The 133,729-nt window shown below is 35.3% G+C and overlaps 24 protein-coding genes and 3 long non-coding RNA genes across 36 annotated transcripts in view; 17 read left to right on the plus strand and 10 right to left on the minus strand.

Annotated features, from left to right (window-relative positions):
* The first annotated feature begins 275 nt into the window (after positions 1 to 275).
* LOC105971940 (wax ester synthase/diacylglycerol acyltransferase 11) lies at positions 276 to 9,107 on the plus strand. Of its 2 annotated transcripts, XM_088819237.1 has the most exons (10): positions 276 to 493; positions 764 to 878; positions 2,136 to 2,228; positions 6,843 to 6,965; positions 7,117 to 7,710; positions 7,818 to 7,884; positions 7,980 to 8,104; positions 8,187 to 8,405; positions 8,483 to 8,620; positions 8,723 to 9,107. In XM_088819237.1, exons 4-10 carry the CDS (start codon positions 6,876 to 6,878, stop codon positions 8,885 to 8,887), a joined length of 1,398 nt encoding a protein of 465 aa, XP_088675363.1. In that variant the 5' UTR covers positions 276 to 493; positions 764 to 878; positions 2,136 to 2,228; positions 6,843 to 6,875; the 3' UTR covers positions 8,888 to 9,107. The 2 variants fall into 2 exon arrangements, with proteins under 2 accessions (XP_088675363.1, XP_012852330.2); XM_012996876.2 differs by lacking the exons at positions 276 to 493; positions 764 to 878; positions 2,136 to 2,228 and having other exon boundaries at positions 6,296 to 6,965.
* A 1,402-nt stretch (positions 9,108 to 10,509) lies between these two features.
* Positions 10,510 to 12,058, plus strand: LOC105971638 (uncharacterized). Its single transcript, XR_016031647.1, has 4 exons — positions 10,510 to 10,910; positions 11,006 to 11,612; positions 11,679 to 11,745; positions 11,876 to 12,058. It is a non-coding gene; the product is annotated as an uncharacterized LOC105971638 (long non-coding RNA).
* A 3,394-nt stretch (positions 12,059 to 15,452) lies between these two features.
* On the plus strand, positions 15,453 to 18,259 carry LOC105971894 (medium-chain-alcohol O-fatty-acyltransferase). The gene is made up of 8 exons (XM_088819238.1): positions 15,453 to 15,624; positions 15,732 to 16,166; positions 16,259 to 16,858; positions 16,956 to 17,022; positions 17,171 to 17,295; positions 17,397 to 17,612; positions 17,726 to 17,863; positions 17,947 to 18,259. Exons 2-8 carry the CDS (start codon positions 15,981 to 15,983, stop codon positions 18,109 to 18,111), a joined length of 1,497 nt encoding a protein of 498 aa, XP_088675364.1. The 5' UTR covers positions 15,453 to 15,624; positions 15,732 to 15,980; the 3' UTR covers positions 18,112 to 18,259.
* LOC105971896 (GDSL esterase/lipase At4g10955) lies at positions 18,122 to 19,543 on the minus strand. The gene is made up of 2 exons (XM_088819240.1): positions 19,303 to 19,543; positions 18,122 to 19,228 (listed from the first exon to the last, which is right to left on the minus strand). Exons 1-2 carry the CDS (start codon positions 19,362 to 19,364, stop codon positions 18,256 to 18,258), a joined length of 1,035 nt encoding a protein of 344 aa, XP_088675366.1. The 5' UTR covers positions 19,365 to 19,543; the 3' UTR covers positions 18,122 to 18,255.
* A 733-nt stretch (positions 19,544 to 20,276) lies between these two features.
* LOC105971712 (protein BOBBER 2) lies at positions 20,277 to 22,094 on the plus strand. Its single transcript, XM_012996581.2, has 6 exons — positions 20,277 to 20,780; positions 21,016 to 21,188; positions 21,314 to 21,362; positions 21,443 to 21,609; positions 21,699 to 21,782; positions 21,870 to 22,094. The coding sequence occupies exons 1-6, from the start codon at positions 20,432 to 20,434 to the stop codon at positions 21,906 to 21,908; spliced, it is 861 nt and encodes a 286-aa protein (XP_012852035.2). The 5' UTR covers positions 20,277 to 20,431; the 3' UTR covers positions 21,909 to 22,094.
* A 5,510-nt stretch (positions 22,095 to 27,604) lies between these two features.
* LOC105971878 (CCT motif family protein) lies at positions 27,605 to 30,805 on the plus strand. Its single transcript, XM_012996801.2, has 4 exons — positions 27,605 to 27,972; positions 29,351 to 29,854; positions 30,149 to 30,298; positions 30,407 to 30,805. Exons 1-4 carry the CDS (start codon positions 27,868 to 27,870, stop codon positions 30,497 to 30,499), a joined length of 852 nt encoding a protein of 283 aa, XP_012852255.2. The 5' UTR covers positions 27,605 to 27,867; the 3' UTR covers positions 30,500 to 30,805.
* Positions 30,806 to 32,016: 1,211 nt separating this feature from the next.
* Positions 32,017 to 39,419, plus strand: LOC105971645 (histone-lysine N-methyltransferase ATX4). Of its 2 annotated transcripts, none has more exons than XM_012996501.2 (23): positions 32,017 to 33,616; positions 33,705 to 33,760; positions 33,865 to 34,081; positions 34,297 to 34,422; positions 34,531 to 34,599; positions 34,705 to 34,773; positions 34,893 to 34,984; positions 35,086 to 35,178; positions 35,270 to 35,405; positions 35,621 to 35,726; positions 35,836 to 35,935; positions 36,050 to 36,174; positions 36,706 to 36,851; positions 37,019 to 37,123; positions 37,415 to 37,479; positions 37,581 to 37,785; positions 37,953 to 38,036; positions 38,117 to 38,173; positions 38,252 to 38,341; positions 38,453 to 38,539; positions 38,640 to 38,714; positions 38,818 to 38,918; positions 39,025 to 39,419. In XM_012996501.2, the coding sequence occupies exons 1-23, from the start codon at positions 32,756 to 32,758 to the stop codon at positions 39,113 to 39,115; spliced, it is 3,156 nt and encodes a 1,051-aa protein (XP_012851955.2). In that variant the 5' UTR covers positions 32,017 to 32,755; the 3' UTR covers positions 39,116 to 39,419. The 2 variants fall into 2 exon arrangements, with proteins under 2 accessions (XP_012851955.2, XP_012851954.2); XM_012996500.2 differs by having other exon boundaries at positions 32,049 to 33,616; positions 34,294 to 34,422.
* Positions 39,420 to 40,612: 1,193 nt separating this feature from the next.
* On the minus strand, positions 40,613 to 41,589 carry LOC148769868 (uncharacterized). The gene is made up of 2 exons (XR_016031501.1): positions 41,337 to 41,589; positions 40,613 to 40,811 (listed from the first exon to the last, which is right to left on the minus strand). It is a non-coding gene; the product is annotated as an uncharacterized LOC148769868 (long non-coding RNA).
* Positions 41,590 to 43,083: 1,494 nt separating this feature from the next.
* On the plus strand, positions 43,084 to 47,699 carry ORG1 (OBP3-responsive protein 1). Of its 3 annotated transcripts, none has more exons than XM_012996506.2 (14): positions 43,084 to 43,312; positions 43,667 to 44,020; positions 44,137 to 44,180; positions 44,279 to 44,357; positions 44,446 to 44,562; positions 44,721 to 44,903; positions 45,000 to 45,086; positions 45,270 to 45,376; positions 45,470 to 45,557; positions 45,654 to 45,734; positions 45,825 to 45,901; positions 46,075 to 46,210; positions 46,496 to 46,558; positions 46,995 to 47,699. In XM_012996506.2, the coding sequence occupies exons 2-14, from the start codon at positions 43,703 to 43,705 to the stop codon at positions 47,637 to 47,639; spliced, it is 2,025 nt and encodes a 674-aa protein (XP_012851960.2). In that variant the 5' UTR covers positions 43,084 to 43,312; positions 43,667 to 43,702; the 3' UTR covers positions 47,640 to 47,699. The 3 variants fall into 3 exon arrangements, with proteins under 3 accessions (XP_012851960.2, XP_012851962.2, XP_012851961.2); XM_012996508.2 differs by having other exon boundaries at positions 43,295 to 43,558; XM_012996507.2 differs by having other exon boundaries at positions 43,295 to 43,462.
* Positions 47,700 to 48,454: 755 nt separating this feature from the next.
* Positions 48,455 to 54,412, minus strand: ATO (splicing factor-like protein). The gene is made up of 13 exons (XM_088819241.1): positions 54,018 to 54,412; positions 53,773 to 53,892; positions 53,569 to 53,673; positions 52,796 to 52,938; positions 51,972 to 52,068; positions 51,499 to 51,663; positions 51,012 to 51,083; positions 50,442 to 50,600; positions 50,114 to 50,191; positions 49,286 to 49,414; positions 48,994 to 49,140; positions 48,718 to 48,869; positions 48,455 to 48,589 (listed from the first exon to the last, which is right to left on the minus strand). Exons 1-12 carry the CDS (start codon positions 54,189 to 54,191, stop codon positions 48,723 to 48,725), a joined length of 1,536 nt encoding a protein of 511 aa, XP_088675367.1. The 5' UTR covers positions 54,192 to 54,412; the 3' UTR covers positions 48,455 to 48,589; positions 48,718 to 48,722.
* Positions 54,413 to 54,509: 97 nt separating this feature from the next.
* LOC105971654 (Got1/Sft2-like vescicle transport protein family) lies at positions 54,510 to 56,871 on the plus strand. The gene is made up of 6 exons (XM_012996517.2): positions 54,510 to 54,656; positions 54,772 to 54,825; positions 54,973 to 55,046; positions 55,170 to 55,287; positions 55,472 to 55,530; positions 56,419 to 56,871. Exons 1-6 carry the CDS (start codon positions 54,561 to 54,563, stop codon positions 56,495 to 56,497), a joined length of 480 nt encoding a protein of 159 aa, XP_012851971.2. The 5' UTR covers positions 54,510 to 54,560; the 3' UTR covers positions 56,498 to 56,871.
* Positions 56,872 to 63,212: 6,341 nt separating this feature from the next.
* Positions 63,213 to 74,034, plus strand: GLT1 (NADH-dependent glutamate synthase 1). 3 transcript variants are annotated; one of them, XM_012996497.2, is made up of 22 exons: positions 63,213 to 64,101; positions 64,191 to 64,310; positions 64,561 to 64,674; positions 64,775 to 64,927; positions 65,042 to 65,142; positions 65,221 to 65,317; positions 65,795 to 65,904; positions 66,190 to 66,293; positions 66,463 to 66,642; positions 66,714 to 67,057; positions 67,150 to 67,220; positions 67,308 to 67,777; positions 67,890 to 68,759; positions 69,003 to 69,157; positions 69,437 to 69,598; positions 69,759 to 71,360; positions 71,588 to 71,803; positions 71,904 to 72,172; positions 72,255 to 72,560; positions 72,664 to 72,931; positions 73,042 to 73,299; positions 73,394 to 74,034. In XM_012996497.2, exons 1-22 carry the CDS (start codon positions 63,718 to 63,720, stop codon positions 73,664 to 73,666), a joined length of 6,627 nt encoding a protein of 2,208 aa, XP_012851951.2. In that variant the 5' UTR covers positions 63,213 to 63,717; the 3' UTR covers positions 73,667 to 74,034. The 3 variants fall into 3 exon arrangements, with proteins under 3 accessions (XP_012851951.2, XP_012851952.2, XP_012851953.2); XM_012996498.2 differs by lacking the exons at positions 63,213 to 64,101; positions 64,191 to 64,310; positions 64,561 to 64,674; ... (1 more) ...; positions 65,042 to 65,142; positions 65,221 to 65,317 and adding an exon at positions 65,381 to 65,515; XM_012996499.2 differs by lacking the exons at positions 63,213 to 64,101; positions 64,191 to 64,310; positions 64,561 to 64,674; ... (1 more) ...; positions 65,042 to 65,142; positions 65,221 to 65,317 and adding an exon at positions 65,398 to 65,523.
* A 438-nt stretch (positions 74,035 to 74,472) lies between these two features.
* On the plus strand, positions 74,473 to 77,171 carry EMB2261 (Tetratricopeptide repeat (TPR)-like superfamily protein). The gene has a single exon (XM_012996503.2). It carries the CDS (start codon positions 74,513 to 74,515, stop codon positions 77,081 to 77,083), a length of 2,571 nt encoding a protein of 856 aa, XP_012851957.2. The 5' UTR covers positions 74,473 to 74,512; the 3' UTR covers positions 77,084 to 77,171.
* Positions 77,172 to 78,237: 1,066 nt separating this feature from the next.
* LOC105971652 (protein phosphatase 2C 51) lies at positions 78,238 to 80,082 on the plus strand. The gene is made up of 3 exons (XM_012996513.2): positions 78,238 to 79,184; positions 79,445 to 79,550; positions 79,684 to 80,082. Exons 1-3 carry the CDS (start codon positions 78,456 to 78,458, stop codon positions 80,001 to 80,003), a joined length of 1,155 nt encoding a protein of 384 aa, XP_012851967.2. The 5' UTR covers positions 78,238 to 78,455; the 3' UTR covers positions 80,004 to 80,082.
* A 1,082-nt stretch (positions 80,083 to 81,164) lies between these two features.
* On the plus strand, positions 81,165 to 85,409 carry SPDS3 (spermidine synthase 3). Of its 4 annotated transcripts, none has more exons than XM_012996514.2 (11): positions 81,165 to 81,489; positions 82,387 to 82,585; positions 82,773 to 82,817; positions 83,209 to 83,285; positions 83,372 to 83,494; positions 83,920 to 84,024; positions 84,118 to 84,190; positions 84,403 to 84,474; positions 84,562 to 84,757; positions 84,874 to 85,006; positions 85,151 to 85,409. In XM_012996514.2, the coding sequence occupies exons 2-11, from the start codon at positions 82,408 to 82,410 to the stop codon at positions 85,217 to 85,219; spliced, it is 1,071 nt and encodes a 356-aa protein (XP_012851968.2). In that variant the 5' UTR covers positions 81,165 to 81,489; positions 82,387 to 82,407; the 3' UTR covers positions 85,220 to 85,409. The 4 variants fall into 4 exon arrangements, 3 of the variants coding, with proteins under 3 accessions (XP_012851968.2, XP_012851970.2, XP_088675368.1); XR_016031648.1 differs by having other exon boundaries at positions 81,290 to 81,489; positions 84,906 to 85,006; XM_012996516.2 differs by lacking the exon at positions 81,165 to 81,489 and adding an exon at positions 81,948 to 82,289.
* A 365-nt stretch (positions 85,410 to 85,774) lies between these two features.
* LOC105971647 (pyruvate kinase family protein) lies at positions 85,775 to 89,331 on the plus strand. Its single transcript, XM_012996504.2, has 5 exons — positions 85,775 to 86,083; positions 86,386 to 86,462; positions 86,684 to 87,084; positions 87,293 to 88,939; positions 89,070 to 89,331. The coding sequence occupies exons 2-5, from the start codon at positions 86,403 to 86,405 to the stop codon at positions 89,206 to 89,208; spliced, it is 2,247 nt and encodes a 748-aa protein (XP_012851958.2). The 5' UTR covers positions 85,775 to 86,083; positions 86,386 to 86,402; the 3' UTR covers positions 89,209 to 89,331.
* Positions 89,332 to 89,389: 58 nt separating this feature from the next.
* On the minus strand, positions 89,390 to 93,090 carry CNGC1 (cyclic nucleotide gated channel 1). Its single transcript, XM_088819243.1, has 8 exons — positions 92,884 to 93,090; positions 92,486 to 92,557; positions 91,825 to 92,392; positions 91,523 to 91,735; positions 91,164 to 91,447; positions 90,954 to 91,065; positions 90,629 to 90,865; positions 89,390 to 90,130 (listed from the first exon to the last, which is right to left on the minus strand). Exons 2-8 carry the CDS (start codon positions 92,512 to 92,514, stop codon positions 89,426 to 89,428), a joined length of 2,148 nt encoding a protein of 715 aa, XP_088675369.1. The 5' UTR covers positions 92,515 to 92,557; positions 92,884 to 93,090; the 3' UTR covers positions 89,390 to 89,425.
* An 813-nt stretch (positions 93,091 to 93,903) lies between these two features.
* On the plus strand, positions 93,904 to 97,812 carry LOC105971648 (DnaJ heat shock amino-terminal domain protein). Its single transcript, XM_012996505.2, has 2 exons — positions 93,904 to 94,171; positions 95,149 to 97,812. The coding sequence occupies exon 2, from the start codon at positions 95,292 to 95,294 to the stop codon at positions 97,401 to 97,403; it is 2,112 nt and encodes a 703-aa protein (XP_012851959.2). The 5' UTR covers positions 93,904 to 94,171; positions 95,149 to 95,291; the 3' UTR covers positions 97,404 to 97,812.
* Positions 97,813 to 98,424: 612 nt separating this feature from the next.
* Positions 98,425 to 101,703, plus strand: LOC105971635 (putative trehalose-phosphate phosphatase 7). Its single transcript, XM_088819244.1, has 9 exons — positions 98,425 to 98,581; positions 99,742 to 99,860; positions 99,965 to 100,105; positions 100,215 to 100,286; positions 100,398 to 100,526; positions 100,610 to 100,666; positions 100,770 to 100,871; positions 100,967 to 101,188; positions 101,309 to 101,703. The coding sequence occupies exons 2-9, from the start codon at positions 99,750 to 99,752 to the stop codon at positions 101,453 to 101,455; spliced, it is 981 nt and encodes a 326-aa protein (XP_088675370.1). The 5' UTR covers positions 98,425 to 98,581; positions 99,742 to 99,749; the 3' UTR covers positions 101,456 to 101,703.
* A 236-nt stretch (positions 101,704 to 101,939) lies between these two features.
* On the plus strand, positions 101,940 to 104,054 carry RCAR3 (regulatory components of ABA receptor 3). The gene is made up of 3 exons (XM_012996637.2): positions 101,940 to 102,308; positions 102,943 to 103,158; positions 103,534 to 104,054. The coding sequence occupies exons 1-3, from the start codon at positions 102,183 to 102,185 to the stop codon at positions 103,744 to 103,746; spliced, it is 555 nt and encodes a 184-aa protein (XP_012852091.1). The 5' UTR covers positions 101,940 to 102,182; the 3' UTR covers positions 103,747 to 104,054.
* Positions 104,055 to 104,303: 249 nt separating this feature from the next.
* On the minus strand, positions 104,304 to 109,832 carry FTSH11 (FTSH protease 11). The gene is made up of 17 exons (XM_012996636.2): positions 108,893 to 109,832; positions 108,310 to 108,463; positions 108,065 to 108,157; positions 107,898 to 107,986; positions 107,518 to 107,641; positions 107,240 to 107,359; positions 107,083 to 107,133; positions 106,893 to 106,954; positions 106,588 to 106,645; positions 106,266 to 106,391; positions 106,103 to 106,183; positions 105,855 to 105,984; positions 105,620 to 105,768; positions 105,241 to 105,522; positions 105,050 to 105,139; positions 104,895 to 104,948; positions 104,304 to 104,698 (listed from the first exon to the last, which is right to left on the minus strand). The coding sequence occupies exons 1-17, from the start codon at positions 109,429 to 109,431 to the stop codon at positions 104,543 to 104,545; spliced, it is 2,358 nt and encodes a 785-aa protein (XP_012852090.2). The 5' UTR covers positions 109,432 to 109,832; the 3' UTR covers positions 104,304 to 104,542.
* An 85-nt stretch (positions 109,833 to 109,917) lies between these two features.
* Positions 109,918 to 114,280, minus strand: LOC105971862 (polypyrimidine tract-binding protein homolog 2). Its single transcript, XM_012996776.2, has 11 exons — positions 114,035 to 114,280; positions 113,131 to 113,334; positions 112,807 to 113,016; positions 112,289 to 112,351; positions 112,119 to 112,192; positions 111,490 to 111,582; positions 111,248 to 111,305; positions 110,903 to 111,007; positions 110,738 to 110,819; positions 110,461 to 110,573; positions 109,918 to 110,363 (listed from the first exon to the last, which is right to left on the minus strand). The coding sequence occupies exons 2-11, from the start codon at positions 113,314 to 113,316 to the stop codon at positions 110,085 to 110,087; spliced, it is 1,263 nt and encodes a 420-aa protein (XP_012852230.2). The 5' UTR covers positions 113,317 to 113,334; positions 114,035 to 114,280; the 3' UTR covers positions 109,918 to 110,084.
* Positions 114,281 to 122,109: 7,829 nt separating this feature from the next.
* On the minus strand, positions 122,110 to 123,466 carry LOC105971724 (polypyrimidine tract-binding-like protein). The gene is made up of 3 exons (XM_012996593.2): positions 123,001 to 123,466; positions 122,683 to 122,934; positions 122,110 to 122,587 (listed from the first exon to the last, which is right to left on the minus strand). Exons 1-3 carry the CDS (start codon positions 123,355 to 123,357, stop codon positions 122,264 to 122,266), a joined length of 933 nt encoding a protein of 310 aa, XP_012852047.2. The 5' UTR covers positions 123,358 to 123,466; the 3' UTR covers positions 122,110 to 122,263.
* A 305-nt stretch (positions 123,467 to 123,771) lies between these two features.
* Positions 123,772 to 125,739, minus strand: SWEET3 (Nodulin MtN3 family protein). The gene is made up of 6 exons (XM_012996711.2): positions 125,348 to 125,739; positions 125,185 to 125,221; positions 124,854 to 125,076; positions 124,598 to 124,759; positions 124,387 to 124,506; positions 123,772 to 124,273 (listed from the first exon to the last, which is right to left on the minus strand). Exons 1-6 carry the CDS (start codon positions 125,382 to 125,384, stop codon positions 123,992 to 123,994), a joined length of 861 nt encoding a protein of 286 aa, XP_012852165.2. The 5' UTR covers positions 125,385 to 125,739; the 3' UTR covers positions 123,772 to 123,991.
* A 765-nt stretch (positions 125,740 to 126,504) lies between these two features.
* Positions 126,505 to 129,271, minus strand: LOC105971812 (RNA polymerase sigma factor sigE, chloroplastic/mitochondrial). Its single transcript, XM_012996709.2, has 6 exons — positions 128,827 to 129,271; positions 127,831 to 128,553; positions 127,597 to 127,743; positions 127,278 to 127,514; positions 126,925 to 127,188; positions 126,505 to 126,808 (listed from the first exon to the last, which is right to left on the minus strand). Exons 2-6 carry the CDS (start codon positions 128,530 to 128,532, stop codon positions 126,608 to 126,610), a joined length of 1,551 nt encoding a protein of 516 aa, XP_012852163.2. The 5' UTR covers positions 128,533 to 128,553; positions 128,827 to 129,271; the 3' UTR covers positions 126,505 to 126,607.
* A 1,693-nt stretch (positions 129,272 to 130,964) lies between these two features.
* The window catches only part of LOC105971727 (putative WRKY transcription factor 53), a 3,839-nt gene continuing 1,074 nt past the window's right edge, over positions 130,965 to 133,729 (plus strand). Inside the window, exons 1-2 of the mRNA XM_012996596.2 lie at positions 130,965 to 131,561; positions 131,658 to 131,792. Coding sequence (XP_012852050.2) covers positions 131,251 to 131,561; positions 131,658 to 131,792 — 446 coding nt within the window. The 5' untranslated portion in view covers positions 130,965 to 131,250. The remainder of the gene's footprint in view (positions 131,562 to 131,657; positions 131,793 to 133,729) is intronic.
* Positions 132,188 to 133,152, minus strand: LOC148769869 (uncharacterized). The gene is made up of 2 exons (XR_016031649.1): positions 132,606 to 133,152; positions 132,188 to 132,483 (listed from the first exon to the last, which is right to left on the minus strand). It is a non-coding gene; the product is annotated as an uncharacterized LOC148769869 (long non-coding RNA).

Consider the following 133,729-nt stretch of genomic DNA (forward strand, 5'->3'; position numbering starts at 1 on the left):
GAGAAGGATCTTGCCGACGAGCAGAATATCTCCGACGAGAAGAATAACTTAGACGAGTAGGAGATATCTGACAAGCAGGATCTCTCCGACGAGCATGGGCCACCTCATAACTTAATCAACTAAGACACTCAAAAATATCTTGGTAACATAAGTGCTAAGATTTAGAAAAATATCATGGATTTGAAATCACCCAATTAACGGAATTAAATGAAACTAATGACATCCGAAGGGTTTCCTCTATAAATAAATGGTACTTAACCTTCAAGGTAGGCAATTCTCACATAAACATTTTAACTTTTTTTTACTGAATATATTTTAGAATGAGAGCCTTTGAGGTGTTCTGACTTGGGCGTCGGAGTGCTAACGCCGGGAGCACCTCTCCCGGTACTTTTGCAGGTCCACGATGAACAGACCCAATACGAAATGGTTTTGAAGGTTCGGAATTCCTTGAAGCGGAGAACCCAGCCGCATCATAAGGAATATACGTCATCAAGTTACAATCAAACTAGAACTCATAATCTAAATATAATCTATAATAATAATAATAATAATTTAGTAACACCTGAAAATATAATGACAACAATCTCTTCCTCATAAAAATCTCCAAAACTTCCATTTAATGTTAGTATTTATTTTTTCCTAATTTCATCAATAATGGTACACATGAAAATTCAACACAAGTTTTTGAATCAAGAAACGAAATAGAAAAATAAAGGGGGCCAACCAATAATTATTTCTGCATATTTACATTTTCTATTGTCAGGTGGGGGGCACAGCAAGCTTGTTACAGCACCAGCCTAATAATTGTTACTATTTTACAAATGGGTCCCCAGATTTTCATTGATTTACCAATTATTCGGTGTGAATCGATTGATAAGGTTTGGTCATTTCTTTCATTTATGTGATCAATTATTAACCAAATGTTCTGCTTTATCATGATTTCATAATTTATATATATATATTTTTCAATAATTTCTATTATATATAGTGATAAAACATTTTGAATTTAAAAGATGATGTGTAAAAATCATAAGTACGTTTGAGTATTTTATTTTATTTTTTCTATTGGGCAAAATTAAATATTGAATTAATTCGGGACCATTTAGGGGGGAATTAAGGCCTATATGGCTAAGGCAATCAAGCCCAACATTATTAGTTGTTGGCCTGTCATTTTATTGATTTAATTTTAAACTTAATTACTGATTTTTTAATTATTTATACAAGAAAAAACTATTTAGACGTGTAAAAGAGCCCAACATCATTTGTTTAAGATAAAAAAGGGGGAACAAAATAAAAAAAATAATAACTGCATTGACCCATTAATTATCGACCAACCTGTAATTAATTAATTAATTAATATAATATTATTGAGTCACACAATTTAATTTCCATCATGAAAAAAGAAAAAAATAGAAAGGAATTAAATGTCACCTAATATTTTCATGTGGCAGTGTTTTTGTTGAACTGTCCACCTCTGTCTAACGGATGATCCTAAATTAAGTCAATGTTTTGGTCACATTTTGTTCCTTAACTCCTCAACATCTTATGCTCCATTTTCTTACTCTAAACACACGTATACATATACTTACATATATATATATTCATGTGTTTAGAGAGAGAGAGAGAGAGAGAGAGAGAGAGAGAGAGAGAGAGAGAGAGATGGGCTTTTTCTTATTAGTGGGTTAATAGTTTTGAATGTGAGATGGGCTTTATAGCCCTAATACAAGTTCATGGGTTTAATAGTTGGCCTTATTTATAAAAATGGACTTTATATATTTCTTAAAGGCCCCCAACTAAATAGTTTTGCAGTGGGATTTTTTGTGGAAGAAAATGAAATAATGGAAAGTCTTGAGTTTAACATTATCGTTTAACTTATTACCTGCATCAAACGAAATCGTTTTTTTTTTTTTTTTTTTTTCCGTATACTTTTCTACTGCTTTGTATTGCATAGCAAATTTTGGTATCATTATTTTCATGATATATTTTTTTCCAATCAAATATTTGTTTTCATAATGAATATCACGGATAAAGTACTAATTAACTTCAAAATGTATCTTAATATATGGAGTATTAATTGTTTCAATATAAATTTAATTAAATACTCTCTAATTGTAACTTACGACGTCTAGTTTTAGGTTGATGCAGAAACTCACATTCATTCGAAATGCAACCGGCAAATCGCCCCCGTGAAATAGCTCGCAAATTATTACAAAACCTATTATTCCCTAGTGTGAGCATGTTTGACAAACTTAACCTTGAATTAAATGGCATATATTTTTCTATGTTAAATTAATACAATTTTTTTAAAATAGGGAAGTCCTTCCAGAAGTTAAGAATGCAATAAATGTTGGGTGAGGTACAATTATAATTAGGGATTATTTGAGAAAACCCCCTCATATGACATTTACAATTAGAGGGGGTCCATTTATTTTTCCACATTTTGAGATAAATCCATTTATTTAAATATTATATTATTAAATCATTATAATCCTATTATACCCTTCTTAACCTAGTCGTGTACTCATCTAAATTGAACCGCCGTTAATCTATCGTTCTTCGTCTATCTTCATTTCTGCTCTCTCTCATTCTATAACACACAATACTCCCCTCCCCCTAATAATCCGGCCACACTTTCTCCGCCAACTAAATCGTGACCTTCTCCTCGCTTAAAGCCGCCGACGACCATCGATGGAAGATCCGATTCCAATGTTGTCGGCGGATGGTTCGCTCAAAGGTGTATTAAGGTTTCCTCTGCCCCTCTATTTTCTCTCCATCGCCGATTTTTTGGATTTTTTTCATGTATACCGTCTGGTTTTTCTCCGTATACGACCTTAAGGTGAAGCAAAATGCGGAATGAGTGCCGCGAACAAAGAGAGGAAGGCTGTCAAGGAAGAGAAGAAGAAGGCGGGGGACGATTGAAAAAAGGGTTCCTGAGAAATAATTCCGCCAAATATTGGTATGTCAAATTATATTTTTTGCCCTAGATGATGCTTATTATATTTGATGTATTTTGATTTCAAATTTATTTTTTTGGTTTTGTTCATATTAGTTGATTTCGTGACAATATATGTATATATAGTAGTCTGATAACTAATTATGATAAATAGATGATTCATATGATTTGAAAAATTAATACTAATATAAAAGATTAAGTTCAGTAGGATAGAGAATAGTTAAGTGATGGTTACAAATTTAATTTTCAATATTTTACTATCTATCATTATTGTCAAGCTCTATAATTAATATTTAGTACTTCTCTTGATTTTAAATATGGAACCATGTTTTTGTGAGTAGGGGATAAATTTGATGTCGTCCGTCATTGTCCACACTTTGGCGGAGGTGTTGTTTGATGCCAACACGCCACCGTCGTTTCTGGATCTTCTTCGTCGTCCTCATGATAGAGAAGAGCAATAACCTGCTTGTGGTCAGAGCCACCAACCACCGCCTTCATACCTGGCGATCCACGTAACGGCGCCAAGGCAATATAGGCACTGCCACCGATCAGGTACGTATTCATATTTGTGGATTTCATTCCCCCTTTGAGTGTGTGTGTATATATATATATATATATATACTAATCTTTATTTATGAAAAAAAGAGAACTCCATGAAAAAAAACTTGATCACATGAATAAGAATTTACAGTCTTAAAAAACTTGATTCGCAACCTAACGCTTATGTATAAAATGGATGTGTTTGACGAATGTATTCTTCAGGACGTCAATGCGCTTACTGTAAATAGTGGTTTTCGAAATCTCACGGGACAATAAATAGTGGTTTACGCTGGTGTTACTCAATATATCTTACGTTTTAGTAATTCATGTGTTCTGGTGTTAAAAACACTGTATGAGTTGATAATATACATGTTACTGTTATATTTAATGGTGTAAGTTTACTCAATCCTTACGTATTAGTGGTTTTTGTTTTTGTTTCTATGTGACAGAATATGGACATAAAAGAAGGAGATTGAACAAAACGGCACGTACAACTTTAATTTGGAGTGGTTATGTATGAGCTATTGATGGGTCGAAAAATTGAGGAAAACGAATCGGATGGGGCTCGATTTGATGTTGTACTCATCTCCATGTATATTTTAGATCGCCGAAGAGTGGATTTATAATTCTCATGAGTAAGTAAATAGTGGATTATACTTACAGTAAATAGTGGATTTCAAATGTAAATAGTGGATTATACTTACAGTAAATAGTGGATTTCAAATTCAGGGAGTGAATAGTGGATTTTAAACTCAGACAGTGAATAATGAATTACGTTAATATTACAGTGGTTTACGACAATTTAACAGTGAATTTTACTTTATTTTTTTATATTTTTTTTATAATGGATGTTGATAAATTTTTACAAATATGTAGTGGATTTCATTTTTTGGTAAACCTGCTGGAAATAAAATGATTTTTTAAAAAACTGAAATTTTCAATAAGTTTATAGTGAATTTTCGTAATAGATAATGTTAATTAGTTAGTGGTTTTCGAGAAGCTTATAATGGATTTTCGTAATGACTACGTTAATACATAGTGGTTTTCGATAAGTTTATAATGAATTTTTGTAATGAAATACATTAATTACATAGCGGTTTTCGTTAATTACATAGTGGTTTTCGATAAGTTTATAATGACTTTTTTGTAATGGAATAAATACATTAATTACATAGTGGTTTTCGTTAATTACATAGTGGTTTTCGATAAGTTTATAGTGGATTTCAATTTGTTAAAAACTTTGTTTTTTAAATCAAAATGTCAAAAGAGAATTTAAAAAAAAAAATCAAAATTGAAATCAATTTTTAAAAACGAAATTTTTTTTTTTATAAAGAAAATCAAAATTTATAATTTCTTATAAAAAACGCTTCAGAATAAAAAAAATTAAAAAAAAAAACACACACACACAATTTAATCAAAACTTTAAAAAATAATTTCTGCAAAAAAAAAAAGTGAATTAAAAACAGAATTAAAAAAAAAACGTAATTTTTTTTAATTGAAATGGTAAGATTTTTGGAGAGATTTTGGGGATTAGGCGGATTTTTAGGGGAGTTAATTTGGGAAAATAAATTAAACATTAAAATTCAAAAATACACTACAAGGGTAATATAAGTATTTTGCTATGGGAGGGGTTATCCCAAAAATGGAATTATTAATTGGACTTATCCCTCTTAGAAAATTGAGTGAGGGGGTTATCTCATATAACCCCTTATAATAATTGCTGACAAGTAAGGAAATTCAGAGAACATGTCACACAGAGGGTCCCATTAATCAGAGGTCTTATTATAGTTACCTCAACAGCTCAAATAAATGTTTACGTGGACCAATTGATTTAAGATGGCTTTTTAGTATCTTTTATTTCCCACCAAAATAATTATATATTTATCTTTTCGGTGAAAGTTGGAACTTAAATCATTTTTTTTTCGAAGTTTTTTAATACCAAAATTCATGATTATATTAAACCATATGTAATATTTTTTCTTGAATTTCTAATGTATATATATATATATAATATATATATATATATAGATATATATATATATATATATATATTTATTTATTTATTTGTTCTAATAATAAAATATGTATTGTTTTAATAATAAAAGAAATAAATCTGAAAAAATCAATTGGAAAACTGTCCACGTGTCAATGCATTAGTGGAGTTCTAAAGTCAAAGGTTACGGTACGTTGCTTGGTTGTATGTATGTATCTCCATATTTCAACATCTTTGTGATACAAATTTGACTTTTCATCATCTTATTATCCATGATTCAATTCACAATGAATACTTGTTGTAATTAATTAATGGAAAGCCCACAATACCCATTGATATATATCGTTGACTTTCATTAAAAATTGCATTGACTATATATATATATATATATATATATATATATATATATATATATATATATATATATATATATATATATATAACTCATGTCCCTAATTAGGATTAATAAATATTTATGTGGTATTTATTTTAAGGTGATAAATGGAAGAAGAAAAAAAAATATTTTAATTGATTTTTATAACATTTAAAGCTCGACTCATCAAAAATTTCGAAATCTAGCATACTGTCGCGCCTAAATTAAAGTGGTATTGATTTGAAATATCAGTTCCATGCCTAGTCCAATCAATGGATGTATTTTTGGATTAATTATTACTAACATGTTCATCGATCTATTTTCATACCTAACTTGCAACCCAATCCTAATTGCATGCATGTTATGTTTACTGTGCTAATTAATGCATCACATTGATTCTTCTCTACAATTAATATTTATTCTACTATATTTGATATATCACTTTCTACACCATATTTATTTATTTATTATGTCTTTAAGTTATTTTTTCAATCAATTACTTTATCGGCGTTTCTTTTTAATCGTCTCTTTAATTAGTCATTAAACATTTTTTCGTATCAACTATGTATTGTTTTACAGTTTCAAAACACAAAATTAGTTTTTTTTTACAACCAATTTTGCCCTGTATCGATCATCTATGAGTATATACGTGTAGAGAAATTAAAAAAAAAAAGTACCATTTAATAAGTTTCTTAATACATGTACAAAACAAAAATAGGCTTTTCAATTAAAATAAATACTATGCTTCAATATGATTATTAATCTGTGTGCATCTATTTAAAACGACGCTTAAAAAAGAAACAAAAACAACGTACCAAGCTACAACTAGCTCGCTACACTATATAATAAACATGGCCATGTCTTAACATGATATATTCAGTATAGCAACGAAAAAAATCCTGAAGAAATAATAAAAGATGTCACGAAACGAAGAAAAAGATCACGAATTAGAACCGGTTAGCCCGGGTGCTCGATTAATGCAGGCACCGGGCCTTAATCTCTGTATAATAGCAGTCATGGGTTTTACTACAAAGATCGATCCAAACGTTTTCAAGAAAGGTTTACAAGACACTCTCATCAAACATCCTCGTTTCTCCAGTTTGCTAGTAAGTCCATATATATATATATATATATATATATATATATATATATATATATATATATATATATATACATGCATGCACAAGTATTGTTGTCTGATTTTTTTTTTTTTTTTGTGATTTTTCTTGTACTGAAATATTATATATATATGAAAAGATTGTGAAGAACAGTAAATTTACGTGGAAAAGGACAAGGGTAGAAATGGAAGAACATGTATTCGTGCCGGATTTGGATCCTGAGATGGAATATTCCGGCGACGAGTTCGTGGAGGATTACATGTCGGCTCTTTCGACAACTCCGATGGACATGAAAAAGCCGCTGTGGGAAATACACATACTGAACGTGAAAACCTCCGACGCGGACTCCGTGCTGGTTTTCAAGATCCACCACTCGATCGGCGACGGCGTTTCCCTCACCGCACTGGTTCTCGCGTGCGCCAGGAAAACCTCCGACCCAGAATCCCTGCCGGTCATTTCGTCGGCGGCGTCGGCCAGAAAACGGAAACCCGACGCCGCCGTGGATAAGGGTTTTCTGAAGAGGGTGTTTGTCCTTGTTTGGACGGTGGTGTTGGTTGTTTTCAACACGTGTTCTGACTGCCTGCTGTTCTTGGCCACGGTGCTGTTTCTAAAAGACAAATGGACTCCGATAAAGGCGGCGCGTGGGGATGACGCGCTGTCGTCCAGGAAGAGATTTGTCCACCGGATTATTAGTCTTGACGACGTTAAGCTTGTCAAGACAGCCATGAATGTTGTAAGTATATATATATATATATATATGGTTTTAAGGTATGAAAGTAAATGTTTCTGATCACACACTGTTACTGTGTGTTTGTGTGTTAAAATTGAAAAATATTGGAGAGCATTAATGACGTCATATTGGGAATCACAGAAGCTGGCCTTAGTCGTTATCTCAACATGAGATATGGTGAGTTTTGTGCACCCTAATTTTATTTTATTAAAATATATAATTATTAACTCGATTTATTACAATCCATCTATTTCTGCCATGCATGCATGCAGGGAAAATTAGAGAAAATGTAACTGATCAAGAAAACATGGAAAAGAGTAGTAAGAATCATTTGCCAAAAAATCTTTGCATTAGATCAGCTGTTGTATTTAACCTCAGACCATCTGCAACTATCGAGGTACGTACGTACGTCATCCAGTACGTACCAGACACGTCATTTTCCATTAATTAATTAATAAATTAATATACGATACATGCAGGATATGGCGAAGGTGATGGAGAATGCGAAAGAATTAAAGGGAACGTGGGGAAATTTAATAGGAATTTGTCTACTTCCACTCACTATTTCTCTGCACGAAGAGGACCCCCTAATTCACGTTCGTAGAGCTAAGTCTACGATGGACGCCAAGAAACTTTCGTTAGGCCATAAATGCGCTTTCGCCGTAATGAAGCTAATGATGTTTTTATTTGGAAACAAGGTAATTAATATAATAGTTAATAACCATCTTCAATTATAAACATTGTTACATATATGTATATGTACATATACATACAGATAGCAGGAGGTGTGTCGAGGAAGGTTTTTCAGAACACGACGCTAACATTCTCGAATGTGGTGGGACCGGAAGAAGAGATCACTCTATTTGGTCATCCCTTGTCTTACATTGCACCTTCTGTTCATGGTTTTCCTCAAGTAATTAATTAATTAATTAAATTTATATAATCTAACTAAATAATTTATTCAATATTAATTGTAATTTGGAAGTATTACATATGTATATGTATATGTATGCAGGCATTGATAATCCATTACCAAAGCTATGGTGACAAGCTAATAATAGCGATGGGTGCCGACGAAAAGTTGATTCCGAATCCTCATCAACTTTGCGATGATTTCGCGATTTCTCTTCTAAATATGAAACAAGCTGTCATTAAAAAAGGGCTTGTTCAATTTTGCTGAAAGCTGAAGACTAGTGTGGATTTCTCAGCATTACTATATAATATATAATCTATATTATATGTTTTTATTTATTTAATTATGTTAATGAAGAATTTTCTCAGCCTTAATTAATCATATTTATGTTTCCTAAGAGTGTGCAATTAATGTGGCCCAATCGCATGGGGTCAACTTGGGCCGGTTGATATTGTGATTTATTTGGAATATAGAATCTTTATAAGCATTGGGCCCACAAGGAATATTTGATCATTTTCTTGATATTTATAATTGACATGCTATTAGGTTTATTTTGGACCCACACATAGTTCCATCAAGTGTAGATATACAAAGTCTGAATGTCCTTACCCGCAAGGGTGGCCTAGCGGTTGGAGCAAGAGAGTTTGGGTCAATTGACCCAAGTTCGAATCCCCTTGCCAACGGTCGAGCTTGTCACACATGGTTAGCCTAGTGTGGTTTACATCTCTCGTATGGTTTGCAAGCTATTATACGAGAGTGTAGGTTTACCCAGTGCACCTATATGGTTGGCTGCGGGTTCCTGCATTACAAAAAAAAAAAAAAAAAAAAAAAGTCTGAATGTCCACGTCATAATGTAAGACATGCACCTATATGGTTGGCTGCGGGTTCCTGCATTACAAAAAAAAAAAAAAAAAAAAAAGTCTGAATGTCCACGTCATAATGTAAGACAAAGCGTTAGAATTTGGTCGATTTATTAGGGGTGTTCATACGGTCGTTAAACCGGCCGAAACGAAAAATTCGGTTCAATATTCAGTAACGATTTTTCGGTCAAATTTGATCGGTGTGATTGTTATTCATTTCGGATCACAATAAAAGAATAAAATTAATTTGAACTCATTTAAAAATATAAATCATCAAAATTCATTATAATACGTTTACACCGAGTCATCTGAATTCTTTTATCCAAATATTTCCTTTAAATTCACATCCCTTTGTTTCTTTTTGCAAATTTGAAGAATTTCAAAATATATACAACATCTTTTATTGTATCCATTTTTGAGGATACCATACGATATTTCTGGATCCACCACTGAATCAAACCATTCAAATAAAACAATATCATTTTTTTGTTATTATTGCACGACGTCTTTCATGATCATAGTACAATATAATGCATCATGATCCAGTAAGAACATATTCATTGACGAAGAATAATGCTAATTAATGTAATAAATTAAAAAAAAAATATCAAACTATATAATAAAATTAAATATTGTTCTAGTAGTAGGTAGAAGTAGTTATTCATTGTCACCTCAACTATAATGACTTTACGCACCAAACTCGCCCAACTTATACCAAATCTTTCCCTATACTAATATGTAATAAATATTAAATAGTTACATACAATACATCCAAAGTGTATATGGCACATTAATTAACTGCTCAAAAGTCATATCCAATAAAATTCCAATTTTACATAATTTATTTTTATTTAAAATATATAAAGATCTTGATTTTATTATCTAAAGTTGAATGAAAATTTTATAACTACATTCTGATATATTAATTTAAATGGAAACATACCAAATAGTAACTACTAAAAAAATCATTTATCCAAAAAATTAAAAAAATAAAATAAAAAGGGCTAACATAGGTAAATTGAAACATAAATATAAACGTTACAGCTAGCTTTTCGACGACCGTGTTCTTCATTAACTAATATGTACAATCTCGCCTAACTTTCACATACTAGGTTATATAATTCATAAACATTAATTTCCATCCAAATTAAATTAATACTTCATTAATATATATATATATATATATATATACACACACACACACACACGCACAAAGACTTGTATGAATTTCACATACAACAATAATAATGTCAACAATAATGGATGAAAATGAAGAGCCTGCTAGCCCGACTGCTCGAATGATGCAAGTACCGGGTTTCGATATTTGTATATACGCAATCATGGGTTACTCGACACTCATCGAACTCGATTTGTTCAAGAGTGACTTGGTGCAAACCCTCGTCAAACATCCTCGTTTCTCCAGTTTGCTCGTAAGTATCTTTCCATATATATATGTATGTACATTTTAGTGTATGTATAAGAATTATATTTTGCAAGTTGTTTTTTTTTTTAATGAATCGATTAGGTTGCGAAGGATAAGAAGGGTGGCAAATATTCGTGGAAACGAACAATAGTAGACATTGAAAGACATGTATTTGCTCCGGATTTGGACCCGGACATGGAATCGCCCGACGAATTTGTGGATAATTTCGTTTCACGTCTATCGAGAGAAAAACTTGACCCCGCAAGCCACTACGGGAAATGCACGTGCTTAATGTGAAAACATCGTCCGCAAATTCGACGGTGATTTTCAAGATTGACCATTCGATTGGAGACGGTGTTTCTCTCATTTCATTTATACTCTCGTGCGCAAAGAAAACGTCCAACCCTGAATCTGCACCCGTTATGCCATCCAAGAAACCTAAAATTAAAATTGATCGTGATAAGAATAATAATATTGGATTGTTGATGACGACGAAGAAGTTATTCTAGTCTGTTTGGATAATGTTCTTCGTTTTTTATTACACTTTGATTGATTTAGTAGTGTTTTTGGCAACAATATTGTTTTTCAAAGACACGAAAACCCCTATTAAAGGAGCAAAAGGGGTCGAAAACTCTCCCAAGCGATTTAATTTGTTCATCGGATTGTTGATCTCGACGATGTTAAGCTCGTCAAGAATGCTATGAATGCGGTATGTGTACTTGCCCGTTTAATTATGTATTTCATTTCTTATTTCTTATTATTTCTTTTAATGTAGACGATCAATGACGTATTACTCGGAGCAGCAGAAGCCGGTCTTAGTCGTTACCTCAACATGCGATACGGTGATCAATTTCCCTAATAAACTTTTTTTTTTGGAGAAAATTTCCTAAATGAACTTATAATTAATGTTTGTTATTCGTCAATTAAATAACCGATCCATCACGAATGACATCACAAATCGGAAAAATGTAGAAAACGTTGCCGACGTCATAAAGAAGAAGAAGCGAACCACTTATTTACCGAAAAACCTTCGTTTTCGATCCGCCATGACTTATAAACCTTAGGCCATCACCAACGGTTGAGGTAAACATAAATATTTTAAAAAAACTTTAATATAAAATAATTAATATATGGCACATGGTATAATTATGCAGGAGTTGATTGAAGTTATGGTTAACGGGAATGTGGGGAAATTTGGTAGCATTTGTCCTTGTTCCGTTAACTACTTATTTGCAAAAAGACCCCTTAGATCACATACGTAAATCAAAAGCTACCATGGATCGAAAGAAACTATCACTTCAACCCAATTGTGTCTTCATGATACTCAAACTAATCATCAAATTATTCGGAACCAAGGTAAATTTCCATCACTATTTTCACAAAAAACGTAAACTTTTAATTTACCTTAATTTCGTTAATATTTCAATAAATACGATACATACAGGTAGCTGCCAAAATAACGAGTATAATTTTCTACAGTACTACGGTAGCCGTGTCTAATGTGATGGGCCCACAAAAAGACATCGTTTTATACGGCCATCCTTCGTCTTACATTGCTCCCACTGTTTCTGGATTTCCTCAAGTGAGTGAAACTACCTTTTTAATTATTTTTTTGAGTACTATAGGTAATTAATTTTATTCAATGTGATATATATATATATATATTAATTAATTTAATTGTTGCAGGCATTGATCATCCATTACAAAAGTTATGCTAAAAAGCTAATTATTAGCATAGCTGCTGATGAAGAATTGGTTCCAAATCCACATCAGCTTTGTGATGAACTGCAGAATTCTCTTTTAAATTTTAAGGAAACTGTAATAAAGAAAGGGCTTGTCAAAGATGCCTCTCAGTTATGCTGAAAATTTTCATTTTTATTACAATTAAATCGCTATAAGTTAATACAGTTGGAACTAGGGAAATTGTATTAATTTAGCGAATTATTAAATTATCGAGTTAATAATTTAACATATTTTCACCAAGTTGGGACTGAGACAAACTATTATTTAATCAAAGTTATTAATTTATCGATGTTAGTATTGTAATTTGTAGTTTGTACCTTAAACTCTATATTAATCCCATGTAATTGTAATTAATTAATTAATTGATTACAATTTCAAATAAATTAATCCGATGTGATTTAGTGCATCTGCAAACCGGGTTGATGAGAGTGACCGGACACAGCTAGCGAGTATACGTCACATTCTTTCATTTAATTACATTAGACCCCACAACTTATATTTCGCCTAACGCACCGCTACTTTTACCGTTCGTACTTCTGTGTGTAGTATCAATTAATACCCGCTCATTAATTAACATTGTTAGGTGTGGGATGGGCATTTGGGGGCATTTGGGTCAGGGTTAATGTCCGGGTGTCTTTTTATCGGGTCTGGTACCGTATGTAATATATTGGGTCGGTTCGGGTCGGTTCGGGCATTAAAGTGGCTACTAGATCCCGAGTACTTTGGCTGGATATTACGTTACCCCATTGTACTCTCAATTGCATCGATTTGCCCTATTGTACTTTGGTTCGATTTCACCTTACTCCCTTCTACTCAATTCATTAATTTGTCCCCTTGTACTTTGGCTCGATATCACTTTACTCCATTCTACTTTCAATTGCATAGATTTGCCCCATGTATTTGAAAAATTATTCTAGTTTTTAGACTTTTGACCTTAACACTGTTTGATTTAAATGAAAATTACTAAAATGTCACCCCTCCAGTTTAAAGAAAATAATTTAAAAATAAAAAATAAATAAGAAAACAAAAAATAAAATAATAAAGAATTCAAGATAGCGAGAAAACATAGTCCACGACGGCAGCCACAATTTTTTTTATGGGTTATTTTACATACCCCCCTACCCACCAAATAAACTAGAGAATAACCCAAGCCCAAATCATCCTTTGACATACCCCCATGGAGAAGCGAAAGTACTATACTACCCTTATATGCAATTTTCGGCCAAACTGCATTCAGCATTTCTGGGTCTGCATTTATCATTTTCGCTGATTTATTTATTATTATTGTTATTATTATTTAATAATAATAAACCTGTTTGTTAAATTTATATATATATATATATATATATATATATATATATATATATATATATATTTTTTTTTTTTTTAATTTTTTAATTTTTTTTAAAATAAAAAAAATTAATTTTTTTTAAAATTTTTTTAATTTTCAAAATAATATGTTTACTGTACTGAAAATAACTACATGTAACTATAGTACCCATAGTAATTCGTAGTTATGTTCGTTTTTTTCCCCATATTTTTAGTCGATCAATTGTATACACACACGAATACTGGCTTATACAAAAGAAATTCATAAACCCCAACAAAAATTTACAAATGTCAATATTTTTATTATAAATCACCTCATAACTAAATAAAAATAAAAAATCGAAAATACACAAATATATGCATATATAACTACATGTTACTATATGTATAGTAATGTATAGTAACTTCAACCAAATTTTTGACACCTTCAAGGAGAGGATCAATGGCTTTCATTAAGCTGCAACTGCAAAATCAAAACAAAAAAAAATTACTTAGTTGCAAATCAACAAAATTTGAAGAAACATCAAAACACTGAAAAATCAACAAACACTAAGAGATCGAGAGATAGAGAGAGAGGTTATTGCTGGGAAATGCTACAAATTTTAAATCAAACAGACAGTGACTCCTCACCCCCTCGTCTCCTACCAAAACCCTAGCCGCCGCTTATAACCACCCACGGTTCCGTGTGCCCACAAATGCAAAAAAATATAGAAATAAATCTGAAAACATAAAAATAAACAAAATTACCATTAAAATATAGATCTCGACGAGAGGAATCCAACGGTGGGTAGCTCGTCAAATTTCGACTGGTGGAACACAAAGAACACCTCCGGCACAACAATCGTCGTCGAATGAAAAAAATTGCAGAAACAGATCTGCTCTCCAAACTGAATGAAATCACCACCAAAAGAAAGAGTCCGACGAGAGGAATCCAACGGTAGTTAAACCATCGAATTCCGACCACCGGAGAGAGAGTTATGGCTCCGGGAAGCAATTTCACCGGTGGGAGGTTTGTGGAGGCGGGATTTTGAATCTGGGAGAAGAAGAGAGACCGAAATGTGAGTGTCTAGGGTTTAAAATTGATTTTAAAAGGGTATTATAGGTACTTCAGAGGGGCCCAGGGGGTATGTCAAAATATTTTCGAAATTAGGGGCGTTTCCCTTAGAGTGTAATCCACTTGGTAGTTAGTTCTATATAATTTGGGAATGAGGGGTCTACAAAATAATCTTTTTTTTTTTTATAAATAACTATTTAAACTGGGAGGAATGATTTTTTTGTAATTTTCAAACTTAGATCAAAGGTCAAAGGTTGAGATAATTTTTCAAATACAGGGTAGCAAATCGATGCAATTGAGAGTAAAATGAGTAAAATAATATCGAACCAAAATATAAGAGGACAAATCGATACAATTTAGAGTACAAGAGGTAAAGTAGTATCCACTTAAAGTACACTTGGAAAAATGAAATTTACCCTAAGAAAAATTAACAGAACCAAAATTGAAACAAAGAACAGAGATTACCTTCGTTCACTCTCGCAGTCGACTTCCCGCCGTTGTGTCATCTCCATCTTCAATCTCCACCCTCAATCCCGCCGTATGTCGCCGCCTTTGTCTCCGCCGCCGCGCTACGTCGCCGTTCAGCTTCGTACAAGTGAGAATTTAGTTTTTATTTCGATTAGGGTTTCGATTTTGGAGGTAACAATCACATTTATGTACAGTAGTCAGCCAAACCAATCCTATTGTCTGCTGGATTTCTAGGTTTAAAAAGGAAATGAAAAATGAATTACCCGACCATTTTCGGGTACGCAACTTGCGGATACCAGATTGTATGGCGGGTCGGGTTCGGGTTGCTTTTTTGCAAACCCGACATGGCGGGTACCCGACCCAAAAACCCGAAACAGGAGCTGCCGACCACAACTTATTGCAATGATTTTCAACTTGGCTATAAATGGAATAGATTTTTCAGTTTAGTACAGCATCAAAAAGGAAAACTTGTGAATTTCATAGATGACAACAATGTCAGTAGTAGAAGAAGAAGAGCCTGCCAGCCCAAGTGCCAGATTAATGCAGACACCAGGCTTCGACATTTGTGTATACGCAGTAATGGGTTACATGACGGTGATCGATGTCGATTTATTCAAGAACGAGATGGAGCTAACCCTCCTTAAACATCCTCGTTTCTCCAGCCTCCTTGTAAGTTGTTCGATTTCGTATAGTATACGTAGATAAGTTTCTATTTAAGTTATGAAAATTTATTTATTTCATTTCCTCTATGAATTTATAAGATTGAAAAGGATAAGAAGCGCGGTAACTATTTGTGGAAACGAACAGTAGTAGACATTGATAAACACGTCTTTGTTCCGGATTTGGATCCGGACATGGAAAATTCCGATGAATTCGTGGAGAATTTTACGTCGGGTCTATCGAGACGAACACTGGACCCCACAAAGCCGCTTTGGGAAATCCACATTCTCAATGTGAAAACATCGGATGCAAATTCAACGGTGATTTTCAAGATCGACCATTCGATTGGCGATGGTGTTTCTCTCATTTCCCTAGTCCTGGCTTGTGCCGCCATGCGTAACTCTGGTGGTGAACTGTTACCTGTCGTTCCATCTAAGAAACGAAAAACTAATAGCATTGGTGATCGTAACAGTAATATTGGATCGAAGATGAAGAGGTTGTTCTTGTCTGCCTGGACAATATTATTGGTTGTTTTCTACACCTTGATTGATTTAATAATGCTTTTGGCAACAATGTTGTTTCTCAAAGACTCGAAAACTCCCATCAAAGGAGACAGAGGGGTCGAAAACACTCCCAAGCGATTCGTTCATCGGATTCTTAATCTTGACGATGTTAAGCTTGTCAAGACGGCAATGCACGTGGTATGTATAATTATAATTAACTGTTAATACAGTTTTAATTAATTTATTAATAGGTAAATTAAAACATACTTTCTTATCATGTGTTCATATTATGTAGAGCATTAATGATGTTTTGATGGGAGTAACAGAAGCTGGTCTCAGTCGTTATCTCGATACAAGATATGGTAAACTTATATATACCCGAATTGCTAAATAATTAAAACCATATATATATATTTGATACAACTTTTTAGCTGTTGATTTTGCTTTTGCATTTCTTTAAAAAAAAAAATTAATTGAATTTAAATTACGTTCTCTATATACTTTCCATAGCCACCACAGAAAAACAACATACAGAAAATGGTGCAGAAATCAAGAAAAGTAAGAACACCTTACCGAGAAATATTCGTCTGAGAGCAGGGATTGCATTTAACCTCAGGCCATCACCTTCAATTAAGGTAATTAACTATCTACATCTTTTTTACCAGACAATTTTTTTATTATATTTTTTTTCTTGAATTAATTATCGCATGGTAAAATGAAAATATTATTCATCAAGGATTTGATCGAGGTTATGGATGAGAAGAAGGAATTAAAAGGAATGTGGGGAAATTTGGTAGGCCTTGTCCTAATTCCACTAACTATTGCTTTGGAAGACGACCCCTTAGCTTCTATACGTAGAGCCAAGTCGATTATGGATCGAAAGAAGCTATCACTTGGACCCAATTTTATTTTCATGCTACTCAAACTACTCATCAACTTATTCGGAACTAAGGTATTTAATTTTTATTTTTTTTCATTCTTAATGTCTAATCGACAACGTGCATTCTTAGTAGATTTATTAATTACAACTACTATGCGAATTAATAATTAATTAATGATACACAGGCAGCTCTACTTGTGACGAGGGCTGTTTTCACCAAAACTACAGTTGGTTTCTCGAATGTGGTCGGCCCACAGGAAGAGATCAAATTATTTGGCCATCCTTTGTCTTACATTTCTCCTACTGTTTCTGGATTTCCTCTAGTAAGTCCGTAATCGTATATGATTTCGAATGAGGAATATATAATTTTATTTTTATTTATTAATTTTTTTAATTGTTGTTGCAGGCGTTGGTTATCCATTACCAAAGCTATGGTAATAAGTTAATAATTGCGTTAGCTGCCGATGAAAAATTGATTCCGAATCCTCATCAGCTCTGCGATGATTTGCAGAACTCTCTTCAAGACATTAAACAAACTGTTATAAAGAGAGGGCTTGTTGTCATGGTCTAGATCTCAGCTATGCCGAAATGATTAATTTGAGTAATATATTGAATATTTGAATCTATATAAGTCAAAGTTGTAATAATAAAGTCAACTATTTCTTCAACGCCACACAATTTATTTTTTCAGAGAATTAATAGCAACAAATTTGATTCAACACTTGTATTGGTAAAGTTTGTACCTCAACTCCAAATCCTGCTTCCACCATTGATGAATCCCATGAGCTTCCTTGAAATTCTGAGTGGTGCTGCAATTAATACTCAGATAAGCGGACGGAATCAAATGCGCCGCCTCGGAATCTTTTCCCCTAACGGACGACACAATGCTCCCGATCGAATGCTTCGTTGCAAGTTTCCCGATTTTCCCAGCTCCGATCGACTCCATTTTCTCCCTGTGCTCGAAATACCCAATGTATTCCGACGAGACCGCGTCCGATTGACTCACAAACAGGTAGGGTATCCACGCCGCGAGCACGGTGAACGGGTCGATTTCCTGACCTTTGGGCCGTGTATGGGCCGCCATCGCCAGACCGGCGGTGACCACACTACCCGCCAATCTCAGCCCTAATTTCACCTTCTCGTTCTTAATTTTCTCGATCGGGGGAGCGGTGAAGGGTGGGTTGAACAGGTAGGTCTCCAGGTGGAATCCGGTGGTCTTCGCCACGCGCCGCCCGACCAGCAGCGCGATCGATGCTCCGACCGAGTGTCCGGCGAGCCAGACGTTTCCGGGGGCGGTGGAGTTGATGACGGCGGTTGCGGACTCCGTCGCGATCTGGAAGCGGCGGCTCTCCTGGAGGTTGTTGATCATGAGGTTGAGATTCAGCTTCAGATCTTCGGCCCGGTTGTTTGACTTGTTGACCGTCCCTCTGAAGGCGATGACGTACTGCGGCGGCCGTTGGCCGGCGTAGTTCTGATAGGGGTACGGGAAAACGAATTCGAAAACGGCGCCGAAATAGGATTGGTCGTGATCGTCGACGAGCACTCGGTTGATTTTGAAGTTGAAAAACTCCCACCACGGCGGAGCTAGGGCTTGAGGCGGCTGACGTTTCTGCTGACGATCGCATTCAATTACGTAAACGCCCTGGACTAAGCTCGCTGCAATTGATCTTCTATGGTTTGAATTGTTCCTGTTCATATTTATATTTACACATTTAAAAACATAATAAATAAATAAAAAATTAAAAAAAAAATGTGATCTTACCAATCAATAGCGGTGAGAAACGACGGTCCGCTGAGGCCGAAATTTTCCTTGTCGGAGGCCATAATTAACCACTTCGAATTTCTGTGTTTTGTTACAAAAAAACAAAAAAAACTATATTATTACATCAAATCGGAAAAAAATGGCAGAGATATTATTTAGAAGAAAAATGAAATTTGCAAATATGTTTAGCTGATGCTACCTACTGACCAATTCTTCTTTAAATGTCTGAAAATATGTTCATATATATATATATATATATATATATACAATAACGTCTTTTTTCCGGCAAGTTGCTCAAGGGTTAAGAAAGAAGAGTTTGACTTTTTCCAAGGTTTAAAGTCAATGGAAATGGTGGAATCACACAACCACAATCTTTTAGAAAATAAAAAAAATAATTAAACTGATTTGATTTAGTTTTTGGTTTGTAAATAAAGAAAACTGCATCATATTATTATATTACAATATTAGTACACATTCTCCAACCTTTCATTTCAATACTAATTTATTTTGAGTATACAAAACACCAAGTCAATGCTTATCTGGATACTGAAAATCTGGCAGAGGATCATGTTTTTTTTCTAAAAATGGATTAAAAAGAAAGGAAAAACTAATGGTCGGGGTAGAATGGGAAGCAAACTTTACGGCCCACTTTCTGTTTGGCCCAATTGCTTTTTGCTTGGAAGTATATTTAAATATTTATTATTTATTCTTTAAACTAGTTCACAATAGGAAAGTTAACCCAAAATTATAATCTAAATAAAACAATTATATGATGGGAAAGTGAAGCTAAATTTATATTTCAGAGAGTAATTTTCCAAACTTGGATCTTACTAAATTTAATTTCTACAACAAATATGAGGGGTTAATTGTTACTTTTTGTAATTGAGGGGTGTGTTTGCAACACACCCCATAATACAGGGACGCGCCGTTTAGTTTATGCGACAAGTTGCGATTCGGATCGACACGTTGGAAGCGAAAAACAGATCCGAATTCAACAATAATTGTAACTCTTACCAAAAGTCCTCCCTATAAATAAAGCCCCAATTTGAACCTTTCAAACAATTCACTGAAGTTTGATCAAAAACCTTAACACCAGAATTTCCCGCTTCAATCTCGAACGAAAGCACTAATGGCGATTCTCTCCGATTACGAAGAACAACAATACCAGAAGAAGCCGCCGAGCAAGCCGTTTAATGCCTCCTTCGATCCGTCGAATCCGTTAGGGTTTCTGGAAAAGGTGTTCGAATTCGTCGCCAAGGAAAGCGATCTCTTCAAGAGCGATTCGCTGGTGAGTGGCGTCACTGCGGTTCTGAGGATGGTGAAGGATAAGGTGGCGGCGGAGGAGAAGAAGAAGGTCATGGATCAGGTAGTGCCGCCGCCGCCGCCGCCCACAAAAGAGGTGGTCAAGGAGGATGTTATTATGGAGGACAATGCCGAAATTCAGAGTAAAGATGAAGATGAGAAGAATGGCCGCCGAGGTATTATTTTTAGTTTGTATAACTTGTTGTTTTTACTTGAATTATTTTAATTATACATTAATGTGCTACTGCATTTATTATGACTTGTGTAATACTAATTATAGTATGCATTGAATATATATAGAATTCATACTTGTCGAAATTGCTGATTTTTCGACTAATCTGAGTAAGCTCTTTTTTGACAGCCAGCCTCTATTCTGTTGGATTCTAACTGGTTTTATTTGTATCTAAATAGCTCCAAACACGGGCAACGGCCTCGACATGGAAAATTACTCGTGGGGCCAATCGTTACAAGAGGTTAACATCTCTGTTCCTGTCCCGCCTGGAACTAAATCACGATTCATCGTCTGTGAAATTAAGAAGAACCATATCAAAGTTGGCCTCAAAGGTCAGCCTCCAGTTCTTGATGTAAGTGTTTCCTCCAAACTGCATTGACTGTTAATTATCAGGTCTGCAGTCTCTTTTAGTTATCTTAAATCGATGTTGTGTTTGACATAGTTGAAGTACTCAGTTCGTGTTGTTTGCATATGTAGGGGGAGCTTTTCAATGCTGTGAAAGTCGATGGATGCTTCTGGAGTTTAGGTAAGGGATATTGAACTATAAATACAGATCTCCTCTATTTTGTACGTAATTATCTGGTGTTTGTTTTTATTTTTTTACAGAGGATCAGAAATCTATCTCCATTATGCTAACGAAACAAAACCAGATGGATTGGTGGAAGTTCTTGGTGAAGGGTGAGCCGGAGCTCGACACTCAGAAAGTTGAACCGGAAAGCAGCAGACTCTCCGATCTCGACCCCGCAACGCGTTCCTCCATCGAAAAAGTGATGGTAAAATATTTTTTTGTTTTTGAATTCTCTATATATATACTCTTGTTGGTTTACTATTCGAATATGTATAAACATATTCTTTTCTTCAGTTTGACCAAAGACAGAAACAGATGGGGCTCCCAACGAGCGATGAGATGCAGAAACAGGACTTGCTGAAGAAGTTCATGGCAGAGGTAAACCTCGAACAATCAATCTCCACCTTTTACGCACACTGTCTTGATTTTTTTTTTACTGATATGAGCTTTTGTAATGCTTTGCAGCACCCACAAATGGACTTTTCGAGGGCGAAGATGAACTAGGAACTCGGGAACTGGGCTTGAAAAAATAGTTTCTTATAAGATTGATGGAAACAAATATTCATTTGATCAACTTTGTTTTTTTTTTCTTCATTTTTTGCTGGTTTTAATTGGACCCTGTCGAATTGGGCTTTTGGGCCCATTATTAGACAACAAAGCCCATTATCAGATTATATATTCTGCCAGTCAGTGTTGATTGACTCTTACTTTTTTAATTGGAAAATTCAATATAAAAATTAATTAATTTAGCCAATTAAAAAAAATAAAAAAATTTAAAAGGTCTTTTTCCATTAAAAGTATTGTGGAGCCATATACAGCCATGCTGTGTATTTATATTATATTGTCCAATTGCAATAAAAGATATTTGTCACTTAATCAGAAAGTGATACATTTGTTTCATTCCTTCTCATTTTTCTTCGCATTGTTTCTGGTACTTTCCGAATACAATTTTAATTTCATCTTTAATTATTTATATATATATATATATATATATATATATATATATATATATATATATATATATTATACAGGCATGTGAATTTGTTGGGTTTAATTGGCCACTGCCACTTGCAAACTGGGATTATATTTATAAGTTTGTGCTTTTTTTTCTTATGCCTGTGATAAATGAAAAATATACTAAAAAAAATGGATCACAAAAAGAAATTATTCCAATTAATTTCGTGGCTTCATCATCGTTCATGGAATTTAACATCACTAACAAAATTAATGCTCACCTACTTCAAATGATTGAAAATAGTCAAAAAAATACGCAATATTAAGTGTTTTTGACAACCAGAAGAAAATATACTAAAGCTAGAATGGTGTTTGCGTAAATAGTTGGATGGACTTCAAATTAAATATATAAAATATGGATCTATTATTTTGTCTGGTTCCAATAATTAAAAGAACAAATTGATGAAATTGGCATTTGGTGACTGGAAGTAAGCAGTGACATCTTATCTTGGCCAAAAAAAAAAAAGACAAGAATTATTGCGAGTTGCAGTATAGAGATTCAATTAATGGTGATATCCCACAATACATACATACATACATACATACATACATACAAAAGTCTCTCTTGAGAGAGATCCCACCACGCGCCTGCACGCGCAATGAATGTGGAAAACTCGTGAGATACCAACTCATTTTTTTTTTTTAATATATAGTAGTACTAGTAGATGATTATTTGAGCCGTAAATATTGAAAATATAGATATTAAATAATATATATATTAAAGTTGGGTAAAATGAAATGAAATAGCTGTGGACAAAAATCAAACTTTATACTCAGTTTTTGGTGCTGCGAGTATTCTCCACTTGTATTGATATTTTGAATTTGGTAACTTGGATAACAAGTATACCTTAGTAGATTCTCTAATTTTGATTCCACAAAACCAAATAATTAGAACCCTAATTAAAACCCTAATTTCCTTTACTCATGAGCATCATTTTATTTAATTTTTTTTTTAATTTATATGTATTTTTATTGGGTCCAACACATTTGACAAATAAGTTCGTCCCCCTCTCTAAAAGGACAAAAAGTGCATGCACACCAGTATCAGACAATACTCCATTCTTCCAGCTGTTGTTGTTTCCTTTTCATCTTTTCTTGCTTGAGCAGCTGTATATATATAATAAATAAATATGGCATCTCTTTATATATTTTATTTAATTAAAAAATATTAATTGAGGAATATATTTGTGATTAATCTTGATCAACTCAGAAATTAAAGTTCAAGAATTGTAATTGAACGCCATTATATTTTTTTAGGTTAGAGAAAGAGTAGTCAAACTTTGGTTCTTCTCATTCAGTCATTCTATACGTATATTTTTAATTCTATTTAGTTTATTTTATTTTTAAATTAAAATCATATGGGTATCCCACCACGTGTCGGCTGCCTATACCATGAAGTCTGCCACGTGTAGGCTGCCTATTCATGCCTCAAAATACATATACACATATATATAAAAGTTGCACCAACTTACCACCTCCAACTTTTATACACATATATATAAAAGTTCACAACCAAAAAAATAAAAAAAAGTGGGGTCACGTGCTTTTTTATATTAATTTCAAAAAAGATAACGCAAATTCCTAATGTGGAAATATTAAGGTTGTAAGTTGTAAGTTGGTAAAAAAAAAAAAAAAACATTGTCGTATGACCCATCCCAAATGGCACACACTAGAAAGTGGGTATATTCCATATACTCCACTTCTTCATACATATATATAATATATAATATATTTATAAATATATTATATGTAAATATAACTTTATTTGAAAATTCTGTTCTTTTTTCCCACACACTTTACAGCCCAATTGCAAAAACTCATATTCCCCCACTTTAATTTTATTATATATATATAATAGTACGTAATTAGCATATTTGAAAGTGATAAACTGTTTGTGTTTGATCCTTAAGTACTGTTAATTAGTGGGATTCCATTGTTCAACGTTAAAGTGTTCACATTCTTCCTCTTACAAATTAAATGAAGTCAACTTACATATAAATAAATAAAAACATATATTAATTAAATACTCTCACCCTTTGGATCGAGCGAAGAGGCTTATTATATATGTATATGTGTGCGCGCGCGTAAAAATGATCATGATAAACAGCCAAGTCAGCCTATTTTGATAAAGCAAGTTCAAATCGATTAACACGTAAGTTGACCTAAATTAATAGGTTTGTGCCGATGTTCATATATATTTTATTTGATTACCCATAAAGTATTTCAAATGTTAATTTAACAAACAAAATAAGGAATTAATGGAGAAATAAATAGCGGAAACAACACTTTAAGCACACTAAAAAGAATTAACTGTTTAGCTTAAAACCCATGCTGCATCACAATTTACTATTGGGCCTTCAAATTAAGGGGAATATGGGCAGATCTATTTGCCAAATGGCTAAAACATTAATCTTGTTTTATTTCATTATATATATTTTTACTGTATTTATTATTACATTAGTAATTTAGTATTATATATTATTCATATTATTATATTTTAGAGAGTTCGAGCTCGTGCTCGAGTTTGCACTCCTCAAAATGAAAAAAAATAAATCATAAAAAGAAATACTGCACTCTTTATTCAAATTAAGTCCACCAGAGCTTCGAACTCGGGCTAAATGACACAGTACTCTCTTGCTCCATCAATTATATCATTGTGCCGGGGAAATTTATTTGTATTATTTGAATTAGGTAATGCTAAAGATTAGATAAGATAAGAAAATGGCCCATGGGAATATCAAGTCCTTCATATGTATGGTTTAATTTTTCTATATGTAAATCTGATTTGCTAAAAATCGCCACCCGGTTTATCTTAATGTTTGTGCGATCAACGTCAACTTTACAATTTTCCCCGACTTGAAGGCTTACCTAATTGCATGCTTATTATTTTCGTTAGGAAAAAATAAATAAATAAATAAATGCATCGGGTTGGGTTGTCGATTATTATGCCATATTTACAATAAAATAAATCAATTTGTGGTTTTAATTATTGAAAAAAAAAATATAAAAAAAAATTGAGACAATGTAACAAATTTAGGCAGGGGTTTGTAGTAATTATTGCTGATAATAATTATTTCAATTTTGTCCCATGTGTAAATAAATGTAAGAAGGACATAAAAGAAGCCAAATCAAACACATTGTACTAGTTTGAATCTGGCTCACCACTTTCAGGCCACGATCAATTATTGAAATCTTGTCATTTTTTTTATTATTATTTTTTTTTGTGTGTGGGGTAACGCTAATGCTTGATTGAAGGTCAATATTAATTCAATAAACGAATTAAAAAAAAAAAAACAAACTATTTATAGTAATTTTATCATCATCTAACATTGTGATAAGTTCACTAATTTTGGTCAATAATTTCCCAATAAAAGGGTTAAGATAACTTCAGTACATGATTAATATTTTAGCTAGTTTTGGTGAGTATGGAATCCAAGCTGACACGTGTCATAACTAGTTTCAATTAATTTTTTGGTCCCAATAGGTTACAAATTTAAAGTTTTTTTTTTAAATATTAATTAGTGGCTAATTACTATTGGAACCAGTTTTGTTTTTACTAATTACTATATACTTTTAAATACCACCAACCATGTGTATATAATAAAATAAGAGTGGTCTTATTTCCACCTCCAAAGTATCTCAATTCACCACCAAAAATATATAAAATATCATAAATACCCCTTAAATTTATAATCCACCACTTTTCATTATATTTGATTAATCCTCATGTGTTCTAAGTTATTTCTATTTCTATTTCTATTTTTTTTTTAACTTTTCTTATTTTTTTTATTTTTTTTCAAGATATTTAAACTTCCATATCAGATGACGTACATATTATATAATTTTTTTCTAGGAAACGATTATATTAAGCCAAACAGGTCACTTCTGGAGGAAATTTAGAACCTTTCATACAAGCATTCTTAATTTATTTCTCCAAGAACGTGAATTCTTGCTCTTTTTGACCTTCGAAAATATTTTTCTCTGACTAATGTATTATTCATATAATGTGGAGAGGGTGAGATTTTGCCGTAAAGATTCCAGTAAAAATGGTGGGATTTCTTTTGTAAATATTTTAATTAATTTAGTGGTGGACGGTTTATAAATTTGTAAAAATATATAGGTGAAAGAAGAAGAAAGAGGCAAAATGAGAAATATATTTAGTTTTGTGGTGAAATAAGATATTTTGAGGGTGGAAATAGCACGCCTCTAAAATAATTAAAAATTAAGAATATTCTTTACTTGTTTTTTTATATATATAAATATTAAAATTTAAGGACAAACCTAATCGTACTACAAGCTGGAAACATGTACTACATTTTGGGCTTGGGTTTGGGCCACAGCTGCCGTCTAGATTCATTGCTTCGTTTTCCAACCCGAAAGCGAGTGAATAATCAGCCCTAGCGCGTGACAATCACTTTTCTCAATAAATACAGTTAAATTTTTATAAATTAATACAATAGAGATTATTAAAATACTATTAATGTAAAATATCAAATTATCGAGTTAATAATTTAATACATTTTTACCAACTTGGAACTGGAAAAAATCATTATTTAAGCAATGTTTTAATTTACCGAATATTAATTTATTAAGGTTCTATTGTGAATAAAACTATACATTTTAAATCTTAGTTCATACAACTAGACCCAAAAAAACAAAAAATAATAATTATTAATTGAATAAATATATTCGCGTGACAAGGAAAATAAAATCTTAGTTTATACAACTAGACCCCCCAAAAAATTAATTAATTGAATAAAACTTAGGTATATATAATATGAATTGATGTCCATAATAATGTCATTGTTACCTTTCCCACTCTACTTATTTGTCACTTTCATTTCTTCAATCAAACCACTCAAACTTTTAATTTTATTTAATCTTATAATTAAAAGTTCATTTTCAGCTAGAAAAATTAGGTCATATATATCATATACAATTAGTATGGTCAAATCACAAATAAATCAAAAAAAAAATACTTTGAGATTAAGTTATACACAAAACTCACTCAAATGATGTGATTTTTATATTTTAAAAATAATCTTGACCTATGCTAGATATTGACATATATTTTATTTAAGCACAAAATATATCCTTAAATACATATTAATTAATTAATTAATTTTTAACCTTTTATTTATTTTTACTATTTATTTAATAAAATTCTCTCTCTTCAAGAACACATCAAAATCAGATTCCTCTCTCTCTCTCTTACCTCTCTTTCTCTCTCTACAATTACAGTAGCTGTGCATTTAGCTGCTTGTGCTGCTACTCTGTTTTTTGCTGTGTCTTCCGCCTATAAAAAGACGACTCCTTCCATTAAACAATTTCTCTCTTTCTATCTGTCTAATACACTTGATACACAAAAGCATCTCTCTTTCTCTCTCTAGCTATATTTCTGATATTTGTTGAGAGAGAAACAAAACCAAGCAGGAAAAGAGAAGCAAAAATGTATGCAGAAACAGGGCTAATGTTCCCCTACTTCCAGAACTTCTCTCATGAAATTCAGCAATTTGATGACTTCTACTGCTCTCAGAAGCCAAATGCTTCTTCGGTAACTAATTTTTTCGTTAATTTACTTTCTCTTTTATCAGCAATTTTTCCTTTGGATGTTGATTTTCTCTTCATTGTCTCCGCGCGCGTGTGTAGTAATGAATAATTAGGGCTTTCTAAGATCTTCGTTCCCGTTTGCTTTTCAGCGATTATTTATTTATTTTTTTCTTTTTAATTTCAAGTGAGTGTTTGAAGATGAGTTGTTATATATGTCTAGGGTTCATGTTCATTTTCATTTTCTCATTTACTGTTTGATGATTGCCTAATAATTTATGGGGGAAATTCAATGAACATTTTCAATATTTTTTATTTATTTATTTTTATATTTTTGCTTAATATTCAAGATTTATAGATGTGTGAACATTTGATCAGAAATCAAATTTAGTGCAAGAAAAAACACAAGATTTACCACTTGACTGCTGCAAAAATATTACTTGAAGCATAGAACGGGAAAATTAATTTATTTGTTTCGAAAATAGATTTCTTTCCGAGATTCCGTTTATCGAAAAGGTAGCATAAATGGAAAGCACTTGAATTTCTTTATGGAAAAAAAAATATAGATAAGAGAATATTTCACAATCATTAGTTCCGTGTTCTTCACTCACTTGCCAGTTCTTCTTCGAGTACAAAGGACATAAGTAGATCATCAAATTCATTCCACACATAGACTTGTTTCCCTTTATCTCTCTCTCTTTTATGTGTGTGTGTGTGTTTTTAATGTCAACTTGTAATTGAGGATTCGCTTTTCACCGCACTTATGCTGATTAAAGATTAAAAATAAATGATGGTGGAAAAAAGCTAAAGCTAATATTTTCTTGAATTGATATTGCTAAAGAGTAAAGGGTTTCTCTTTTTCCAGTGGGATTTCCATTTGCAGGAAAAAGCGTTCGTCTAACTATGTATTGCTTTTTATCTGCTTGATGGTTCGAGTTTGTATGTGTAATAAGTGCAGCTTATATCATTAGCATTAGGTAATAGTACTTTGAGGAGGCTTTTGTCTTGAAATCTTAAAGCAGGGGACAATGTCTAGTGGCCAATAACTATATGTCAATATCCCCTGCCTACTTCTCTTCTGGCCTTTGATTGGTTTCAAACTCGACTTTTGAAAAGCCGCGTATAGTTTTTTTCGTCGGCCTAGTTTTGTATTATGTGATATATTCATATGCTTCTTTGTCCTGATAGGCAAGCTTACGTAATTCACATTCTGTCCTATTAAACTTCTGCTTAAACGACTCAGAAATTTCGGGAACTTATAAGTTATACCCCTTTTCATAGTTTTTTTTGGATATGTAAAGATACTGGAAATATTATACATATTCGACACTATCGTGAAGAATTAAATAATAATCATTAATTAATATATATGATCCTGCATATAGGTCATACCGAGCACGGTTGTTGAGCCATCAACAATATCGGACTACAATATATGGGAAGAAGGAGATCTATTCAAAGCACCCCAACCAGTTATCGAGGAGCCTTCTTCTTTGATGGGTATCGATCCAATGACAGCTGCCATATCAATGATTTCGTGCGGCGAAGACGTGATTTCGACCCAATCATTGACCGTTTCAGACATTGAGTCATCCATCGAGAGCGGTCAGCTCCTCAGCGAGGTCTTCTACGAGTGCAGGAAGGATCTTTTGGCTAAGGAAGGAAACGAGACGCCACTATCTGAAGTACTCAATATCAACATCCCTGGTGTTGTTGTAAAGGCAGACGAGAATTTTCCTGGAGAGGGTCCGTTTCAGAAGAGTGTTAGCTTGAGGTCTCTTACATCAATGGAGGCTCCACTAATTAGGCCGAATTTTCTCGATTTTCCGGTTATGGACTTTGGGTCTGTTTACGGTATGCGAAGAGCTTTCAGCGAAGGAGATATAAAGGTGCAATTTTATTTTATTTTTGTAATTACTACCCATTCTACTTATTACACAATCACACAGACACACATATCTTTCATAGTTAAAGATAACATCCTTTGAGTGTGGTAATAAGAACTGGAGAGTGTGGCATTAAATTAACGAACTCCAGTGGGGAAATGACGATTATGCCCTTTAGGTGTGCCCATGAGGGGCGCACACGAAGTTATTGGTTCGGTGAAACTGAGAAATGTATAGATGTTTGTGGCATCTCGACAGGATAGGGCAACGGTCATTGATTCTGAGTTTTTATGACAGACACTTGATAATAATTGTACAAGCCACTCCCATTCGCCGGTGGGCCCACTTAAAGCAATTAGCAGCTGCACTACTTCCGATGTAAGGAGGGAGAAGCTGTCGAGATACTGGAGTAAGAAATCGAAGAGGAACTTTGGAAGAAAAATCAAGGTCCATATTCTGAAGGGTGTTTTCGTCTTTTTCTTCGTTGACTTTTTCGTTTTGTCGGAATATAACCGGAATGTGTATGTACTAATATGTATATATTTTTTTTGGCAGTATGCGTGCAGGAAGGCGTTGGCGGATAGCCAGCCGAGAATTCGTGGGAGATTTGCAAAAACGGAAGAGATGGAAGTTTCGAAGAAGGAGTGATTTGGTCTCTGTTGTGAGATAAAGAATAAGTGTAGGAGTTTAGTTTTTAGACTATATAAATATTATTATTAATAATAATATTATTATTATTATTATTATTATGTTTGTGTTAATTAATGGGAAAGCTTAGGCAGGATGTACTGATGAATAAAGCATGACCTTAAAGCTTCCGAAGTTAGTTTCTTTTGTAATAACTGCACCAGTTATCTCCTTCTTTGTACTACTTTTGTAGATCTAGTGCTACTCTACTAGATTTGTACATAAATGTTTATTCTGGTAATTAAATAAATCGTTTTGTATTAATAATTCTTTCCTCATTCAAAACCCCCCTTTTTGTTTTCATACCTCAATAAAAAAAATTAAAAAAAAAAAAAATCCTTTACTAGTTTATTTTGTAACACCACCACCTATAAAGGAAATTTGTTGGACCAGGAAGGGAATCCAGAAATATTTAATTATTTATAGGCCCTTTTTATTTATTTATTTATTTGTTACTATTATTTAAAACTTTTGAAATTCCGATTTTTGGTTTTTTTGGGGATTTAATTTTGATTCGAGAACCCGTCGAAAAAGGAAAATAACTAAATAATATTAATCTTGTGTCGGATTTGCCAAAGCTCTTAAATTTAGGTCGAAAACCGACCACTTTATTACCATCCTCGTCCGCGTAGGCTCGCCACCAATCCATGTGGTTAAACATCTCAATAATATGGCAAAGTGTTGAACCTGAAACTCAATTTTTGTACCCATCACCATGTTAAAAGAGCCCCAAGCTTTAACCAGAAAAGAGGTCAAATGGAATTTCTCTTTATTATTCAAATCTTACTTACTACTAGTAGTAGTAGATATGCCTCAAGACCGTACCACCACCACCTCCCACCGGTGGCTGCCGCCAATTCTGCCCCCTCGCACCACCACCACCCCTTGTGGCCGCTGCCAGAAATTTTGTTCCACCGACCTAACTGGTTTTGACTAGGCATTCTACATCTATACCAAAACAAATCATCTTGTTTATTTTTTTCCAAATTGTTGCCATAAAATAAATCATTCACCCCCAAATTTGAGTAGAGACCCCACTTACCTCAACATTCATTGGCTTGGTAAAATTTCAACCAGCAACCACAATCCGTACAACCTTCTCAAGAACGACCACCACTTTCTCCGGCGGCGTCAGTCTTTGTGCACCCTTTCCGCCGCCTTTGGTTACTCCGCTCCCGACCCGCTTAATATATTCGGGCCCCAATTCTTCAATTATGCTCCAAATTTATATATATATCGTTGAAATTGTTGCCATACTGAAATTGTGCCAACACTAAGGTAAACACACACACACACATATATACATACAATATTTTTTTTCAATCTCGAATCCGTCAACCTTTATTCGATAACCCATAAAATCAGATGGGCCCAATCAAGAAAAAAAATAAAAATATATAATAAAATCAAAAAATAAACTGTTTCGTATAGAAAAAAAATATATTTATATATATTCTTACATCCATTACACTTTTATTGCATCAACTTTTAGGAAACTCAATCTTCTCCCGCCATCCTCTGCAGAAAAACCAAAAACAATTAAAATAAATTCACACAAAAAAAAAACCGAGGCCCAAAAGCCATGTCTGTACCAGGTTGGCACACCACGACTCCACAACTCTCTCAACATTGGAATTGGGCTCTCTCTCACCACTTACGGCGCAATTTAGCGTCACATTGTTGCATTCACAGTTATAACGCCGACCCTCCCTTTCTCTCTCTCTAGAAAACTTTTCTTCATCTATCTATCTATACATACACTTTTCTGTATCTATATATTACCAACCATAACCAAATTGATTTGTGAAAATTTGCCACGCCAAAAAAATATTAAAATTTTAGCTCCAATTTATTTATAGTTTAAGTAGTACTAAATCGTATATACACTCCAGTGCATCTATATACGCATATAAAAATTTATCCTATTTATCTTTCTCTCACATCGAGAGTCACGGTTAGAGAGAGAGAGAGAATTGAAACAGAGATCCCTATTCTAAGACTACTCTCTGAATACCGAGAATCGTTTAATTTCGTCAAGGCAAGGAAGGAAATTTCTTCTCTTAGCGTCTTCGCGCAGGCAAATTGGGGATGATTGCGGTGAGAATTCATTGGGTTTGACTGATTACAGAGTTTTCCGAAGCTGTTGGAAGACTCTTCAATTGTGATTAGGGTTTTCAATTGAGTTAATTTGGGTGCTTTTGGAGTATCTGCGGGAAGATGATAGTGAAGAAGAGCTTGAAATCGGTAATGCCGATTTTGAAACGGTGCCGGCTCGGCCGCTCCGCCGGTGACGACGAGGAGTCATCGGTTCATCGGAAGAAACGAAAAATTTCCAATGGTTATTACCCTATGCATCTCCTTGGAGAGGCTGCCGCTGGTATTATTCCTTTCAACGGCTATGGAATCCAGAAGATCCTCTCTAACTCCGCCGCCTCTACGGAGGTTAGAGGTGGCCGGGAGCGCATCGCAGCTTCAGAACCGAGGACTGCAAATTCGAAAGTGAAGGAAGTCTCTCGGCCGCCGCTAGTGAAAACTTCCCGGGGGAGGGTTCAGGTACTGCCTTCACGATTCAATGACTCAATTCTCGATAATTGGAAGAAAGAAAAAGATATTAGTACAAACGAAGAGAGAGACTCTGCTCCGGATACAGAATATATACCGGCTAAAGGGAAGGACAACAAACTCGGCTCCAAAACCCTGAGAATTCACGGCGATGGAAACATTAACAGAAAGCGGAGTGAGGGGAAGACTAATAGCAGCCAATGCCGTAAGTTTTCACCATTGTCAGAGGATGAGATAGCAGAACTGAGAAATAATGAGTTGAGAATCTCTGATAGTAGGAAGTATGATGAAGAGTTGGAAGAGTTTATAAAAATAAGTGGCATTGATAAATTGTATAGTACAAAGGATTTTGTTGAAGGTGAAATAGTGTGGGCGAAGTCGGGGAAGCATTGTCCTGCTTGGCCAGCAATTGTGCTTAATCAAGAGTCTCAAGTTCCCCAGCAAGTTTTCAACTTTCGGGTTGCTGGAACAGTTTGCGTAATGTTCTTTGGTTATTCTGGAAATGGAACACAAAGGGTAAAGTGTGGTTTATTTTCTATCTTTTGTTTGCTTGCCAACCGTAATAACTAACAATGGACTTATTTTATCTTGTCTTTTATTGCAGGATTATGCATGGATTAAAAGCGGGATGATATTTCCATTTGTAGATTATGTAGACAGGTGCTTAGTTGTTGGTTTCTTTTGTTCTTTCTTTGTGTTTTCTTTTGCCCTCTTAATTACGATATCAATGGAAAGTTGTAATCAATGTTAGTTTGTTGGTATAGTTTCCAGGGTCAGACCGAACTGAATGATAGTAAGCCGGTTGACTTACGTTCTGCCATAGAAGAGGCATTCCTAGCAGAAAATGGATTTAACGAAATGTTGATGGTTGAAATTAATGCGGCAGCTGGCAACATGGATTATTTCCATTCTCTTAAAAGAGGAGCGGTCTTCGAGGTATCTGATTCAAACCAGGATAAGAATTGCGATTCTATAGAACAGGTGAGTTCGTTAAGACCAAATATTTATGGATTTTCTTGTAGGCATTAATAATTTATCGTGCGTTGGAGTGGCCTTAACAATTATTTTGTGGTTGGTTGGGGTCTGAACGGCAATTATGTACACACTTTCTTTATTTTTAAATATAGTGAAAGTAAATCAAATAAAATACTTGCCAATATCGGCATGAATTAAGAACAGTTAATCTTTGATAGCAGGATGTACATATGAAACAAGAGTCGAGATCCTGTGAAGCCTGTGGCGTAAGCATTGCACCTAGATTAGCAAGGAAATCACATAATTCAGCTGCTGGTATCAATCGTCTGTGTACATCTTGTGCCAGGGTTTGTTGCTTGCTTTCTCTAGCAATGTTCTTAAGTCATTCTTCAACATCATCCTCTTTGATAGTTTATTTATCTTTGTTTACGATTGCTTCTTTCCTTTTTTTTCAGTTGAAAAAAATGAAACACTATTGCGGCATATGCAAAAAGATTCGGAATCAATCAGACAATGGAACTTGGGTAAGCTCATGTTTCACCTTTCAGGATTCTTCTCCTTGTTTTGGTTATGTCCTCTGGATGTGATTTTTCTATTATGCTAATGAGTCTTTTTACTTGGAAAATCAGGTGAGGTGTAATGGTTGTAAAGTTTGGGTCCATGCAGAGTGTGACAAATTTTCAAAAAGCAAGTTCAAGGTACTCTTTCATGCCCAGCGTTCTAATTTTCTTTCTTTCTTTCCTTATGGATATCTACATAGAAATATCTGGTAGAAAACCTGAAAGTTTTTTGATTACCCCGATTTCTCTGGCTCTAGGATCTGAGAGCAAGTGATTACTACTGCCCTGAATGCAAAGCTAGGTTTAATTTTGAACTCTCTGATTCAGAGAATTTGCAAGCTAAAACTAAGTAAGTTATGCTTCCTATCTGCTTAAGAGTGTTGATTTTCTGCTGTCAGCGTAATCACTTTTTTACTTCCAAATTTAAGATAATTATGATTCCTGATGCAGAAATAACAAAAAAAACGGTAAACATACATTGCCGGACAAAGTTGCTGTAGTCTGCTCCGGGGTCGAGGGAATTTATTTTCCTAGTCTTCATTTGTAAGCATTAGTTAATTTTCCATTTCCATCACTCTGAATATCTCCTAGTGGGTGTTCTGTTTACTGAGAGAACAACACTATCCTTTGGCAGAGTTATTTGCAAGTGCGGGTATTGTGGAATGGAAAAGCAGGCACTTAGTGAATGGGAACGGCACACAGGATCCAAAACTAGAAACTGGAAGTCAAGCGTCAGGGTCAAAGGTTCCTTGATACCTCTTGAACAATGGGTCTGTTCTTAAAGCTGATCTCTCATTTCATAGTCTGTTTATTTTCCAGGAGTGTGTGTTAAAGGCTTACACCTATATACATAAGAATCCAATGGTATTCTACTCATGTGATGGTTTGCTAATAGGAGATGTCTTTCTTTGTTGGTAACTGGTATTTCCATGATTTATTACATTGGATGCATAAATTGTAACATATATTTTTTTTCTCATGACAGATGCTACAGATGGCTGAGTATCATGAACGTAGTCTTGTACCTGCCAAATCTGTCAAACGTCCTTCTATAAAAGTCCGCAAGCAGAAGTTACTTACATTCTTACAAGGTTCTCTCCAGCCTCTACATTCAAATTCCATGAGATACTTTAGTCTGCTCTATATACATTAGCCTTAATTAATAAATTAACTTTGCGTTTTTATTTTTTTATGTAATAGAACCTTATGAACCTGTTAGTGCCAAGTGGACAACAGAGAGATGCGCAGTATGCCGATGGGTCGAAGATTGGGACTTCAACAAAATTATTATTTGCATTAGGTATTGTCAAACTAATCTTCATATCAAACCAATGAGCTCCATTACACGTCAAATTCTTCAAAAACATTCCGCCACTTAAAGAATATAATATTGTTTTCCCTCTGTTACTTTCAGATGTCAAATAGCTGTTCATCAAGAATGCTATGGGGCAAGAAATGTTCGTGATTTTACTTCATGGGTCTGCAGAGCCTGCGAGACACCTGACATTGAGCGAGAATGTTGCCTCTGTCCTGTGAAAGGCATGGCTCTTACATCAATCAAACGTTTTACTCATATTGATAGTACTGCTTTATTTTCCTGGTTTAAAAATAAACTTGATCATATTATAAATTCATTGAGTATTGGTCGCATGTTTAGAATTGAGGGAAAGTTTTGTGAATATACTCTTCTGCTGTTTAGTGCCTCATTTGCCAAAAAATATGAAGAAATTTTAATTCGCAAAACTCGTGAATTCATGACCTTTTATGTGCTTAAATTTACAAAAGGCTGTAAATAGAAGGGGGAAAACAAACTAAGACTCTTTAAGTTACTATAATCCCATTATACTCATTGAATTTTGAGCACAGTGGTTGACATTCTGTTCTTCAAAACGAGTGCAGTCTTGTGAAACTTAGTTTAAGAGAAGAACTGAGTATATTTGATGTCTTCTTCCTCTTCCAGTAATATGTTATATGATGTTATAATTGGACGTGTAATATTTAGTGAATCATTATCTTCATTTTATCAAATCATAGTTTTTCCTAACTTATATGAGTTGTGGGAAATTTTAGGGGGCGCTCTGAAGCCTACAGATGTGGCGCCGTTATGGGTGCATGTTACTTGCGCTTGGTTCCAACCTCAAGTTTCTTTTGCAAGCGATGAAAAGATGGAACCTGCGCTTGGAATATTAAGAATTCCTTCAAGTTCTTTTGTGAAGGTAATGGTGTTCTCTCACTCACGACTCATTTCAACCGCTTCCCTCATTTAGTGGTATCTTTCCTTTCTATTTATTTGGTTAGATTTTAATGTACTGTCCTTATGCTTCACCAAATTATTTATCCATTATAGTTCTTTATGTTGCTCTATCTGTTTTTTACATCTCAGATTTGTGTAGTTTGCAAACAAATTCATGGTTCCTGTACCCAATGTAGCAAGTGTTCCACTTATTACCATGCAGTGTGTGCATCAAGAGCAGGGTACCGCATGGAGGTGAGATGACTTCGATTACTTTCTTTTTCTTATCATGTTCATTTGTACCAGTTCTTGCAGGTATGGTTGCTGGCAGCCATTATGGATTGGTTGTGGGCTTTTACTTTTATGTTCTGGATTGAAAGACGCATTAATTGCCAAAATATCATCCCCACTAGCTACCAAATTCGCAATTTAATACAACCCAATGGGACGCTTGATAGTTTATCTAGATTCTGTTGATTGCATATCACATCTTTGCCAATTATATCTGTACAGAATGCTTCATAAAAATGTGTTATCAAAATGCAGTTGCACTGCCTGGAAAAGAACGGGAAACAAATGACAAAAATGGTTTCATATTGCGCCTATCACAGGTACTACTGCCGTGCTTATTTTTGCTATTTTATTTCCTTATTTGATCAAGAGAGGGTTTTTACAAGAGGCACCATTGCTAATCCATCTTCATTTTGTGCAGGGCCCCGGATCCAGATAATGTTCTGATAATAGAGACCCCCAAGGGGACTTTCTCTGCCAAAAGCTTACTTCAAAGCAAAAGGCACACGGGTGCGAGGCTAATTTCAACAAGCAGGTTGAAAATTGAGGAACCTCCTTTGGAAGATAATGAAGAGGCTGACCCGTTCTCTGCTGCAAGATGCCGTGTCTTCAAAAGAACAAAGAAGGTTTGTTCAGTGAACAATAAGATATGGCAAACTAAGATTATATGCATATATGTATAGATGGAGAAGGGAAAAGGACAAACAATTATGTGAATAAATATTGCAGATACAATGTGTATTAGCATCTTAACCTGTTTTAATGTTCCACGTTTCTTCTTGCTTGCAATCAGGCGAAAAAGGAGGCTGTTGCCCACCAAATTATGGGACCTCAGCGTCATTCTATGAGCGCAATACTAAAACTGAATGCAAATAGAGTAAATTTTCTCACCTAGCTTCTTTCTCGGTATGTGCTATTATTAAGACCAACCACTTACGATTGTCCTGTCTGAAACAGAAAATGGAGAAGCCATGTACCTTCTCCACCTTTAGGGAACGACTTCAACATTTACAGGTAACATTTGATTGTTGGTATTCTGCAATCATTGGGTGTCGCTTAATATTCGAACCTAATACTCATATGTGACTACAGAAGACAGAAAAGGATAAAGTCTGCTTTGGTAGATCTGAAATTCATGGGTGGGGTCTCTTTGCACGTAGGAACATCCCGGAAGGCGAAATGGTATTTCCTTTAGCTAGTTGTTGAATTTAGAGTAATTTAAGACCGTAGAGAAAGGGGCAGGAAAAATAAATCATTTACACCACCTCTAACATTTTATTTGATTATTGGCAGGTTGTCGAATATCGTGGCGAGCAAGTCAGACGCAGTGTTGCGGATCTTAGAGAGGCGCGGTATCGAGCAGCTGGCAAAGACTGCTATGTGAGAATATTTGTTTTATTTAATTATTTCTAGATTTGATTATGCAATATAATTTCTTCTGTCAAACAGTCAAATCTGAATTCATATAATTTCTGCTCAGCTGTTCAAAATCAGTGAAGAGGTTGTGGTGGATGCTACAGATGCAGGGAATATTGCCCGGCTAATCAACCATTCGGTAAGTTAATACCATATTCTTTTCTAAAACTAATTCTGGAAGTTGGTCCAAGTTTGATTCCTCATTCTGAATCTTAATAATTATTGTCACCTCAAATTTCCAGTGTATGCCCAACTGTTATGCAAGGATCATGAGTGTAGGTGATGACGAGAGCCGAATTGTACTTATTGCAAAGACAAACGTTCTTGCTGGGGATGAATTGACGTATTTCTCCCTCTCTCTTTCTATCTCTCTCTCCATCTCTCGTTTAATTAGTGAAAAACAAAATAGAAGTAGATTTTTACTGTTTCTTTTTGGTGCATATTGGCAGGTACGATTACTTATTCGATCCGAACGAGCCTGATGAATTCAAAGTGCCTTGCATGTGTAACGCTCCAAACTGCAGAAAATTCATGAACTAGGTCGTCACGACACAGTATAATCTTGGTCCTTCAACAAGAATTCCAGCTATTTCTCGTTGCTCTAGAGCTCACCGTCTTAGGTTACTAACTGTGTAAAGAAAATCGCGTAAAAGGAAAATATAAATATTAATTTATTTTTTTCCCGCTTCATTTAGGATAAATTCAAAGAGATATGGAATAATGGCTATTAGTCTCTAGAGGTAGAGAGAGAGAGAGAGAGCTTCAGGCATTTTGTATAAATTACAAGCACAAATGCCCAGAGTTAAAAGCAAAATGGCATCATTTCTTGTTATTCTTTGGCAAATAGAGAAACAAGTGTCTTCATTTCTTTGTTTAATAATATAGTTTTTTTCTTTTTGTTTTGTAACTAAAAAAATGTACAAGCAATTATGGTATGACGGTGTCCAATTTTACAATTTTGACACTGTAATCGGCATCCAGACGTACGTTGTGGAATTACTTATATGAGATAAACCCCTCACTCAATTTCCTAAGAGGGATAAGTCCAATTAATAATTCCATTTTTGAGATAACCCCCTCCCATAGCAAAATACTTATATTACCCTTGTAGTGTATTTTTTAATTTTAATGTTTAATTTATTTTCTCAAAATAACTTCCCTAAAAATCCGCCTAATCCCCAAAATCTCTCAAACAATCTTATGCCATTTCAATTAAAAAAAATTACGCTTTTTTAATTCTGTTTTTAGTTGACTTTTTTTTTTTGCAGAAATTATTTTTTAAAATTTTGATTAAACTGTTTTTTTTTTTTTTTTTTTTATTCTGAAGCGTTTTTTATAAGAAAATTATAAAATTTTGATTTTCTTTAAAAAAAAATATTTCGTTTTTAAAAATTGATTTTTAATTTTGATTTTTTTTTTAAATTCTCTTTTGACATTTTGATTTAAAAAACAAAGATTTTAACAATTGAAATCCACTATAAACTTATCGAAAACCACTATGTAATTAACGAAAATCACTACGTAATTAATGTATTTATTCCATTAAAAAAAATCATTATAAATTTATCGAAAACCACTATGTCATTAACGAAAATCGCTATGTAATTAATGTATTTCATTACAAAAATTCATTATAAACTTATCGAAAACCACTATGTATTAACGTAGTTCGTTACGAAAATCCATTATAAGCTTAATATTCACTATTCGTAATCCACTATTCACTGTTTAACTCCGTGAATTTAAAATTCACTATTCGAAATCCACTATTCACTGTTTAACTGCCTGAATTTAAAATCCACTATTTGAAATCCACTATTCACTGTTTCACTGCCTGAATTTAAAATCCATTATTCGAAATCCACTATTCATTGTTTGAAATCCACTATTCACTGCAACCCCTATCTCTCTAACGTAATCCACTATATAATGTCGCTTGAGAATTCAAAAACCACTATTTACTATAAGCGCATCGACATCCCCTTCTCTATTGTTCGCGCCTGCATCAAGTATACTTTGTCTGAAATCCACTACAAGTTCATCAAAAACCACTACAAAAATATAGAAATCAACTACAAAAGATCCCCTTTACAAAGAGAAAATCCACTAAAAACTTGCCTAAATCCACTACGAAAATCTCATTTAATAAAAAATGTCATTACAGACAATAGTAGAGTCACCCGAGCATCACCCAACCTCGTCCCACTTGTTGCCATCACTCCACTTGTGCAAGAACCTGAACCGAAAAAAAAGAAGACAACAACGTGTAAATTTAATTCATTCAAAACAAAAAATCAGTTTTGCAAAGCAAGAATTTTAAATCTACTACAATCTCATCCAAACCCATTACAAAAAAATATTAAAATCCACCAAATTATTAACATATTCCACTACAAAACAATTATAAAAATATTAATGTAATGGCCCATTGCACTGATCTTTTACAAAAAGATCCAAAACTATCATTCAAATTCTCTATGCTCACATCTTTCTTTACCCCTGTCACACCATAATCTAATTCACACACAAATTCTAATTACCATTCATCACCGTACCAAAAAATAATTATATAAAAAAAAGTCATCTCGTCTTAACAAGAGAGGGGCCAAATATGTGTTTAATTGGTTCCTACTACTAAATCACCACCACTTACCAGTAAAAAATCTGAATTGCTTTTATACAAAAACTCTTGATTTCATCTCCAAACTTCTTAAATTCTATATGGATTCTACAACTGTTGCGAATACAATTAAATTTTAACCTTGAAAGTTGATGATGCGCTCCCAGCAAAAAACACTGTATTGAAATAGAGAATTCCAGGGGCTGGAAATTGCCCCAACTTCCGCCGCCGTGATGGAAGAAACATTGCATAGGAAAGAGACGGAAGAGGGAATCGAAGAGAGATTATGGGTAGTTATTGAGAGAGAGAAGGAGATTCATAGAGATAATTTGCGGTGCCAGTGTTGGAGGGAAAAGAGAGGGACGACCGGTGGGAGATCTCACCGAGGAGGAGGAGGAGGAGGAGGCTGGAGATGATGGGGCGACGAGGTGCGAGCGTGGGTTGTGCAGATTTCAGAGAAGGGGAGAGAAGAGAAACGAGAGACACGGCTATATGAGAAATGTGGTTAGGTTAAAGAAATTGAGAAAGGGTAAAATAGGTTATTAATAATATAATTTGCTTAATAAAATACAATTGAATTTATCTAAAAAAGGAGTAAAAAAAATGGATCTAGTCTACTGATAAAATGCATATGAGGGGGTTTTCTCAAATAATCCCTAAGTATTAACACAATAATAAAGGGGTGTTCAGTGTCGGGTCGGGCGAATATTTATTATGCTTCAAGCCCGACCCGGCTATTTACTAGTAATAAATAGAGCTAATTGCACATAACCCCCTGTGTAATCTCGAATGGCTGAAAAACCCCCTGTGTTAAAAAAATTAGCACAAACCCCCCTATGTTGTTTTATACGAAGCACACTGCTCCTTTCGTCAAAATTCGCTATTGACTTATATACAATGACTAATTTACCCTTACCATAGAAACATGAAATTGTTAAGAAAAAAAAAACAAAAAGAAAAAGGAATTTCGAACAAAACCCAAAACCATCTTCCTCGACACACTGGAAAATCATGAAAAAACAAATCTTAGAAAAAAAACAGTGTGAAAGAAATGAGCTATTGTTTTTCCTTTTTTGAATAATTTTTCACTCAAATCCTCTACAAAACATCAATCTCCTTAGATTTTTAATAACTTTTCAGTAATCATTCCTCATAACTAGCCAAAATCGAAGTGTTACTGTTCAATTTGTCCGAAAAATGATTTCCGGCGTCGAATCTACATCAAACAAGACCCTACTTTTAGAAATCGTCGACCATCAAATTTGGCCGGAAAATGTTTACCCAGATCGAATCTACCTTTAACCAGGCCCAATCCTTATTTCTCGCCGGAATAACTCCCCATAGTCGTATTCGGTTCTTCTCGCCGGAAAAATGTTGTTGAAGGATGCATGTGCTGAAAATCCTCCATTACTGATGAACGGCGGAGGTCTGGGGGTTCAAACACTTGGCGTTGCCGAAGAGAAGTTGTCAGTGGAGGAGAAGATTGGAGGAGGCCGGTGGTGGGAGGAAAGGGGCGGCTGTAGGAAATTCGGGAAGAAGACGAGATCTAACCTTATTTTTTTTTTTTTTTTATATAATATGTTATTTTTGTTTGCCTAAGAAATTTTGAAAATTATAATTCGATCCAAAAATTTGTATTATTTGCAGTTAAACCCAAATAGATTTATGTATATTTATTAAAGAATTTAAGAGGGTATTTTTGACTTTTCACGTCAAAAATTACACTCTCAGTTGCACAAGCCGCGCGTACAACACACGACATGCTGTCAAGTACTTTTTTGCCTTTGACTAATTTTCATCGGGGGGTTCTTGCTAATATTTTTAACACGAGGGGTTTTTTGGCAATTTGAAATTACAGAGGGCTGGTCCTTGCAAAAAACCCGTAATAAATACTTAAGGGAGGGTACAGTAACAGTTTCACCCACGGATTACGGTGGCGCAGATATTTTACAATGGAAGGCGAGCGTGGCGGACGTAGACATGCGACGGGCTCATGTCGAAACGCTTCAACCTCTTACTTACACGCAACTCTCACACGCTACTTTCTCTCTCTATTTATCTTCTCTCTCCTCTCCTCCTAAACTTTCATTTTCTCTCTCACTCGGCGCCTTCTTCTGGTACGAATTCCTCTATCATGAACCTGCCCAACAATTAGCAACATATACAGTTATTTTGAAATTCACTTTTTTCGTTTTTCCCCCCTTTCTCTCTGTTGTATGTAGTGGTGCGATCTGTGCTGACAATTGCTAATTAGGTTCATCTTAGTGGTGAGATATCGATTTTTAGGATTGTGAAATTTAATTACGTTCGTTTCCTGTTTGATCTCATGCGTGAAAAAAATATATATTAAGTTATGCATTTAGGTAAAATTCGTGCTGAGTTGTCCTGTAATTTATTCGGTAATAATTGTGTTTTATGTGATTTGCCAGAAGAGTTTTAAACGATTCAGTTTCGCGTGTGGTGTTTTGCAGTTGATGCGAATTTGATTCGTCTTGTTCAATATTTCTATGGCAATATCGATCGGATTATGCTCGAGGTCATCTTTCGACTCTATTGAATTGCTGTTTTTTAAATCATTAAGTCACAGCAATTTGTCGAATAGACGAGTATTTTTGCCTCGGGTTTCAAGTGATAATAGCATCAGAAAGTGGAGGCCTAGAATCAAGTGTTTGGCATCCAGAGAAAATTTTACTCGTGAATTAGAATCGGAGGAAAGTGATGGTGTAAGTAGCTCAGACAATGATGATGATTTAAGCCATGTGATTAAGTTTAAGATTTCGGACTTTAATGTTCATGATCATGTTAGCATTGGCCATGGGGATAGGGTAAGTAACAGATTATTGGTTTCGTGTGCTATTTATGTTGTAAGATTGAGTTCATAAAGTTTCATGATGCTATGATCTGACTGTGTTTATTGTGCTTTTGTTGAGTTGTAATGCAGGGTGATGAAATTGTATATGAAGCTACAGTGAAGGAAGCTAGTAGGTTTGTTTTGATTTACGGCATTCGTTTCAGGATTTTATCAACGAAATATCATGAAGAGAAATAGAAATTCTAATAATGCTATCTTTCTAGTAATGCAGTCCACTGTTCAATAAGAAAGTTGTGCTTCGGCGACTGGTTAGCAATCAGGCGCAGCGTAGGGGAAGAAGGGCAATAGAGGTATGCTAAGTTGACATTAGGAAGTTACATTTTGAAAATGGTGATATTTTGTCTGACTTCGATGTCGTCTTGTTGAAATTACATTCAGGTATTGAAAAGACTGGCTCACCGTAGAGTAATGTACCATTCTTACTCGGTGCAAGTTCATGGATATATATGTTCATCCACAAATGATGACAGTGGTTCATTTACTCTAGTACATGGTGTAAGTTTCTCTTTCTCAAAAAGTCAATCTAGATTGGTGCTCCCGTTTTCATTTATTCTGTTAGTTAATGTGCTAATGATTTCATGTTCTAACTCATTGAAGGATTAACTATGATATTTCCAAGATGATTGTGGATCTGAATTTATTTTTATGTTCAGTATCATGGCAATTCTTCTTTGAGACATTGGCTTCAACAAGCAGATTGGCTACCAACTCTAGAAGCTACTCTCGTGTTGGATGAGGAGTCTGTCAGGCGAGTCGGTGATGATACAGTGGGAGGACCGGCAGTTTCTCGACAATTACGTCTTATTCGAATTTTAATGCGAGATCTGTTGATTGGAGTATGATTTGTCCCAAATATTATTATAACTATTTTTTTTCTTACAGTTTTGGGAATTGATGGTTCATAATGTTTCCAAATTTCTCTACTGCGCCAGGTGAATTACTTACACAGCAATGGACTTGCACATACAGAATTGAGACTCGAGAAGTTGCATATTAGCCCCATTGATAGACATATCAAAGTGAGTAAGCTATTCAAAGTCTCTAAGAAAATTAAGCATTATTTCATCCATTAAGTGAAACTAAAGAGTGAAGAACTGATAAACACATCAATTTTGATAAGACGTGCGCTATATTTTCTGATCAGTACAGAAATCATTCTACTTTGGTTAATCCTTTCTGTTCTTTTGCCACTGCCACCTTAGGTTGGAATATTGGGGAATGCTGCCAACTTTTATGATTGCATTCCAGATGATAACAAATTGGATAGCAACATTGATAGGAGAAAAATGATGATTGCATTTGACATGAGGTATCATATACAGATTGTAATTCATGTGTTCTTGCATTGATCTATCTATCACTATTTATTCATACGATACTCCCTTTTTAATGCCTTTGCAAGATGTCTTGGATTTATAATGGCTAAAATGGTTCTGAGAGACCTCATGGATCCAATGATTTTCGCCAAGTTCAAAGCATTCCTCTCCAAGGTATTTACATACAATCCGTACTGTGGTATAATTTGGAAGTATTGGCTTATGACTAAAGTCTAACTACCCTTTTTTTTTTCGTTTTGGCTGTTTCAGGGAAATGACCCTTCATGCTTGCGAGAGTTTCTGATGCATATTGTCAATAGAAATTCTTCTCCTGAAAATGTAGGATTTCAGGTAAGTGTCAATTTTCTTTCACACAACTTCATCCCTTTTCATTCCAAAACAACAAGATGCTAAGAATTATGATGCACAAACTTCTTGCAGATACTGGATAGAAACTGGGGTGCAGGTTGGAATTTGCTTTCCTTACTTCTTGCTACCAAATCTTCACAGAAAATAAGGTAGCTAAATTGATAATCTAGTTATAAAAATTTAACATCTTCAATCTTCATACATGTTTTAGATGGATATCTCAAATTCCAGAAACCTTGTTCCAGCTAGTCTTCATGATTGCTGAATACAATGCATTATCTAAACTATTTTATCTTGATTAAATTGAATTGTGATTCCACAGTTGCTTGGATGCTTTGAGGCATCCATTTCTGTGTGGACCAAGATGGCGTGTAGACCCAACAATGGACATGATCAGATGGAGCCTGGGTTCAACTGCAGTTAGAATCACTGAAGAATACATCTATGGAAGGCAGCAGGTTTTATGAAATCTTTGTCTTTCTTAAGTAGTGACAATTTTTCTACGATCCTAAGCAACCTGGAAAGCCTGAGTTATCTTGGCGAATACTGATTTTTACTTGTACTGGAAATTCTCATCCACTTGAAAAATATTTTGTTCTACTTTCATGATGGCAGAGATTGATAGTCCTGAACTAATAGCTTTTGAATTTGTTACATTCATGAAGTTCTATCCTTTAAATACTTATGAGCTGTTCGTCAGAATTTTTCAGTAACTTATTTAATCTGTTCTCTTTATGTTTCAGCGAAGAAGAATCGCATATTTCATTGAGCTGATGGAGATGTTGAATCCTCATTCAAAGCCAAGGGTAATAATACATTTAGTGAAGTTGTGCTTGCCGAACTGAATTACTTGGCATTACTAAAAATTGTTTTTGTGTCATCTCTTCTTTTTAGTTAACCCCCTAAACGACCCACCTGGTTCAAGCTTAGTGTATATATGGTTCTGCGAATATGATATTCTCTTATTTGTTACGATCATGTACAGATACAAACCTAGAAACATAGTCTGATTAAATCACCAATCAAATTTTGTCTGTAACAATGCACTAATATTACTTGCTAATAAATCTTGTAGTGGCAATTCCTTTTTATTTGCTGATAAATCAACAATTAACTCTGCCATATTCTCCGTTTTCTCAAAATAATTTTTATTTTAAAGTCATGTGTCGTATTTTTGTTCGATTACATCATGTTAGCAAAAAAAGCAAAGACTTGTTCAATAATCTCTACTCTAAATTGCAGAGTTGGCTGGAAATGCTTCCTGGCAAATGGCGACTTCTATATAGCACAGGCCGACATATAGGACTGACTTTTCGGCAACCTTCAACCAGAATCCTTATTGGTGATGTGCACCTAAACATAACTAAGCTATCAAAGTTACATGCAACCTTTTCTATAAAATCGGACATTGGCTTCAAAGTGATGCTTGGTCAAGATTGGCCCCATGATAAAACTGGAGCATCTGGTAAATTGGAAATTAACTCTCTTTCCAAGTTGAGAGCTGGGAGACGATTATACATTAAGGAGGAAACTAGTACGAAAATTAGTTCGGCCACTCCAGATATTAGGGATTCCATTCTGGAAAAACTGTCGAGCAAAAAGTGGAGAAAGACTATTCCCATAAAGGAATTTCCATCGAGTTTACCCGTCGCTAAACTTGTTCCTAGTGATGTTAACATTTCAATGAGTCTAGACGAGCCGTTAACTAGAAATGTTGCCACTGCACAGGATGTCATACGTGAAGTGAGAACGCAGGTGCCGCCTGAAATATTTGATCTGTCGAAAATAGTTTGTGGAACTTATGTAGATTCTAGATTGCTTGTCCTGAGAAGTGTGGATGGTTCTGCATTGTTGTTCACGAGGTCCCTCGTGAATGAAGATGGTTGACAAAACTTGTATCCCTCCCTCCGCATATTATATGAATGCTCATAGCTAGTTTGTTGATAAGTTGCCATAATTTACACCTCGAGTAGTTTGCATTGAGCTCCCCGCCTTTTTTTAATTTCGATTTGGGTTAAGTTGTGTGAATTGTTATTAGATAATTAATATTTTAAAAAAAGCGTGCTAGGAGATGTGGAAATTATGATGCGAGATAATCAATAAAAGATCTGGGTAGAGATAATTTCCTTACACAAGATGTCGCTAGTTAAAGATGCCTCATTTCACGTAGCCTTAATGGGCCTCGCCTCGTGTAGCATTAATGGGCCTCTCTGTCTCTTCTAAATGGGCTTCGCCTTAATGGGCCTCGCCGAGCCTTAATCGGCCTGGCCTTAATGAGCCTCATACTTAAATGGGCCTCGACTCGTTTAACTTGATTAACCTTAATGGGCCTCGCCTACATGGACTTTTCCTCGTTTCGCCTTTATTGGCCTCGCCGAGTTTCCCCATGATGGGCCGTGACATCGCATATTGGGCCTCGAGTTATAGGCTTTTTTCTAGGTGACAGAATTTTGGCCTGTTTATTTTTTAGGAGCCAGGAGCTGTATTTCAAGTTAATGACTATGAGAACACCACCACGTTAACTTCACAAATCAATTAAATATCACGGACAATCAATCTCACTCATTAACCAAAATTAGTAATGAGAGATAATAAAGCATGCAAGTGTTTGTTGACCCCTGCATCATAAGCAGAATTACTAGTTATAAAGTAACCAATACAAGCAAGCAAGCTTCTTAACAATGCTAGCGATCGCTGTCTCGTTTTTGGGCAAAAGGCAGTCTTACAACAGGTCACTTGAATCCAATTGGATTTCAAGCCTCTGCTTTGCTTAGACGGCCTTACAGATAAATAGCCAACATCTGAACCATCAAAGCACCAAGTATTCAGGGTCATTGTTCCTGAAAGAGATTAAAATATTTTTTCAATACACAAGGGAAGCCAACTAAAATACTGGATTTTTTTTTCGAGTTAATACTTAATACCATGAAATCCACGAATTTACTCATAATGGGTAGAGTGTACTTTCCTTCATATCAAACCCTGACGTTGTAGGTCAGTATATGTCTTCTTGTTATAAATGTTGCCCTCTTGATCTTCATATTCTTCTTCAAGATCCGGGCGCCATTTGTTTACTCCTTGCTTTTCTTGAATTCTTTCCCAGAGATGTTTTGCTTCCTAAGGGCAAGAAGAATATTGTGAGGAAATAATAAGTTAACATCCAACCATATTAATGCATTTAAGCTTCCACATAAATACAGAAATCCAGAATGAAGGAGAAAAAGGAAATTAGAAAGAGCACCTCAATTGATGTTATTTCATTAAAATTCTTGGTATTTGGAATTCCAAGACATCGCATTCCATGTTGGTGTCTCCATTCCTTGAAATGGCGCTCATAGGCTCTGCGTCCCCAATAACTGTGATTCCCACATATCTCACATTTGAACTCCTGAGAACATAAACAAGTTATTGAGAGGGTGGCATACAAGGAACAAATAAGTGTGCTTAACTCGGTAATTGACTATTGCTTGTTTGTGTTTAAGAAAATTATGTGCTCATTCACAATAAAGCTGCACCTCTTAAATTATGATTACCTGACCAAGCCCATGAAGCTTATACAACCAGTAGGGTATAGGCTTTCCATCCCAACCCATGGGTAATTTTAGGGGATTGTAGATCTGCTGATCTTCATCATCACTTTCAGATTCGGGTTGGACTTCGTCCTGATTATAGAATCCAAACATGAAATTATGCGTTGTCAACATAAAAGTGACCTGGACTTGTATCTAATAATAGCTGCATTCATGCAATAAGTAAACTTCTAGGCTCCTAACACTAATACAACTTCATTTATCCATTTAGTAATGAGCACAAGACAACAGCAAATTGCCATATGAAGATTAAAATATAAGCACTGACACACCCTTAATAACTTCCTGAAGATATCAAGACATAGAAGGTTCTTCCCAGCATGTAATTTTTCTCTGATTGACTTCAACAAATAAGAAAATCAATCATTTCGTTTGCAACTCGGAATGATAATAGTAACTCATTTGAAATGTGAAAAGAAAAGGAGAATTTCTTTGCAAGTGTGCCAAAGGAATATACATAAGTATATTGTTGTGATTCCTTGGTGTAAAACATGATAATGAATCATGCAAGAGTTTGATAGTCTTAAATCAAGGAATGGGTTCTACTGAAAATATATAAAATTATTTAAAAGAGAGCGAGACATGTAGCATAATCGGGAAACTGAAGACTAGAAGACACTGCTAAAAATTGACCAAGAACCTAAATGATCACTGTTGCATTAGGAAGTTTTTCTTCTTCTACTGTTTTCTTATTGCATGGGGATAAGTTATTATTTCCTTATATTTTTGTTTTTTTATTTCTTTTTGGGAGTCAGTTTGCAGAGATAGTACCTCTTCACGCTCCTGTACAATTTCATCATACGTCAAGGCGTGTTTCTTTTCAATGTTTTCTTTTGTCCGCACGATTGTCTGCAAAAAATCAAGAAACAATAAGCATAAGTCAGTGTTCATGAAAGTCGCAATGTCTTCAATAGCTCACAAGATGTAAACCTAAAACAGAAAACCAGGGGACCTGGTAAATAGCTACAATGACAAAACACACAGAATGCAGGTTGAGGGCATAAAAGAGACTGCAGTACAAAATGATGACATGGCAAAATGGTGGAAGGATGTGGGAGCGAAGGAGTCAGGGTGAACATAGCAATAGCCATTAGCTTACCTCAGACAACAGGTCACACAACTTGTTCATTTTTGCTTCCATCAAGGCAATAGCTTTTGCATCTTCACTGGATTGTAGTGCCGCAACACCACCATTTTGTTCGGGTCCACGAAAGCCTTTGACAAAATGTTTTCTATCCAGACTTTCAAGAGGTGTATCCTGCAAAAGGGATTTTCGTTTAAATGACCAATGTGTTTCATAAACCAAGTCAATTTTAATGTGAAAAAAAATAGTTTTAAGTTTCTTTATTCATCCATGGAAGTTTAAGATAAAGATTTCTTGAGCAGAGTTCTGATCAATCTCAGAAGAATAAGACAAGCTGCAGACTCTAAACTTACAGGTGAAGTTCGCAAAAGTCAACAAATTTAAGATGCACATTGTTTACTCACCTAGAGAGATACATAAACTAGTATACTTGCATAAGAGCAGACAACACATTAAACAAAAAGGAAATAAAAAAGAAGGAATTGTTTGCAAGGGGAGAGCAAATCTGCTTATATAAAAGCACATGTAAGCAACAGACAAGTAGCAAAATTTTGACATATCACATAAAAATGGTTATAACCTCACCTTAGTAAGAAAAAGCCTCTCTGCACGCTGTTTTACGGTACCTCCTGTTTTAAGACCAAGTGCAGCCAAAGCCTATAAAGCAGAGTCAACAACATAAACATAAACAGGGAAGTCAAATGCTTGTTATGAATTAAATGCAGTGCTGCAAACTATGCATCAGAAGCAAGATAACCCCACCAAACAGTACAACAAACAAAAAACACTGCAATATGAAGGATCCCCATCTCTACATGCATTGACCAACTAGTTTTCATTTTCAGAACTATTGCTAGGATATAACTGGGCGTTTAATGACAGATCTACAGGGTCACATCAGATAAGTGTTTAGTTTGATATATGTTTGACTCCCGAGTTCCAAATTAGCACAGCATGCATTTGCAATTTTGCATGAATTTGAACACAGAAATGCAATGTGGAACTAAATCTAGTTCTTTCAAATATATATGTAGAATTATCTATAGATACTTCCCAAAAATTCAAGCATTACCTCCTTTAACTTCTCAGGTCCTACTTCTGTTAGCTGTTCGGCTGTACTGTAATAATCCAGATCAATAAGTGCAATATGTTGATGGATATTTCCATCTTCTTGATTCTCGTTCTCCCATCCTTCTACCAGTCCACTGCTCCACAGCTCTTCAAATTCAACAGTAACCTGCAAGAGTCAAGACTCGAGACTATTCAGAATCTTATTAAGAATGGATAGAGAAACTTATTTTGATCAAAAAGTGAGCACTAGAAACTGGTCATCTGTTTCTACAGTGCCAAGCGTGAAAGCCAGTGAAATAAATGACAAATCATGGGAAGAGGCAAGACAAATCAAATTGGATCAACTGGATCAGTATATCAGATTCAAAGGTGAAAGCAGTTAAGTCCAATAAAGCAAGTAGTACATCTTATCACAAGGGTCATGGTAAATGAGGACAGAAATAAAGGATGAATGCCAATGGATTTGAAGCTAACCTTTGAAAATATTCTTTCAAGATCTTGCAAAGGTTCTGTACGCTCAAAAAAGTAAATAAGATACTCCAAAAGTCTCTGCATATATTCCCGATATTGCCTGTAGAAGACAAGAGAGGGTTATAATACATGATATAACAGCAGAAACCGGCACCTCTGTTAACTATCCGTTATTCATTATTGCTTCATGGACCAGTAAGGTTACACAGTTATAGTTATCTAATAGTCAGCCCTACACTATCAATGGCTCTCTCTTAAAACAATGGCAGTAGACAGCCTAACTACTATCAATGTTATCTTTCTTTTGATTAATAAACTCAATATAGTATAATATGAATAGCAATGAGTAATCGGGATAAATATATTGAATATCATGTAGAGGATTCTTTAGTATGCTCAACCGAAGTATAACAATATAGAACACACGTAATTTGCGATTAAACTCTTGTTCAGTAACATGTTCAGACATCACAATGTTTCCACGCGTATTATGACTCTTTTGGTCAGTTAGTACATAATAAGAACGAATGTATCATTTAAACAGCCAATAATAAGTCCCGAAGAGGACCATAACAAGCATAATGTACAAGTGGAAAACCCCATTCGGACACAAAACATTATCACTCTGACTATTTTGCATGACAAGACATAATTTCTTCACTTGTGTCACATGACCATCAACAGAAACATTTTTTTTGTTATCCCTAATATTATGTATCTTAACTATACACACATATGCAGAATGTAGAAGTATAAGGAAATATACAATATTCATAGTTTGAAAGACATATTCTGGACAAAGAGAGTTGCAAGCATAATAACTGTACCTAGTCAACTTCAACTTACGGGATATCTTCCCTTGGTCAGAAAATACATCAAGATAAGCAGAGTACTCAATTTGCTGACCAAATTTGGAATTGATGTACTCATTATACAGTTCATGCAAATCAAGGTATCGCCCAAAGGATTCCTGAAATCAAAACCATAAAATTGATTATAGATAAATATCAAGTCTACTTTCCGCAATAATAGAAAATTCCTATATCATGATGACGTCCCACTTCCAGAAACAAAGGAAAGGCTGACAAGTGTTAAGAGAACTGATGAAAACCTTTCTTGCCCATCTCAACATATGATCGAATCATGCAAAACCTAGCCAAAAGCCACAGTACCTGATAATAAAAAAACATTTTATACATCTATGAGACACTAGGTTAATCCCTTTCTAGGAGAACTACGAGAGCAAATAGATGTAACAGAATCATCCGGTACAGACCTAACAGGATCACATAAACTAGCAGGAACCATCTAGTTAGATGAAAATTAACCCGGACAAATTAGTGATGTGAAATTGCAGTTATCACACGAAACTTAATCAAGCCAGTCGCAAGTTGTTCTTAAACATAAAAAGCAACCACCGAGTTACTACATTAAAACATAAGGAAACATAAAATACCAAAAAAACTATCTTAAATTCCGAACAACTAGGCAGAAATCAGTGTGTATTACTCTTTTAAACTACAAAATCAACCACAAAATTACATAGGTCCTACTAATCTGCGTAATGTGCATATTAATGTACATGGAGGAGAGAGTTTACCTCCCCAGTGAACTCGATAGCCGGCTCCTCTTTAAGAAGCTGTTCATACTCATCAGTTGTATCAACATAACGTGCAGCTGAATGCCTTCTGTGGTAATCCCGAATCTGAATGCCAATACATAGCATCAACATTCACCAAAAATCGAAAAATAAAAAAAAATAGTAATTATCAAACAATAGCAAAACCCTAGTTAGGTCAGATACCTCTTTCAATCTGTCATAAAATGCACTATAAACATTAACATTCGTTGACGTCGAGCTCAGTCCACCAAGGGCGGCAATCTCATCTTTCCTAGCATTATCCTTATCTTCGTAAATTTCAATCTAGCAAACAAAAAGGCGCAACATAAAAAACACACGAGGAGAACGCATCTGTAACAAATTAAATGAACAAAACCTATGAACTATATATACTGATAATGTGTGAAACTAGTGAAAAAAAATCATACGATTTTATGAGTGGTGGAGGTGATTTGTTCGATCATGTTGCGAACGCGGTGGCTCTGGTAGAGACGGTCCTTGGTGTTCTGCGGTTCGGTTTGGAGATCCTTCACGACGGTCCGCTCCAGCCGCTCCACTTCCTCGTGCGCCGCACGCGTCACCTCCAGCAGCGTCGACGACATCTTTTCTTCCTTTTCTTCCCTCTTTTCCCCGCTGTTTCAGTGGAAAACCAGGGTTTCTTCTTCTTTTGGAAAACGAGGGTTTCTGATTTGTGAAGGTTTTGAGGGTTTCTGATTTGTGAGGGGGAAGGGGGTAAAACGAGAGTACGCTATTACGGTGTCGTTTTTGGTTTGGAATTAAATAAAGCGGAGAAAAGAGTCGGATAATGGAGGTATTGCAAAGTTTGGGGGAGTTTTCGCAAATAGTCCTCACAGAATAAATTTATTGCATAAGCCCCCCCACCTTTTGAATTGACCTTTGGGTCCCCAAAACAGCAAATCGGAAAGCTTGATCTGAAGTGATGACACAACAGAACTGAAAAATCGTTAAAAATGTGGAAATTATTCCAAGGTAACGACGAAGAAGAGCAGCAGCAAGGTTACTTGCTTGATGAAACTGAAGGTCTCTGCTCTCTCTCCCCCGTTCAGGTATTCACCGTCGATATATACATACACACATATATATATATATATATATATATATATAATAACCCAGCGAGATTCGCAATTTGCTGTTGCTTTATTTTGCCTTTGAAATGAGCAGAGGGTTTATGCGTTTGCTGCTTGTTCACTCTCTGGACTTGTTTGTATGTTCCTGGTATGAAATTCACACCTCAATTTTTCCAATTTATTTCAATAATTGTAACAATGTATTAACCAATTGTGCAGTATGATCCTCCTCTGAAGTCACATTTTTTTTATGGGGAATTAATCAATTATTGAATGTGTTTTTATTTATTTGCAGTCACTGATTGTTTTTGCAAGCCCCATCAAATTTGCTTTATTATTTACCTTTGGCAATGTGCTGGCTGTTGGAAGGTATAAATAAACCTATGTTTATTGCTTAATTTTTTTCGATTTTTTGTATTATATACCGCGCTGTTAAAACAATTCGAACGCTAGTACGAAATTCTTACTGAGTTACTGTATGTATTTTGACAGCACAGCTTTCCTCATTGGACATGGGCAGCAGCTAAGAATGATGTTTGATACTGTACGAGTCTACGCTACATCGATTTATTTAGGGTCTGTGCTCGTGGCTCTTGTTTGTGCTCTTTTGGTAAGTCTTGTGAATTACTCGGGCACCAGATAATAATAATGTTTATATACTGGTGTAGTGTACCACTCGGAACAAAGGAGAATTAGAAACTTAGATAATCGTGTGTTTACTTTTTCGCTCGTTAATGTGTACATTAATATATGTAACTGTATATATACTAAGTGGTTGATTTGATATGTTGCAGATCCACAGCAAGATTCTTACCATTATTGCTATTATTTGTGAAATATGCGCCCTTTTTTGGTAAGTTTGTGTATCAAATCTCTCTCGTCTTGTAGAATTGCAAACGCACTTCGTTTAATTATTTTAGAGTTCGTATATTTCGTATATTTGATAGAATTTCTAGGAACCAACTTGACTCTGCATAGTTAGTGTGCCTTGTAACTTCAACTGAACATCGTGAAAGACAAATCTTTACATATGCTTAATATTTTACTCTACTTTAGTTGAATTGAAAAGATACTACGAGCTAGAATCACCCTTGAGTTAGATTTCTCTAAGGCCTTGTTTGGTTGGGAAGATTAGCCATTATTAACTAAATAAAAGGACTTCGTTCGATGTTTGGTACCTCCAATAACTTGCTCAGTCGACTCGCAAATATTATGTTATCATGGCTTATCTTGCCTTTTAGGAAGCCTTTTTGTTGGACGTCCCGCGGTCAGATAAAATAATTGAATTTTCATTAGATTATTTAAGCTTATCTTGGTAATATTATCTTGGCAGCCAAACGAGGCCTAAGCATATTAAATAGTGTTCTTTTCCACTTGATGAAATGAAAGCCAGAATATGTTAATCTGCTGAATTGCACTTGTATATTGTTGGAGACTATGGTACAATTAATCAATTAATCGAAAAAAATATGTCCAACTGAAACAGCTTATAGCCGTTGTAGAAGTTGTCAATCGTCAAAACATAGGAAGCACGAGTGAAAATAGAGGCTTACAAGCCCATTTAATCCATTCAACCTTCTATTTCTGAATATTATAACGATGATCTGATAAATGTATAAAAACAATGATCTTAGGCAATATTATGAATGAATTACGCAGTATAGGCTAATAATTACTGCCAAACTGTGTATATGTTTATTAATGCGCTCATTACTCACACAAATAAATTGGACCAATGCAGGTACAGCTTAAGTTATATTCCGTTTGCTCGTCGGATGGTTTCTGATTTGACAGTTCGTCTCTTTGACACTGAAATCTAGTTGACGACTTCAACGTGTGCCTATTTTCCTGGGGTTTTTTTTTTCTTCCGAAACTGGAAGTCGGTCTTTTCTTTTGTTTGGTTACCGCCCTTTTTTTTATAACGGCAAAATCCCGTTTGTTTCTTTCTTCGGGTAATCCAAGTCTGGTAGTCTCTACAGTTTGTGTGGCTTTGTCAAATTTTATTTATTTATTTATTTTGTGAAAATGTTGAATGCAGTCGTCGTCTTGACGTTTGTACCTCCGATATCGGTGTTCTTCGTGATTTATGATTTACCCTATAAATTGATTTTAAATTTGTGGGATCATAATCTTGATTGGAAACCAGTTAAAATCATATGCTTCTTTAACTTACCTATATTAGTCCCTTTTTTCCCTTTCTTTTTTCCTTTTTGTGTGTGGGGGGGTGGGGGTGGGGGGTGGCGCGTGTACTGTAGATAAAGTGCTAAACAGTGCAGAAGAAAAACGTGTTTGAATTATGTCCAACTAACACTAACAATTCCAAGGTACTAGGTGGGTAGGTGGCCAAAGTCTGAATCTCAACCACCAAAACTGCAAAAGCCAGTTGATAAGTCTTCTTAATTATCATATTACCCCTCCTCTTGTACTAAGATTCCCCCTACCTAATTTTCCAACTTCCCACAACTATGGAGGACCAAAACAAATTTAATTGTATTAATTTATTTATTTATTTATTGTTGCCCCTAAATCATTTCCAGGTACAATTCTCGCAATAAAACAAGAAATTAGGTTCTTTATTCGTAAACAAAAAAAAAAAATCAAATGGTATCATCAACTACCTATTTTCCTTAGAAATTTTGTACCAATTTTTCATTTTAAAATTGATTTGTGTTACTATCAATTAACATGTATGATAGACTCCCATTACCAAATTGCTACGTTTGATCCTTTGCATCTTATTAATTTTTCACCTACCAAATTCAAACAAGGAATGCACACCACAAATTTTAAGTACTAACTAATACATGGCCTACGAGAAAATTTATGCATAAAAAAAAATTTAATAATTATTATTAAGAAATTATTGCAGTATGGGTCAATGCTCTTTATATTTGTCATCAAAGTATGGTACTACAAGATATGGTTGTCCACTGTACATATAAGAATTGTCTGAATCCCTGAGATTCTTCCAAGATCCCATTCTCCACTTGCTTACTAAAACTTTAGTTGTTAAAATAAATCCAATAAAATAATTAATATTTACATAAGAGAGAGAGAGAGAGAGAGAGAGAGAGAGAGAGAGAGAGAGAGAGAGAGAGAGAGTGTACATATATTATATATAATGATATAGTCAAGGTAGGAAAAGTCATCTCTGCAAATGATATAAGACCAACACCTTGCCATGAATGAATATTCTATCTACAGTAACAACACACATATTATATTACACCAGAAATTAAATGAATATTCAGAGTATCATCAGATTCAACTTATTACAATTACAAAAAATAAATCAATACAAATAATTCCACAAAGATTCAGCCCATACACTACACCCACCCACAACATGCATTAAAATAAAATAAAATAAAAACATTATTGACAAGTCCCTTTCATTTTTCAGCAGCCAAACCTGCTAAAATACATCACTGTGTGCGTGTTTTACTGTGTGTTTTTTTCTTAATTAAATTCAATGATTAATTGGTCTGTTTTCGGTTATTTTATAGGATCTATGATATGTTTTTTTTTTATAAATAAATTATAAAATACATATTACAAAGTGCAAGAGTTCAAACCAACAACTTGGTGTAATTGTCAGTGCAGACACACACATACATATATAGATACATATAAATATATAGATAGATACATATATATATATATATTATAGTACTGGTCGCCTCTTCAATTTCTGACCCTTTGAGTACAGAAAGGGGAAGTGTGTTTGATTAGCCACTCACTTGTTTCAACAGCCAATCACTTTTTCCCACTACTACTACAATTTCTATTGACCTTTTTGCAACTTGACTCAACCCCTTCACGACTCTATTTTTAATTAAATATTAATCAAAACATCATATTTCTTTAAATAATTAAAATAAAGTATTCACTAATATACCTCTACAAATTAATTGAATAATACGTCGTTTTCCGTTGAAAAACCCGAAATATTTCTTCTTTCTTTTTTTAGATCGTGTACCGTTTCATAAACGGAATCATCTCAAAAATCCCGTTGTCCTAATCTGAAAACGTATTAGTGTTGGGACAATTTTTTTAGCAAATTGACCAAATAAAATAGAGTAGGCGCATAATTTGTTGCATATGATACTAACCAGATTCCTTTTTCAACACTATTTGTTGCTTATTACTTGTATCTATGAAGTTACCAAACAAGATTCAAATTAGAAAAAAACACAATTTCATTTGTATTTTGTGATTTGAAGATGACATTTTATTGCAATACATGCCACAAGACCATGACTTATGGTCCCTTAACTTCCAGACATGGTGTATTATCCTAACTGTATTTATCTATGTTCCCCAATTCAATTTCGTCACAAACCACGACCTCCCCACCAACTATATATATATATATATATATATTCAAATATATATGTATATAAAATAAATAATACGTTGTCTATACAATTTTGAGATTGATGTTTATATAGTTACTGTCATTCCAGATCAACATTTTTTGTCCGTTTAGATCTCACAAAAAATAAAGAAATAAAAAATTAAATAAAAAAATGAGAGATTTTGTCTATTCGCCGCATCGGAGAAAATGAGATTTAATTAGTACACAAGTTGTTACGCAATTGACTACAAGACAACAATATAACAATCACCTAAATTATTTATTTAGTTCTATTTTTATTATTTTTTAATAAAGGAATCTGCGGCCAACTATATAGCTGTATGCAAACCACACGAAAAACATAAAATATACTAAGTTAACTATGTGTGACAAACGACAAGCTCGACTTAAAGATCATTGACAAGAAGATCCGAACTAGAGTCAATTGACATAGACTCACTTGCACCTACCACCAGACCAGAACCCGAATATTCTATACATATAAACTTGGTCAGTGTTGTGTTTTAATCTTACACGATTGTTCATGCATGCAATTTTGTTTTTTTGATTGATTGATGCATTCACATTTTTTTTATATTTCTTATAAAAAGCAATTCACTTATTTATTCATTTACCTATTAGTCTTTCGAGATTCCAATATTTTGTATCGCCAAATCCGGTGAATTTACGGAATTGACATAATCCAATTATAAAATGATGCCTTTTACAAAAATAAAAATAATTACCTCTGGTAAAACGTTTGAATTATTTTTGGATATAAGACCTGGAATACCTAGAACAAAGTGCATCCATTTAAATAATGGCAATTATTATTTTATTTTTAAAATATAGAATAGTGTTTGTGCTTGGATCTATGTGTTTATCAGGTGGAAATTTTATTTTTAATCCACTAATATTCCGTGAAGAATTTCATGGAAATTAATTACTATAATTTCACATGATAACTGATAATCGTATCTTATAAGATTTAAATCAAAGATTTAGGCGTGGTTTTTCAATTATAAAAATATATTAAAATATCGGAAAAAACATACTAACACAAACGTAGAAGGCCCCACCTTGCAACAACACAAGCCAACTAATTAATTAATTACTGGCAGTAATACTATAAATAAAATTATATAGTTAAAGAAATAATATTAAAATTTAAAATTTATTTGCATAATTTGCCGTACTTGGGAATTTCTGTATACACACAATAAAGAAACTTTTGTTTGCTAGCTGGATCTCCCTGGCATTTTAATTGATTAAGAACAGTTGAGTCATTGACCCTAATAATATTAATTAATTATGTGATTATTTATTACTAAAACTTCTTGAAATTAATGACATGAATAAATTAGGAGTAATTAGTGGAGCTCAGAAAAGACGCCGTAGAATAATTATGTATTTATGTTAGGTTAGGGTACCAATAATCAAACCTTAGCTTCGCACAAATGAAACTATGGTTTTTACTAGGTTCGGGTTACCATTTACCCTAAGACAAATTACGACCAAATTACGAAAAAAAAATCCTCTTGGTTGGGTAATTGTAATCGTCCCCCTTAACTATGTATTCTCTTAGGTAAAAAACCCGTTCTGTAGGTAAATTTTACACCGTAAATGTAGACATGTAAGACAATCCATAATTGATGGCGGTGGTTATAATTATCCAATTATGATGGAGTTTTTTTTTTTTCCTTTTCGTAATTTGAACATTATAACGGTGGCCGTAATTTTTAAAAATTTTTAATGGTAACTTTTATTCTAATGGTACATTTTTTTAATTTATTATTTGAAGAATAGAGAATTTGACATGAAAAAAAGTTGTGTTAGGTGTAGCATGGTTGGGAAGTAGGTACCTCACCTAACTCGGTAACATGATTACTCCTAAAACTTTATAATTAATTAACATTATTTTAATGATATAAACTTATGGTTCAAGAGTTTGATCTAATTTAACGTTTAATTAAAGCTGAAAATAGGGCTTTCTCTCATCCTAATTTTAAGGTTTGTTCATCTTTTAAGTCAAGCCCATAGACATGATTGTTTCACATCTTTTTTCAATAATTATATATGTATATATACAATCCCAGCATAATGATAACAGTGCAAAATAAAAACTATACACTTCTAATTACAGTGATTACTTTATACAGATGCATCAAATCAAACTATTTAGAAATTTGTTAAAATGGAAATGAATAATTAAGATTGGCCATATTGGACCTCCATATAATTCATTTATTAAAAAATAAACTAATGGGTCAGTTCAATTAGTTTGGGCCTCGTTTGGTTTGAGCCACGATTAACTAAATAGTTGGATTTTGTTGGATATTTGATATCCCGGTAACTTGTTGGGTCGATCCGCAAATAATATGTTGCATGTTTTTTATTGGATCCTCCAAGGTCCAATAATATAATTGAGTTTCATTAGATTATTTAATTTTATTTTGATTAATCTTATCTTGGCAACCGAACGAGGCCCGATTGTAAAAGCCTATTACAACTTGTAATACAATTTTTACTTTATGTGATTCGCTTCCACTTTTAAACTTGCAAAACACGTGGATATGAAGTAAGTTTAAGCACTAAAAAATTAAAATGAATACTAATAATTTTGGAATTATATTTTCCAATTTAATTTTCACGTGAATATATTTTACTACCCTTCTTTATTTACTTAGTTTATATTTACCTTGGGGGTTTGGGGTGGGTGTGGGGTGGGGGTGGGGGTGGGGGTGGGGGGTCCAAAAAGGGATCACAAAAGTGGTAAAGTATTTGTCGTGTAATGGGATTGGTGGAACTTCCAAAAGTACATAAAACTGAAAAATCTTTGTCCCCAACTCTGACACACAACGTAGGGGTTCGATTTAATTATCACATGCGGGCACGTCCACATTAACATTCCTGGCACTCCAATTAGGTTACTATCATCACCCATTCCATCACATTCATTTCTCATATTCCACATCACCTCAGCTTATAAGTCACAACACAACTTAAAAGTTTATATGTGAAATTTGAAATAATTTATGATTTTTTTTTTCTCACAAAAATGCAAATATTCATTAGAAAAAGTAAAACGATGGTAAAATTATATTATATCATATTACACAATCTATGCTGCCCAATTTAAAATAAATATTACGGACCGATCCAATGGACCAATTAATTACTACGAAGGCTATCCTACACGGTCCAAAACACAACTCATCTACAACAAAATTATTTTAACGGGCCTAAGAAAATAAGTTATTTAATACGACCCACTATGGTAATTAATCTAACAAAATAATTTTAGTATTGTCATATTAAATATTAAATTAAATATATATATATACAGGTGGAAATGGAAAGTAGAAAATTTGTAGGTTACAGATTCTGTTTAGTCGAAAGGGAATTTGTGCATTCACATCACTGTTAGTATTTGGATAGAGTCGGTGACAAATCATCCGCGTGTATAAATTTTCCTTTGCTTTTCTGATACCATTTTTTTCTTATTTAGAAGATATTCGTGTTTATCTATTTGTGGTTTAAAAGAAAATATTTTCTAATTTCTTAATTTTCTAGGTGGCAGTTTGCTTTTTTGCACACGTGTCACAATTCCCATCGTGCATATATTTTTGTTTTCACGTTAAAAATGAAAAGAAAATACCTAAATAGGGAGGATAATCAGGCACGAGCCGCGGAGGATCGGAACCGAGCCTAGAGGCGGCTGATTGTAACCGTAATCAAAATTACCAAAGTAACCCGCTTGTTTCCCATTAATGAACCATTACATCACCGTCGGCTACACTGTGGCTGACCCACCACGAGCGGTTGTCGCGTGCCGCATATCATTTTAGGGGAGAGAGTGCAAATTAGTAATTTACTTCATTAGTAATTAAAGCGCTAATTTCGTTTTTTAGGTTTCGTATTACTACTAAATTTTCGGTAATTATCCATCTAATTTGACAGCCACTAATAAATTGGAATAAAAGGAAAAAAATACTTATAATTTAAACAATTTGCCGCATATATATATTATAATAAAAAATCATTTACATAAAAAATCAAAATTTAAATGCATCCAATTTAACTTATTTCCATAAAAAAAATCAACCGTTAAATCACAAACAGTAGTAAATAATAAAATAAATACAATTATAGATACGATACAGAATACACACACACACACACACAAATATATTCACATACGAATCGGAAAAGGTGGTCCCCACCGAGAGCCCTCATGCGAGCAACTTCATAATTTGATGCTGTGTTGGACACAGTCCCCACCTCTATAAATTCACCACCTCAGTACTCTCGCCGATGCTAAATTCACACAACTCACACCCAGCTCACGGCGGCGTTTTTTTACCCCACCGAGTTACCCAATTAAATCTCTCCCTTGAGATTCCGTTGGAGCGGATTGCTTTGCTCTCTTAACCCAATACTATCGAATTTTTCGCCGTCGTGAATAATAAGGACTCTTTTTTTATTTATACGCCCAATAATTTCTTCTGTTTTCAGATTTACTCCCTTCGGATAGGTTTTCATCGGTTCTTCCCTGAAACTCTGTTGAATCACCTAAAATTTCACCAGATCTGATTTACCGACGATTGGTGTAACTAATTTCAAAATTAAAAAAAACGTAAGATTTATCTTAAGGCGGTGGATTGATTTCGGATTCCGAGAAACATGTCGGCGGTGTCAGGATCGGGCATTCATGTGAAAGGCGGTGGCCTGGTGAAGCCGCCGTGCGCGCCGAGTCACCAGCTAAATGCGGTGGCCGCTTTGAGCCGGAGGGTTAGGGCGTCGCAGGGATTTACGGCAAAGCAGAGGACGGTACGCCTGGAGAATAAGTTCGTTTTCGGCACGAGCCTGAAGAGCGGTGCCGCAGAGAGGTTGCATCTATGGCAGACGACCGGGGCGGGTCGGTCTCCGAAGATACGGTTTGTGGTGAAGAATTCGATGTCTCAGGTTCCGGAAAAGCCGCTCGGGCTTTACGATCCGTCTTTTGATAAGGACTCTTGTGGTGTCGGCTTCGTGGCTGAGCTTTCTGGTGAAAGCAGCCGTAAAACGGTACCGTACTAGATACAAACTAACAAAAAGATACCTTTTATGTTTATATATGTATTGATCTGTTAATGATTAGTATTATGGATTTGCAGGTAACGGATGCTATTGAGATGTTGGTGCGCATGTCGCATAGAGGTGCGTGTGGTTGCGAGACGAATACTGGAGATGGTGCTGGAATTCTCGTCGGCGTTCCTCATGATTTTTACAAAGTGGTTAGGTTCTATTGCTGTTAGTTGCACATTTAAATCAAATCAATCTGATTCTTTTTTTTTTCTTTTCTGGTTCATATTTATTTTTGTTCAATTCTTCTGGATTAATGAGTTTTTAATTGGAGTTAGTTTTTGAAAAATTAACTCGTTGAAAAAGATAACTAACTAATCTGTTTTATTGGGGCACCTGAGGAATTTGTATGATTTCTACCAAATTTACAGCAGTTCTGATGGTTTTTGGATTTTAAATTAGGCTCTTAAAGATGCTGGATTTGAGCTACCACCACTTGGAGAGTATGCAGTGGGCATGTTTTTCTTGCCTACTTCAGACAGCCGGAGGGAACAAAGTAAAATTGTGTTCGCAAAGGTAGTTTAAGGGCAAATGTTTTTGGTACTCTATTTTTTTTTGTTGACCTTTTATCATTATGATGAATTTTCTGACAAATTTTGATTCGATTGCATTGCAGGTGGCTGAATCTCTTGGCCACACAGTTCTTGGGTGGCGTTCAGTCCCCACTGATAACTCTGGATTGGGAAACTCTGCTATGCAGACAGAACCTGTCATTGAACAAGTTTTCCTTACAGCCTCTCCCAGGTCGAAAGCTGATTTTGAACAACAGGTTTGTATCCACTACTAGTTCTGAAAATGGTATCCTAACATTAGTTTAAAAAAGTTAGAGGTTCTTCTCTTTCTTCACTTATCATCCAACGATTCTAATGATTTGCCGTTGCAGATGTACATATTAAGGAGGGTTGCCATGGTAGCTATCCGAGCTGCACTAAACATTCAACATGGTGCAGTGAGAGACTTCTACATATGTTCTCTGTCCTCGAGGTTCGTTCCCCGGGCGCCTGGATGTTGAAATGTTTCAGCTTTGAAAAATTCAGGTTGACTTATTTGTGTTCTCCACAGGACTGTTGTCTACAAAGGTCAGTTGAAGCCAGACCAGTTGAAGGGATACTACTACGCAGATCTTGGCAATGAAAGGTTTACGAGCTACATGGCCCTGGTAAATATTTTATCCATTCTCTCTTTTAATTCTCTGCTGACTCCACACTTCCACAACAAACAGCATGGGATCCACCGATTAACTCAAGCGATGCAAGGTTGAGGAATGACTTCTGAGGCATTGACGTATGAATGATCTCTTAAGTTCTTCCACACCCTTGATCACTATTTGATTTTGGATGCTGGATTGAATTCTTTGGTGAGTTGGTAAGGAACCTCATTATGAAGTAAATAATGTTTGCAGAAACTTGGTGTTGTTCTGCCATGATCCACTTTTAAGATCAAAACCTGTTGTGTGGTGGACTGGAGATTGTGTTTGGTAAAGGTAGCCTAGGTCCCAGTGTAAATACGAATGGTCCTGCTGTATGAAAAATTGAAGTGCCACAAACACAAAGTTTGTTACAAATAGAGTTCATTTATTTCATCACTTCATTGCAGCATAATTCTTAATATCCGTTGCTCTGAATTATTGTTGCAGATACATTCTAGATTCTCGACAAACACATTTCCTAGCTGGGATCGAGCTCAGCCCATGCGTGTCCTTGGCCACAATGGAGAAATTAATACCCTTCGAGGCAATGTCAATTGGTAGGTTTTATCTTCTGTTCACGTGCTTCACATTATCACTTCTGAGTCAGGCTTTTGTTAATATTTGCTGAAAAAGTTTTTTATCATTGCAAACGGAAGTATAGTCTTTTTTAGGAGTAGTCTTTCTTTAGTAGGAATCTGAGGTCATTTTCTGATGCCCCTTTTATGATCCTGTGCTTCTCTGTGCGTGGAGAATATCATCACGTCCTCCATTTGCTCTTTTTTACTATTTTTTTTGTCATTATTATAAGAAAGATAACCAATAGAAATTTTGTTAATATATAGGATGAGGGCTCGTGAGGGTCTTCTGAAATGTAAGGAGCTTGGCCTATCGAAGGCAGAAATGAAGAAGCTTCTGCCAATTGTAGATGCCAGCTCATCTGATTCAGGTAGTAAAATTACGGAAAAAATTCTTCAAGAAATTGCATGTACATGAACTTGGCCCAGAAAATGATGATGCGCAGTGCTTTCAGTAGAAATAGTAATTATTCAGCTTTTACATATGTTGTATAATTACTCCTTTTTGGTATTAATTTATTGGATTGATCTTTTTGTTAGGTTCATTTGACGGTGTGCTTGAGCTTTTGGTTAGAGCTGGCAGAAGTCTACCTGAAGCTGTAATGATGATGATTCCAGAAGCCTGGCAAAATGATAAGAACATGGATCCTAGTCGAAAGGCTCTGTATGAATATTTCTCAGCTCTAATGGAGCCATGGGATGGGCCTGCTCTTATATCATGTACGTCTTTTAGAAGACAAATTTCATTTTATTGTGATATTCTGTTGGTTTTTACATAGTATAAATTGCAGTTACTGATGGAAGATATCTGGGAGCAACATTGGATCGAAATGGGCTGCGACCAGGTCGCTTTTACGTAACACATAGTGGCAGAGTTATCATGGCAAGTGAAGTTGGGGTTGTTGATATTCCCCCAGAAGATGTATCCAGAAAAGGAAGACTTAATCCTGGTATGATGCTTCTTGTGGACTTTGAGAAGCATGTCGTTGTGGATGATGAAGCCTTGAAGCAACAATACTCGCTGTCAAGACCTTATGGAGAGTGGCTTCAAAGGCAAAAGTTACAGTTGAAAGACATAGTCGAATCTGTTCCGGAATCTGACAGGGTCCCTCCTCCCATGGCTGGTGTTTTACCGGTTAGAAGTACTTTCAGTGGCTTGGTTTTATTGATCTCATCCTTTTATTCATTTTCACAAGCTAACATGGTTTAATGTGTCAAATTATTTAGGCATCTCCCAATGATGAAAATATGGAGAACATGGGACTTCATGGTTTATTGTCACCACTAAAAGCTTTTGGGTATGTCATGCATATATTTTCTTGTACTTGATACAGCCTATGCTATCCAATTTCTCAGTAGTAATTAATTATTTGCTCTGTTTGCAGTTACACTGTTGAATCCTTGGAGATGCTGCTACTACCTATGGCGAAAGATGGCATTGAGGCCCTTGGGTCGATGGGAAATGACGCTCCATTGGCAGTGATGTCTAACAGGGAGAAACTAACATTTGAATATTTCAAGCAGATGTTTGCTCAAGTCACAAACCCTCCCATTGATCCTATCCGGGAGAAGATTGTTACCTCCATGGAATGCATGGTTGGTCCAGAAGGTGATCTTACAGAGACCACAGAAGAGCAGTGTCACCGCCTGTCACTTAAAGGACCTCTGCTATCCATTGAAGAAATGGAAGCAATGAAAAAGATGAACCACAGGGGATGGAGAAGCAAAGTTCTTGACATTACCTTCTCCAAGAGTCATGGCAAGAAGGGCTTAGAGGAAACGTTAGACAGAATATGCACCGAAGCACATACTGCAATCAAGGAGGGTTATACAACACTTGTGTTATCTGACAGAGGTATCCTATCCTGACTCTTGAAAATGATGATTCGAAGGGAGTCCTCTTTGTTGTTTTCTTTCATCAAAATTTTGTTTAATTGATTTAACTGTTGTTCTTAAACTTTTTGTAGCTTTCTCGCCAAAGCGAGTTGCGGTCAGTTCCCTGTTGGCTGTTGGTGCTGTACATCATCATCTAGTGAAGAACCTCGAGCGAACCCGTGTTGCATTGATTGTTGAATCTGCTGAGCCTCGTGAAGTCCACCATTTTTGTACGCTTGTTGGATTTGGTGCTGATGCAATCTGCCCTTATTTGGCTGTAGAAGCTATTTGGAGATTGCAAGTTGATGGAAAAATTCCACCCAAAGCAAATGGTGAATTCCACCCAAAAGGGGAGCTTGTCAAGAAATATTTTAGAGCTAGCAACTATGGCATGATGAAGGTCCTTGCCAAGATGGGTATATCAACTTTGGCCTCATATAAGGGTGCTCAGATCTTTGAGGCTGTGGGCCTCTCGTCAGAGGTGATGGAACGGTGCTTCAAGGGAACTCCTAGCAGAGTGGAGGGCGCCACTTTCGAAGCACTTGCACAAGACGCACTTCAGTTACATGAGGTGGCTTTCCCAACACGTGCCTTGCCGCCTGGTAGTGCTGAAGCTGTAGCTCTTCCTAATCCAGGAGATTATCACTGGAGGAAAGGTGGTGAGGTTCACCTTAATGACCCCTTTGCCATTGCAAAGTTACAAGAGGCTGCCAGATCCAACAGTGTGTCTGCCTACAAAGAGTACTCTAAACGTGTCCAAGAATTGAACAAGTCTTGTAATTTGAGAGGGCTTCTGAAATTTAAAGATGCTGAAGCAAAGGTTCCATTGGAAGAAGTCGAACCAGCGAGTGAGATTGTGAAACATTTTGTTACTGGGGCTATGAGCTATGGTTCTATATCATTGGAGGCACATTCAACACTCGCTATTGCAATGAACAAGATTGGGGGAAAGTCGAACACTGGTCAGCTATCAATACCTTTTTATGTCCTTTCTAATAAAATCATTCATTTTTTGGTAATTTAATTACGATGTGCAAATCTACATTGACTGTTCTTCTTGAATCTTGGATAATATGATATAGATAATATTTACTTTGTTAGCTTTCTTCAATGTTCTTTTGCTGTCGTTGCATATTCAGTCTTTCATTTTCAATCACATGATGTTTCTGTATGCTGTTTCATTTTATTTTTATATTTTGTGATAGGTGAGGGAGGTGAACAACCATCTCGTATGGAGCCTCTTCCTGATGGTTCAAGGAACCCGAAGAGGAGTTCTATTAAGCAGGTCGCTAGTGGAAGATTTGGAGTTTCTAGCTATTACCTTACAAATGCAGATGAGTTGCAGATAAAAATGGCTCAGGTACACCTTTTATGAATTGGGACATTTATTCTCGAGATATCTTTTCATGGTCTGTGCTGTTGCTGTTCGTCCTTTTCTTATCTCATGCACTGGGTCGGTAGAAAGGTTCATTTTGTTTATAGATTTACATTCATGGACAGATAATGCCATGTCAACAAAGCACCTTATGGTGTATTTAAATGATACCTCTGTATGGCATTTGATGAGAATGTATATTTTACATGCTCTTCCAAGTATTATTACTATTATGGTGCTAACTGTTGATTTTTCATGTTGCAGGGAGCGAAGCCTGGTGAGGGGGGTGAACTTCCAGGTCATAAGGTCATTGGTGACATTGCTGTGACCAGGAATTCCACAGCTGGGGTGGGTCTAATCAGTCCTCCTCCCCATCACGACATCTATTCAATTGAAGATCTTGCACAATTGATTCACGACCTTAAGGTAGTTCTTTATGCTTCATCATATTATATTTTTCGACTTTCTATTAAGTCTATAAAGTCCTTAAAAGTAATTTTGTCAACAATGACTCTATCTAATGACCGCCTATTCGTATTCAATCATGCTTGTGTTTCTTATTTTTCTTTGCTTAATGTACTTGTAGAATGCAAATCCGGATGCCCGTGTAAGTGTGAAGTTGGTTTCTGAAGCTGGTGTTGGAGTTATAGCCAGTGGTGTTGTCAAAGGTCACGCAGATCATGTTCTTATCTCTGGTCATGATGGAGGTACAGGGGCTTCAAGATGGACTGGAATTAAAAGTGCTGGTCTTCCATGGGAACTTGGTCTGGCAGAGACCCACCAAACCTTAGTTGCTAATGATCTTCGCGGTCGAACTGTTCTTCAAACAGATGGCCAACTGAAAACCGGAAGGGATGTGGCGATTGCTGCACTTCTTGGTGCTGAGGAGTTTGGTTTTAGCACTGCTCCTCTCATAACACTGGGTTGCATTATGATGAGGAAATGCCATAAAAACACATGTCCTGTTGGTATTGCCACTCAAGACCCGGTTCTTAGGGAAAAATTTGCTGGTGAACCAGAACATGTCATCAACTTCTTCTTCATGCTGGCAGAAGAGCTAAGGGAGATCATGGCTGACCTTGGATTTCGAACACTCAGAGAAATGGTAGGCCGTTCGGACATGCTTGAACTGGATAAAGATGTGGCTGAGAACAATCAGAAGCTTAGGAACATTGATCTGTCCTTATTACTTCGACCAGCTGCTGATATCAGACCAGATGCTGCACAGTATTGTGTGCAGAAACAGGACCACGGTTTGGACATGGCTTTGGATAACAAACTAATAGCGCTATCAAAGCCTGCCTTGGAGAAAAGTCTTCCCGTTTACATTGAATCACCTATCTGCAATGTTAACCGAGCAGTTGGAACCATGCTAAGCCATGAGGTGACGAAGCGCTACCATATGGCTGGACTTCCTTCGGATACCATTCACATCAAACTCAGTGGTAGTGCAGGTCAGAGTCTTGGAGCTTTTCTGTGCCCTGGCATTACACTTGAGCTTGAAGGAGATAGCAATGATTATGTTGGGAAAGGCTTGTCAGGTGGAAAGATAACTGTTTATCCTCCTAAAGGTAGCACATTTGATCCAAAGGAGAACATTGTCATTGGAAATGTAGCGCTTTATGGAGCCACTACTGGAGAAGCTTATTTTAATGGGATGGCGGCAGAAAGATTTGCTGTTCGCAATTCTGGTGCTACAGCAGTAGTGGAAGGTGTGGGTGACCATGGGTGTGAGTACATGACCGGGGGCACTGTTGTTGTGCTGGGCAAGACTGGGAGAAACTTTGCTGCTGGCATGAGTGGGGGCATTGCCTATGTTCTTGATGCCGATTCGACTTTCAAATCGCGATGCAATCTGGAATTGGTAGATCTTGACCCAGTTGAAGAAGAGGAGGATATTTTAACACTCAGAATGATGATACAACAGCATCAGCGGCACACAGGCAGTCAATTAGCTAAAGAAGTGCTTGCGAATTTTGATTCTCTTTTACCTAAATTTATTAAAGTCTTCCCTCGTGACTACAAACACATCCTCGCCAGCATGAAAGCAGGGGATGTAGCAAAAGCAGCTGCTGAAAATGCAGCCAAAGAAGCTGAGGTGGAAGAAGAGGCTGAGTTGAATAAGAAAGATGCTTTTCAAGTGCTTAAAGATATGTCGGTTGTATCAGATGACAACAATACCAGTCAGGTAACTCATTCTCGAACAATTCCTTTTTTGTTTACATTTTAGGATGAGAATAAACGGATAATTAATAGGTGTTGAGATATTGTCAATAACCAGCATGACTATGGCACGTAAATGTTTTTTTTTGGGATGCTTCCATTCAATAGTTGGACGCACTTAGGATCTTCTTATGTTCATAAGCTTACATTCAATCAGGAATCCTGCTTTGATTAACTTTTCTGAATGGACAGGCTGAAGAGGAACAGTTATTGAAGAGACCAACTAGTGTTTCTAACCCTGTCAAGAATGGGGGTTTTGTTGCTTACGAGCGAGAGGGAGTTTCATACAGGGACCCCACTGAGAGGATGGAGGACTGGAATGAAGTTATGGTAGAGTCGAAACCTGGGCCACTGTTGAAAACACAGTCTGCTCGCTGTATGGATTGTGGTACCCCTTTTTGTCATCAGGTAAGAAAACTTGGTAATGCATTTAATGTCTTGTTTGATTGGTGTAATTTTTTAGAACACTGACTGACCCAAGGTGATTAAAATGGAACGATAACTGCAGGAGAACTCTGGATGCCCTCTTGGTAATAAGATACCTGAATTTAATGAGTTAGTGTACCAAAATAGATGGCGTGAAGCATTGGACAGGCTTTTGGAGACTAACAACTTCCCGGAATTTACGGGCCGTGTATGCCCTGCACCTTGTGAAGGTTCATGTGTTCTCGGTATTATAGAAAATCCAGTCTCTATCAAAAGTATAGAGTGCTCTATCATAGATAAAGCTTTTGCGGAGGGATGGATGGTGCCACGTCCTCCTTTGAAGAGAACTGGGTATGTATATATAAATTATTAGTTTCAGGTTTCATTTTGGGTGTTTGGAGATTTATACTTAATGCTGCATTATTTATTTCAGAAAAAAAGTTGCTATTGTTGGAAGTGGGCCTTCTGGCATGGCGGCTGCTGATCAGTTGAACAAAATGGGACACTCTGTGACAGTATTTGAGCGCTCGGACAGAGTTGGTGGCCTGATGATGTATGGGGTGCCCAACATGAAGACTGACAAAATTGATATAGTCAAAAGACGAGTTGATCTCATGGCAAATGAAGGAGTCAACTTTGTAGTTAATGCCAATGTTGGTCAAGATCCCTCCTACTCACTAGACCGACTTCGTGACGAGCATGACGCCATTATCTTGGCTGTAGGAGCCACAAAACCAAGGTTTGCAATAATGACTGCCGCTTTTCTCTATTGAATACTTGAGAATTTAATGTTTTTTTGGTTATTTTGAGTATGGTACATAATTTATGGATTAATTTGGCAGGGACCTTCCTGTTCCTGGGAGAGATCTTTCTGGAGTCCATTTTGCCATGGAGTTTCTTCATGCTAATACAAAAAGCTTGCTAGATAGCAATCTCGAGGATGGAAATTACATCTCTGCTAAGGGAAAGAAGGTAGTAGTGATTGGTGGAGGTGACACTGGCACCGACTGTATAGGGACATCTATTAGACATGGCTGCACTAACATCATAAATCTGGAGCTTCTCCCTGAGCCACCTCGTACTAGAGCTGCCGGCAACCCTTGGCCTCAGGTTCGATAGTTTTAACAATCAGATCAAAAACCATTTGCAATTGAAAAAGATATATTTATTTCTAAAAATAACGAGGTCTAATGATTAAATTTCGACTGTATTTGTGGCAGTGGCCTCGCGTATTCCGCGTAGATTATGGGCACCAAGAAGCTGCAACCAAGTTCGGCAAGGATCCAAGGTCCTATGAAGTTTTGACAAAACGTTTCATAGGAGGTGAGGATGGAGTTGTGAAAGGACTCGAGCTTGTGCGCGTCCAATGGGCGAAGGACGAAAGTGGAAGATTCCAATTTAAGGAAGTAGAAGGTTCAGAGGAGATCATCGAAGCTGATCTAGTCTTGCTGGCAATGGGATTCCTTGGTCCTGAACAGGTCAGTAGTAACTAATAAACACAATTTAAGCGCACAAAATAGTTATAGTGAGTTATTTGGTGTATTTAACGCATTTATTGTAAAAAAAATTCAGACAATGGCAGAGAAACTGGGGTTGGAGCAAGACAACCGGTCAAACATAAAAGCTGAGTATGGCCGTTTCTCGACCAATGTGGAAGGGGTGTTTGCTGCTGGGGATTGCAGAAGGGGACAGTCTCTGGTGGTGTGGGCAATATCTGAAGGAAGACAAGCGGCTTCACAAGTTGACAAATTTCTCACGAAAGATGAAAGCGATGCTGCACAAGGACAGGAAGACGAATTTGCAGACAAACATCAAGATGGAAATAGACAAACAGTGAAGACCTAATAATACGGCTTAAAACTTGTTGTCTTTGGCTCGAAAGGGCTCTCTTACTTGGAGTGATCGTTCGTCCACAGACAAAATGTGGAAAGGTGCATTGAGAGATCAGAACCAAGAGGAGAGAGCCTTTTGTAGAAGCAGGATTTAGAATTTTATTATGATAGTTGTGAAAGTTTTTGTGTTTATATAAGTTATATATATTAATTTAGTATGATTTGAAATTTGATGTGGTTGGTTTATGTTAAGGCAATCTTTTTTGCCAGGTTGGTTAAGGGAATAAATAACAATGTACAGGTTGTTGTCTGATTCAATTTTCTTTGAGAAATTGATTATATACACTACTGGGGGATTTTAGTTTTTCTTTTTACCTTAAATAACTTTCCAACTTTTTTGTTTTGGGTGGTGTTTGCAAAAGTTTTTTGAAAGTGATTATTCGTGTTTTTTTGCTATCTGTTTTTAGGTATTTGTAAAATTAATTTTTGCTTTTGCTTCTCTTAAAATAAGCTGTTTTAAGCTACTTTTTTAAAAGCATTCTTGTACCTGATTTTTCTATTTAATTTCATTTTCCAGAATATTTGCTAACACCCCCAACTTTTAGAAATAATCACTTGAAATCAACGTAACTTTCAATTACTAACTTTTGATTTTAAATAAACATTTGCAAACACCACCTTATTTTCTGGAATAATTTTTTTAAAATAAATTCTATTTGTTAAAATTTAAAAGAAAATAAAATAAAATTATATAAATAAAATTCGTTGCAGAGTACAAAAAAAATAAAAAATAAATGTATATTATGTGATTTTTAATGAGAGAGGAAAAATATGGAGAGAGAAATTTAATTAGGCAGAGATGATGATAAGCCTCTCTCTCCCCTTCCCCGCTTCTGTCCCTTCACTCAAACCTAACCGCTACTCCCGCCATAAAATCTCCTCTGTTGGGACTCACCAGAACATCAGCTTCGAATCGCTGCAGGCTACTCTGATCCGCCACGCAAATGTGGGCCACGTCGATGAAGCTGTGTCCACACTGGATCTCATGTCCCGGGCTAATCTCGCCCCAGACCTCGCCACCTACTCCGTTCTCCTCAAATCCTGTATACGGACCCGAAATTTCGAACTGGGTCAACTCGTCCACTCCAGACTCATCGAGTCGAGACTCCAGCCTGATGCTGTTGTCCTCAACTCCCTCATCAGTTTGTATTCCAAGTGCGGCCACTGGAGAAAAGCGGAGGAGATTTTTAGTTCCATGGGCGGCGCGAGGGACATGGTTTCCTGGAGTGCGATGATTTCATGTTACGCGCACAACGGTTTGAATTTGGATGCACTCTTGGTGTTTGTTGAAATGCTGGAGTCTGGGGAACATCCAAATGAATTTTGCTTTTCCGCAGCTATTCGGGCATGTTCGAATCGAGAAAATGCCAGAATTGGTTTGGAGATTTTTGGGTTTCTGCTGAAGACTGGGTACTTTGGGTCCGATGTGTGTGTGGGGTGTGCAATGGTTGATTTGTTCGTCAAGGGGTTTGGTGATTTGGAGTTAGCAAAGAAGGTGTTCGATGAAATGCCTGAGAAGAATTCTGTCACTTGGACTTTGATGATTACGAGGTTTACACAAATGGGTTCTCCCAGAGACGCAATTGGTTTGTTTTCGGATATGGTTATTGCAGGGTTTGTTCCTGATCGGTTTACATTTAGTAGTTGTTTATCAGCTTGTTCAGAGCTAGGATCGTTGTCAATTGGTCGCCAGTTGCATAGCTGGGTTGTCAAGAATGGCCTCTGTTTTGATGTTTGCGTTGGGTGTAGTTTGGTGGACATGTATGCGAAATCAGCCATGGGTGGATCTATGGATGACTCGAGGAAAACTTTTGACAGAATGCCGAATCAAAATGTCCTGTCATGGACTGCAATTATCACAGGTTATGTGCAAAATGGAGGGAACGACTATGAAGCTATCGAGTTGTACTGTAGGATGATAACACAAGGTAGAGTTAAACCAAATCATTTTACATTTGCCTGTCTGCTGAAGGCGTGCGGGAATCTTTTCAATCCGAAATTGGGTGAACAAATATACAGTCACGCGACGAAGTTGGGTCTTGCAACGGTCAGTGTTGTTGGTAATTCTCTAATTAGCATGTACTCCAAGTGTGACAGGATCGAAGATGCACGAAAAGCCTTTGAATTCTTATTTGAAAAGAATTTGGTTTCTTATAATGCATTAGTTGATGGTTACACCAGAAATTTGGACCCCGACGAGGCTTTCGAACTCTTTAATGAAGTCGAGAATTCAAGTGCTGGTGCTGATGCTTTTACATTCGCTAGCCTCTTGAGTGGAGCTGCAAGTGTTGGAGCAGTTGGGAAAGGAGAACAAATACATGCCCGTTTACTGAAAGCAGGGTTCGAGTCTAACCTATGTATTTGCAATGCTTTGATCTCCATGTATACCAGGTGTGGTTGCATAGAAGCTGGATTTCAAGTTTTCAATGAAATGGAAGACCGAAACGTAATATCGTGGACGTCTATTATCACAGGCTTCGCCAAACACGGATTCGCGAAACGGGCTTTGGAACTTTACAAGCAAATGCTCGATTCCGGTGTAGAACCGAACGAGGTTACTTTTGTTGCTGTTCTGTCAGCTTGTAGTCATGCAGGTTTAATCGAAGAGGGATGGAGGCAGTTTGATTCTATGTACAAAGACCACGGCATAAGACCAAGAATGGAGCATTATGCCTGCATGATTGATATATTAGGAAGATCAGGGCATCTAGATAAAGTCATGCAATTCATCGACTCAATGCCTTTTGCTGCCGATGCACTAGTATGGCGAACATTGCTCGGTGCTTGTCGAGTACACGGTAATATGGAACTCGGCAAACATGCAGCTGAAATGATTCTTGAGAAAGATCCAAACGATCCATCGGCTCATGTTTTACTATCGAATCTATATGCTTCGGCAGGACAGTGGGAAAGTGTGTCAAGAATCAGAAAAGGCATGAAAGAGAGAAATATGGTGAAGGAAGCAGGGTGTAGCTGGATTGAGATTGCGAATAAGGTGCATAAGTTTTATGTGGGGGATACGAAACACCCAGAGGCTAAAGAGATATATGAAGAATTGGATGAGGTGGCGGCGAAGATAAAGGAGATGGGATATGTGCCGGATACAAATTTTGTGCTGCATGAAGTGGAGGAGGAACAGAAGGAGCAGTATTTGTTTCAGCATAGTGAGAAAATAGCGTTGGCGTATGGCTTGATAAGCACAGCGAAAAGTAGGGTGATTAGAATCTTTAAGAATCTTCGAGTTTGCGGAGATTGTCATACGATGATCAAGTATGTGTCGGTGGCGAGCGGGAGGGAGATAGTTGTGAGGGATTCGAATAGGTTTCATCACATTAAGGATGGCAAGTGTTCTTGCAATGATTACTGGTGAGTGAAATTATGTTTTAACTGTATTGTATTTGTATGTATGTATGTATGTATGTATGCCAATTGTTCATCCTATATTTGCCAATTTGCCATCGCTCTTGCTTACTCTTAACTTAGTTTTTTTACTAGTTTCCATCATATCCATTCGGTTCATGTACAAGTACTGCTATTTTGATTAATACATTAAGAAAAGTCTTTACTAAGATGCAATAAAAAAAATTGAGTTTTATTTTGTAAATTTTTTTTTGTTGACATAATTTAATGATTCCACTCCTACAGTATAAATTGTCTCATTTCGAATAACAAAAAATAAATACTTTTTTTCTCATTTTCTTTTTACAAAAATAAAATAAAAAATACTGTGCTATTGCTACCTTTTTCATTGCGTCTGGTGCACAAAGTTCCCCTAATAAGATATTTTATGAAACAAAAAGTACTACTAAACAACTAATGAGTAACATTCGTACTTACGTGGCATATAAGATAGTTTTGAAACCTAATTGTCAAAAAGGTTTTCTGATCAATATTCTGTTATTTTACTTAATAATTATAATTATTATTATCTTTCCATTAGCTATATTCTGATGGCCAACTGATATCAACTTTTTGTTGGGACACCTACCAAAGTAACGTATTTACAATTAAACCAAATAAAAAATGAAAAAAATGCCATCAAGTAAATAAAATAACACTAAATTTTAATTTATGGATCTAGAGTTGTACCTTGTTACTCCATCTATAAATATAATTTCTTATTATCCTCATTAAATAAATCCCATTAATATTCATTTAACTTAAGATCAAAAAAAAAAAATAATAAAAAAGAAAAAAGAAAAATCAAAGGGTAGTAGAAGCTGACACGAAATACGAGGTGAAATGCCACCAAAGCAACGCATCGTGCAACACGTGTCCCATCCCCACTGAGAATCAGGAAAGGGTCAACATTCCAAATCTTCTCATGCATACATACAGAGATACTTTCCGAAACGACTTTGCGCCACGTATCACCCGATCACAATCCACCCTGGCCCCACCTCTCGGATCAAGATCTCTCGATCGCCACGTATTCCCAACAACCAATCACCACCGCCCACGCCGATTCGGTGTATTTTACCCGCCTCATTATTTTACTTGACCGCCGCATTCCGACCACGTGGTCACTGGTCACGATCTCGACACCTAGCCCCCTATTTAATAATCGACGGCTCAGATTCTTCTTCACCTTCTCCTTTCTTTCTCATGCAGCACAGCAGTTTTTCCGTTTTCTCATTTTTCAGTGTATTATATTAATTACTATCATCTTTCTTCCTTTTTCCTGCTATTAATTGTTTTCTTAAAGATAAAAAAAACCCTAATTGTTTGATGAATGCTCGGAGATGATTTTCGATAGCTCAGGGCAAGGATCGCTGGCGGCGCCGGAGGATATCTGCCGCCGCCAGAACGGGCTGCCGGATTCGAGAGCCACCGGCGAACTACAACTTGATCGTAATGGTAACCGGTCGAAGAGCTTTCGCCGGAAAAGAATAGATCTGCGGAAAATTAGGTCAATTTCCGAAGCAAATTCGCTGATCTCTTCCGATCTCGACTTCTCTTTGAAGAAGAAGAGATTTGAAGTGAAAAATGAGTCGGCGGTAGTGGTTGATCTGCCGCAAAATGACGTCATAGGATCTGGAGAAGCAAAGCTCCAGCTGTCACACGGGACGGTGTCGACTATCGGTCGGAGGAGAGAAATGGAGGACGCTGTGGCGGTGGAATTAGGTTTTCTGAAGACATCGGGCGGGAAGAGCTACAATTTCTATGGAGTGTACGACGGCCATGGCGGGTGGCGCGTGGCGCACGCGTGCAGTGAGATGCTGCACAAAGTACTGGCGAAGGCCGTGGAGGAAGAGAGCGGTGAGGAGATAGCCTGGGAGAGTGTGATGGCGGCGGGATTCAAGGAGATGGATGTGGAGGTCAATAAGAAGGGTGCGGCGGTGGCGACTATGGGTTCGACGGCGGTTGTTGCCGTGGTAGGGGCGGAGCAGGTGGTGGTGGCCAATTGTGGCGATTCTAGGGCTGTGCTTTGCCGCGGCGGTGTTCCCGTACAGTTGTCTGACGATCACAAGGTAAACACTAATCCGTCGATAAATTAATAAACTCGCTTAAATAGTTTTTTTTGGTAAAAATCTACTAAATTATTACTTTGATAACTTAATATTTGATAAATTAATAGAATTTTGCTATTCTCGGTTCTATTGGGCTCTATTAATTTATAGACTGTACATGCCTAACAACTTGAGAGAAAATATTATATTTATAAGTCAATATTTATTTATGATATAGTAAATTATATTACGATAATTTATATTATTATTATTATTTGAAGCCTGATAGACCAGATGAACTGGAGAGAATTGAAGTCTGTGGAGGGAAGGTTATTAATTGGAATGGGCAAAGAGTGTTAGGTGTTCTTGCTACATCCAGATCTATAGGTATGCTCATCCCAAATTAACAAATTTAAATTTAAATATATTTTAGCACTTTAATTTAAATTTGAGTATTAATCTGCAATATTATATAATAAGAAATACATAGATATATGTTTGATTAAGTATATTAATGCAGGTGATGAGTATCTGAAACCATATGTGATAACAGAACCAGAAGTAAGAATAATAAACACAAGTAATTCTGATGAGTTCTTGATACTAGCAAGTGATGGGCTGTGGGATGTCATTTCGAATGACGTGGCATGCCAGGTCACTAGGAGGTGTTTGGATGGCCGGATTAGATCGAAGATCGATAATAACATTTCTGATAATCGATTGGTGACAAGCAGTGAAAGTCGTTGTGCTCAGGCAGCTGGATTGTTGGCCGAGTTAGCGATGGCTAAGGGCAGCACCGATAATATTAGTGTTATTGTGGTCGATTTGAAATTTTCTTAATTTGAAATTCCTCTTCCCGCCATTAGACCAACGCATCAACATATGTATGATCAGTAATAAACCTTGTCATTTTCTTTCACTATGTTTTCTTTTTTTGTTATTTATTTTGCATTTGTTTGTTGGCGGAAATTAGATCACGAGTTTCATCGAACACAAATTTATTTTGGGGAAAGAAATTGAAGTGAGGTGAAAATGCAACTAAATATTGCCATAAATTTAAAATTCAAGAAAAAAAATGTGTTCTTTTACTTCATGATCAATTTCGTTATCATCCATATTAAACTGATATTATGCAAAAAAAAAAAAAAAAAAAAGTTGGAAATTTTTAAAATTTAGAAGTTGAGAGGATTTGAATAAAGTTAAAAGGTATATCAAACGGAAAAAAGTGGCATTGATAGTAAAAAACTCGAATTATAACGGATTAGGCCCATTAGTAATTTTCTTGTAAATGGACCTTCATTAGGCTTTTATGAAAAAGTCAAAATTAAAGGATCTAAAATTGACTTGCTCAATTAGGTATATAGATTAAGAAGTTGACATTTCATCCGACAGAGAAAGTGAAGTAGCCATGAGAAACACGCATATCACTTGTCTCTCCCCATTTTGCAAATTTCATGGAATTTCTAAGTTCTAACCCAACATGTTTATTTATTTTAATAAAATATTATTTTAAAACTATAAAAAAAATAATATAAGAATTTGTAAAAATATTTACACTTTTAATTCCCATATAAAACGTTTTTCATGTGTAAGACAAATAATGTAAGCACGGAACACACCACCACCACAAATTCTCTGACACTCGGGCCAAATCATCTCAACATTTATTTAATTTAAACAAAAAAAACAAAATAAAAGATTGATTGAGTCAGTCCATTTTTTCAGATTCTGTAATATTATTTAAAAAATAAGTTAAAGTCCATCAACTAATATTTAATTAAAGTTAATTACAACCCAATCAATAATCCACTTTTCTGGATTCTTTTGGCATCCAATTCCCCCCCCAAAAAAAATTCCAAGCTCAAGAGCTTTTTAACGCATGTTTAGAGGTCGAATTTAATTTAAGAATTATTAATCAGAATATTTATAAGCAGTCATATATCATATAAATTTACATTTCTGTTCTAAAATACCAAATAAATAATATGAAAAATTTACAGTGTCCAAATTAGTAATTTTGTGTTTTTACCACCGACAAATGGTATTTTCAATTTTCAATTTTCACAGTGCTGGAAACATTTTTATTTATTTATTTATATATGTTGAAAGTTCCTGATCAAGCTTTTGGGGGGGAAAACTGGCAATACACGTTCTATAAATTCTCCTCCATTATCACACCAGAGTAGAACAATGGAGAAAATTTGATTCTCTGTTTTGATCTTCGCGCTCAATAGAAAAAAGTTCTTCAAAGTATTTTTTATTTCGTAAACTCTGACGATTCTTTTGCACAATTCCTTTTAATCGCCCCGCCCACAGAGAGCTGCAGGTATGTCAATGTCAATGTCAATGATTTCTTTCTACTCTCTGTTCATGCATTTTATACGTAGCAAAGTGCGACCTTCTCTTTCCTTTTGGGGGTGATAACTGCTAGTGAGCTTTCAGTAAATTTATCGAATTTTCGGAGAACCCTAGCTCGTTTTTTTTTTCTAGTGTGAACGCAGAAACAGTGATTTCGTTTGGGGAAAAAAAGGTATGAATTGCGATCTTATACAAGCAATGGAAGCGTAATTTCAAAGCTGTGATATTTATTGTAGGCGATGTTTGAACTAATTATTTTCTGAGAAACTTGGAATATTTTATAACTAAAATCCATGGAGTCTATTGGTTCTGGCTTTTTCTTCTTTCGTCATCAATTTGTTTTAGTAATCAGTAATTGATTACAGTGAATATTTATTGCTTACTTGACTTTCGACTTTCGACTTTCACTCTGTTTTTTTTTTTTTTTTTTTTTTTTTTTTTTTTTTTTTTTCTCTTTTAAAATAAATGGTAACCAAGCAAATTTGATTTTCGATTATTCTCTCTGTTTCAAGAAGGAAAGAGTTTTAATTATTATTGAAGATAGCGTAAAGATTCTCCTGCTCTTTCTGTGTTATATTTTCTAGCCTTTTACTTGAACTGGTTTTTTATTGTTTTCCTTTTCTTTCACTTAGATTCCTTCAATAACTTCTTCCGCCTATTCTTATTCCTTTTCTTTCAGTTAGATTCTCTCTGTTATATTGTGTTAGCAATTCTTGTTATCAAGACATTTTTATTCTTCACTTTGATCTGTATATTTTGTTGGTTTAGGTGCTGGTCTCTAATTCTTAACCTTTTATTTTTCCTAGTTTCGAACTTCGGTTTTGTTTTGGTGTGAATGTTTGATTTGGTTTATCTTGGCAATCAGAGACTGAGAAACGGATAATATATGGAGGGCAGCACAGGAAAAGGTTTGGATGTGAGGGAGAACGGTGCCAATTGTTCAGACGAGGCTGTTGTTATTCCATCTTGTTGTCTGAAAGCTAAGGCATCTGATCCTGAAGTTGATGCCATATGCCATTCGACGGTTGTTTCTGGATGGTTCTCTGAACATCAATCATCCTCTGGTATTAATACCATATTTGCTATGTGTTTTTCGTTTTGTCTCCTTTGTGGTGGTGGTGGCAGAGTTTCGATGTTCTGCAACGCACCCCCTCTGGTTTTCTTCGGATATACTCCGTAGTTTTGACCATAGTTTTTGTCATATATTTTAATGGTTTAGATAAATTGCTGATTCCCCGATATTTATTACAGATGCAAATTTGACGGAAGTGTATTTCAACAACCCCATGTGGCCAGGTATAGTATAACGTCTCTATGCTGATTCAATAACAGTAATATGAATTGGTTAATATTGATTTATGACAATTTATGGAAATGTTGAATCACTGTCTACTTCATCGTTTAATATTGATTTATGACAATTTCTGGAAATGTTGAACACTGTCTACTTCATCGTAAATACATAAATTTACCGAAGTTGGTTCACATCTCATTGTGTGGGAAGAAATCCAGTTCATTTGATGACCCAATCTTTTGTCTGTCATACAAATCGGATTTATGTGTCAAGCCTATATCTGAGTCACGATTATTGCAAATTGAGGCCAGGAAAGAGCAGATGTTACATATTTGTAAATTGTAATTAATTTCTAATAATTTCTGTACCTAATCGAGGCACGTATTCTTGTAGGAGAAGCACACTCCCTGAAAGTGGAAAAAGTTTTGTTCAAGGAAAAGTCAAAGTACCAAGAAGTTATGGTTTTCCAGGTTCAGCATCTTTCCTTGACTGTGTATTAGTGCAGTTATATAATTTTGCATATTACGAAGCACTTTGACCTTTCTTACACTTGCAGTCCTCAGCATATGGGAAAGTGCTTGTGCTTGATGGCATTGTTCAATTAACTGAGAAAGACGAATGCGCATATCAGGAGATGATAACCCATCTCCCCCTTTGTTCAATTCAGTCTCCGACAAATGTAATTCCTTGTTTCTGTTTTCATTCAAAAGCACTTTTGACGGATTCTGTTGTTTTACAACACCACCGATTGTTGTTCCATGCGTTACGTTTTTGAGCTTTAATACTCTTAATCGTGACTAGTTCTTGTTGGGAAATCAGTAACTGCTTTTGCAGTTGAGATTTCATCTTTAAAATGGAAGTGGCTGCGACTATATTGATTTTTTTTTTCTGCAACTATATTGAGTTCTGCTCTCTAATTCTTCTTCTTTCTCGTTTCCGGTTGAATAAATTTCATCTTAAGAATTACAGATTTTCACTCTTCACGCACAGGATGATTATCAGTGGATCTATTAAACACAACATGATTCAAATTATTAGTTTTTCATGCTCCATTAATCTTAATATATTTACTTTTATGCTTATCTCTCTTCCATGGGAATGCAGGTTTTGGTGGTAGGCGGTGGTGACGGTGGAGTTCTTCGGGAAATTTGTCGTCACAGCTCTGTAAAGCTGATTGATATTTGCGAAATAGATCAAATGGTCATAGACGTGAGTGATCGAAATTCTTCCATATTTTGTAACAAAGCTTCTCTTCATACGAATCTCTCGTGCTCATAGTTATATTTGTCGTCTGTTTTACAGGTAAGCAATAAATTTTTTCCAGAGTTAGCTATGGGTTTTGAGGATCCTCGTGTGCACCTTCATGTTGGTGATGGTATGCACAAAATCTGAGAACTTACATACAAAGCTTAGTTTAGATCATATATATTCTGCTTTAGTTCCTCAAAACCACTCACTCAAACACGTATGTACACAAACAACTGTCCAGAATCGTTTGATTGATTCTGCACGAACAAAGTTTAGTTTAGATCATTCTTCTTTAATTAATGATCTAGTTTTATGCTTAATAAGTTGTGTTCTTCACAGCTATTGATTTTCTACGGCATGCACCTCAAGGGAAGTACGATGCAGTTATCGTTGATTCATCGGACCCTGTTGGTACGTATGACACTCCCAAATTGTACCTGCCTAGATATTATTAAAGATTTTTTAATTTTTTTTTAAATGGGATTTGGTTGTGTGCAGGTCCTGCTCAGGAGTTAGTGGAGAGGCCATTTTTCGAGAGCATTGCGAGAGCATTAAGGCCAGGTGGTGTTCTTTGTAACATGGCAGAAAGTATGTGGCTTCATACTCATCTTATTCAAGATATGGTTTCTTTGTGCCGCCAAATATTCAAAGGTTCTGTTCGTTATGCGTGGGCTAGTGTCCCTACATATCCCAGGTAAATTCTTTTTTTCTTTTTTTTTTTTTTTTTTTTTGTGTGTGGCATGCTTAGCATTGTTATCAACTTGTAGTTTGCAAGATACGGTTGTTATAGTTTCTGCATGTTGTTTACAGTGGTGTTATAGGATTTGTGTTATGCTCAACAGAGGGGTTTCCGTCTGTTGATTTCTTGCACCCTATCAATCCTATCGAAAATTTAGAGGACGCACTTCATTACAGAAGGGAACTTATGTTTTACAACTCTGAGGTATATTCTCTTCTTTGTATAAGCGTTAGCAGTTAATCGGAATGTATTTGCAATAATATTTATATCATATTTTTTCACTGTTAGAGATTACGAATCCATGTTTCATTCACTTACTACTGTTTGTGTATGAATGATTGATGACAGATTCATAAGGCTGCCTTTGCATTGCCATCTTTCGTGAAGAACGAGGTGGAATCTCTTCGTGATTGTTAAATAGCAGCCCGTTTATAGACTAGTTTTTACTCTTTTGTCGATTTTATATAATTAATTATTGGAGGATCTGATTTTAATTGCCTCACTATTCCATGTTGGTTGTTCTGTAATTTGGATATTGGACTCGGTTACGGTTTGTGATTTGCGAACGAGTATATTTTATATATTAAGAAATCGTTTGTTTCATCAACTATTTCTTCGAGGTATTTCTTGAATAAATGACTAAAAGTCTAAAAGGGAGTGTAGTAAAAGTAACATAGTTCCCTAATATGTTACTCTCGTAACCATTCATAACACAGAAACACCCACAAACCCATATTGATGAACGGTAAAAATTCAACCTATATAATCTTCATCGAGTTTAGCATAAAAATATGAAGTAAATAATATCTTCTCAAATAGAATTTTTTGGGGGGCTAAATCGTGAAACAGAAATTTGTTGAGGGGGTAAAGTGAAAATCTGGATATAGGGTAGGGGTCAAAATCTGATTACTATGACAAATATACAGGGTCTAAGATCGCATAAAAATAAATTGAATGTCCCTAACTTGAATTATTGAAATCGGGTTTCAAGATGGTAGCGACTTAAAGGAAAAAGCGTGTTTATGAAGATACTAATACCGCACAGCCTTTGATTCCTTTTGTTACTACTAAAACAGAATCTGGCACGCGCCCTCCACACTCCCATTCATCTCCTTCCTTCCTTCCTCCCCTGATAAATTGATTAGTTTTCCATTCGCACAGAATTTATATACATATAATCATTTACACACAGATCGAGAGAAAACATTAGCGATTCATATTGGATTCTCGACGCTCGGATTTGTGCCGGAACCTTCCATATTTCGCGGCAGCTTCGTGACGGTATGCGTCTTCTTTGCCTGTCTTTTAGGGTTTCGGAAATTTTCGAGACTCTTGTGTTTATTTTCTAGGCTTGGAGATGTTCCAAGCTTCGAAATTGAGCTTCTGACGAATAATCCAATCATTTTAACATCGTTTGTTTTTTTACATGTGTATTTTAATGTCCATAGCAGCTGGTTGAATTTCTATTTTATGTGACCTGTTTTCTTTATATTGTCAAATCCTTGTGAATCACAATACTAAGCTTTATTTGATTCGTTAAATTTGGAATTGTCGATTAATCGACTTATTTTATTGTTTTGCAGGCTATACATCTTGGATAATGTTGACAGGAGCTGTTTCAGTTTGCTCTGTAACTGAACCGATATCACGTTTGGATCATGTGAGTCTCCTTCTCTTTGGTGTTGCATTTTACTCTGTTTTTCCAGTTGTGTCCTTAAAGAGGTGCTTACAATCATTGCTATTTGCTAACATTCTTTTATCATTTCAATTTCCCCGTTTCAACTTCAGACTGTTAGTGACCGTGATTCTCCGAATATATCAAATTATAGAGTTTAGCAGAGTTACTGATCCTAGAAAATTTCTTTTTATTCTGCGTTGCAGGCGAAGTTTCCTGATTTCACCCCGCCAATCTTGTACGGAAACTCCGTCATTCTTCCATCTAAATATGGCACTGAAGTCTCATCTTCTAGAAGTCACATATTTCTTTGTCAAGGCCGAGGGAAACTCACCTCGAGAACTGCTGCATATAGCATGCCACCTGAACAAAATGATGCTCATTCACCTCATTTTACTGATGATCAAGTGTTTCTCTTTTCTGAGGATGACCTAAAGGAGCCAAGAAAGGGAACATCTCCCTCCCTTGTGCAATCGGGTGTTGATTTTCAAACAAATATTTCAAAATTAGGAGACGAGGAGACTCTTCATGATAAGCTGAAGGCGGTTCAATTGCACATTCTAGCAATGGAACAATGGAATGCATCAAGGCTTAAAATGTGTCACAGGTATGCAGTGATACTTTTCTCGATCAGGATTGTTCTTTTTCCACGCATCACCTCGAAATACACTGATTAGATACCTTTTCGAGGGTGTCTTTCAGAAATGCTTACTCATATTTTTGCAGTTGTATAGGGTACTTCTGTAATAGTGTTATTTAAGAACTACCCATATTGCAGTTCCCTAAACTAATGTAATTCTTCATTTAATTGGCAGAAATTACGCCGCATGTGCGACTAACCTATTGCACTATTTGGCACTCAAAAGCCTGGATATAGAAGAGATGAAAGAAGAGCTTTCTTCTGTTGGGCTTTTGAATTTAGAGACTGTAAATGCACATGTTCTTTCAAGTCTTGCTGCATGTATCCAAATGCTAAATGCCTCAAGATTAGATTCCCTTGTCGGCTTAAGCGTTCCCAACAAAGAGCTTCCTGTTCATAAAAACTCGGGCTATAAAAAAATGGAACTGGGAATGACTGCACTGATGAAAAGAGCCTCTTCTAATAGGGACCTACTTCTGGGAGCACTTCAAGCGCAGAAAATGGGCCATATCATGGCAACAGTTGGTGACGAGGCAGTGGAAAACGATACACATATACCCGATCTCATCAATTCAGGGACCACCATTTTCCGTATCAACTGTGCGCATGGAGATCCAGAATTATGGAGTGAGATAATCAGAACGGTGAAGCAATGCTCTCAACATCTGGAGAAACCTTGTCGGATACTCATGGACTTAGCTGGACCAAAGCTTCGAACAGGAACGCTGAAAGATGGTCCATGTGTGGTGAAAATATCCCCTCGAAAGAATGCATTTGGTAGTATGATACGCCCAGCCCAAGTTTGGATTGTCCCACGAGGGGCTGGCCCCCCGCCACCTCACCTATCCCTTGACGTTATTCTGCAAGTGGATGGCCAAGAATTTCTCAATAAGCTGGAAGTTGATGATTCTGTCATATTCTCCGATGCCCGTAGAAAGCGAAGAACTCTTAAGATTTTAAGCAAGTATCCCGTTTTTTCTGGTGTTGGATTCATGGCAGAGTGCAACAACACGGCCTATGTTGAGTCTGGCACGACGTTGCATGTCAAGCAGAAGGGAAGAAACTCTCCAGTTGGCTTTGTGGTTGATGTTCCCCCTGTGGAGCAATTCGTTAGGCTTAGAGTTGGCGATTTACTAGTAATATCTCGTGATAGTTCAGATGAGAATGATACATTACCTCGTTCACCAATCGGGTCCCACAAGATAACTTGCCCGTCTGGTTATCTATTCGATTCCGTCAAACCTGGAGACCCTATTGCTTTTGATGATGGAAAGATATGGGGGGTTATTAAAGGAACTAGCATTTCGGAAGTTGTGGTGAAAGTTACGCATGCTGGTCTGAAAGGTACCAAACTGGGCTCGGAGAAATCCATAAACATACCTGAAAGTGATATTAGGTACGAAGGTCTCACTTCAAAGGATCTTATGGATCTCGACTTTGTGGCTGCACATGCTGACATGGTGGGTATTTCGTTTGTGCGAGATGTTCATGATATTGTTGCCTTGCACCAAGAACTAGCAAAGAGAAGAATTTCGGAGTTGGGGATTGTGTTGAAAATCGAGACTAAAGGTGGATTTGAGAAACTGCCACTGTTAATACTCGAGGCGATGAAATCTTCAAATCCTTTAGGAGTGATGATTGCTAGAGGAGATCTTGCAGTGGAGTGTGGGTGGGAGAAGCTGGCCGATATACAAGATGAGATTATTTCTATTTGCAGTGCTGCACATGTGCCAGTTATATTGGCGACACAAGTTCTTGAGACACTTGTGAAGACAGGTGTGCCTACTAGAGCAGAGATTACAGATGCAGCAAATGGAAGGAGGTAAACAGTAATACGAATGCTTATTTATTAATTTATATTTTTCTTTGTGAAAAAAGAATTGTGTAGTATTATTGAGGATAAAGAATCAATGACTAGGATGTAATGAATTGCTGCCTTTTTTGTGTGACAGGGCAAGCTGTGTGATGCTGAACAAAGGGAAGCATGTTGCGAAAGCTGTCTCGATGCTCGATACCATTTTAAATAGCCAACAGTACGCAAAGGTAAAGGCAGAACTGAAGCCTCTCATGTTATCCTCCCATGTTAACTAGCTGCTGATCAAGTTTCACAAGGTGCACCTTTTCGTTAATTAGGATATGTTTGTTTCTGTACAGTCAGAATTGTATGCAATTGAAAACCCTTTTTTTTAATGATTTTTTTTTTTTGCCTTTCCAGACTTAGCGATACATTTATACACTAAGTGAAGTAGAAGAAAAAATTAAATTAAATTAAAATTTAAATGAAAGAATAATCGAAGTTAAATAATATTCATTCGTCGCCGGCACTGAAATCTGGCTCAGCCGGTTTCTGAAGCAGTATGGGAGATATTCTCCCTGGCTTCATTCTCATCTTTCCCGTACCATTACTCCGCAAACCTCGAAGCGCATTAGCCGCAAATCTAGAGGCATACATCGCCGCACCCAAACTTGGAGAATCTGGCGTCCCACCTTCAGTCAAAGCATCTTGCAATCGATTCTCTTCCCGGCGAAGAGATTCCTCCAGTTTCTTCCTGCAGTACCGCCGCCACGCCGCTTGCACAAAACAAGCTGCCCAAGTCCTCCACTGCTGCGAGTAAAACCTAAACGTATGACGCAGCTGCTTACTGTGCAGCCTCCGAAACTGAGATGCCACAAACTTCAAATCATCGGCTGTTAAAGCAAACGCCTCAACTTCAGATAGGGCCTGCACGGTTCTAGTGGAGATGGGGAGATTCGAAGATGAAGTGGGGTCCAGTGCCCAAGTTAAGAGCTCTTCTCCACAAAAATCTCCGGCTTTTAAATAATCTGAATTGAAAAACCCAGTTCTTCCTCCGTTTGTTGTCGCGGTGAACAATTTTCCACGCATTATAAACAGCATTTCGTCAACTGGATCACCCTCTCGCAGTATGTAGCTTTCCTCGGTGTAGAGTACCGGTTTGAGACGGTCACACATTGCATCCAATAGTTGATCGTCCATTTTCTCAAACATTGGTACCTGAATGATAAAGCTTAAAGTATTCAGCTTCCAATTTTTTTTAGTAATCCCCGTTTCAATTTTACTGGTACCGTTCCGACATCAAATGTGATTTTGACCCTTCTTCTTAATGAAAAAACTCAATACACCTAATTTGTAGTCCTTTGAGTCGATTTTCTAATCCAATTTGAATCAATTAGACCGGATGTTGGTTGAGAAAAAATATGCATGAATAAATGAACACCACCTACAGTTTTTATGCTTTGAGTTTTTGAGATCCAAAGTGTAGCTCACTTATGCATCACTCTCTCAGTCGACATCCAATTTAGCTAATTCAAGTTGAATTATAAGGCCAACTCAAAGGACTACATATTTGAAGTTTCGATTTTTGACAAATTCAGACTGAGAAGGGGTCAAAATCACATTTGAAGTCATAACAATACCGACAAAATTGAAATGACATTTAACGTTTCATATATGATGATTATATGACATGCACGGCTTTCGAAATAAACTTACTCTCTTGAGAAGAGCCAAACAGAGGTGCCGTTTAATATCTCTTCTGAGATCTTTGGGGAGACTATGAATAAGATTCTCCTCATCGACACCTCTGGTTTCTTGCCATTTGTATTGCTCGTAGCTTCTGATTCGCTCCCTTAAACTATCGGGAAGCAAACGGTGAGACATCCATTGCTCCGCGTCTCGCCTTTTGACCCTCATCTCCTCGAATCTCAGTGTTGTCGACTGCAGATATGTCTGTTGCACCAATATTTGCGCTTCATTACAACCTATGTTAGTATAAGCAAACCTATCTAGTATATCCCAACATAGAAGAATAACTCACCTGCATATTTCCAATCAGAAACGAAAATAGCACCAAGCCAGATATAGATATGAAAACTGCAAAGCAGATTTCCCAGATGAAGGTACTTGTTTGAAGGTTCTGGCCAAGGGAGCTGCAAGATTCGATAAAACGAAAATTTACCTAACGAGACCGGAACCTCTAAAACACCACAAAGCACGTTAGTTTCCTACGTTGAAGATAGATAGATACCTTAAATTCTGCAGTCCCCACCAGAAACAATAAAAGAACTTCTTAGAAAAATCTTCTGATTCAACAACACCGGATTGAAGGGCTTCGAGGAATATCCCAAAGTCATAGAGTGTGGCATTAGCATTCTGTACAGGGCAGAACTCATTCAATATTTGGCTGAATCCGGTGTGGTCAGCCCCACAGTAAAATGAAGCTTCTCTGCATGCAGATCCATTCCCACAAGCTTTCTCCCAGCAAGTAGTCTCACGTTCTATTGAAAATAAATACCAGAAGGCTCCAAGCACCTGACAAAATAGCAAAAAATGAATGACGGATCAATTTAATAAACCCCCAAATGAACGCTTAGAATGCACTCTTACGTGACTGGCAAGCATGTAAAGGAAAAGATTGAATGCAGCTCCAGCCCACGCTGTTTCGGTGAGTATGCCGGAAGTTCTAGTGACTTCTCTATATAAAGGGTACACTCGGAGAACCCTCGGTACATATTGAAAGATCACCACGAGTTTCAGCAAATTCTTCGTGTTGAGTGATCTTGCACCTTTCAACTTCGGAATTATGATGAGGATTACAATCTGCAAAAGTAATAATACATGGATGAAATTTCCACGACAGGAACTACTTTGTACCTGAGGAAATGTCTTTTTCTATATATATATATAACCTGAGGAAACGGAAGAACAGCAAGAATGTCGATGATAAAGTAGGAAGACAGATATCTTTTTGCTATTTCCCAGGAATCTTGAACTATGACACCTCTCCCGAATACACGCGAGGGAGGGGCAATGAAACCAGTGCGGAATTGGAAAATAATGTGTACGACGTAAAATATATCAGTAAATGATCGTAAAACGCTTGCAGATATTTCCAAATTTTTATCCGAATCAAGGCATTTTTTGTCGTTGTTGATAATGGGAATGTAGAGAAACAGGGGATCCAACGAGACAGCAATGACACACGACAGTACAAAAATCTTGTTCCATTTCTGCAGAAACGATCCTTGTGGATCGAGGATTTTATTCCTAGACCCCTCGTCATCCGTTAGGAACTTTCCGGAAGAGAAGCTTCTTATGGATCCCGTAAACTTTTTGATTCTTTCAGAGCCAAATTCTAAACATCTCTGAAATTTGCTCGAAACTGAAGATAGCGCTGATTTAAGTTTAGCCAGTTGCAGTCCGCCATTAGACGGAGTTTGCTCGTAAAAACTTTTCCCCGATTTCGAATCCTGAAACCTGTACGGTCAAATACATGAGATTCTAACGTTGGAAACAGAACAATATTGAACAAATGTTACCTAAAACCACAAACAATTATGTTCAACTAACCTTACAAACTTGTAACTGTGGTAATTCATCGATCACTCGAACTCAAACGAGAGTACGTAGAACAAAGGACGTCTGATTTCTGGAAACATAAATGAGAAAACAAATGTACGTATCATATTCAATTCCAATGGTTATAATAGAAAAAAGCACAAACTGAAATAGTAGCCACTTCTTGTAAGACATAAATCAAACACAAAGCGGGCATCAAACTGTAATTGAATTTCTTCCAACACAGCGAGAAATTTCATAAGCAAACAGATTGGGAAAAGGAAGAAGAAGAATTTCAAACCATCACTTTGAACAGCAGTCAAATCATACTCAATTCCAACACAGCAGAGAGAAACTGAGGAATTAATAAAATAAATAAATAAAAAATAGCAAGCATGCAAATGAGAAACCTGTCAACGACGTCGTACGACACTGACAGTGCAGCTCGTGTGAGTATGGAAGGGAAGCTTCGCGAAAATGTTTACTGCAACAAAAAAATTGTTGCGAGCGATTATTCCGTATGTGCGGGTCCACCCTAACAAAATCTTTGGTGGGACCGTTTCTTAATAGGTGCGACTTTTTCTCTACGTCCCGTACCTGCTTTTTCTTAAACTCGCATTTCTCCTTAATAAACTAACCACTTACTTTGTACATTTTTTTTTCTCTCTCTAGTTTTTAATTTGTATTAATTGAAGTTTTTACTTGATGAGAACTTATGGCCTCCTCTGCAAATATGACATTAATTTCAAAAAGAGTATACATGGTCGTTTTATTATTCTAAAATTGTTGAATGTCAGTCAAAAAGAAGTTGATTCAGTCCCACGAGCTATTGAAAAATTAGAAGGATTGATTTATGAGATGACGTTGAAGCTTGACTAATTTGGAGGACCGACGATTAGGCTTGTTGGGCCTATAGGTGAATTGCGAAGTATACAAAGATGATTAATTTTCCAAGCATTTAAATAATAATAATGATATTTAACATGGAAGTGCATTTCAAATATTATAGCTCTTTATTTAGTTTGCATTTCCCATCTTCAATATTTTCCATTAATTCACACATCTCTTTGGGATGTGCTACCAACCTAGCTTATGTACTTTGTCACATCATATGCATATCTTAGTAGTATATTTCATTGTATCCAAATTCATTAAAATTACTTTTTAAAAAAAATCATTAAAATAAAACTTACAATAAATAGATAATAGGAATATCAATACTTTTCCTCTAATTATATTATGTGTTAATGTATAAATGGAAAATGAATGTGTATTAATAGAATTGATGATTTTATACGTAATTGGAATATGAGATGATTTTATTCAATTTTGGAAAGAATGAGTAAATGCTGAAAAACTTTAAATCAATAAAGAAAAAAAAATCAAAAAGGAAAAAAATAAAATACTCTGGTAAAAAGTAACCATAGTTAGGCTCACATGATGAAATTAACCACAGTTAATTCCAAATCTAGTTAGGGGTAACCCTAAGCTTGGTTTAAAGCAAAAAAATGAAACCCTTCACTACTCCATATTTTCAATTTCAGATATTATTATTTGGGCAATTCAGATTTGTTCTCTGTTTAGGGGGTTTGACTGAAAAAAACTTGTGCAGTCCCCCCATTTCAAATTGGTCGGAAGAATAAAATAATTTACAGCCGAATTTTCGATTGCGGCTCCTTCAATTTCCGAAATTAAAGGGTAATTTTCTTTTTTTCTGTTTATTAATTCTATTTTAATAATTCTAGTTGAGCTTGAACAATCTAGGGTTTCTGAGCAGTCTGCGAACGTGAATTTAGTAGTGAATTCGACTTCTGTTTGTTGAACAATCCAGATCCATTCAGTGGTTAATTTCCTTGAAATTTGTTTGTGATTCCGATTTGTGAATTTTAAACCAGTTTGATTGTTTTTTATTTTTTTTTGTTTGTGATTATTGGAATTTTCCTTTTATTTAATGACATTGTAATTAAGTTTGCCATGTGAATAGGGTTATTTTCCCAGATTTTACTGATTTGCTGTAATGTGTGTGTGTGTGTGTGTGTGTGTGTGTGTGTGTGTGTGTGTGTGTGTGTGTGTGTGTGTGTGTGTGTGTGTGTGTCTTGTTTCCATGTTTCCATTAGTTTCGTAGTGGGTGCTATAGTGGTTCTTGTTTGTTCAGGCAATGTTGGCAAGTTCCGATTGTAATTATATGACAAATCATTGAACCACTGGGAAATCATGATTGGAAGTGATGTCATTTTATTAATAAATTCTGATTTGCTAATTTCCTATGAGTAATTAGTAATGGTGTTTCGGGCACAATTGGTATTATTCATGTTCTTTTGCAACATTTTGTAATGTGTTGTTCAATCTCGTCCTTAATTTCTCGGCTATGATGATTGAGTTTTTGCAGCAATTGATCACGACTTAATGACCAATCAATTATGCCATTTCAGAAGAAACTTATGTTTTGATGATATGCTTCTTGAGCATGAAGGAATATACCCTATTTGAATCCATTGATTTGATTCTTGTCTTTCATGGTTTGCTTGGTGTTTTATTGTAACTTGGGATGCCGATAAATTTCGCTTGTTGTATCTATCAGAATCTGATTTGTTGAAGCATTCTTGAGTTAACACCGCTGTATGATTATCACTTGCCTTTCCATCTAAACATACTTTGTATTTTGTGTGAGACAGGTATTCGAAAATTAAAATTTAAGGAAGATCTTTGTTGTCCAAGCACTCAGGACCAATCATTGGTCTTTTGGCGTTCGAATTGTTTGTTGCAGTAGTGTCAATAATAAGGTGAAACTTGTAAGAGGCAGACGATTGGAAAAAACATGGAGTGCAACAGAGATGAAGCCCTAAGGGCAAAATCGATTGCCGAGGGAAAGTTAGAAAAAAAGGATTTTGCCGGTGCAAAAAAATTTGCCTTGAAGGCGCAAACTTTATATCCAGGTTTAGATGGTATTTCCCAAATGTTGACAACACTCGATGTGTACGTTTCTGCAGAGAATAAAATAAGTGGGGAAACCGACTGGTACGGAGTGCTCGGTGTGACCCCATCAGTAGATGATGAAACATTAAGAAAACAATACCGCAAATTGGCTCTCTCGCTGCACCCCGATAAAAATAAATCGGTTTGTGCTGATGGTGCATTTAAGCTTATTTCAGAGGCCTGGAGTTTGTTGTCGGATAAGGCGAAGAGATTGGCATACAATCAAAGACGGGGCTTGAAAGGACTTCAACAAAAAGTTCAGATGAATAGTGGTGGTGGTCCATCAGCACAGGCCAGGCGAAACGGAGTTTTCAGCTTTCCCAACAAGGCAGCAGCATCAGTTCCGAAGGCCCAAAACAATGTCGCTAAGGAATCTTCTAGAGCACATCCGATTCCGTCCGATCAAAGGAATGATACTTTTTGGACCATCTGTCAAAGGTGCAAGATGCACTACGAGTATCTGAAGATTTATCTCAACAACACTCTCCTTTGTCCCAATTGTAACGAAGCATTTATTGCTTCCGAGACAGATCCCCCTTATAATTTTACTAAATCATCAAATCAAGAACGTGTCCCTAGTCGAAATGCTTTTGATCCAGGAAGGAATATTCCGGTTCCCAAGAAATCATCAGGACCATGTGAAGCAAGTTCGAACCCGTTTAGACACCCACACTACCAGCATGATTCGCTTCGCACGGATCCTTCTGTAGCTGCGAAAGCAGCCAATGTTGTTCAGCAGGCACAGGATAAATTGAAGAGAGCATATAACGAATCACATTCATCTGCAGGGTGGGAGGGGTCTTTTAAACAGAGAAAACTAGACGATGATAGTAGTAGATTTGGTATAAGGTTTAATACGGCTCAGGGAAATGGCGGCTTTGGAATGGGTAGTGGAAGTTTACCAGGGTCAAGAATTTACGGTTTCTCCACCACTTGCCGTTCAAACAGTACTAGAGATTTGACACCTGTCGAAACCCGTAAAATGCTGGTTGTAAAGGCTCGAAAGGAGATTCTAAATAAGCTAAGCAATTGGAGGTCAGACACAACAACAGCGAAAGCTGCTGCGGGAAAAAGGAAAAACACGAATCAGAAGAGCAAGAAGGAGAGAAGTAAAAGCAGCAGCGATAGTGTTGATGAAAAAAGTGATAAAAATGCGAATGCGCCTAGTGTAGAGGATCCAGCAGATCCTTTGATGAGTGTTCCAGATCCTGATTTTCACGATTTTGACCAGGACAGAGCCGAAAGTTCCTTTGGAGAAAACGAGGTTTGGGCTTCGTACGACGATGATGATGGCATGCCGCGTTTCTATGCTCTGATTAGCAAGGTGATTTCTAGGAAGCCGTTTAAGTTGAAGATTAGTTGGCTTAACTCGAAAATCACCACTGAATTCAGCACTATGGACTGGGTAGGATCGGGTTTCTACAAAACATGTGGAGAATTCAGGATCGGTAAATACGAGCCGTGCAAATCTATCAACTCCTTCTCGCAGAAAGTCAAATGGACAAAAGGCCCACGTGGGAGCATTTTGATATTCCCCCAAAAGAATGATGTTTGGGCACTGTACAAGAATTGGTCGTCTGATTGGAACGAACACACCCCCGATGAAGTTATACACAAATACGAGATGGTGACTGTGCTTGATGACTATAACGAAGAAAAGGGTGTACGGGTTGCTCCTCTTGTTAAAGTTGTCGGTTTCAAGACAGTTTTTCGCCCTAATTTGGACCAAGAACTGATAAGAAAGATATCCAAGGAAGAGATGTTTCGATTCTCTCATAGAGTCCCGTACCACTTGCTTACGAGTGCAGAAGCTCAAGATGTTCCGGAAGGTTGCCTAGAGCTGGATCCAGCAGCTACTCCGTTGGAACTTCTTCAGGTGATAACAGAAGGTAACGAGATTCCAACGGTGCCTGATAAAGAAAATGCTGAACAAGAGGTAAAACAGTGTTCCTAAAAAGTAGTTTTTATTATATGAGATATATATAGCCTTGGTTGAGAGAGCTCAGGCTGTAAATACAGTTCAACTTCGAAAAGATATTCAAATGACTAGACGCACCGATAGTGGAGATACAACAACTGTTTATTGGTTTTTCCGATTTCACAAAAGCGACAACACTAACTACTGTCCTATGACAGTGCATAGTTTATGCTACCGTTGAAGTTGGCCTAGTTTTTTTTTTTTTTTTTTTCCTTTTGCAGACATAGTTTCTTTTGACTGGGGAAAACGATTAAGATAAGAAATCGGTACATTTTTTGGTCTGATGTCCGATACATATGTGAAAATTATGAAATTATATTATTTGGACAAAACTACATGGTTTATAAGTTGATGTATTTGTTGGCTTTGGCTCTTCTTCTTGAAATCTTTTATGTTGTGTAGGTCAATCGTATAGCGGGTGAAATACGCAGGTATAGCGTAAATTAGACATGTCGGAAATTTCATTATTGTTGTATATCTTGTATGTCTCCTCTTATTTTTTGATTAAAAAATATAATTTTCCTATAAAGAAAATATACAATCATAGAAAAACATGGATTAGGTAGATTATTAAGGATTTTCAAATTAAGGATTTGACCTCATATGTTATGTTCCCTTTACATGTGCTTTCATGTGTAAATTGTAATCCAAATCCCTAATGATTATTTGTGCACGTGCAAAGGCTTCAATGGAAATATACTCTAAATATTTGTATTTTAATTACCTTAAATAAAACAAGATATAAAATTTGAATTAAACATATAAAAAATCTTATTATATATTAATATTAGTCGTATGTAGTATTTGAGAATCATTGACGACCAAATATATGAGAAAAAATAATGATTGAATATATAATATATTTGGGAAGAAGGATATTAAGGTAAGTCTTCTACCCCAATGAATGGAATTCATTAACTCCCCCACAAAATCCGGAATAAAAACACCAAAAGTCCATTCAAAATCAATTATAACTAAAATCTTGACCGTTGATTTTGACTATTGCCCTAAAATTAAACCCCGCACTTATAAATACTCATACATTAGCACCCTACTCCCCTTCTCTCTCTCTCTCTCTCTCTCTCTCTCTAGATATTGGCGTGTGTCTCCGTCACAACTGAAGCTCTGTTTAATTTGTCTCAAGATTTTTTTTTGTAAGTCTCTTATTTCTTTATTCTCATATATATACACACACATATATATATATATATATATATATATATATATATGTATCTATATTTATGTGCCCTTGTGGTGTGTGTGTTCTTTCTTCTACCTTCACGCAAACAGATAAAATAACATACTCAAACACGCTAATGCTCAGTTTCTTGATTCGTTTTTCTTGATGGTTTCCTTAATTCTCTGTTTGTCTCAACAGAATAAGAAATATAGTTGTTCTTTTTTATTATTTAATTTTACATTAAAAAAAATTATATATTAATTTTTATATTATTGGGGGTTTGGCCTGGCCCTATTAGAGAAAAGACCAATAAAAGCGGTTGGCGTCCGTTTCTTGTTTCACTTGTTCCACGCGCTTTACTACGAGTTGTAAGCACGACACTTAACTTTTAAAAAGGAAAACAAATTCACGCACTAGTTGGATGATTGGGGATAGTATATGGCGGTGCTTTTTCTGTTATATAAGGTAGTTATGGGCGGTGCCTCCGCCGCACACGTGTTTCTTGTGGGCCCACTGTTGACCGGGTTAACCAGGCCCATGTTGACTTATTGGCCCACCAAGTCTTTCAACTTTGCTTTTATATTTATTTTCTAATATTTATTTTTATATTTGACTCCGTCCTTGTTTTGAAGTTTTTCCTGGTTATAACATTAGTTTCTAAAGATTTTTTTTTAATAGTAATAAATTCATCCAAACACACACACGCACGCACACGTGTTTGTGTGTGTGTGTGTGAAGAGGGAACAAATAATGGAAGTGGCAGTTGAGGTTTGTGGAGTCAAAGTGCATGCATGAAAACACAAATTATAACTAAACTTAGGATGATTAATTAATTAATTAATAATGTACACATCAGCTTGTATTGTATGTGGTGGTTGAAAAATATGTCCACATATTCATTATCATGCATGTCGGTGTTAATTGAAAATTAGGATGTGATAATTTGATTAAGACCCGCCAAAAAATTAATTATTATTTTTAATCTTCGGACAGTTTTTTTTTTCCAATAGCCATGTAACGTTGAGTCATGTGAGTCTGACTTAAATCTTTTTTATAAAGATGTTACTTTATGTCAAAATCATGTAATTTTTTATTTTGTTTTCTTTAATTTGAATGTGAAATACTTTATTGCAGATAAAGTTATGGTGAAGGAAAATAATATGGAGAAATGGCTACCTGGGCCTCAAGTTGATGGGCCTAGTAATTTCAATAGTGAAGATTCCAATGGAGATCCAACATATATTTCTTGGCTGGTCAGTCCAAATATCCTAATTTAATATATAATTATTTTCTAATTTCGTAATTAATTAATTAATTAATTGAAAAATATTTGGTTCATGCATGTGTTGTTCATCAGGAGAAACACCCTTGTGCAATATCATCATTTGATCGAATGACAAGCGCCGTAAAAGGAAAGCAAGTAGTCGTGTTTTTGGATTACGATGGCACGCTTTCGCCCATCGTTAATGATCCCGATCGCGCTTTCATGTCTGATCCGGTAAATATTAAATATAAAAAAAAAATATTAATTTTTTTTTTAAATTTCATTTCCTGAATTATATAGTTAGATTGTTAATTAATAAAAGTTTCGGTGAACCCTAATTCAGATGCGATCAGCTGTACGTGAGGTGGCGAGGTTATTTCCGACTGCTATAATAAGTGGTAGGAGTCGAGACAAGGTAATATAATTAACATCAAATAATTAATTAATTATTTTTATATATTATCCATCACAATATATTAGTTAATTACATTTATTTATATTATTATATATATATATATATATACAGGTGCATGAATTTGTAAAGTTAGATGAAGTTTACTATGCTGGGAGCCATGGAATGGATATAATGGGACCTCCAGCACTGCATTTGAAATCTTATGATGGCAAATATCAGACAAATACAATCGACGATAAGGTTCGATCGGTTTTATTTTTTTTATTTTTTTCCTTGTAAATTAATTTGATTCAAAGCTAAAATATATAATGTTACGATTGTAGGGCAATGAAACCACACTCTACCAACCTGCAAAGGAGTATCTTCCCTCCATTAAGAAGGTATATATATATAATTATATGTCTCTCTCATTATTTATTTTTTTGTTTTTTCAAGAAATTAAAAAATAATTAAGTGTTTGTGGCTTTTAATTAAATCGATCAGATATTAAAAGAGCTGAAAAGAAGAACGTGCGACGTACCGGGGGCTTTTGTGGAGGACAATATGTTCTGTATTTCGGTGCATTACAGACATGTCTTGGATGAGGTAATTATACCAAATATATACATATATAAGTAGCTTCAAATGCAATATATATATGTAGATACAAATAATATATATTATGGTGTGTGTTACTGCAGGATTACGGAACGCTTGAGGAGATAATAGGAGAAGTAGTGTCGGAGTATTCATCGAGCTTTCATCTAACTAGAGGGAAGAAAGTGATGGAGATTAGACCATCAATTCAATGGAACAAAGGAAATGCTTTACTATATCTTCTCCAAACTCTAGGCTTTTCCGATTCTGCAAACGTCCTCCCAATTTATATCGGAGACGACAAAACCGATGAAGATGCCTTTAAGGTATATCTATATATGTATAAGCAAGCAATAAGATGATATTTCTTTTATTCCTAATTTCTCCCAAAAATCATATATATTATGTAACTAAATATTTTTTATGTGTTGATATTAATTTTGAAGGTACTTAGGGTTAGAGGAGAAGGTTACCCGATTATTGTATCGTCGGTTCCAAGAGAAACCTCGGCTTCGCATTCTTTACGGGATACTTCAGAAGTACTTTCGTTTCTTGTGCGTTTAGCTGCCTGGGGAGAAGATGCATTGTCCTAATATATATATGCAACAACATGTTCAAGTTTTTTTTCTTTTTTTTTTTAATTTTTTTTTTTAACATGTATATTATTGTTTAGTAATATATAATATATAAATATATATAGAGAGAGGTTAATTATCAAGGGAAACTTGGAAGAGGCTGGTTTTTGTGGCCACCATGTGTGTTCCCTTGTTGTGCAGTAATAAATAATATGTATTTGGATTTAGTTTACTATTTATTCATGCAAATGAATTCTTTTCATTCATTTACTTGATTGTTGCAAAATTTATTTGGCTTTATTCTTTTTTTATTTGTGTATTAGTTATGAGTTATGACTATTATTGTGTCAATTAAAGGTGAAATTAGTTTTTTTGTGTAAAGTATTGTAATTATATTATCTATAATATAATTTAGATATAAAATAGGAGTAAAGGATAATAAATGATGAAGAAAAGGACCGGAGCTATAATAGAGATAAAATAGAGGGGCAAATGGGTAAAAGAAAAGAAGAGAAGACTGGGGGGGTATTATACTATTATTATTTCGATTTGGGGAAATGCATAGAAGATGATGATGATGATGGTGAGGCGGCGCACACCTTAATTTTTTCACCACTTCCAACACTCAAAAATGGCGGTGCCGATTCTGTGATCTCGTTAAGTCAATTCGCGAACGGATTACACAACACAGCTTCGTTTTTTATTAACGGTGATCGGAGGGGGGGAATATTCCGGCAGAAATAAGATGATGGACGTCAAAGGAATGAGCGGAGTGGAGATTGAGTATATAAAGAAGCATCACAAGCACGAGATTAAGGATAATCAATGCTCTTCTTTCCTCATCAAGCATATTAAAGCGCCTGTTCATCTCGTAATCTCTTTATTTATTTATTTTTTAATTTTATTTTTTTTTCAATTTTCAACAGTTTTTGCTGCGTAATTGGCTGTGTGTTTTGACATTTTATTTTGATGATGGATTCTGATTGATTATGGTTGGATTTTGATGGATTTACAAGATGTTAGTGGAAATTGTGGAATTAATTTTGTGATTTATTGAGTTTCAAATTGGCAGAAATTTTCGTAGGCTTTTCTCGATTGTCTTTGATTTTCTGTATGCCTGTAACTGGGAGATTGTTTGTTTGGTAATCGGAATACAAGATGTTTGCTTGGAGAAAACTTCTGGTCTTGTTAATCAGAATACATTGCAGCTAAGAATCATTTTGATCATTTTCCCTGTTTTCGCATTGGGGTTAGGGGCTAGGTTTAACATTGTTGGAGGATATGATTTTGGTGCAAGAGCTTTTATTTTCTGGCAAAGAAAGAAATATGTCTGAAAGGTTTAGATATGTAATCTCGATTTTGAGCATATTGACTATGGGCAACCACTGCAAAGTTTTTGAGAGTTAGTCGACCTTTTTTCTCATCTGGTTTTTATGTGTTAGCGATTGTTTGATCTTTAGTGTGTATACATATTGATTGTATCACACATCATTTGTTCATGGTAGGTTTGGTCTCTAGTCAGGAGGTTTGATCAACCACAGAAGTACAAGCCTTTCGTCAGCCGTTGTGTTGTGCATGGAAATCTTGAAATTGGCAGTCTGAGGGAAGTTGATGTTAAGTCGGGTCTTCCTGCCACTACAAGCACCGAGAGATTGGAGCTTCTCGATGATAATGAACACATACTCAGTGTCAGGATTATTGGTGGAGACCACAGGCTCAAAGTATGTACAACTTTCCTTCTCATTTATATTTAGTTTCGAGGGTCTCATTTTAATTCGTTATTTCGTTTCACTTTATTTATGCATTTTTTCCAGGAATCATATCATTCTTAACCTTTGTTGAGAAATTGATTCATGAGGTTGGTTCCCTATCTTCTAAGTTGTACTTGGTGCAAACACAGTTGTGCATTCCCGTTTGTTGGTTTCCAAGTGTAGCACCTTTGAGTTTGTGTTCGTGAACCTTGATTATGCATCAGTTTTAGAATTTTTGTTTTGGAATTAATGTTGTGTTGTGATTCTTTTTAGGTTCTTACAATGTATACCTCCACTATTTGGGTAGAAAAATGAAGAAAATCACTCTTTACGTTTTTCTTGCAGAACTACACTTCCACTGTGTCTGTCCATCCTGAGGTCATCGAAGGGAGACCTGGTACGATGGTAATTGAATCATTTGTGGTGGATGCGGCTGAAGGGAACACGAAGGATGAAACATGCTACTTCATTGAAGCACTCATTAAGTGCAATCTCCAATCACTTGCCGATGTTTCGGAGGCACTTGCTTTGCAGGACAGGACCACTGATTGTAACTAGGATTGTGTCCGTGCACTTTCCATGGAGGAGGCGGCTATTTTCACCCGAGGATGAAGCTCTTTTATAGGCTTTTGAGGCAGAAGTAGCCATTTCATACTATTGGTTTCTGCCTATATTTCTGCATTTTTTCTTTTCTACTATTTTCGGTCTTCTTGTTTGCTGTTTGTATTGTAGTCTTGTTACAGTCATTTTGGAGCTCCTGTTTCTTAGAGCTCAAGAACCACAGTTTATATAAACATATTCGTCGTTTGTAAACAAATCGAAGCCTAGTGTGAGCTGTCAAAATTTCAGGGTTTTGTTCTCGTTTATTTTCCGTCTCACGTTGCTATTGCAGATTTATGTAATGCTGTGTATTCACATGCTATCTTGCAGCTATGGAAGATAAATAATTCACATCTCTTTTGCAGTGGCTTACTTTTATCATAATTTAGACGGTTAGACCTGACCACTAGGAAGACTATTAGACAAGAAATATAGGGCTTCTTTTTTCTTTTTCTTTTTTAATCATATTTCGATTTCATATCGATAGATTAATGCAAAAATCCAGAAGATTGCAATGAGCTCAAAAATTATTCCCCCAAACATGGGACAAGGGGATTCCTATATGATTTAATTATCTTGATGGCCTGATTAGGTTTGTTTGCTTCGGATTGTCCGGTAAGCTATGTTACAACAGCAAATATGAAATGTTTAAATTGGGCTAAAAATAAATGCGCTGACAAGCTAAGTATACTGTACAACAGCTCCAAATCCAATCCTGTATTTGATAAAAATATAAATGAAAAGGTGGCTCAGCTCAAGCCAATACGAGCTCCTCCTCTACCTGTTGCTGTTCCTGTTCTATGGTTAGCCGTTCCTCATTGTAAGGAACGAGTATGCGCCTAATTTCTTCTGCATTGAGGGTTTCATACTCGAGGAGTGCGTTTGCTAGAAGATGTAATGCCTTCTCATGCTGCATAAACGAATTCCCAAAAGTTTATTAGTTCAATTTAGACACTATTGCATGAAAAATGCTATTGACACGTGTACGGTCAGCAGTCATGTGATTTTTCATTTATTCTTGTGAAATTTCCTCGCAATATTGTTGTAAGTAGCATCGTCTGTAACTGATTTCTGGCAAGGGGGAACAATATTATGTTTCAACATACCTTTTTCAAAAGCGCTTTTACACGACTATAAGCTTCCCTCAATAGCTTAACCACCTGTCAACCAATAAACAACTCCTGATAAGCAATTCTTTTCTCAGTTTGATAGCCAAAAACAAATAGAAAACGTAAATTGCTGCAGATTGCACAAAGCATACTTCAGCATCAACACGGGACTGCATTTCCGAACCAGGTCGTTCTTTAATATGAACAGGTCCAATTGCATCACTCATCCCACAACTCGAAACCTGGTAAGCGAATAAAAGAATCAGAACATTTTTATTTCGAAATTATAGACGCTTTCGAACAAATAGTAGAAAGGTTATTATGACGGAAATAAATACCATACCATATATTGAGCCAGCTCTGTAGCTGTATTGAGATCACTGCTTGCACCAGTAGTAACATAGTCCTCACCGAATATAAGCTCTTCCGCCACTCTGCCGCCCATACAAACATCAAGCCTTGCCAACAATTGCTTCTTGCTTATTGAAGTCTCGTCGCTCGAAGGAAGCTGTGTAACCATGCCCAGTGCAGATCCACGTGGCATTATCGTAGCCTTGTGTACTGGATGTGCACCATCTGTGGTCAATGCCACAATAGCATGCCCGCTCTCATGATAAGCAGTCAGCTGAAAAGGCAATTGTGGGTCCCACCAACATAAAATGAGCCAGGTATATATATATACCAACTGATTGAAAGACAAAAAAAGCAATATAGCACCAGACCTTCTTCGACTCGTCAGACAGAAACATGGTCTTTCTTTCTGTTCCCATCAGTATCCTGTCTATGGCGTACTCTAACTGTGATGCATTCAACTTCTCAGCACCGTCAACAGCTGCCTTAATGGCAGCAATGTTTACCAAATTTGCAAGATCTGTCTCAAAAAGGAGAATTAGTAAAGCTTTTAGAAGTAAAATAAATACGGATGCAAGAAAATGAGAAACATTAGACAGAACATGCCTGCTCCATTGAATCCTGGAGTACCACGCGCAATTGCTTTTACGTCGACATCATCTGCCAAAGGTTTGTCTTGTAGATAGAGGTCCAGTATCTCTTGGCGACCCCGCACATCTGGATTTGGAACAACGATCTAGGAATTGATTTTCAGTCATTAGTTTTTTTCTTTCAAAGTCGAAGATTCTGTCTTAATTTTATTTATTTAAAAAAAAAAAAAAGGAATCCAGTGTTTTCTGTGAAAATGAACTTACATGCCTGTCAAATCTACCAGGTCTTGTCAAAGCTGGATCAAGTATATCAGGCAAGTTGGTTGCTGCCATCAAAATAATTCCCTGTAAAGAGAACAGATTATTGCAAAGTGAAATATGAGACAATGATTGCATTATGACAACATAAGACATTGTGTGCATTTACCTCATTCTGTTCAAAACCATCCATTTCGACGAGTAATTGATGGAGTGTTTTCTTTGTATGACCTTCCCACTGCTTCCGAGTTGACCCAACGGCATCAATCTCATCAATAAATATGATACATGGAGCCTGAAATTCATATCCATACTCAGAACTTTTGTCGTTTATCGAACCAAGAAGCTAATAAAAAATTGTGGTTTTTCATTCGTCACATTTTGTTCCATGTCAAAATAAGATCCAACCATCTTGTATCTTCAAAGAATATCAAGTGATATATCGTATCTATTAAGAATAACTGCTAATACAGAAGGAAATAGCAACAAACCTTCTTTTTAGCTACTTGAAATAAAGATCTCACTCGTCGGGCACCAACACCGACAAACCTAGCAAGGGGAAAGGAATAGTAAATTTTCTGATGAAGCCAATCAGCAATGTTATAATCCTATCTTCACAAGTTGTTACAGTCTAGTTACATAAACCTGTCATACATACTCAAGCGGACACATACAGATGATCGTACATGCCGTTATCACCTTAAAAGAAATCAAAGATGTGTGTACTCATCCACAGATTATCATAACATTTCTAAATCAATATACAGTCGAACAAGGACATAAAACAACAGCTTACATTTCCTCAAATTCAGATCCTGCTTTATAAAAGAAAGGTACGCCAGCCTCTCCAGCAATCGCCTTCAAAATCGAGGAAGCAAAATTGTCAGACAATAATGCCAGTTAATGCCTCAGTCATATTCAATCTACGAAAGAAAAGTCGATAACTTGTATATAGTAAGTACTCTTATTGCAGAACAACATCATACCTTGGCAAGCAGAGTTTTTCCTGTTCCAGGCGATCCAGTTAGAAGAATTCCCTGAAAATATAACGCACTTTATGGAACACCGTAGAGAGGAAAGTGATCCAGATATGGGCAAGAAAAGGTGCCCCAATATCTTAAATGTTACTAAACCAAAACAAACCTTAGGTAATTTCCCTCCTAATCGAGTGAACTTGGAAGGATTTCTGAGATACTCAACAACCTCTTCAAGCTCTTGTTTAGCATCATCACAGCCTCTAACATCTTTAAATGTCTTTACGTTCTGCAATACCAATATTGATTCAACTCAATTTGAAACATATAAAACAGGAATTTACTTATATGACTATTTATTGTTACAGTCTCTAAAAAGCACAATAAACTTCATCTGCTAAAACGAACAGTCCAAGCCACATGAAAGGCAGTGAAACAGATGATTACCTTCTCAGGCATTATTTCTTTATTTAACTCTTTTGGGGCATATGAAGAACTCGAACCAACACCAGGTGTTCCTATCCCACCTAAGCCACCAATATACTTCTGAAGAGCAGCAGCACCCATTAACCTGACAAATCAGGGGAAAAAATGTATATATCAAATTCCAAAAGTTAAAATGACTGCATAAAAAGGAACATAGGTTGTGTGGATGCATAACAAAAGGGAAGACAAACTGAAATGATAAACATTTAACCATATCCCCCTTCCATTTAGGTACAATGAAATGAAGGAGAAATAAGCAATGCCATTAAACATGATCTGATGTAAGTAAAATACAGTTAATCCAACAACTAGGATTAAGCAATTGCAAGCAGAGGTCATACCAAACCAATCCGACAGCAACGGTGAAAATGATAGTTGAAATGATTTCTTGAGCCAAACGGGATGATCTATTTGCCACTTTGGTGTCCACCTGCAATATAGAAGAAGATGCTAAGTGTACCAAATAAGTGTGAAGCAACAGAAGAAATAATATTTTCAATATTCTTACCATCACAACATGTAATGGTCGTTTATCAGATATGCCGGGGTTCACAAAAGGCTCTTCCATGTTCCCCGAAGCCCGTTGTTTTAACTCTTGCAACTAACATAAAATATTTAACAGTTAGGAAAAGACGCAAAAAAAGAAAATAGAGATACAAGGAAATATTTGAAATGAATAAGGGCCAAATATTTTAACTCTTGAAACTAACATAAAAAACTAGTTGGACCAAAAATTTAAGAGATTGCTATTACCAGAGAAGGAAGACTAGAAGGTTTTCCGGATTGCTCATCGGGCAAATATTCAGCAATTGCATTAGTCGACACTAATGCTCGAAGATATTCAGCTACTCCTCTACTGTCTACAGCGTGTGCCCTCTGTTCAAAACGCTGGATGACAGACTCGGGACTAAATAGAAAACCAATAGAAACTCATCAGAACTATCTCCAAAATGTATAACAATTGATATAATTCAGTTCCAGATTTTTGGAGATTATTAGCGTGGATAGAGCTCTACAATTCACTACATCCTCAACTTTTTCACACTGATTGAACAGTAACTGAAAACCCTAAGAACTCTTTCCCAGCAGAATACTAAAACATGCCATACTCCACCATGCTACAGTTAGTTGCACACCCACATTTCACAAGAAACCAGAAAGCACATAACCAAGAACTTATCACGCTAACTAGCACCAGTATATAATCTAATCGCTGTACAATTTGATCTACACTCGATAACTAAAGAAAACAATCTTCTTAAATATAAGCCAATTGTAGATGCTAGCCTGATAGCAAAACAAAATTAATTTACAAAACAAAAGAAAAAATAGTGACCTGTGTTTATTGAGCTCTGCGAAAAGAAGGCTTTGCTTAGCAGCATCCAATGGATTCGCGTCAGCCTCGTCAATCAACCGCTCCAACAGCTTCTCCTGCCTCCAAAACGGCCACCAACTGAACCAATCTGAATAGAATATTCTCTCAATCCCATTTTTCAACCTAGCAAAAACTCCAATCAGAAATACCATTATCGGCAGCCTCTTCTTCACATCACCTTCCACCTCTCGTACATCCACGCTTTCATTCGAGATAACTCCATTAGTGGACTCCTTTATTTCGCTAGAATTATCGCTGCTATTGACCGATTCAACGGTGGAATTTACGTTTTCGGAATTTAATGTACAGGAAACAACTAGCCTGTGCCGTAAAAATCTGCATTTCAGAGAAACCGGATCGCTAATCCTGTCCTTAATTCTTCTATGAACCGAAATTTGACGGTGGGAGCTGGAGAGAAGGGGTTTTACGGAGAGGGAAAAGGGGTTTAGCTGAGGGATTAACGGCCGGTGAAGGAGAGATGCCTGAAGTGTTATAGTCATGGTAACTGAATTCGAATTTCAGCAATCGAATTTTCTGGGATTCCGATAGGGTTTAAAATGTGAGAGAAACTGAGAGAGAGCACAGGCGCAAATTCTACTTTGTACTCTTCTCCTCTGTGTGAGCCACAAGATTTAGTCTTTCCTACAGAAAGCAGCGGCAGAGAAGAAGAAGAAGAAGAAGAAGAAGAAGAAGAAGAAGAAGAGGAGAAGGAGGAAGAGAGAAACCTTATCTGCAGGATTGAAATTGGCGCAATGGTGTGGCCTTTATAATTTGGGGGGGAAATTAGGGATTTTTATTTTACGATTTTACGATTGATTTTCTCCGTACCGTTGACGATCCAATTTTTGATCATGCGGGTGACATGGGTATTTATTTGATTCATTAATATTTTTTTCGCTTCAAAAAGAATTGCACGTTGCAATAATCGTTAATATTAAAATAAAATGAAATAAATTAATAAGAGTTATTATTATTATGGTGTTAAATTTGTTGTTTCGATAACACAAATTGCTTTTCTTAAATAAATAAATAAAAATGCCACACACAAGAATCTTAGCACTGAGTCTCTCGAATCGGTAAATGTTAAGGGTTAAAAAAGAAATAGCAAATTCGGGGGTAACTTTCCGAGTCTAGTAAAAAAATTGCGGTCATATTACTGAGTATGATGATAAGGGACCGTTGAGGATGAGTGTGGTGGCCCATTTTGGCTATGACTTGTCATTACTACGGGGCCCACAGCAGTACTCGTGGGAGGAGGGGCATAATTGTAATTATGCATTTGCATTGGCATCGACTGAGGCATAGCATATTGCCCTCCATAGTAAGCCTGAGCACTTGGACCTCCCACTGCATACGATGATTGCTGCCCTAATTGCTGAGGGTTTGGAAGAGTTGTAGGAATTGTGTAGTCTCTGTTTCTATCGTTATTTATCTGCAAAACGTAATGTATAATATACAAAGATTAAACATAACGAAAAATGAAGTGGGTGTATTTTTTTATTTTTTTATATTAATTTGGTGAGCTTCACCTTTATAGTTAGATCAGTATGTCGAGAAAACGAGATATGCAGCTTGCAGTATCCTCCATCATATATGCAGTGTCCATCCAAGGCTTGCTTTGAAGCAATAGCAGTCTGAGCATCTGCAAGTGTGTAGCATTAGTTTTCTCTAGTCCGCTTACTTTGTCGTCTTTTGAGTTTTGGCAAAACTGAGAGGGATAATAGAGATGGCAAAATATAGTAATTGCACCGAAAACATATGACATTTATTATCGACCCTTCTCCATATTTTGCTAATTTTACTTACCAGGATACTGTATTAAAGCCTGAAGACCACCATTTTTGTCGAACATTGCAATTTTGAGAACAGGCCCAAAAGATGAAAAGAGCTGTTGACAGAGCATGGTTACAGTAAGGATAGAGTCGATAACAAATATGTGGAGGCTACTAAAGTCGATGATGGTTGGTTTACCGTATGTAAAACATCCAAGGTAACTGCATACTGCATGTTTTCGATTGATGCAAGAAGAACATTGCTCTCTGGGTCCAGCTTTTTCCCATCAAATCCTGGATTGAACTGCAAAGAAGGTGGGTGAGTAAATATCGGAAAGCTAAACAACAATAGCAACATAATGAATCTACTCTTCCCAGAGCTACAAGGGTTGGATGTTATCAAGCTACTTGCACAAGTCAAACAAATTAAATAGATAGCAGAAATTAATCTGGAATAAGTAGTCAAAATTGAATTTTTCCAGTAATGTCAACGCAGGAGTAGATGATTAGTACATAATGACAAGAAATATAAACCAACGTTCACCTGGCCACTCGCATCTATAGCTGAAGGAGCAACAGGGAGAAGATGGTTCGTATAGTCCCTGAATTGACATGACGTGAAACCATTACAAATGTTTAAGATCCATCAACAAATCTCGACAGAGAGGAAGGAAATATAACATATTCAAGCTTCCAAAAATGAGATCGTAATACAAGAATTTTAGGTATTAGAAGTTGTCTTTTCAGTTCTATCATTATGCAATTGTTTAATAAGAATTATTATACCTACTACGATGACTCTGGAATTTTACACTCAGGTCTGTATGAGCGGAATATGTGATCCTAAGTGTGCATGGTCCCAGCTCCGGAATCAAATAACTGGCACATAAGAAAGTCAGATTTAGCAGATCGTCAGTGAGGCACGTTAAGCTTTAGAGACATTTAACTTCCATGATAAAAAGAGTCATAAATCGTAAAGTACATAGTTGCAATAAACACATATAGACCGACCCTGATATACCAGGAGTACACTGTCATAAATATTCACAGCTTTCTTAAGTTAAATAGTTCACTGATATCGGTCCACCAACACGCTTCTATCCTTCTAACTAGTCCGTAATTTAAAACAGTTATCCTCATCCCACTCAGAAAGATATTCTTATCCTTGATCTAGGCAACCTGCAGCCTATGAGCGTCTAGCCAATGGTCTTTAGTATAAAAAGGCAGAGGGAGACTTGAAATAACTAACAAACGGAGAGGTAAAGTGGGGTAAGGAGCATGCATGTACCCCTTCAGCCATTCCTAATAAAGCTTCTGAAAGATGTCCAGCCTCAATGTATGAACACCACATCTAGAGACACATGACCTGTAAGAGTTGAGTTACATCCCAAGTCGAAAAATAAAACCCACATCACCTTGGAATGCTTCTTCCATCAAGGGCATCCTTCGCAGCAAAGGCAGTCCCTGTATCAGAAAATTGCACCAGAGCCTAAAAAGGGAAGAAAAACATGGAGATTGCTTGAGATTCTATCGAGCACTTAACCATATCGAGAAAAGAACCAGCACGATCAGATGAAATAAGCACCTGAAAACCAGCAGTCTTCTCAAATGTAGTAATCTTATGCACAAATCCAAATGCAGAAAATACCTGCAAAACGAATGAGATTTTATTACTGAACCATTCAACCCATAAATTTGTTGCAATACATAAGCCACAGACTATGAAAAATCAAGGTTAGATAAAAATCTGTATCAAGCGACGCTGTTACTATTTTTACAAAAAGAAAGGAGTTAATTATGCATGAGACACAGAAATTCAAAAGAGAAACTGAAAGAAAATCATTTTAGACTTTTTATGATGTCAGGGGTTAAGGAAAGGAGAAATGAGACAAATACACATGTGCGTTTTCTCCCGATTGCAATAAGCTGCCATTGAAGATATATCCTTCACATGTGCCTGCTGATTCATGTGCAATCTTGTCATATAAAAGCTTAACAAAGCATGGCATACACAATAAAGATACAAAATTACAAGGCAACATCCTTTACTGGCGATAAAATACCATTGCTTTGAGTTTGTGAGAGATATGCACGAATCCTTACCAAGTGTAGGACATCAATACTGACACTGCGTGCATCATCTCCCTCAATTGTTACCAAAAGTACATTTCCAACAACATCGGCAGTAGTTTTGTTGTTTACAATTTCTTGTCTGTTTGAGTATTGTAGGTAGACGCTTTTCCCTCGTACCTGAGCCGGCTCAGATGATGACGCATAATATGAAATCATAGCAATAGCTTGATTTAATTCTGCCTGTGAAAACAGAAGGTACAAAACAAGAAGGTCAAACAGAGAATTCTCAGATATATAGTCGACTCCAAGAATCAAGCAGAAAGGAAGGGGAGAAAAGGGGCAGTTTAATCTTACTAATTCAATAAAAGCTTGATTTCTATTAGCTCCAACGTTACACTTTGTGTTGACAACTTTACCAAATGGCTTCCCCAGTTCGATGAGCTCCTCTTCAGTACATTCCCATGGTAAGTTCCTCAAATGGAGAACCTTGGACGGGGTTTGAGTATAGCGGAACTGCTGGTGGCCGGAATTCGACGACATTCCAAGCTAAACTTTAAACTGCAAAAGGGTAAGGTAAAATTTTATCCTTCGCGAACTGACGGGTAATATATAAATATAAATCAATAATCACAAAGATGCAGAGAAATTAGAAAGATGAATCCAGCATGAAGACTAGCCAAGCTTAATTCTCATAATTAATCTCGATCACAGGCAAAAATGCACACAAATTCATAGGTTCCTGATTTACTCATACACGTACTCCATTTTCAGTTCCTCTAAAATTTCTTGAACTGCAGCTAGCAGCATGAAACCAGATCTATACAAACTGCTCCAACAATTTAAATCCACTGACTAATTAGTCAGTAACCACCAATTCTATTATATATCATCCATAAAATCAACTTCAAACGAATGAGCACAATTCTACTATATATCATCCATAAATTGAACTTCAAATCAATGAGCAAATCTTAAGCAAAACCAACCCAAATTCTGCCAATAACTAGATTACCGAATACAGAAAAGGGGAAACAAAAAAAAAAAAAAAAAAGGACAAAACATAACATAATCAACAAGCAGCGCTGCAGCAAAACCATAATCAGCTGAAATAAAACAATATTCTACAAAATTGAAGTTTAACTTAGTTATCACATTCAGGAACCAATAGATTCAGCTATCGAAAGGCGTGAGCTAAAGATAAGAAAACTATTAATGTACATAAAGAAACCCTAACTTATAAATTGAAGAACAATCATACCGAATTGGAAGATTTAGAACCGTGCAGAGAGGCAAAAACTAAGAGAAAATGCGAGAGATTATAATTACCCCCAAAAAAACTCAGAAAGAAAAAGGAAAACGAAAGCAAATATCTAATGGAGAAAGAAATCAAAACCAAAGACGCTGATCAGACCCGGCCCAAATTGAGCAGTAGGCTTAAGTTCGGGCCCAATTTATAAAGCCCATTTTGTTACATCAACTTGAAATAATTTATCATTGACTATCTAAAGTAAGGCTTAAGGTCGGGCCCAATTTCTAAAGCCCATTTTGCATCAACTTCAAATAATTTATCATTTACGATCTAAAGTAATTAAATTCAATTTGTGACATCATACGGCAAGATATTAAACAAAGATGGGATTATTTCAAATTATAAAACAATACTGATTTTATTGATATATAATTTAAATTAAATATTATTTTTTCTCCCTCTAAATTTCTCAAATGTTCTGGGTTTAGCGGTTTGAGCAAGTAAGTTTGTATCAATTGACCCAAAGTTTAAATTATCTTACCAACAGTTGTTAGATGGAGTTTGTCACATATGGTTATCCTAATGTGATTTAAGTATAACTAGTAACTCACCCGTGCGATGCACGGGCATCAATTTTAAGTACAATTTTTTAATGACTAAAACACGTCGATGAGATGAATCAAACACATTTATGAAAGAAAAGAGGATGTTAATGTGATGCATAAGGTAATATAAAAAATGAAAATATAATTTAGATAAAATAATCGAACAAAAACTTTGAGTAGTTTATATATGATACGATATGATATAATCTAATTTTCTTATAAAACAATAGCAGTTTCATATAATTTAAGTGACGATATAAACAAAATAAAAAAAATATAAAATATAAAAATTGTGATATAAAAAATAAGATACAGTATATGACCCAAATGCTATAACTATCTCATCTAATATACTCGCATCCTTCATAGAAATTTAATTATCATATTAGTGTTTAACAACACATATTAATACTAATACTAATGCTAATGTTAATACTAATATTAATACTAATATTAACACATTATTAATACTAATACTAATACTAATACTAATACTAATACATATACTAAGACATATACTAATACTAATACACATACTAATACTAATATTAATACTAATACCAATACTAATATTAATACTAATACTAATATTAATACTAACAACTAATACTCAAACTAATTACTAATATAATAATTACTAATGCTGATACTAATGGTAATACTAATGCCAATACCAATACCAATACTAATACCAATACATGTATCAATACCAATACCAATACCAATACCAATACCAATACTAATACCAATATCAATACCAATACCAATACCAATACCAATACCAATACCAACCAATACCAATACCAATATCAATACCAATACCAATACCAATACCAATATCAATACCAATACCAATACCAATACCAATACCAATACCAATACCAATACCAATACCGATACCTATACCAATACCAATACTAATACCAATACCATTACCAATACCAATATCAATACCAATACCAATACCAATATCACTACCAATAATAATACTAATATTAATACTAATACTAATACTAATACTTTACTAATAATAATACTAATAATAATGCTAATAATAATACTAATTATAATACTAATACTACTCCTAGCTACTACTAATAATATTAATAATACTAATGCAAATACTGATATGTATACTCATATTGATATTGATATTGATAATGATACTAATATGTATACTAATACTAATAGTTGTATTGATACTCATACCGATACTCATTCAATGCACATGCATTACAACTAACCTCACCATACATGCAATGCACATGCACTAAAACTAACCTCAATGTACATGCAATGCACATGCATTAAATCGTAAAAATGATAGAATTATCTCAAATCGTGATTGAGGGATAGGAGTTTTATACTTGAGGTGTACATGATAATTAACTAAATTACATGTTGATAAGAAAATTATCATTTAATATACATGCATTTGATCGTTAAACTTTTAGCCAAACCAAATCCGACATTTATGATTTGATGATATTAACAATGACAACAGAATAATTATGGATTGAATATAATTTAAATAGGCTTAGTGGAATTTCACAACGATTGATATAAAACAATTTTTAAGTAATATAAATGCAAATAAACATTGTCCATTGTCAAAAAATATTAAAATCGCCATGTAATTGACACAGTTCAATGCAAAAATATATTGAGATGTGAAGCAAAATATATCTGAAGCTAAATTTGTATATAATAAACTTAAATTTGGATCTCTGGAAATCAAAATTTTTATATATTCCTACTTTGATTTACATGAACAACAATTTAGAGGCCAAAATTCACATTTTTTAAATATAAATCATAATTGTGTCAATGTGTGAGATGTATGCTTTACAGTATAAAATTACATAAATTTATGAAATATTTTAGCTTTTATGGAAAGAAATCCTTACAGATTCATTTACAAATATAAATTTAATTTAGTCTTTAATCATTAACATAATGAGATTAAAAAAATTTGATAAGTGTTGATATTAGATTATTAGTTAAGCATTAACAAATACAAATATGGAACAAATAAATACAATAATATATTTAAATAATAATTGAAGAAAAATATATTATTTCTTGAAATCAAGTCCAAAACAATACAATAATTGATTTTTCATAACTAAAAAAATTATATAATAATAGAGTAGGAAACTTATACAAAATTGCATGTTTACGATGCATCTTGCATTGCCAAAAGAGAAATTTGCATAAGACATAAAAGGTTTAAATTACAATGCTTGATATAAGTATAAACATTTGAAATTACCAAAATTCATAAGACCTATTTAATGTTTATCATTATTTCAATCTATTTTATTTTTAAAGATTATAAGTATGAAATAAATATAACTCGAATTATTATGCATATAATAAAATCATACATAGATAATACTTTCTTAAACTACCACATAAATGAATAACGCTACAATATAAATTAATCTAAAATCATTAAAAAATGCCTCACTCACCATTATAGAGTCTTTACCCTATAAAAAATCCATTTGTAATGCATCTTTTTAAGTGGAAGGAGTCGTTCCAATAGTAATATGGTTGAAGATGCTTTTAGAAATTTCGTCTTTTTTTCATAATTAAAAGAATATACATGTTATTTTCTAAAGTTTATAAAATTTGTAGACATATACTCGACGTTATTGTCAAACATTTAATAGAAACAAATATCGCCTATTCTAAAAGAAAATGATAACAATAATTAAAATATGGATATATAGTTCCGCATATATATAAGGTGTCATTCTTTACAGACGTGCACTCGACGTTAATTAAAATATGGATATAGCTAATAACTTAATATATATTTAAAAAAATAATATCTCATATTAAAAATTTATAAGGAATTACATACATATTTTGTTGAATTATCTACAGACATGTAATCGAAGGTAGTTCCTATTGAAGTAAAAATAATTGTTAATCACATATGAAAACGAAATAAAATTCAACATAACGTCAATCTATTCCATAGTTATTAATATATTTTTTTTTATTGCCAAAAATATGAATATCTGATGGTGGAGAAAAGTTAAGAAAATAAATTGTGTTAAACATATTTGGTAGCAATTTAATGGGCTTAATCCCAGTTTGCATCCTTGAAATATAAATAATTGACACTTTACGCCTTCGAATACATTTATAGCACTTTGCACACTCGAAACACAATGAATTATGTACAATGCACCCCCAAATGAATTTTTATAGCTCATGAAGGTAATTTAATATTTTAAGTGCTATTTTAAAGAATGTCTAATGTCCAATTAATTTTTTTATTCATCAATCCTTTCGAAACTATAAAGTGCACAAATAAATCAACATATTCATTTTTTTTTCAAAAAAAGTATATTTCAGGAATTAGTTATCAAATTATTTGAAAATTATATTTTCTTCAAAATATTTCTACCAAATATGTTCACTAATTACTTTAAAAAAATCATCAATCAAATAATTTAGTGAGAATATTTTTTTGTAAGAAAATATAGTTTTTCAATAATTCATTGTGATGTTTGGTTTTTCGAAATTTGTACGCTCGAAATTATATTGGGGTGGAAGAAAATAATAATTTAATTTATTATTTGCACACGTGAAATAAAGAAAACCAATACAAAATGATATTACCCTCATTAAGTTTTATATATTCAACTTAGGGTGTATTGTGAAAGATTTATGGTATTTTGAGAGCGCAATGTGATATTAATTTTTTTCGAGATGGTGAAACCTGAAATTTAGGGTGATGGCGAATAGTGTAACAATGTAATCAATATTTATTTTAGAAAACTATATTCAATTTATTAATTACAACTTAAATTTGTGTAAACAAATCAAAAAACGTGTACCAATATAAATGTTGCTCTCATTGACTTTTTAGACCTCGAATACTCATTCATTTTTTCATTATTATGGTTACGTACTCAAAATTTCAAAGATTAACCAACCTCAAAAAAAAAGAAAAAAAAAAAGAAAAAAAAATTAGGAAGTATACAAAATACGGTATAATTGGTTACAAATTTGTATTTATGATTTTCTTTATTGAACTAAATATATTGATTGAATTTACAGTTGTGTATAATATATTAAAAAATGAAAATAATGGATAAATTAGGAAAGAATATTGATTATACAAAATATGATCAAAATTAATATAATTTATAATTGATATTTCATAAATCGATAATTACCATTTGCAAAAAAGTTTGTTAAATAAAATGAAATCAATATAGAAACAATCATTAATTTATAAAGGGTAAAATTCATTTTGCACCCTTGTACTATCCGAAATGTATCATTTACCCTCCTAAAGTATAGAAAACATCAAACACCCCTCTGCCATTAGTTTTTTTATTAATTCCGTTAGTCAAACCCTTTGACCGACTATTGCAAAGAAATGTTGGCTTTTTTTTATTAAAAAAATACCCCAAAAGAATTTCTATATATAGGATGCTTCGTTTTGACAAATGTTGATCACAAGATTTTTCACTTTTCAATCATGTTTTTACCATTTTTAGCCATTTTTCTTAACAAAAAGCTGAATAGTCGAATAAATAAGAATGAAGCTTTGCTGAGTATGAATGTAAACCCACAAAAAGGAAAACTAAAAGCCGTGAAATCTAAAAGAAACCCTAAAATTGGAATAAAACCATATGAAAGAATTGCAAATTAAAAACAAAGTTTTTCATATTATAATGGAAAAATCCTCGAAAAAGAAAACTAAATATCAAATCAAATTCTAAAATCGACAAAAAGCCCTAATTTGAATGAACGCTAGAAATCATCAACAATCCACAAAAAATATGCCTAGAAAAAATTAGGAACTATATTAAACATAAAAACAGGGTAAAAGAGTCATTGCACACTCAAAATTTAACACCGTTAAAATTTTGACATTTGACCGTTAAAAATAGGGGGATGTTTGATGTTTTCTATACATTGGAGAGGTAAATGACACTTTTCACATAGTACAGGGATGCAAAATGAATTTTACCCATTTATAAATTCCAAACTTAAAACATTATGAAATGAAAATCCGTATCTCACTAAATCATGCAATTAAATCTATTCACTCACTCACTCATTAACCAACTAATTTAACTAAATCCTAGCACTAACGCATGCATTAAGTTGTTGCACATATCACATAATAAATCAGCATTTTTATAAGTTAATATCTCGTAAATAATTTTGAAGGTACGTGATGCACTGTATTTATCAGTTGAAATATCTATGTGAATGCATAACAAAACCTGAATGATAAAAACAAACATACATAGTCACAAAGAAAGAAAAAAATATGTAGATGTAGTGTCTTAAGACTCTCGTTTGTCATCGCCAATCGATGCTAGTTCTTTGTCGTCCAGATGAGAGAAAATCTAGCTATTAACGAATTTGAACTAAAATTCACAACTACGTTGCAGTATGTTGATATTGATATGTTGTATTAATATATATTATATATAGAATGATTCATACCTTTTTTTTTCTTGCGCCACCTCTGGATTCATGAAGTTAGACGTCCAAATGTTGATTTTGATTTGCATCAAACATGATATTCAATGATGACATTGTCATTCCTCTCATCTATGAAAGGTCATGAAATGCGATTAATAAATAATGAGGTATATCAAGCACAAAAAAAAAAAAAAAAAAAAACAAATTAATGTATACAAAAAGTAAATACGATAATTAACATAAAAAAAAATTACATGACAAACATATATACAAAAAAGAACCGATAGAAAATAAAACAAATTGGCACAGCGTCATACATTTTGTTCGATATGAAAAGTAATGGTGGAAGAGAGTGAATCAGAGGTTTATATAGTTGTGTTTGGATGATAAAGAAACATAAAATCAATTCAATATGGTAATAATATCAACAACATTAAAGACATTAAAATTGGATATGAATATGTTTCTATAAGTAATCATTTTAAATTGAGACTATTGACTTTGAATTTTTTAGAAGATGATTATGAATTCGAGAGATTAAAAAAGAGAGCATATAATATAAGATTTTTACCAAAATAAAAAAATAGAAAAAAAACATTGTCCTCAATTATATATAGTAGGATAATATATTAGAAAACCCATATTATATTTGCATATTGCAATGAAGGAATAACTAATGCTTATTAAAACATGGAAAACGTAAACATGGTAGTATCAGAAAAATATTTTCGTAAATTATGTAATAGAATATTTGATTAGATAATTCAATTTAGATTACAATTATAATAATTATTATGCATAATAAAAAATAAAGAGAAAAAATTGGATGATTTGATTCGGTCAGTTAGGATGATTTACATATGGTGTTGATTTGAAGAATATTAAATAATTTTTATTATTTAATCAATATTTTCCCTAAATTAATTATATCAATTAAAATTAATAAGCTTAAATAGGTAATAAATCAAATTATATTACATAAAATCTGCGATTAATTAGAAATTTTTTATATGGTAAAAAAAATTAAAATCCGAAAATTAATAATTTCTAAAAATAAAAAATGTAGTTTAATTAATATTTTGGTATGCAATTATAAATTAATAATATGTACATTTAAATAATTGTTGCATTACAATAAATATTAAATGATATTAGTTTTAATATGCAATTTCAAATTTTTTAAATTAAATGATATTAGTTTTCATATTTATTAAATAATATAATTATTTTTAATTTGAAATATGGTATAATAAAATTATATAAAAAAATAGTGTATATTTATTAAGCACTTAAATAAAAAACTAAAACATTTTTTATTATTATTTTTAATGGAATGGATATTCGAATATTCTAAAATATTGAAAATAAAAAAAAAAAAACATATTCCTTTATTTTAATATTTTAGTATTTAAAAAAATATTTTTCTTATGAAAATTATTTGAATATTCGTAAAACAATTGAGTTTCATGAATTTATTTGAATAAATATATTTTGAAATACTAAAAATATAAATAAGATTTTTTTATTTCGAATTTATAAAATATTAACTTTGGAAATAATATATATATACATGTGGTAATTATTAAATGATTGTGTAAATGTAAAATAGGAAAAAACTTAAAAACATCCATAAATAAAAATGCCACATAGTCAATTGCAGAATCCACCTAATCAATTGAACTCCAACTAAGCAATTTTGACAAATGACATCATCATTTGCCACATGTCAATCATTGAGGGCATAGATTCTCTTTTTATATTATATATAGATTTAAGTATTTTATATAATTTACAAGCTATTATACTATGAACATAATATTTGCACATCTATTCTAAAGTTGTTGAGGATACCAAACATCAACGAAGTCCTATTGGCTCTCATTGAGTCGAACCAATTTAAATTTGGCTTTCAATTTGTGATCATTTCTTGAGTTGATTTTACACAATACACTAGTTGTATCATGATCATTTCACACACTTGACCACAAATTCACATCATATACACTAACAATCACACCAAGAAATCCGGTTATCTTTTATCATATTGAGCAACAAATGATGAAAAATCACCTTATAAATTTATCTTTTTGACGAACACATACAACTTCGGGCGGAAAAAAAATGTTATAAAAGAAAAAAAAGGTATAATATAAAACGAGGGTGTTCATTTTCACGTCTGACCAACTAGAACATCTTTGTAAGGCGTCGGCCGATCTTCCGCCGACTGACCTTCCTCCAAATCAGCCGCTGTCCTCCGCCGTTCCTCCTCCACATCAGCCGCCCTCAGCCGTCTTTGCTGGTCCTCGTGAACGATGAGCGGCGCGGCGTGGCCGTCTCTTATAAGAAGCAGCCGCTCCTGCGCTCCGCCGCGCAGTCTCTCCAATCTCATCACCCCACTCAGTTGCTGCATCTTGAATACTTTCACAACGTTCGCAAACCCCCCCATTAAAAGCACCAAGCTCCCCATTATACCCATCCAAATCCACGTGTCACCCTGCAAAATTGTTTAACCGATCAATTTCAATTAGGGCAAGATTAATTAATTAAATCACAATCTAATAGTGTTTAATTAATTTTGTTAATACTTACGAGCAATCCCAATCCATGGTGAGAATGGCCAACCTGATCTCTAGTGTTGATAATCGAACCGACGAGAAACAACAAACTAGCCGTTAGAAAAGGAATAAGTACAGTCGCCTGCAAAATTTGAAAATGTCCGTCGGCTCTCTCGTAGATCTGACACGAGTTATGAACCGAACCGAGCAGCCACAGAACCGGACCGGCTATCAACATGCTCAATGCAAGCCGTTCCAATTTCAAGTACCCCTCCCCCTTTTCTGCCTGCACACACAATTTTTCACAAAATTGGGGGAAACAAAATAAAAATTAAAATTAAAATTAATATACCTGGATGAAGAGGAAAAGAGTGGCTAAGAAGAAGAGAAGAGTGCCGATAGTGTAAACGAGAGGGACGGCGAACTCGACTAGGGCAAACTGCATGTCGAGTTCCATTAGCGGCAACCGGTAATCGATTCCGGCGAGATGGGCGATGAGATCGTGCAGGTTGACCACGATGAGTACGAAGAACCCTATTAGAAGAATTACGAGCCCCGATTTTGCCTCGTACGAGAGCTGGGCGGCGAACCCGCCCAATAGCAGGATCGTGGCGAATACGTAGAGCCCCGCATTTATGTACTCTGCTCTGTTACGGGCCAATCTCGGCCCGTACATTCGGCTTTCTCGGGCCGACGCTAACTTCACCATTTTTTTATAATTTCTTCAAATTAATTGTCAGTTATTGTGTGTGTTTGTGTGTGTGTGTTTGGAGAGTGAGATTTAGGTTTAGATATGAACAGAGAGAGAGAAGAGAGAGAGAGATGGATCTAGAGAGAGAGAGGGGTTTTATTTTAGGGGAAGAATTAGTCGGAAGTGAAGAAACGGAAGAAGAGGGGTGTCGGCGTTTACGTGGCGTCGTGCATGAATATTAGGGATTTGTACTGGGTCTTATAATATGACACGTGTTGCTTTTTCACTGAATTTTTTGTTTTGAATAAAAAAACATATGATCTGTAATACTAACTGAATTTTTTGCAGTCAACTACGACTTTTTTAGTAGATCAATCAAGATTAGTGTTCCATTCTTAAGTGGGATTAAAATTGACAAAGTATGCATTAACTGGTAATTAATTTTTAATTGTTTTAATCAGGGTGAAGATGATCCATCCATACATTTTGCATTTCATCAACTATTATACATACAATATATCTGGTACAGATGCATTTTTTTTCATTACACACAATGTAGCAGTTTCTCTAGCTTGCACAATAATATAATGCAACATTTTTCCCTTGTCGATTGCATAGTTAATTACTAGAGAAAAAAAAAAAGAGGAATATTCTAATTATTAGGTGGATTATGATGCACAAAGAAGAAGCTCATTAATCTTGAGTGGAAATATTTTTTTCCATTTGTTGCGTCATCATCATCATCCTCACGAGTTGTAACGACGAGCTTATTATTAATCCTCTGATTTTTCTCATCAATTGTGTTGTCGGAATAATTTTCGACATCCCATTTTTGAGGTCGTTGTTCGACATGATTATTAGTTCCCTTTTTCCTGTACACGCAGTACAGCACAAGCTGGAGCATGCCTAGAGGACTACCAACTAGGTTTGGAGCCTGTATACGTTCAAATCAAACACCACATTAATTATATAGTAGACAAATTAAATTAAATTAACTTAAAATGTACGTCAGTACTTTGATTTCATATATATATATATATGACTAACCGCAAGAATAAGATCATGACTTAATAGTCCATAAGCCATCCAAAGAGAGCTAGCGAGGAACGAGAAAAACGACAAGTAGAACGGCATGTATTCCACGCTCTTTGTCTCTATCACTCGTTTCTGCATGCGTATTCATGTCTCGTATCATCATGTACATTTCTTCTCTAGAGAGAGAAAGAGAGAGAGATCTAGAGAGAGAGGGAGTACTCACCATAGCCACTAGTGGAGAACCATACATTGCAACAGACGCCACTAATCCAACGCTCCCAACGAACGCCTTTCGATGAGTATGGTCGTGAAATACAAATGCCGATAATATTGCAACAGCGCAAAATACCAGTACAACAGGTACTGTAAACATAGCCACCTTCTTCTGTAATGCATTCAATATTTAAGTTAGAATATTAATTAAAAGATTTTATTAATTAATACACCTTGTTTTGGTTAATAAGTAATTAATAACTTGCCTTTCCATTAGTTGAAGCGAAGTAGAAGTATACGATGATGAAGGAAACCTCGAGAAGAATCCCTAATCCGTTAATGGTGACCACGGGGAAATTCTCCCACTTGTAACTCACGACGGGCAAACCGTACCAAGTGTAGAGGAAGCAGTTCAATAGTGCTATGATGTACGGCACACACGAAAATTCCTCCGTGCTTTTCTTTCGTATCACCCTTGCGAAAGTTAATCTGAAAATGATTATATTAATAACAAGTTCATAAACTTATATATTACATTTTATTGTTCTATATATACGGTTTTCTCTATATAGAAAGTGTACGTATATAGCTACGTACATCGGTGCAGAATAAAGTAGCATAGAGGCTGCATTCCCTGCAAGAAATAACAGTGTAAAAGAAATTAAACGCTGGTTTAATAATATTCATGGATTTCGTTTATTTTATTTATGAGAATCGATCGAAGGATGATGATTAAAGGATCTGGAGAGTGTGTACGTACCCATAACGCCAACTGCTAATCGAAACTTCTCTTCCATATTACTAATGCTGAAGATTGAATTTCAGGAAGAACAGCTGCTGGTTATTTTGTTTTCTCTTAAACTGTTTATTTTATAGTGCGAAGAAAGTTGGCAACATGCAGAAATTAATTAAAGAGAGAATAATAATATTATTTAATTTGTGGTGATCGATAGAAGACGTTAGCACGGTCGAAGATATTGTTTTTCTCTTTTCTTGATTTTGTTTATTGCAAAATGTTTGAAGAGACTAAGACAGAACAAACGTAGTGGGAATAAGTTTGCCGTTTCGATTTTTTTGCAAGTGGAAGATGTCACAAAGCTTATTAATTCCCCTGTCCACTTGAAGAAGAGATTTGCTTTTTTTTTTTTTTTTTTTTTTTTTTTACGTCTCCCTCCGAAATTTATAAGTGCACGTTCGATCAGTGTTTCGAATATTTGAGAAAAGAAGCATACTATATATTTTTTCGAAGAACTATTATACAGAATTAGCAGATATATTCTGAATTAAAAAGGTTAATTAAGTGGTTGTTGTTTAATTCTGAGTTATTATGCTGTCAGTGTCACAGCATCTTCTTATTAGAACAAAGTCTATATGAGTTGTGCATGGATGAAAATGTTCTTAAGGAATTTCCTTTAAATAAATAAATAATAATGAAAAAAAAAAGCATCTCCTGATGAAAAATACCACTACCATGATGGTGATCGATATCTCGGGTTTCTCTTTTTTTTTCCATTCGTTCTGCTTGTGGATTAATTATCTGATAAAATATCATATGCTCAATCAGACAACCACACTTGCAATTTTGATGCTTTTATTCTCCTGATATTATTATTTTCAGCTGTATGCCTTATTCAGTGGCTGTATGTTAATTGTGTCTCCGATTGAACGTCTTCGGTGGGTATTTTTTTGGCGAAACTTGCTATTCGAACCGAATTCTCGATTATCACTATTTGCTAAAGATAACAATTAAAGAGAATCAAGAATTCACAAATATTTTCAAGTTTGAATATATCTTCTTCATCACCATACTTAAAAAAAAAAAAAAAAAAAAAAAAAAAAAAAAAAAAGCAGAGTTTAATACAGCTAAGGAAAGAGCTGTAAAAAGATGGATTTTTACACGTTAACCGATCTTTTATGTGCATGTAATGTTATAATACAAACGACTCCATGTGGAAAGTGTAAACCAATATACATATACAATATTGTGCAGAGATTGAATTCAATTTTTTTTTTCGTTTGTTCATTTGGAGATATGGTGGCGAAGGTAATCAACTCGTGCAGGATGCTTGAGCTTCATGAAAGCCTTCACTTCGTGTTTTCGTACCATTTCTCTCGAAATATTCAAATTTCCCGCAATTTCTCCGAGTGTTCTATCTCCTTTACCATCAAGACCATATCTTTGTCTCACCACCAAACTCTCCTTTGGTTTCAAAGAGTCCAGCTGTCGTAACAATTTGAAAAATGTTCGACTTCAGAAAAATTACGTAGTACCATCATTTGTAGATTAAATTAAGCAGCTTTAATATTAGGCTTGTAATTAAAATATTACTTAATTACCACATCATCCAAAGCAAGCCTGAGAAGTGCAGGTTGCTGTCTTTGATCTCCTTCAAAACCGTCAATATCGGCAACTCCATTAATGAACTCCTCGTGAGTTATTTTATGACGTGCGTGGAGAGAGGAAATAGGCTTCGAAACCCTCGTCACTTCGTTAAATCTCTCTGCAGAGATTCCAACTCTCTCTATGATTTCTTCGTCGGTTGGCAATCTGTGAAGCTCAAACAACAACTCTGTTTTGGCCTTCTGGATTTCCACTCTCACCTACATTATCACAATAGTTCTAACAAAACCAATTAATTCGAGATTTTTGTAAAAAAAAAATAAGAAAAAAAATGAAGTTTCTTACTTACCGACTCGAGGCCAAAGGAGACCTTTGTGAAGCTTGAAATTGTCATGGAACGGACAATTGCATGTCTGATCCAAAACAGACCGTAAGTCGAGAGACGAAATTTTCTTTTCGGCTCGAAACGGTCTATAGCTGTAATAAGACCCTTCACCCCAGCTTGACATAGGTCTTGGAATCTCGGTCCATTTGCAAAGTCTTGAAAATATTTGTTCATCACAAATAAAACTAGCCTCAAGTTGTGCTGCAAAAGAGCTTCAGTGAGACGTATAGACTCAAAACACTAAAAAAATTCGAAAGGAAAAAAAAAAGATTAATTAACTAACCTTGATCAACTTGTTTCGGGCAGTTCGACCAACTTCCAACTGTTTCCGAAGCTGAAAAACATCCGTACTCGTCGCCTCTGCCAGCTCATCATCTCTCACCTCTCTTCCTAAATCATTTGTTAAGGTCTCCTTCACTTTTAAGATTTCCTAAAAAAAAAACAATGAACTAAAACGGTAAGCGGGAGAAAGACACCACACCACACCACAAACAAGAAAATCAAAAAATGCTCTCACCTTCATAGGTTGCATCAGCTTAAAAAGCCATACGTGCTCGGACGAAGAAAGAACCGGGGGTATTTTCGTCTTTTTCCAATCCAAGCTGAAAAAGTCGGATGAAATTGAATAGTCCCTCAAGAGCCTATCAATCTTCTCATCGTCGTCACTCTTGTTATTCACTTCCTTTTTCTGCGATAATAAAGGAACCGATGCTTTCTTCATTCTAAGAGCAACCCTCCTCTCAAGACTCAATCTTTTTCCCCTTTTCTGACTCCTCACCAAATTCTTCATCTCCACAGATTCTTCGATCCTTTTCCTACGAGACTGCCTTGTCTGAACACTTTTCGTTTTGATCTCCTCATCGGTTAATGCAGGACTTGTTTTGTACAAATATTCTAGTTTTGCAGCAGCTTCGGTGTAATCCAAATCCAATGTGCTTCCGGGAGAGGCCTCATCGGTAATTGAGACAGCGCTCACACGTTTATCTGGCCGTGTTTTTTTAACCTTTCTTAAACTTTTTACGGTCTCGTTTTTTGCCTCGGAAGGTAACGCTACAGATTCTAGTGGTGCGATGAGAGCTCTACTTTTTTTAGCTTTGTCGGTTTTTAAGGATAGTACGAGTGGCTTCTTCGATAATGATACATGAGTCGAATACCTAATAATTGCGTCTAATCCAACCGGAGTTCGAGCGGCGGAACTCGAAACAGTCACAACTCCCATGCCAATTTCAACAATCGGTGTCTACATATGAAAATAAAAATAAAAAAATTGTATATAACGGTTGATCAAGCTTAAATGCTTACACTTCTAGGTCAGATCAAACTACAGTTAGATGCATACAATAGAAATGGGGATAATCATTATCAAAATTATAGGAAGCAGCTTAATACAGAATTAAAAATTAATTAATTATAATTTAAATCATTTTAACGGTAATAATTAAATCTCGTAACAAGTAACAACACAAATTATAAAAAAAAAAACCCAATTTTGTGGAACAGGGTAGATCAGTACCTGAGAAACAGACGAATAGATTCGAGAAAGCTGATTATACCGGGCTGACGCGGTACGCCGGCGAAGAATAGAATATTCCGGTGAAAATGGTGGGAAAATTGGAATCTAAACTGAACCGATGATTTTGATATAACGAAGATATTAAAAATATAAAATTGCTCCCCGGATTTTGGTGGCCACAAGCTTTGCCGATTCAAATATGTGCGGCTGTGATTAAGGAATAAAGTGATCCAACGGTGTCTAATTTCCCACGTTTACTGAAGCAGAAAATTCGTAGCCAACTCGGAGAAGGGAATAATGTGAGGTTTAAGTGCTTACGTGGCAAGCTGATGGTGAAAGGAGAGAGATTATGGATACTGTTATGACACGTGGTGTTGTGTAATTGGATTAATGATATTACGTCGAAGTTAGTGGGACCTACCTTCTCTTTGCTCGTGGTCTGAACACTCAAACGTTGCCTGATTACAGCCATTTAAATGGAGTTCAAATTATTATTTCTCCTCTGAATTAAACTATTTATCTATTTTGATTGGATGTTAAAATTTGAAAAAAATAATTAAATGTATTTCCAAAATGTGTGATTAATGTTTAATAAAATAAAATCTAATATTACTCTAAAACATGCTGAACAAATTATAGAAAAGCGAACACATAAAAGCATTTCTATACAAGTATGTTGGAAGATTAAAACGGAATTTCCAATTTCCGTCCCACCCCGTTCCGTTTCTTTTTTGTTTTAATTTTGGAACAATATTTTTCATTCTTAATTCCCAAAAAAATTGATTCAAACCCCCTTTTTCAATTTTTTTGAAGCGAAAACCTATTGGAATTTGAAAAAAAAAAAAGAAATCGTTGAAAATGATTTCAGTATATTCTCGATTTGATTTTTCATTAATTTAGTTACAACGTGACTCTTATTTTCTACTATTACATCACTTCTGCCCGAACCCACTTATTTACGCTTTATTTCGATTCCTACGCACTCATACTGGTTTGGAGAGTTATTGAGATGAATCCGGGCGCAATGACGGCTTCACCCGAAGAAAGAAGCATTCCCGATAGAACTCATACTTTCGGGTTGAGACCCAAAAAACACAAGTAGCTAGAACAAACACAATTAATCCCCCGCTACATAAATCTTGTAACCAAACCATACGTTAAAATAAATTGACTAGTCAAACCACCCTACCAAAGTAAAAGTTAATAATGATTATAAACTTAAAACACAGTTAAATTAATAACCTAATTAAGTACAGTAGCAGCGAGTAACGCGTATCGAGGTTTGAAGATTCTTAATCAAATAGTATCCAAATCTTTCATCTCTGACTTCAACTTCTTCCTTTTCTTTTCCTTTCTTGACTTTTACTTTCTAGTCAACGATTATTTTTTAAAAAAAATTCCATTTATTTTCCTACACATGAATATTCGAACCCATGACCATTTTGTGCTACAAATACTTTCTACACTATTCAAAAGCTTTTCTTATAGCATCACCATTTTTTTAAAATTTAATTTATGTGCTGATCAGCCTGATCTCCCATAATTTTGTATACAGTGATCACAAGTAAACGTGCCACGTGTCCATAATTACTCGTTCTGATGTTGTTTAAATAATAATCATTACTTAACAACTATGTTTATATATAAATATACAGCCGCAAATCTGCTACTATATTACTTAGGTCTTTTGTCCACATAACGCAGTGTGTTCATATTGATCATGAAATATATTATATTTTTAAAATTTTTATTTATATATACATATTGTAGTTTGTCTTATTGCATTGACTGTCATTGACAAACAAATGTTATAATTAAAGATTGCAGTGGGAAAATATATATTGTGGCTGTAGTGAGGTTTGAATTGGTCAGAAATATAGAATTTGACTTTTATTAACTTCAATTGCAATTCCTATGACTAAAGACTGGTCTTGCCCAAACCAATTATTAATTAATTAATTATAATAACGTTTTTATTTTTTTTATTTTTTTTTCTCCAGTCAACAAATTTTCTTTCTATTGTTATTCCACACAGCGTCTTTCCCCATTATTCAAAACAATAAACTAATTTCTACTCGGTACTTTCCCACCTAAGTACGTGCATATATACATATATATATGTATATATAAGTGGAACACCATTTCTATAAATCTATATATACAATAATACAATTTATAAAATTCGTTCATCAAATTATATTTATTCGTTTTAATATTATAATTTGCATGATTATTTCAGAAACAAAGCTGCTGAACTACTACTTTCCCCCACCACTTGGGAGGGAATTTAATTCAGCTTCATTTTATATTCATCGATCGACATTATATTATTCGTCGGAAGAAAAATTATTGTATTATTATTATTATTATTATTAATATTCGCTCTAAATATATATATTTATACGCGTTAATTAATTACGAATTATGGAAAATTTTGGTTCGGATGATCTGGTGAAGGAGCTATCACAAGGGAGGGAACTGGCTAATCAGCTGCTAATCCATTTTAATTACGACCGGTCTTCATCGTCGAACGAAACTCGAGATTTTTTAATCCAACAAATATTATCTTCTTACGACAACGCTCTCTCCGCCCTCCGACATAGCCGCTATGGTGGTGGTGCCGCCCCACCGCCGCCACCTGCCACATCAGACTCTCCGCTGTCACTCGCCGGAAGTCCCCACCGTAGCGATGATTCCGATGATCAAGATTTCAAGGACCAACCTTCCAAGAAAAAGTTAGTTATATATTACTATAACTTGAATTTTGAGTTTTATATATTCTTTTTTTTTATAGAAAAAAATAATTTTATTATTATTATAATTATGTACAGAAAGGCATCATCGGCAATTACGTGGACGCAGAAGGTGAAAGTATGCACAGAAACAGGAAATGAAGGACAACTTGATGATGGCTATGGCTGGAGAAAGTACGGCCAGAAAGACATCCTCGGAGCAAAATATCCCAGGTTTTTTTTTCTTGTAAATTGCACATCACAACCTTTAAGTTTCTAATTTTCGCACTTTACCCCCTCAATGTTTTTTAAAAGTGATCGTCCCCTTTCAAAATTTTATTCTTGTTGCACATTGCCCGATAGCAAAACTCCAATGGATCCATCAGAATTAAGTATATTTGTTGCGTGTTGTCATTTTAAATGTTATTTTTGTTCTACGTTGCCCCTTAAAATACTATTTTTTTGCACGTTGCGCCTTTAAAATCTAATTTTGTTTGTACAATGCGCTTCAAAAATTGACTTCTGAGACAAAGCGCAACAAATATAGTATTGGGTTAACCGCAAAAAATCTCCTAAACTTTGGACGTTTTTGCGCTTTACCCCCTGAACGGAAAAAAGTTGCACGAGCATACCTGAACTTGCCAAATTGTTGCACCGACGAATAAAAAGTCCATTCATAGCCAATTTTTTGCCTGAATTGCACACGTGCAACTCACACGTGACAATGGAAGGGCAATTTCGTCGATTCACAAGATTTTCAGATAAAAGAATTAAAAAAAAAAAAAAAAAAAGAAAAAAGAAAAAAAAAACAAAACAAAAAAAGACCACCCATCATCTTCTTCGTCTCCCTCTTGCTGCAAAACAGGGGAATCAGGATATTTAACACCACCGCCACCAACATCTCTCTCCACCGCCGCACCACCACCTGAAATTATCATATCAAATTACTAAAAATTCAATATGAAAAATCCCTTATCTCAAAAGAAAAAGAAAAAGAAAAAGAAAAAGAAAAAACAAAGAAATAGGGAAAAGGGAAAGAGAAAAGGCCTGCTCCGTCTTCTTCCTCTCTCCGGCGCCGCATCACCACCACCACATCTGCTCCGCCGCCGCACCACCACCACCTCCACCACAACCAAATCTGCCAACAACATCGCCACCTATACTAACGCCTAAGCCTCCACCGACTCCACCTTCAATTCCTCCACTGTCACCTCCAACTCCACCACCAATTCCTCCACCAACACCTCGTCCAAATGTCCAACTCCTCCGCCTATACCCAAAACCCCTCGCGACGCGGCGGCGGCCAATTTCTTTTCTAAAACCACCACCACCAAATCTGCCTGGCGGCAGATTTAAGAGCACAACTCCCCTCACATTCAATTAGTGAATTTGGAAAGAATCACCGCCGGATTATGTGAGGCTAGGCATCACCTCCAATCAACGGCGATATGGATGGTGCAGAGTTTTTCTCATCCGGTGAATGGGAGGTTTATGTCCTCTATTTCCGGTGGGCCGCGAAGCAGAGGCGGCGGAGGGCTGCGAAGCAGAGTTAGCAGGCGATAGAGGGTCGCGAGGCAGGCAACCGGCGAATTAGAGGCGGCGGACGGCGAATTAGAGGCGGCGGGCGGCGGACGGCGGTGGGCTGAAGAATGACGAAGAGTAATTTGGTTTTTGGTGGTGGTGACGCGAAGAAGATGAAATCTTTTTTTTTTTCTTTTTGTAAATTTATTTATATTTATTAAAAAAACGAAGAAAATAGGTGTAAGAGGAAAAGACCAATTTATCCCGGCTAAAATCATGTGCTTCTCACGTGTTGTGGATTCCGGTCTATTTTTGCTAAAAATGGACAATTTTTGCTCCGGTGCTACAATTTGACAAGTTCAGGTATGCTCGTGCAATTTTTTTCCGTTCAGGGGGTAAAGCGCAAAAACGTCCAAAGTTTAGGGGATTTTTTGCAGTTAACCCTATAGTATTTAAAAGGGGGAGTATCCATTTTTTGAATTTTTAGGGGGGGAAATTGCAAACACGGTAATTTATAGGGGGTAAACTGCATTTTGTCCTTTACTTTTTTATATTTTCATTTCCCCCACATGCGTAAAAACGTTTGAATTTTGTAATAAAATAGTAGCATTTTCTTAAAGCGTGTTAGTAGATCAGCATTGATTTTTAAC

The sequence above is a fragment of the Erythranthe guttata genome, chromosome 6 (genome assembly GCF_056151865.1).
Source record: "Erythranthe guttata isolate IM_541 chromosome 6, IM_541, whole genome shotgun sequence".
NCBI classification, from domain to species: Eukaryota; Viridiplantae; Streptophyta; class Magnoliopsida; order Lamiales; family Phrymaceae; genus Erythranthe; species Erythranthe guttata.

Coding starts and splice junctions, on each gene's coding strand:
- LOC105971896 (XM_088819240.1), bottom strand. CDS start 19,364: ATGGCCTCCGACAAGGAAAATTTCGGCCTCAGCGGACCGTCGTTTCTC. Junction 19,229..19,302: donor TTTCTCACCGCTATTGATTG/GTAAGATCACAT, acceptor AAATATGAACAG/GAACAATTCAAACCATAGAA.
- LOC105971812 (XM_012996709.2), bottom strand. CDS start 128,532: ATGGGAGTTGTGACTGTTTCGAGTTCCGCCGCTCGAACTCCGGTTGGA. Junction 127,744..127,830: donor AGCTGATGCAACCTATGAAG/GTGAGAGCATTT, acceptor TTTTTTTTTTAG/GAAATCTTAAAAGTGAAGGA. Junction 126,809..126,924: donor GGCTTGCTTTGGATGATGTG/GTAATTAAGTAA, acceptor TTGTTACGACAG/CTGGACTCTTTGAAACCAAA.
- LOC105971862 (XM_012996776.2), bottom strand. CDS start 113,316: ATGTCGTCGAATTCCGGCCACCAGCAGTTCCGCTATACTCAAACCCCG. Junction 112,193..112,288: donor AGAAGACTGCTGGTTTTCAG/GTGCTTATTTCA, acceptor TTCCCTTTTTAG/GCTCTGGTGCAATTTTCTGA. Junction 110,364..110,460: donor ATACTGATCTAACTATAAAG/GTGAAGCTCACC, acceptor TACGTTTTGCAG/ATAAATAACGATAGAAACAG.
- FTSH11 (XM_012996636.2), bottom strand. CDS start 109,431: ATGACTATAACACTTCAGGCATCTCTCCTTCACCGGCCGTTAATCCCT. Junction 108,158..108,309: donor CTTCTAGTCTTCCTTCTCTG/GTAATAGCAATC, acceptor ATTTTATGTTAG/TTGCAAGAGTTAAAACAACG. Junction 105,140..105,240: donor CAGAGCTGGCTCAATATATG/GTATGGTATTTA, acceptor TTCGCTTACCAG/GTTTCGAGTTGTGGGATGAG.
- ATO (XM_088819241.1), bottom strand. CDS start 54,191: ATGTCGTCGACGCTGCTGGAGGTGACGCGTGCGGCGCACGAGGAAGTG. Junction 52,939..53,568: donor CTATCGAGTTCACTGGGGAG/GTAAACTCTCTC, acceptor TTTTGATTTCAG/GAATCCTTTGGGCGATACCT. Junction 50,192..50,441: donor TGTGTGACCTGTTGTCTGAG/GTAAGCTAATGG, acceptor GATTTTTTGCAG/ACAATCGTGCGGACAAAAGA.
- GLT1 (XM_012996497.2), top strand. CDS start 63,718: ATGTCGGCGGTGTCAGGATCGGGCATTCATGTGAAAGGCGGTGGCCTG. Junction 68,760..69,002: donor TGGGGGAAAGTCGAACACTG/GTCAGCTATCAA, acceptor ATTTTGTGATAG/GTGAGGGAGGTGAACAACCA. Junction 72,561..72,663: donor GTAGGAGCCACAAAACCAAG/GTTTGCAATAAT, acceptor TTAATTTGGCAG/GGACCTTCCTGTTCCTGGGA.
- LOC105971724 (XM_012996593.2), bottom strand. CDS start 123,357: ATGGTGAAGTTAGCGTCGGCCCGAGAAAGCCGAATGTACGGGCCGAGA. Junction 122,935..123,000: donor CTCTTTTCCTCTTCATCCAG/GTATATTAATTT, acceptor TTGTGTGTGCAG/GCAGAAAAGGGGGAGGGGTA. Junction 122,588..122,682: donor ACCATGGATTGGGATTGCTC/GTAAGTATTAAC, acceptor ACAATTTTGCAG/GGTGACACGTGGATTTGGAT.
- SWEET3 (XM_012996711.2), bottom strand. CDS start 125,384: ATGGAAGAGAAGTTTCGATTAGCAGTTGGCGTTATGG. Junction 124,760..124,853: donor TCGCTTCAACTAATGGAAAG/GCAAGTTATTAA, acceptor AATGCATTACAG/AAGAAGGTGGCTATGTTTAC. Junction 124,507..124,597: donor GTTCTCCACTAGTGGCTATG/GTGAGTACTCCC, acceptor ATACGCATGCAG/AAACGAGTGATAGAGACAAA.
- LOC105971878 (XM_012996801.2), top strand. CDS start 27,868: ATGTATGCAGAAACAGGGCTAATGTTCCCCTACTTCCAGAACTTCTCT. Junction 27,973..29,350: donor AGAAGCCAAATGCTTCTTCG/GTAACTAATTTT, acceptor TCCTGCATATAG/GTCATACCGAGCACGGTTGT. Junction 30,299..30,406: donor ACTTTGGAAGAAAAATCAAG/GTCCATATTCTG, acceptor TTTTTTTGGCAG/TATGCGTGCAGGAAGGCGTT.
- LOC105971712 (XM_012996581.2), top strand. CDS start 20,432: ATGGCGATTCTCTCCGATTACGAAGAACAACAATACCAGAAGAAGCCG. Junction 21,189..21,313: donor GTCAGCCTCCAGTTCTTGAT/GTAAGTGTTTCC, acceptor TTGCATATGTAG/GGGGAGCTTTTCAATGCTGT. Junction 21,610..21,698: donor CCTCCATCGAAAAAGTGATG/GTAAAATATTTT, acceptor TCTTTTCTTCAG/TTTGACCAAAGACAGAAACA.
- LOC105971645 (XM_012996500.2), top strand. CDS start 32,756: ATGATAGTGAAGAAGAGCTTGAAATCGGTAATGCCGATTTTGAAACGG. Junction 35,936..36,049: donor AAAATTATTATTTGCATTAG/GTATTGTCAAAC, acceptor TGTTACTTTCAG/ATGTCAAATAGCTGTTCATC. Junction 37,124..37,414: donor GAGCAGGGTACCGCATGGAG/GTGAGATGACTT, acceptor ATCAAAATGCAG/TTGCACTGCCTGGAAAAGAA.
- ORG1 (XM_012996506.2), top strand. CDS start 43,703: ATGGCAATATCGATCGGATTATGCTCGAGGTCATCTTTCGACTCTATT. Junction 44,358..44,445: donor GGGGAAGAAGGGCAATAGAG/GTATGCTAAGTT, acceptor AATTACATTCAG/GTATTGAAAAGACTGGCTCA. Junction 45,558..45,653: donor TCAAAGCATTCCTCTCCAAG/GTATTTACATAC, acceptor TGGCTGTTTCAG/GGAAATGACCCTTCATGCTT.
- LOC105971940 (XM_012996876.2), top strand. CDS start 6,777: ATGTCACGAAACGAAGAAAAAGATCACGAATTAGAACCGGTTAGCCCG. Junction 7,885..7,979: donor TTATCTCAACATGAGATATG/GTGAGTTTTGTG, acceptor GCATGCATGCAG/GGAAAATTAGAGAAAATGTA. Junction 8,406..8,482: donor TGTTTTTATTTGGAAACAAG/GTAATTAATATA, acceptor ATATACATACAG/ATAGCAGGAGGTGTGTCGAG.
- CNGC1 (XM_088819243.1), bottom strand. CDS start 92,514: ATGAATTACCACAGTTACAAGTTTGTAAG. Junction 92,393..92,485: donor CACAGTTACAAGTTTGTAAG/GTTAGTTGAACA, acceptor TTGACCGTACAG/GTTTCAGGATTCGAAATCGG. Junction 91,736..91,824: donor CTGTTCTTCCGTTTCCTCAG/GTTATATATATA, acceptor TTACTTTTGCAG/ATTGTAATCCTCATCATAAT.
- LOC105971648 (XM_012996505.2), top strand. CDS start 95,292: ATGGAGTGCAACAGAGATGAAGCCCTAAGGGCAAAATCGATTGCCGAG.
- LOC105971652 (XM_012996513.2), top strand. CDS start 78,456: ATGATTTTCGATAGCTCAGGGCAAGGATCGCTGGCGGCGCCGGAGGAT. Junction 79,185..79,444: donor AGTTGTCTGACGATCACAAG/GTAAACACTAAT, acceptor TATTATTTGAAG/CCTGATAGACCAGATGAACT. Junction 79,551..79,683: donor TGCTACATCCAGATCTATAG/GTATGCTCATCC, acceptor ATATTAATGCAG/GTGATGAGTATCTGAAACCA.
- LOC105971654 (XM_012996517.2), top strand. CDS start 54,561: ATGTGGAAATTATTCCAAGGTAACGACGAAGAAGAGCAGCAGCAAGGT. Junction 55,047..55,169: donor AATGTGCTGGCTGTTGGAAG/GTATAAATAAAC, acceptor GTATTTTGACAG/CACAGCTTTCCTCATTGGAC. Junction 55,288..55,471: donor CTCTTGTTTGTGCTCTTTTG/GTAAGTCTTGTG, acceptor GATATGTTGCAG/ATCCACAGCAAGATTCTTAC.
- LOC105971635 (XM_088819244.1), top strand. CDS start 99,750: ATGGTGAAGGAAAATAATATGGAGAAATGGCTACCTGGGCCTCAAGTT. Junction 100,106..100,214: donor GCGCTTTCATGTCTGATCCG/GTAAATATTAAA, acceptor ACCCTAATTCAG/ATGCGATCAGCTGTACGTGA. Junction 100,287..100,397: donor GTGGTAGGAGTCGAGACAAG/GTAATATAATTA, acceptor ATATATATACAG/GTGCATGAATTTGTAAAGTT.
- SPDS3 (XM_012996514.2), top strand. CDS start 82,408: ATGGAGGGCAGCACAGGAAAAGGTTTGGATGTGAGGGAGAACGGTGCC. Junction 82,586..82,772: donor TGAACATCAATCATCCTCTG/GTATTAATACCA, acceptor TATTTATTACAG/ATGCAAATTTGACGGAAGTG. Junction 84,191..84,402: donor GCACCTTCATGTTGGTGATG/GTATGCACAAAA, acceptor TGTTCTTCACAG/CTATTGATTTTCTACGGCAT.
- EMB2261 (XM_012996503.2), top strand. CDS start 74,513: ATGATGATAAGCCTCTCTCTCCCCTTCCCCGCTTCTGTCCCTTCACTC.
- RCAR3 (XM_012996637.2), top strand. CDS start 102,183: ATGATGGACGTCAAAGGAATGAGCGGAGTGGAGATTGAGTATATAAAG. Junction 102,309..102,942: donor TTAAAGCGCCTGTTCATCTC/GTAATCTCTTTA, acceptor TGTTCATGGTAG/GTTTGGTCTCTAGTCAGGAG. Junction 103,159..103,533: donor GTGGAGACCACAGGCTCAAA/GTATGTACAACT, acceptor TTTTTCTTGCAG/AACTACACTTCCACTGTGTC.
- LOC105971894 (XM_088819238.1), top strand. CDS start 15,981: ATGACAACAATGTCAGTAGTAGAAGAAGAAGAGCCTGCCAGCCCAAGT. Junction 16,167..16,258: donor CTCGTTTCTCCAGCCTCCTT/GTAAGTTGTTCG, acceptor TGAATTTATAAG/ATTGAAAAGGATAAGAAGCG. Junction 17,023..17,170: donor TTATCTCGATACAAGATATG/GTAAACTTATAT, acceptor TACTTTCCATAG/CCACCACAGAAAAACAACAT.
- LOC105971647 (XM_012996504.2), top strand. CDS start 86,403: ATGTTGACAGGAGCTGTTTCAGTTTGCTCTGTAACTGAACCGATATCA. Junction 86,463..86,683: donor CGATATCACGTTTGGATCAT/GTGAGTCTCCTT, acceptor TCTGCGTTGCAG/GCGAAGTTTCCTGATTTCAC. Junction 87,085..87,292: donor AGGCTTAAAATGTGTCACAG/GTATGCAGTGAT, acceptor TTTAATTGGCAG/AAATTACGCCGCATGTGCGA.